Source organism: Fistularia commersonii, chromosome 7 (assembly GCF_037954325.1).
Source record: "Fistularia commersonii isolate RoL2024-O1a breed Wild chromosome 7, RoL_Fcom_v1.0, whole genome shotgun sequence".
Taxonomy (NCBI): domain Eukaryota; kingdom Metazoa; phylum Chordata; class Actinopteri; order Syngnathiformes; family Fistulariidae; genus Fistularia; species Fistularia commersonii.
Genome location: NC_141290.1, coordinates 6,083,150 through 6,223,084, shown reverse-complemented (window position 1 = coordinate 6,223,084; position 139,935 = coordinate 6,083,150). Strand labels below are relative to the sequence as shown.

Here is a 139,935-nt window from a genome sequence, read left to right as displayed (position 1 = left end):
TCCGCACGAGTCGTACAATGGACCGAACCCGTAAAGCACCATCCCTCCATTATCACCCATAATCCTGTCTGTCACCGAGGCCGGACACAATATCATTTCCGAATTTGTACTGTCCTTTTCCCTGCGAGTGTTGAGTAGCCGCAGGCTAACGTCGGGGTTCGGTAGACAATTCGTTTTTGACTCACAAACAAGCGAGCAAACAAGCAAAGTCCTCGTTTAGAGTCCCAAACTCACGGCAGGCACGTCCCGGATGCTCTTTGAGGAGTAAATCACTTTCTTGTTTTTGAATACAGGAGGCAGGCAATGACACGTTCGGGAATTTTCATTTTTGAAAAGGCGCCACCGCGACGCGCCGTCAAATCCAATATCGATTTCGCTCAATAGCGTGTCGGGACGCAGTTCGAGATGAACACCGCTAAATCAGAGTCGCCGGCTAATTTTCCTCGGCTGGATCGGCAAGGTCCAGCGCTACCAAAATTAGCATTGGTGCTAAAATGAAACAAACTCCAAAGGCACTTTCGAGCCTAATTGGGGACGGTAGGTGCAAAGTTGGATATTTCCGATCGAAACCGTCATGCGGAAAACGCCACGCTTCCCAAAACGGGAAACATCTGGAAGGAGGAGAGTCATGAGCAGATGTGTTGCAGCGTTTTTTTTTTTTGTTGTTTTTTTTTTTACAATGATTTTATCAAAGGGGTTACGACAAATACTATCAAAGGGCCTCTTCTTCCGCCTGCGGCCGGGCGGAATGCATCCCGAAAAACACCATCCATGTACTACAACTGGGGGGAGGAAGTATTCGATGTCGCCCTCCTTCATCTTCCTGATCAAAAACCACACACATCTGAAACGGTTTATCCCTCGTATTATTCACTTCACTGATCTCCTCAAAATAAATAGATAAAGTTCCCGCTGGAAGTCAAGGACATTCTGCGATTCGATGTGCTGTTTGCGAGATCCAGGCCAGGAAAGACGTCCGCGTTACCAACAAGCTCGCATCTGTTGTCCCGAAGTCAACTGCCGATGCCAAGCCAGAGTTGACCCGCTAGTAGCATTAGCGATTTTCCAAATCGTCGCGCGAAAGCGGCTGTGACGGACAAAAGCGATTCGCGCAAAAAGTATACGGTTGTCAAAGAGATGCTTTAGCCGTTGAGCCGACGCGACAAACAAGTCGTCATCTCGCCCGCCTTCTCGGGTTCCCCCTCCGCCCGCCACCCAGCGACGTCCACATCCCCATTGCGCTTGATCGAAAACGGATAGGACGTCGGGATAAAACCATTGTGAGAGATTAAAGATGGCACGTAAAACAACAAAATGGCGCTGGCCCATCAGTGTCAACACATGGAGGCGTTGAGGACCCCTGCATGATCCGAAGTCCTGCTGGGCGAGAGGCTTGTCCCCTTGTGACGCCTGAGGCATCACAGAAAAGGTCTCCACTTCCCTCATCTTGCTGTCATTTAAGGTACCAAAGAAACCATTTGGGAGCTACTGGCATCTTGCTAAAGGACATGCGGGTAGGAGTAGCACATAGTTGGATCGAATCCCCCAACTTTCCGATTGGAAGGGCGCCCGCTCCCGTTGCGTTCCCATTGTTGGGTACAATGAATCACGAAAACGCAGTCTTCCTTTACGCCATCCACTGATCAAACGAAATTGGGACAAGACCGGCGGTCGAGCGGCTGAGCGTTGCGGCGAATGAATGGGTCGCAGCTGTCCATAAATCAACTTCTGGTTCATTTCCTGAGCTGCTGTTCTTGTCAGTGAAGCAAATCAAGACCTCATTGATGAAGACTCAAGGAGTAAAGATGAACTCCGGTGAGGACACCTCTTCCTCGCACAATCTTGGCCTTCGTGGACGTTATTGGCTCCGGATTCTTTAACTCCGCATTAACTTTGGTGGATGTTTTCTTCAAAATATCGTCAATTCCCTCATGCTGAAGTGTCCCCAGGTAAGACACCGCCCCCCCGAGATACCCCCGATGGTCCGGTTAGCGGCGGTATGACTGTCCGTCTCGGCGTTCTGGCGGGTTCAATCGCACGCAGAACCAAATAAATAAAGATGAGGACGGTAGCGTCCTCCGAGTGCTTTCAGGTAACGGAGACGATGATCCGGGATGATGTCTGCGGAGCTGTGCTGAGCGCCGGCGTCCTCCAGACTGTTACCTCACAGGCCGCCCTCTTTTTGGGCTGTTCGTCTTACGAGGTGAGTGGCGGAAGATATTTTTTTGGGGGGGGGGTTGAGAGCATATCGCTGTTGGAAAGATGGGATGGAGAGACGGGGGAAGATCCTCTAAGTTTGGCAGCTTTCCATAGAAACCATTAAGTGTGTGTGTGTGTGTGTGTGTGTGTGTGTGTGTGTGTGTGTGTGTGCGCACGTCTACTCCGATCTCCTCTCTCCCAGGTAACCACTCAGTCCGCCTGGCTGAATGTGGGCTATAACACGCTTGGAAAGTGGTAGCGGAGAGCCATAAGTCTTCCTCCCTGCGGCGCCGTACTGTACGCCGCCGTCACACCGGCGGCCATGTTGGCTTCTAACCACGATGACGCAATTTTTCTTCTTTTTTTTTTTACGTAACAACCCAGAATTTTCGGGCGACTTTTACACTAAGCGAGTTTTTAGTTATCTTCAGTTTTATGGCAGGACAGGCGTTTGATGAACAGGTGCGTCACATGACCGGGCTTTCAGGAAGTGATTTGCCCGATTTCAATGCCGGGTCAGCATCCGACAAGCGACCAATCAGATGACTCGATTGTTTTTTTTTTGCCTCTGACCAACATTCATCTATACTGAAAATCTGCACACATGGGCATGCATAATCTCACTATCTCACACACACACACACACACACACATACTGTCCTTCCACTCTGCTGGATTAGATGCCGGTACTCTCTTGTTGGGCGGCCTGGAAGTGAAATGAAAAGCGCTCCTAATCCCGAAGACACTCAGCGCACTCACATTGTCCTCGCTCCCATTTCGCTGCCATGGCGACCGGTGGCCTCTGAAAAAAAAAAAAAAAAAAGTCACGAGTAGATTGGCAGTTGGGAACGAGTCGAGCGCGGAGAAGACTCCCGATCCCCCCTCGTGGCGGTTTTCTCATCCTGTCCTCCGACATGTGCCGTCAAGATGAAGACGGATAAAAGTTGCGCGCGAGAAAAAATGCCGCGGGGCGAAAAAACAAAAATCCCCACAACATCAGATCCCAAACTATGAGTGGTGCTCGAAACCAGGCCGGTTGCCAAGAAGCCATTACTAATCCCTCAGGGCTGCAAGAGCGGAGAGAGTGTGTGCACGTTATGTGTGTGCAAGCGTCATTCAGCATGCATATGTTATTGTGCGTCTGCGTGTGTGTGTGTGTGTGTGTGTGTTTTCCCCACTCACACACTGAGGAGTCACAAATGCTGGTTAAACATTACAATAGAAAAGAAGGAGTGGAACAAAACTGTGCTCTTAAGCATGAACAACAGTGCCGTGCACATACCGGCACGCGCGTGCATGTGCGAAACTGAAACTGCGTTGGAGGTCTTTTTAAAAAAAAGAAACAACAAAAAAAAAGTGATATTTCAACCCCGCAGTGGAGGATATATAAATCCAGATAAAATCTCATCTTTTACTGACAAATCAAAATTGTTTATACGCTGATTTTGCAATTTATGATTTCCTGTCCTATTCAAACAAAAGCGATGTAAATAAATACATATTTCACCTCTTTTAAAAGCCCAAAATGAAGGCCATAAAGCAGCAGTGTTGTTTATCAACGATGGCGCCGGCGACACCAACGGATATCGGGAGAAATTCAGCCTTTTTTTTTTTTTTTTTTTAAAAAAAAACGAGCTGGCGCAGGAAGGTTAGCATCGGGACCGGTTCTCGCGCGCTAACTCGCGACGCTTTCCTTTCCAGCTTTAACGAAACGCAGCTCACGCACCCGGACCATCTGTCCCCGATTAGCCGGCCGTGTTCTGATCGTATTCCAGGGAAATTAAGAGCAGGTGGTAGGTCGTCCACTCGGTGTTCTTATTTCCCAGGGAATCGGCTTCTCCGAGGAGAGGAGAACATAAATTTGTTTACAGAGAGCGTAACATTCGCTCGTTCGCTAATCATTTCGTCAAAACAAAGCGGGGCCAGCGAGGGCGACCGCAGGCACGACACAAATACATTAATTCGCCCGCCGTCGTAAAATGGCGGGCCAAGGCGGAGGCAAACACAAATAAAATAGCGTGCCATGGGGGGGGGGCGGATTTTGGGGTAGGATTTTATGGGGGTGTGCAACACAGAGAAGTCAAAAGAGCAATCGCTATCTTGCTAAGTAGCCTGCTAGCTCATTCAGCGTATCGACCAATCCACCCACACACACACACACACACAACGGACCACATTGAGAGCTGCTAAGTGCGCGCTCGACTTTCCAAGACCTCTGAAACACACCTGCTCATTAGCTCGCCACCTAAAGCAGTGATTATCCAGCGCAGGAACGAACACTTCCAGGAGGGCTTTGTCCAACTACCAGCCGGATGATCGGCGGCGTCCAATCTCAACACACACCTCCTAACAAAACCCAACTTTCCCCTGCAGAAACACCGCCGGAGATGACCTTCTGCCTCAACCCTAACAGAAGGATGGAGACACTCAGAACAGTAGCGCTAACAGTCACGTGCTAACAGCCAAAATGATACATTATTAGCTCAAGTGTTCGGAAAAGAAATAACAATGAGGATGTTTGCGGCTGATCAATCTCGTGGATGCCCGTGGATAATATTTGTCATTAGCATTTTGCTATCACAACAAGAATTGTGACTCACCTTGTGTGTGTGTGTGTTTGTGTGTGTGTTGGTGAGTGACTCTGCAGGGGTGATGACAGAGGAGTATGCTCTACTGGAAGCGGGCCTGCTTCTGAGAGTGGATGCGCCTCGGTGAACCTCTCGCCAGTGGCTGACGACACCTCTCAGGTGTGTTTTCACGCCCGGTGCACGTCCTCGGAGCCCGAGGGAGTCCCGTCCCGCTGATGCCGTGCCAGCCTTGCGTAACACAACAAGATGTTTCCCACAGGCGTAATATATAACCGACCGATGTGCGCCGAGTCCTAATTACGAGCAGCAGGCGAAAAAAAAACCAACCAAAACAATAACTTTGATTTGTTTGCGGCTGTTGGCCGCTGACGTGACGGGATAAATCTGAATCTTAGAAAGGGGAAGGGGGTCCATATTATTTCTCTGGTCCTTTCAAGTGCATACGTGTGCGGCGGTAAAGATTATAATGTAGCGCTATGCTAGATAACATGCTACATGCTAATGTAGCGAATAGCGCTACATCAGGCGGTGTTTTCTCGCTGCTGTCGCCAAGCGTGGTTTCTGTGGATCGTCTTAAAAAGCGTGATACGGAACAGTCCACGCGGAAAGGGTCTCCGGACAAACGGGTCGGGATTCTGCGCCGCACAGTTAAAATCTGATTTGACCTTTGAACGGATCCCCCGAACGAAACGGCTGCTGCGGACGACATGTCCGGGTGTTTGGCCAGGCGGCCGCTGCGCCTCCCGCGCTTCCGCCCAGCGGCTCGGATAACTGCGAGGCGTCACGGAGCACATTGGGAGCGGAGAGGATTCGGCCCCGTCCCACTCAAGGCGTCAGTCAAAGTGACTGCGGGCTCATTACGGCGAGCTCCTAATCCCCCCTCAATGGCAACGGGTGGTCCACTATTTGCATATGCCAACTGGCCCTCTGGGGGAATTACAAACTGGAACCGGCAGCCCTTTATTACCGGATTCATGTCAATACCTCCATCTTGTCAGCTTAGCTTCAGACGTGCAGACCAGTTAAGTGGAAGAGTGAGCCGGCATTAAGGAGGGATTATAGAAACTTGGAGGTTAAACATTGCCTGCTAAGTGTTGTTTCCACCGGGAGCTGGAACGGTTGTTATGGTGCTCCATCGATGTGTTGTACATACATACTTGAATACATGCATGCATACACATACATATATAAATACATACACACACATACATCCATGGATGGGTGCATGCATACATACATACATACATACATACATACATGCAAACACATAGATACACCCACACACAAATACATACGTACATATATAGAAGCGTACATGCAATTACATGCATACACACACATACATCCGTCCATACATACATACAAACATGTATACATGCATACACATAGATACACACACGCAAATACATACATGTATACATACATGCATTGATGGCTGCATGGATACATACGTACATATCTATCTATCTATATATATATATAGATAGATATATACATGCATGCATACACACACACACACATACATGCGTACATACATACATACATACATACATCGATGTGTGCATGAACACATACATACATACACACTCATGCATGCATACATACATGCATACACACTCATGCATGCATACATACCAACAAACACACATACGTGCATACACATACATACATATATAAAAAAAACACACACACTCATACATACATGCGTACATACATACACACGCACACATACAGACACAATTACATACATACATGCATACATAGAAACGTGCATACATTCATTCATTCATACAAGCATACATACATATGTGCATATACACATACACACACCTACATATATACATACATGCATACATACTCACATGCATACATACATACATACACACATGCATACGTTCATACATACATACATGCATACATACACGCATATACATACATGCATACATATGTATTTGACCATTTAATGTATATATAGAGACATCAAACCCTTCACTCAGTCAATCTCACTTTGTGAAGGTTGCCTAACCAACGTCCTTGTCCGTCATGCTAACGGCTGCACATACCGTATCCACGGAAACGGTCTTCCATTATCCCAGGGTGTCCTCCGTGTCACCGCGGTGCCGCCACGGGCCACCGATGAGCCTGTCTTTACATGCATTTGCTCACCGCGGGCGTCCAGTTTCATCACCGGGTTGGCGTAAACTCACTCCGGGACGTGAGGCCGTCCTGAGGTGTGACGCCAAGCCGGTGACTCCGGGGTCGCCCGCCGCCGCCGGCCAGAATGCAAAGTGTTGACGGTAGAAGGCCTTGAAGGCCTGGACGGCGACCAGCGTCGGCGGGCAGCTGCGTGCGGCACATGAACAGCCGATGGCAGGTGGAGCAGGTGCTCGCGCTCCGAAGAAAGCCTTCCTATCATGCCTTAATGACACGGAGGTTACAATTGGCCGGGAGAGTAAACAGAACTTAACTTTTAATTAACATTTCCCGAAAAATTTAATCCGGACTTGGATGTTTGTGCCAAAGGGAAAGGCGATGAAAGTGACAAGGAGACGAGCTGAGGACAAGCCCGGCTTTGAGCGGAGTCCGACGGCGAACTCGCTCCGCCAATTATCGCATAATACCTTCGTGATTGCAGGTGTGGGAATCCAACCGGGGACCTTCTCGCTGCGAGGCGGAGGCGCTAATCCGACGCGCCGCCTTGCTATTTCGCCTACGGTCTACATTTTTATCTCAAAGGTGAAACAGAAGGTGCGCGGCGAACGCGTCTGCGGTTGACTTTTATAGCCGGGTATAAAAATACGCGGGCCGTTGTCATCCCGGCTTCCGTCCGATCTCAGTGAGGCTCGCGCAGATCACAGAGCCACCGCAGATTATAGAGCACTTCTTCCGTAATTGCTACTGGCCGAGCCCAGGGCATAATCTTGCAATTTCCTCTGTGACGCGGAGAGTGTACTCCTTATAGGCACCCAAATCCGCATGGATCCCCCAGACCTGCAGGCATACTTGTGATTCTTCAGATAACAGATTAGCCATTACCTCAACTGTGTGTGTGTGTGTGTGTGTGTGTGTGTGTGTGTGTTACAAAAACAAACACGGTTTATGCGGGTTCGGTTCCCCCCCGCTCCACTTCACACACCTTGCTCTTTCAAAGTGACTGTTGGTCAGCATCTATAAAGGGCGCGGTGTGAAGAGGCGCGTTCCGTGACGTGGAGGATGTGGCGGAGACTTTTTTTTTTTTTTTTAAAAAGAGGGGGAGGTGACAAAAAAGGTCACCGCATTTGGAAAGGTAACCTGACTCAGATGGTCAAAAAATAACATCCCATAATTCAAAGGGATAGCATCACTTGGACAGTATTTTGGACATCCAGGTTGTCACCGGGCAGGGATATGTGTGTGTGTGTGTGTGTGTGAGACGCCACAGGATACGTGTTTTCAATCCAATCTGTTCAGATCAATCGAGCGTCGTGATTGGATGCAAACCGATCGGGAGTCACATGTGGGCATGATGCAATGTTAATTAAGTGTGTGTGTGTGTGTGTGTTAGAGAGAGATTGCACATTCAGCATGTCATCAGCGACATATGGTTCCTCAGCCCCCGAGAGGAATATAAGTTCAAGATTTGGAACTTAAATAAGATGCCTTTGTCTTTTATTTAATTTTATTTCCTTATTCATTATCTACTGCTTATCCTGCACTCTGGGTCTGGGAGATGCTGGATCTTATCCCGGGTGTCTGGGTGCGAGGCGGGGCTCACCCGGGACTGGTCCCCAGTTGATTTGCTTTTATATTATTCTTTATGAAACTTGACTAGTGAACATATCAGCGCACACACACCCCCGTGTTAAGGTGGGGTGAAAGGGGGGGGTCAGTAAGAGCAATTCAAAGGCTGTAATGAAGATATGAAAATAGACCTCGACTACCAGACACGACACTGACACCTAGTGTCGGGGGAGGCCAGTCCGGGCCGCTTCCCCCGCCGGGCTGCTTCCCCCGGAAGACGAGGCCTGCAGGTGAGATCCCCCCCCCGAGGGAAAAACATCGCCCCGCCTTTCTCGCATGTATGCCTTTCCCAAGAGGGGAGGAGTCCGACCAAACAAACTGCAGGGAGGTGGAGGGGGGGGCTCGAACCAAAATATGAATTAGTAAAAAAAAAAAAAGGTGGTGGTGGTGGTGGTGGGGGGGTTGGGGGGGTGATATTAACTCCCCCCGCCGAAACCGCACAGAGCAAATACACATTCCTTCCCGTATCCTCTCTCATAAACAGGGCGAGCCTCTCAGAGCCAGACGGCGGCGGCTCGCGTAGATTCCGGGACCCCTCCCGCCCCCGACCACCGCCCCGCTCGGATCGCTAACCCACATGGAGGCCGTCACCACCTACCCTATGGTGCACTTTCACTGCATCGCCCGTGTGAACCCAAGTGGGGGGGCGGAGTCACGGTTAGCGGTTAGCGCATGAAGTGGGAGTCGGGAAACACGCGGCTCTCATTGAAGCGAGAGTCTGTTGACGGGTTACGTATGGAGACGTGCAACCGTTCACCCTCCCGTTCACAAAACTCCGTGAACCTCCTGCAGGGGGGAACCTGGAGAACCCCGAGGAACCCCACGTGGACCCCAAACCGGGGACCTTGTCACTGAGAGCAGGCTACGCTAACCGCCGCACCGCCCTGCTACCCGAATATACGATGATCCAAAAGGGGATTTGTGTGGCCGAAGCGGAGAGCTAAAAGCTAAAAGCGTTGGTTGGGGCCGTCTGCACGCTCACATGTTGACCATCTCACGTCCAGACGGCGGGGGGAAGTTATTGTCTTAGCGTGGCACCAGCGCACATAGCAGCATGGCAGGGGGGAAAAAAAATAATGAAATCCCTCAATAAACTAGAACAAAGCTCTATCCCAGAGGAAGACAAACACCAAACAAAAACATCTGTTGCTGTAGGAATGAGCTAATGTGCTAACAATCCAAACAGCGGTCCAAATAAAGGACCGCGAGTTGACAGATGCCCGTGGATGATATTAAAAATGTGCCTGAGAGTCCCTTGTGAATTTACAGATACTCTCGGTCTTGACACTACGGATGTAGTACTTGTGTTCTTAGAGTATCTAAAAGTGTTGTGTCGGCTCAGAAGCGCAGAAGTGGTTTAACTAGCTAGTTTGCTAAAGCTAGCAACACTGTTTCCAACACTATTTCCTCCAACCCTTGGCTTACATCGCCTGGGTGGAAAAGATTTCCCGGCGCGTCGCGGCCTTTTCGAAATGACTCCTCTTGTTATTCGGGCTCCATCGGTCGGGGTCCGATCAAATTTGGAAAGTCTAGAGAGTCGCGAGACCCTAAATCCTTTCGCCCCCCTCCCCCGTTCTAATTTGCGAGGGGCTAATCCGGAAGTTAGCTAAGCTCGGTGGGCCGAACAATACAGAGGATTCAACCCTGACACTAAACCACTGAGCAGCTTTTGGGGAACATGAATGTAGACCGCCTCCTAATGAGGACTCTGGTCGGCATGGCGACGGTGTGATACCAGAGCCGCGCAAAACCTGGACGGCACCGGACAGATGAAGAACAGAACTGCTTGAGCTTCTCACTCGGAAAAGTCGATACCAGGACGGGTTATTTCAACGGCGCCGAATTCCAACCCGGGTGTCTGAGGACACCTTCTGATCCACGGAAACCCTTCGCTCCCGCAGGAGTGAACACTTGGAGACCAGGAAACCACCTCGGGTCCACAAGCTCAACGTGGGCGGCCTTCTGCCTCGACCGGTTCGGACAGGATCGGAGGCGAAGGGGGTCGTAGCATCGGGGGGGGGGTATAGGTGCAAACAAAAACACGCTAATAACAAGATCAGCACGAGCGGCTTTGGCGGCACGATAAAACATCTGCAAAGAAATAATGAAGTTACGGCGAGCTCCCGGCCACAACCCCTGGGAACCCTCACAATGACGTTAGCCTAGCGCTAACTTTGAGCTCTCTCAGTAGGAAAGGTTGCAAGCGTACCACCTTGGAGCTGTAAAGGGAAAAAAAAAAAAAAAAAAAACGGCGCGTGACAAACATCAACCCAGAGGCACATCTGCATCTTGAAGCGTGGTGTCTGGGATGGAGCAGAAGAAGAACGTAATTTTTTGAGCACACAGCTCATGTCTGGTGGGGCAGATGGCAATCACATAATGAAACTATTTTAGCATCAGAGAGGCGAGCAAAGGATCAGCTGGTTTAGTCTAGGAGGTGACTAAGAGGCAGCGAGGGGATGGAAGACCGGGCTCTGTGGTGAGCGGACCGGTCGAACCCGGCCTACGCCAGCTCGCCGGCGGCGAGGACGACGATGAGAAACGGGGGCTAAAAAGCATCGCGGTCTGATCTTTTTCACGTGGTCTAGCGACAGACGGCGCGGTCGACTTATCTGTCTGCGGACTCTTGCGGCGATGGGTCTGGGCCCTCGCCCAGGTGAGTCACACTTTCTGTTCGCCCCGTCCGGCGGTCGCCGCTCGGGGCCGGTAGCAGGGTGGCTTCCACCCGCGGGTTAGCAGGAATGCGCGAGGCCCACACCTTGCTAAAACCATGACACCTTTTCCTGTGGTGCAGGAACTGGTTCCTTTCAGAAAGCTCTCAGCTGGAAACCAGAAGAGTAAATATAGCCCTTCTGCAGCAGCGGCTCTTCCTCCTGAGCAGACTCCTGGGTCAAACAACGTTGAAAATAAATCGTATTTGTTTTCGCTCGCCGAGCCGCCGGATTCGTACGAGAAATCCGAGGTCGCCCGACGAGCTGCTCGTTTCGACGAGACGCGGCGAACCCCCGAAAGTCACGTTTTTTTTTCCCGCCGACGTATCGCAACTCGTGTATGCCGCCGCGTTAAAAACGTCACCTGAGATTGCAAAATCCTGGGTCGGACAACACGCCTCCACGGCCTCTGATGTGGAGAGGAAAAAAAAAAAAAAAAAAAAAACATCTGCGGCTTGTTGTGCCTTTAGCGTCACAGTGCGTCGTGGCACTTTCCCTTGCCGGCAGAAGTCCTGCTGTCTTTCGTCAACGCCGGCTTCGGGTTACATTTGCGCCAAAACAGACAACCGGGGAAAAAAAAAAAAAAAACTGCAGGGGATTCCAAGCGGATCCGGCTGCGCGAAGGCCAACGGTATCTTTACGATTCTAAAAGGAATCGTCGATTCTTAACGCGGCGGTTAGCGTCATCGGCTAACTTAAAGAGAACGCTCCCGGCCTGCACGCGGTTGCATAGCAACAAGGAACTAGGATTACGTGGTTTATGCTCATAGTGAGTAGGATTCAATCCAAGTGGTCCCCTGGATTATACACATATTGGTTTAAGATTACGTACAGCGTCGATAGGAGGACGGTGCAGCGGTTAGCGCATCTGCCTCGTAGCCGGCTGGATTCCCGCAGGGAATGAGAAGGTAAGAATAAGAATAACTTTATTTATCTCAAAGGAAATTGTTGTGTCAGAGTTGCATGAAAAACATAATAATAAATAGTATAAAATTGTATGAACATTAAAAAAAAGGGGGGATAAGAAATACAAATAAGTGTCTTCAGCAACAAGTGAAGACTATAAAGTGTCTTAAGCTCCTAAGTACCAAGTGAAAGATAAGGAGTGCACAAGAGTATGAAAAAATATTGTACATGAAGATGTTATGAAATTAAATATTGCACAGTTATGAATATATAGATATACGGATAAATTATTACAATTTACAGGTGGATGAGATTTTTTTTTTTTTAAGGTTTAAGATTTTGTGATTCCCTGCGGCTGAAGGGAGAGGAATTAAAAAGTCCGATAGCCTCAGGTAGGAAAGACAAGGGAAAAGAACGCATCGATCTGCATCCGCCGCTTATCCCGAGCGCGGAATAAGCGGTTAGAAATACTGAACGTATGACGGGGATCTTGTTCCAGCTCGTTCCTGCCGCGTCCTCCTTTACCCGTGACGATCGTTGCCGTCTTTCTGATCCGCGCAGGTCCGTCCCGCCGCAGAGGAACGGGGTTTTCGGTCCGGGACGTCTCATTGACAGCGGGTAATTGACAACCATAACACATTATGGTGATGGAACGTTAGCGCTGCCAAGACGCTGAGTGGGGGCTAATGGGATGTTCGTACGGCCTCTCCGTCCGTCCGCATGCACATTAGACTGTAATTGCACCAATTTTAGCGTCAATTTATCCATCCTGACATTTGGGGCCGTTTTGAGGCCGGTCAGAACCGACCGCTCGGTCAGATGATCCGGCGGCGGGTGGAATTCGAAGCGGCGGCGCAAATCTATTTTTTAGTAATAAGTATAAATAAACGGTTCCCGGTATTCCCCCTCCTTCAGGTACACGCCGCGACTGCGTAACCGCGACAGCGCTCCCGCTCCAGAGGCGTTTTCCCATCGCCATTCTTCTCAATCCCCTCCCAGGACAGTCCGTTCCCGCGGCGCGAACGCTTGTTTGTCCGTAAACCCGATGCTAGAATCACGCGGCAACAATAACTCCCTTTGCGGCGCAGGAAATTTTTGCTGTTCCTAGAAATCTTTTCGGGAACAAGGGCGTTTCTTGACGCAGAGGACTCCGAGGCAGGGTATTTGTTCGCTTCCACGGGAACTCACGAGTTGGTGATCGGTGGAGCTCACAAGCCTGGCCCATTAACAGATTCCTCTAGCGGACTGCAACATTACTAAAAACCGCTGTGACATTGTTACGCAACAAAACGGACCGGAGCGATGAGGAGGTCCGAGCTCTTCTGGCCTGCGACGCCAATGACTTGCAGAAGAAGGTCTAAATGTTGGCCAGAATAAATGCGAAGTTCGCAAATAGAATATAAAAACACGTCAACCGTCTGACAGTCCGTGGCTATCGCTCCACAAATGCGGCGGCCTTTTTGGTCGGTCGGTTGTTTTTGGTCGAGGAGCTGATTGTCCTCACTACCTGCAGGAATGAGAAGCAAGAAGATTCCCCCGGAGGAGGAACCACATCGGAGCCGGAGCGTTCTGTCTGAAAGAGGCCAACGTCAGTGCTTAGAAAGGACGTCTCACGCAAAAGTTCCCGAACTCGTCAGAAAAGTCTGGTACCGCGAGACTAAATCCGAGTTAAATTCGACGGCTCGACGTTGTATAAACACGGTAAATAAATTGAACCGTGTTAAGACCGCAGCCATGTGTTTCTGTGGTTGCCTGGCACCCGGCGAGGAATGTTGTATCTCAGCCACCCTCAGGAAGGGGGTACAACAATCAGTAGACACTGCGACGACTCCAAAAGCGCAGGGGTTTCCTCTTTTTAAAAAAGGGGAAAATGGAAATTACCCGCCACCACACCTTTGTCCGTCACATCATCGGCCAATCGGCGGCTTCCCCAGCCCCCCGCTCCTCTTGCACCCTCGGCAGAGCCTTATCCCCACCTCCACCCCCACCCTCCTTCCTACCGCGAGCGAGTTCAACATTAACCAGTAATGACAACATCCTCAACTGGTCAGGAAGCCCCATCAGCGGGACACAAACTCAGATTAGCGGCTCATCCCCCCGGCGCAAGGAGCCCCCTGGCATGGCGCCCCGGCTTCCAAATCTAAACCAGCAGTGCTCTCGTGAGAACGACGGGACTTGGAACTGCCATCGCGCTGACTTGCCATCCTCCCCCCCCCAATCAGTGTCAACGTACGCGAATGTCCAAATCTGCCGGGTATCCTGAGCAGACGGACGGGTACGGCGCTCGATCCGCTTCGAGGCGGTCGTCGGGACGTCTCGGCGAATAGCCGGCCTCGCTTTCGGCTGTTTTTTTTTTTTTTTTTGTCATTCGTGAAACTGTATCCGCCCCCCGTCTACCTCCGAGCCCCGCGGAGGAGTCACGGCCGCCCCCCCCCCCCCCCCCCCCCCCGCCCCCCGGTGGCTGTTTAATGGTCTTTGCGGACAAAAACGCGGATCCGCTAATGAGACAATGACGGAGCCAATCAAGAGAAAGGCTTTGCATACATTATACGGGTGCGGACAAAAGCCCTGGACCCCTGCCCCGGGGACCAGGCCACGCTTCAAGTAGAGCAGGACTAATCATGAATGCAAAGAAGCCCGGAGAAAGCGACGCCACCGAGAGAGAGAGATGCTCGCCGTGTCCTTTGCTTCTGGGAAAACGGCACTTGGCGGATTTCGGGGGGTCCCCACTTATCGCTCGAGGAGGGACTAAAACACACCGGCCGCCGGGACAATGACGCGTCCCCGCCGCGCCGAGAGCCGGGGTGAAAGGAAGCCGTTGAATGTGCGGACAAGAGATTAGCAGACATAGTTTGCAAAAGAAGGCGGCGTAATCGTCCCCTCCAGTTCCCTTTCGTAGCGGCGTTTTTGGCAAGCGAGCCGCTCATTAGGGGGAGCCCGTAAGTCACCGCCGTTTGACAGCCGGCGGGCTCTGACCGAGGCGTCTTTACGCGCTACGCGACAGCTTTATTGGGACCGATCCTGTTTGCGTTGCGCGGTGAAACCTCCGGAGGGGTATCGCTAACTCGGGCGCTTCCACGGGCGCCGTTGCTTCACCCGAGCCCCGGCGTCCCCGATCGCCACGGGAGACCGGCCTGTACGCAACCGGGCGCAATGAGATATACCGATAATTAAAGCTCGCCGATTGCCAAAGGCTCCGGCGGACACGACAAACACGAGTATTGCGCACCCGCGAGCGAAACTCTCACGTAAATTGACCAGAAATGATATAATGTGCGCTCGTAAACACAATAATCTCCGCACGGAGCGCAGCGTGTTATTATGCCTCATTATGTGATTTGGAAATAAGAGGAGATACACGTTTGCGTGGCCGTCGGAGCTCGAAGCTGTAAATCAATCGCCGGAGATTTAGGGGAGCGCACAATGGCTCCTGGCGCTGAGCTGAACCCTTCGGAGCGGAGGCCGTCCGGAATGCGGAAGAGTGTGCCAGTTCACACTGAAACATAAGCAAATACTCAATGAACCAGCCGGGCTTCCAGGAAAAGCCGGAGCCCGGTGGAGATAGCTGCTAATCTGAGCATGAAGCAGAAACCCAAACAGAGAGCGACCGCGGGGCGGGACGCCCGAGCCCAGCGGCCGCCAAACGCATCCGACACCTCCGGTGACGGCGGAGGCGGTCCGACGACGTCACGGAAAAAAGGGGGTTTGAACCCCGGAACCCCGATTTCGGATGGGAACGGCAGGAAGGGGGAAGAGCGTGGAGGAGAGGATTCCGAGTGTCGGACGGTCCGATTCCTTGCGGTGAACTTGGAAAACAACCTTAGAAATGAAAAAAAAAAATGAATATCCCGCATTCGTCATCTGCGCTCGGGGTCCTGAGGCGCCGGAGCCGATCGCAGCCGTCATTGGACGAGAGGCGAGAGGACCGGTCGCCATATGGAGACACAAAAACATTCGCCCGTCATTAACACGTCGGTACATTTTACGGTCTCCGACCGCATTATTGCCGACTCCGGGACGAACCCGGTTGCCGACCCCGAGTCGCGGCTCCTCCCCGTCGATGTCAACGGGCGAATTGGCGTCGCACGCAAAGGTCACCGGCGGGAACCCGACCGGCCGCCCGATACGGATCTGACGCTCCGACGAAAATCCCGTCGCGTCCCCGTGTTCTTCCGTCATCTCCTGTTCAAAAAAAAAAAAAAAAAAAAAAAGTCGGTTTGAGAAATGATGAACATTGGCGGCGGATCGTGTCTTTTATGGGATGTCCAAGCGTTCTCAGGGACTCCTTTCCACGGAGGAGCGGGTGATGAGAATTCCTCCCTCGCCCCGGTAATTCATATTGACAGGAAGGCAATAACAGTGCGGTTCCTTCACAAACAAGTGGAAAACACGAATGCGGGCTTTCCCCATATTTTTGTTTGTGGAAAAGCCTGTTTGTCCTCAATATGTCACATTCTTCGCCGTCAGTGGCACGGCGCACCGCACGGCCTTGGACCGATGCTGCGGGTATCCCCGGGACCGGCGAAGCAAAAAAAAAAAAAAAAATCATAAACACACATTTCACGAAATTTCTATAAGCGCTGGATTTTCCGCCGTGCAGTCGGTATAAATAGCGCCCGAGTGTGTGTATTAATATTAATTCGGTCGAGATCCCTCGTCGTAGCCGACGCCGCCTCGCTCGTGCACGTGCACACAAAAATGCCCCCCCCCCCCCTCCTCTCCGCCCCTTCGCCGAGCGCCACATAAGAAAATAATACAGTAAACAGGAAATATGGGGCGTCAGAGCGCCAAATGCATTCTGCAGTTTCAGCTCCGGTCTGTCTATTTCTGGGAGAGGCTGTGAAAACAACAGGCGAAGGAAGAGGAGGCATAAAAGGAGAAGAGAGGAAAGAAAGGAGGGACGCGCTTTATCGTACCGTCGGATAAACGGCAAGTGCGAGTGGAAATGCGAGGACGGTGGCGGTTTCCCCCTCCGAACGGGCGAAATATATCTCGTATATCTCCCGCCCTTCCGGGAGTTTTATTTCTTTTCTTTCTGTCTTTTAGTTCCCGTCTTTATCCGCAGGGCGATTGGCCCGTCGGACGATAAAACCCGTCCCCTCGTCCGACGGGCTTTTGGGATTTCAGGAAGTTAGCTTTACGGATTTGATTTTCGGCAAAGACGACGAGCGGAGAGAGACCAGAGGAGGAGGAGGAGGAGGAGGAGGACGGGTGGGTCGCAAATGTTGCCGTCGATTAATCCAAGACAAACTGCAGATTTGGAGCCGACTTGAAAGGGGAGGCCGGGAGGAAGCGACGTGTGAAGTTAGCCGAAGAGGAAGACGCATCGCTCGGAGTCTCAGGGAGATTAGACGTCTCCGCGATTGACAAAACACCCTCATTAGACCCCCGGGTGACCTCTGGGGATTGACCTTTGGCTCGTGACCCCGACATCGCCGTGCCCCGCTCGTCGCCACGGCTCTTTTCATGGCTGACGGTGATTTTTCCAGAAGACACAGGGGGGGTTTACACAGATCGGGCGGACGTAGGACAGATGCCCCGGGAGCGAGGGGGGGGGGGGGGGGCGGTAATCCACTCTTGTTCCGCCGGGCCGGCGGAGATGTTTTTTAACAAGAGGTCAGAGAAACTTTGGTTAAGGGCCTTTTCCCAAATCCACCGGGAGAATCTGCAGATTAGCACGCAGCTATTGTCTTCAGGAAGTCTGCTCCCACTGGATTAAGGGAACTTCTGCACCCTGTGTGTGTGTGTGTGTGTGTGTTGTCAGGAAGGCTCGGCCTCCGACCAGAAGATTCCAGAGCGCTTCTGACTCTGTGGCCACCAAAAGCAAAGGCATAGCGGACGGCGGGCCGGTTCCCCGCGGCGACCTCTCCATTGATAATATGTACTTTGGAAGCCGCGGCCCCTCATGGTTTCATCAAACCTTTTTGATATCGACACGGCCGGCTGAGCCGTTCCCGCCGCCGAGTCGATTCGGTCGAAATGTGAAATTCTTCCCTCTTGAATAAACACTTTGCTTTCTTCCCCCGCGGAGTCACTTTTCGCCGCGAGCGGAGGCGACGCCATTCGATACGCCGCCGCAGTCTAAACACTCGCGGACGGCGACGGAACCCGGCGACCGAATATCGGATTACCGCTTCTTTCCCCTTCCATCCGTCCTTTACCTGCGATTTGTGTCGCCGCGTCTCCGGGTCTGCGCTTCCTGTGCCATTGAGTCCGTGGAAATGGGCCATCGGGGCGATGACAAGGTGCAATAATCACTTGAGAGCGTTGAACCCACGCGCCCGTTCGTGCCGGGCTCGGCTCTGAGAGCAGGGGGGGGGGGGGAGAAAAGAAAAAAAAAAAAAAAAAAAAAAACGCATTAGCGAAACGGGCCGGGAGCCCAGACACAAAAGACAAATGATTTATTATGGCTTTCAGCAGAAATACCTGAGGGGGAGGCGGAGGGCGAGTCCTCAGGTGCAGTTCTGGCAGAGCGCGAAGGGGAGGCTGAGAGTCGGTGCTGAGAGACGCGCTGGAATGAGGAGCCCGGGAGTCTTTGGCAGGAGGTCCGCCGGCGCCGCGCCTCCCGCAGGTGGGATGTCGGGGAGGGATGTGGGAAGGGCGCTCCAGCTACTGAACGCAGAGAAAGCAGCCGGACGCCATTGCGAGATGTTTTCTTTATCGACGAGCGGTATCGACGGAGGACGAACCAGCGCCGTTTTTCATGTTGGGGAAAGTTTACCCGTACATGTAGTTCCTACGCGAAATACCGCGTGACCGAACGCTACCCCTGAGGCGGCGCCGGGGAACGGACGAGATGTCGCCGTTCGTTTCACGACGTCCGAGTCCGTTCCGGGGGAATCCGAAACGCCGGCTTCCCGGGTGCCGACCCGATTCCGACGCTTTGGAGTTTTGCCACGGCCGGGCCGGTCCGAACCGGACCGACGCTCCCTCAAATTGCTCGGCGCTGGAATGCGCAGAACTCGGGTATCCCGCCTCGCCCGACCTCGTAATCACGACCCTCCGTCCGATACTCGCCCGACATCTTCGGGTGAGAAGGTGGATCCGAAGATCGGGACCGGACGTGAAGCGCCGCCGCCATCTTGAACTGACACCTTTTGGACATATAGATGTTCCCTTTGAGTTGGATTTAAGAATAAGAACAACTTTATTTATCCCGAAGGAAATTGTTGTGCCGGAGTTTCTGGTAAAACATAGCAATGATAAATAATAGTAGGAAATTGTATAAACAGTTAAAAAAAAAAAAAAAAAGAAAAATTATTGCGGCGGTCTGTAAGAGCAATACAACAACAAAACCTTCGGTATAATCCTATACATTGGACACAAATAGGGGATAATAAAAGACGGTGTTAGCGAAACAATGACCTTCCATGAATCGTTTGACAAACAAATCCTTCACGGACGGCATGCGGTCGGTTGGTTAGCATAACTAGTATGAGCCCGACATAACGTTAGCGTTCGACTAACTTATTAAACTCACCCGACGGGCCTCTGCTGCACAGAAAGGGGAAAAACTAGCTTGTGGTTGAAGGTCCACAGGTGTGACTGGCGGAGTAACCGCGGTGCGTTCAGGAGCGCGGGATCTACGACAACCCACCGACAAAAGCGGACCGAACGGTATCATTTGGACACGTTAAACACACAGAAGCAAAGCGAGGTTTGCATCAGCTGTTCTTTAAACGTGAACGTCCTTCGATAGGTTTCGAACGCCTCGTTTCTTTGCCTTTTTCTTTTGACACCTTCTAAAAACCCTTACGGCTCCGGTCGTGGGCCCCGCCGGGGAAATCTTCCGGCGTGGCCTCGGTTTGCCGACGCTTGTGTTTTGGATACCGTTTGCTTTCTTTTGGAATTTTGTGTTTTGGACTCTCGAGCTGGAAGTCTTGAGTTTGGACATTTTATGAGCTGATTATTTAGTGTTGTTGGATTTCGGCGTTCCTTGTTTTGCTCCGCTGGTTTCTTGAGTTTCCCTGCCCCGTCTTTGTCTTCGGTTTCTGCTTCCTCCGGAGCCCTCGGGTCTGGCCAGACCGGCAGCCTCGCTCACCTGCCCCCCTTGTTATCGTGAGCGTTTTACTTCCCCTGCATTTGACCCTTTATCCTGAAAATTTAGGATCATTTTTAGTACTTCTGTGCTCTCACTTTTATTCTTTTTATTTTCATTGTTTCTGTTAAATCGGCATCGCTTGTACATGTCTGTACGGCGTCCTTTAATTCAAGTAAGGCACCTTAAAATAAGCTAAAATATGCTAAGCTAAGCTAAGCTAAGCTAAGGTAAGCTTTGTTGAGCTAAGCTAAGCTAAGTTAAGCTAAGATAAGCTAAGATAAGCTAAGATAAACTAAGATAAGATAAAATAAGATAAGATAAGATAAAATAAGATAAGATAAGATAAGATAAGATAAGATAAGATAAGATAAGATAAGATAAGATAAACTAAGATAAGATAAAATAAGATAAGATAAGATAAAATAAGATAAGATAAGATAAGATAAGATAAGATAAGATCACAGCAGCATAACAGTTATGTCAAAAAAAGGAAATAAATATGAATAAATATAAATGAATAATAATGAAAAATGAGTATAAATAGAAAGGCAGGAGATAGCAAGACAAAAAAAAAATATTTCCACGAATAAATAGACAGCAGATAAATAAACAGCAAACAACAAGATCAGGGATGACAATGTACAGCATCAAGGAACAGTGAGGTTGAAAAATACACAACTAGAGCTAAAGTAAAACTAAAATATGAATAGTGACAAAAATAAATGAATAGCAATGAATAAAATAAATAAACAAAAATAGGCAGGATGTGTGCAGGCTGGGACAAACAAGGATAAGAGAGACAGCGGAGTTTGGATGTGAACGGGTGAGGTAGTGAATGTATTAAATGTACAAAATAATGTCATTATTATTGTTATTGCCCTGCGTTCTGGCTGAGACCAAAAAACCCGACACGCGTCGAGCTCTCATTTTATGGATCAACAATTAGATGTTAGCGATGAAGCAAAACCTTCTATTCATGTTAATGGTTAGCCGTTAGCTACCGCCCCCTTGCCATGCGGTGCAGTGATGCATTTCCAAAAGCTGCAGGTTCTGCCCGGACGGTTCACACCACCAGAAGAAGGAAGATGTTTGTGAAGTTGCGGAAAATCTCCTGATTAAATGTTGCATATCTATTATGCTTGTTAAAACGATGTGTCTTGCGTGGTTTTGGTCGCGGCCGTGACCGGAGAGGGAAACAAAGGTTCGGACTTCGGGGTCAAATCAGCAGTTTCAGTTCAAGAGTGGGGGGGGTTGCGGTTCTTTTTTTTTTTTTTTTGTGTGAAACAGTGTTTGACTCATGGCCTCAAAACTGGAAATGAACGGCGGGCTTTCCGCTGCGGTGACCGTCAAAACAGCTCCGGCGCGGACCCAAAACACGTTTACGCCGCCAAAGCCCGGCACCCCGTCAAACCTCACGTGTACTTTCCTGAAATCGGTTGATCCGATTGGTCCGTGCCTTCCTTGAGTCATTCATACATCACCTAGAACTGTGACGGCGAGCGAGTGAACGGTTCGATGCTGTGATGGACAGGCGACCCGTCCGGAATAAGCCCCGCCTCCCACCCTAGGGTCAGCCGGGATTGGCTCCCACAATCATTCGGTCCAGGTTACACCCTCTGGGTTTCTGCACGCGCTCAGTTGGGGTTTTAGTCTCCGTCAGAAATAAGAAACGGTAAACGGCGCCGACCAAGGCGATTGAACCGCCAACCTTCCCCTCTACCGGCGGAGCCGCAGCCGCCCTCCAGTTATTTATACGAAATAATCGATAATTCTGTGCGTCCGGGGGGGCTTGAATGTTTTCTGCTCATCTGGGAAAATATGACAGCGAGCGAACGCGCTGCCCAGTGGGCGGCGACCGCAACTTCGACTCCATTTGCATCGGTTACCCTCGCCAGTCCACGTTTTTTTGCACCAAAAAAAAGACTAATATTCGTCCGCCGAGCCAACGGGTGATGTTTCGGGCTATTTCAGAACTATGTTCAGTGTCATGGATTTTACCAATAATTTCCTCAAACCTCAAATAAAGTCGGGGGGTTCGAGGGAGGGGGTGCGGAGCAGGAAACCGAGTACAGAGGGCGCATTATTACGTCCCTCGTTTAACAATCAGCGGTGGCGGATACACAAACAGCCATTCGCTACACAATCAGGCCCTGTTATTAACCCGCGGACTCGGCCGCTGCACGCACAACCAGGAACTCCGGCTTTGAGGAAAACACACGGATCGTTACCAGACATTCAGCCGGTCGGCGCGACGAAAGATACGCGACCGTTAGCTCTCTCCGTCACGCCGATACAATGATCGTCGTGCATTTTCGGTTTGAGACTCCACACGAAGGGGCTCCTCGGCCGGGAATCCAACCGGGGACCTTCTTGCTCGGGCCAAAGTGCGAACCGAAAGTGAAGTTTAAAACTTCAACCGTCGTCATGGCAGCTTCCTGTCTGAGTAAACGGCATCGAGCTAATTAGCTAATTAGCCTGCTAATTAGCCGTCATGCTACATTAAAAAAAAAAAAAAAAAAACTGTTTAAGAGTGTCACAGTTAGTCTTGTCAGAACTGGATTGTAAAATCATTCTAATTCTAATAATTACAGATTTTTATTTTATTATCTTTTTTTTTTTTTTATTATTATTTCCACACCACTTCTAAAAGTGTCAGTGGCGACGTGAGCGGAAAAGAAAATATTTAACCTGGAATTTTAAAAATAATTCACCGGCCGGTGACGGGACCACACACACACACATACACACACACACACACACACACACACACACACACACACAAACACAGCTGCTCTCCTTCGAAGCCTCATCCTGGAGCTCCTTCCTGGTGGGAGAGGGTTTACACTGCGGTGGTCCTTCAGGCTCACCCTCAGATAATTCTGCATCCGGCCCGCCGTCCACGCCAGCGCCGGGTACCAAACAAGATTTCCAGACACGTAAGTTCCGGTGTAGATAACTAAAAATACTTTGACTTTCCACTTTCTTTCCTGTGTGGAGCCTCCATGTTCTCCGGGCGTCTGCGTGGGGTTCCTCAGGGTTCTCCGGGTTCCTCAAACAGTCTAAACACATGCAGGAGGTTCGCTGGAGACCCTACATTGTCCATATGAGAGGGTGAATGTTGGACGTCTCTATAATCGGCTCCAGGAGAAATCCTGCCTCTCAACCAATCACAACTGAGATAGGCTCCGCCCCCCTCCCCGACCCCGACGGCGGGGCAAGCGGTGAAGCGGCAGTTGCGGCGTCCGGTGTGGTAAAACGTCGCATGCAGACCGCGGGGATGGGAAAAGTACGACTTTCTTTTTTTTTTTTTAAAGATAAACCCCGGTTGCCGGTTCCATGGCCTCCCCGACAGAAATCCCCGCCTCAGCAGGGTGGATGTTCTTTTACAGGGCATCCATTTAAATGCGTGGCACGTACTTTACCACCGATTCCACCCTGGTCATTACATCCAATTCAAGCTGACTCTGGTACAGTTCTGCCAATCACCCTGTCACAGGCCTGTGCCGCCGATTGGCCGGCGATGAACACCGCCCACCTATCACGCTGCGGGGGGGGGGGGGTTCCTTATAAATGATACTTTGGCTTCCCGCAGCCGGCCAAGTGTCGGCTTACACGCCATCAGCATTCCTGAAGGCCTGCCCGGTGCAAAGGTCTGTTTGCACTGCCATCATAACACAATTGTCCAAATGGGCCGCGAGAAATACGGGACGAAACGGGAGATCAGGGGGGAACGTGCTCGGCCTCGGAGGGGGGGGTCGCCCGTCTGGCCTTGTTTACCGCACGTTGACGTCTAAAGCTTCGCGGTGGTTTCCCGCCATCGGACCCTCTGTCAGACGCAATCACGTGTGAAGGCCCCCCCCCCCCCCCAGGGAGCAAAGCCGCCGCCGCCGCCGCCGCCGATCGGGCAAATGCAAAACCGACTTTTTCAGACCGGGTTCAGCGTTATTTATTTTCCAAATGAGGTCTGCGGCGGCCGCCACATCCACCTGCCGTCCCACCCCTGCGCCGTAGGAGCAACGTAGCTAACGGCGCCCGTCCGATGACGAAGACTTCCTGTTCTTATTACGTGAAAAACGTATTGGGTTTGAAAAATGGCACCGTCCACTTGTGGTCGTCTGAGCGTCACCTCTGGAGCAGAAAGACTGGATCGGTGGATGCGCCCACGCTTCACTGCGGCCATTTAGGATGTGTCATCGTGGAACAGCATGTGCAGTGGAAGGGAAGGGAAGCCTCCCTGAGGTCAGGGGTGTATAACGCGCTAGCTGGCTCTCAAGTAAAACCGGGTTTGTTTTTCTTAAACGGTGGCTGAGGTTTCGGAGGTTTTCGGTCCATCACTCCCACAGCGCGACGACCTCCACCTCCGTTCCGTCCACTCCGCCCGTCACAATGGCGGCCTTATGGAGTGTATTATAGTGTTTACTTTCCAGCTTTCTTGCGTCTCGCGCAAAGGTGGCGATTGGCAGAGACGTCGTTTCAGGACCGGAGCTTCGGTTTGGCCCAGAGAAATGCCAGCTGTGTGAAAAGTTCTGTAAAAAAAAAAACTTCCTCTGCAATTGTTGGAAAGGCTATTGGAAGGAATAGTACTGCAAAGAGTATGGGGTGTACTGCGTACCCTATCAGCGGTACTACATTGCCTCTATGAGAATGGAGGCTTCCGTGTTTTTCGGAGTTTCGTAGGGTGCGGAGTTTCCAGGTTCTCCGCAAACCGATAGGTAACAATAGCGATAACAATAGCGCTAACAGTTACATGCTAATAGCTGAAACACCGATCCCATCGGTCCGTCCATTTTTCGGGTTCTCGGGGGTTAGCGGCCGAAGCGGGGACGCCCAGATTCCCTGCTAATGCTAACGATACGCTTTCCAATCTTTCTGAACTGTTCCCAAACAAAGAGAGGCTGTCCGCCCCCCCGAAATTTAATCTTCATTTCCCAACAGCGGACGGGAGCTAGAAGCTAGCCAGCATGGCGACGAAGCTATGACCGAGATGATGACGGAGAGAAGGGATCAGGGAAACCGTCTCGACAGCGACACCCGATTCTGGCGGACGTTTTGAAATGGTACCTCCTCGCCAGATCTGAACTTAGTTCGCAATGAGCTGTGTGCTTGTCGTCTTGTGGACAGACCTTGATGACTTAGTACACATGGCTATCATAACATAGCAATTGTGGTGAACTTGCGATCCATTTATTTCAATTAACCCACAGCGAAATCGAAGCTGGAAGCGGCGGCCGTCCTGATAGGCCGGAAACGCGGCAGCTCTGGACGGCGTCGTAAACCGAAACGCGTCGCGTCTGTTTTTTTTTCCGGCGTATTTAAGACGCCCGTGGGCATAAACGTAGCATTCTAGCTATTTATAAAGATGCACAAATGGCAGTTTTCTCATCCAAGCATTTTGGTTTTTTTTTTTTTTTTTGCTAATTATCTGATCTGCTGATCGTTCTTCTGGATGATTTTAGGTTGCCCTGTTTTTTCCAACCCTGAAATAAATATATAAATATGATAAATATAACGGCGGCACGGTGGCGCGGTGGTTAGCGCTGCATCACCGCAGCAGAAGGTCGCGGGGTCACAGGGGGCCTTCCTGGGTGGAGTCGCTTTGGATAATGAATGAATGAATGAATGAATGAATGAATGAATGAATGAATGAATGAATGACCTTCTCAGTTTGTATCATCATACGTTTTTTTGCAGCTTGCAACAAGGAAGGGCGCCGTCTGCGATGTTCACCACATGCTAGCCGCGTAGCATCATCAGCCAGGCTGAATATTTCTGCTTTGGCAACGGGGCTTGTTTTAAATGGTCCGTCCCAAACAACTCGTTCTCTTTCCCAAAATCTAAAATGTGAAACAAAACGTTAAAAAATTCCCCGTCGAAGGTGAACTCCAGAGTAAACAGCTTGGCCGTGACTTTTTTTTTACATTACCCAACGACATATTGCCACAGAAGAACTATTTTGATAAGCAGCAATTGAAAATATGAGCGTTCTTGATTGTCCCGGCTGCCCACATACACACACACACACACACACACACATGCACGCACACACACACACAAACACACACACACACGCCAACAAATCTTGATATTTGTAAAAGCCGATTATCTCCACTCACTGTGAGAATTGTGAAAGCTGAGCTCACGTGTGTGTGTGTGTGTGTGTGTGTGTGTGTGTGTGTGTGTGTGTGCGTGCGCATGCCGCTGTTTCTCTGGGTTTTTAATCCAAATTCATCTATTTAGTGCTTTTTGCGCTGGAAGTTTGAGGAAAGTGTGACACCGAGCTAATGCTCATGCTAATGCCAATTGAGGTATTGACACGCACGTATTTCTGCGCCGGCGTTTGTTTCGGGGGAACAAATTCCGATGAACGACGTCCTTTTACGTCTCCGGGTGAAAAACGAGGGAAGAATGTGCTCTGCTAACCTGGAGATAGCATGTGTCCAAAATACTCCATTGGCCAATGGTCAGCGCTGGTCAGTAATGGCCGGTGGTTTGGCCAGGTCTGCTCCTCCTTACACAGCGCTTCCTGTCCACGCACACACACACACACACACACACACACACACACACACACTGTATAATAAATACTTCCTCTACAGATTGGAAACCACTCAGCTTTCTCTCGTCTTCCTCCGCCTCCTCTCGCGCTCTCCCAAGCGCTGCTTTCTTTAGGTCTTTTCCATTCTCCTTCTCTATCGCGCTGACCTTCCCAGGCTGGCCCGGGTCTTTATATTTCAGGCTTTTTGAGGCTACATCTGAAACAAAAGCAAAATTATGGGTCTGGGTTTGGCTTGGGGAGAGCGCAGTGACCCCGGCGTGCGGTTTTCTTGGGCCAGACCAGAGAGAGGTGAGGTGGGGAGAAGAATTTATGTGAATCTAGCTGTGTATTTGAAGAGAAACCCGTGACCACAGCTAATCTGAAAGTGTCATTAGCGGGGTGGGGGGGGAGCAGGAGGGGGGGTGAATACTACAGAAAACACAGCTTGTTGTGTATCTTCGGGAAAGGGGGGGTGAACGCACCTCGAAAGCACTTAGCGCCCCATAAAACGTCTCACCTCCTCGTCACTTATCGGTCGTAAAGCGTCCGCCGCCGGTTTTAATCGCCGCGCGTCCACGACGAACCCGAGTCGGGGATTAGAGCGCTAAAACAAACCCTCCAAAAAAAAAAAAAAAAAAAAGCGTCGCTTAATTGGTTTCGGACGAAAAGAAAAAAATGAGACTAATTGGAAGTGGCACGGCAATGAGACCCAGATAAACGGAGAGGGTTTGGTTTTCAGACACGAAGCAGACGGATCGGGGTTCGGGGCTCCTCCCCGTTGCCGCCCGCTGTGTGGTCTCCGACCCTATTTAGACCTCGCCGACGACCGCCGTACAATTAGGTCCGCCGTGTTTCACGGCCCGAAAGTGGAATTCCTGTCAATGAGGCCTTTCTGGTGTTTGCCGCTCGCGTGGTCCTCCCGGCCGATCGCGGCGCTCCGACAAGAACGCAATTACGTTTTAAAAACCCGAGAGGCGCTCGGCGTTTATGTAAATTCGGAACCTCTGAATGGAGGTTTTGGACCGTCGAAGAGAGGCGGCTTTCACCCATTCCTTCCTGGGACGCGGATGAAAACGTCCGTCTCGCCAAGCGTCTGATGAGACGACTGACCGCGATGTTTTATGCAGAGGATTATCCTTTCCCGGTTTCCAAGACGACATTTCGGGGGGGAAAACACGAAAAACACGGAGCAACGCCGAAAAGGTGGCGGTTGCCACGTTGTGTTTTTGTGTAAAAAACGGTGGACTCCAGGGTTCTGCTCGCGTGTCCTCGTGTGCACGGGTCGGTCGACCGAAACGACATTGGTCGACTCAATAGTGCGACTCATGCACGTGAAGCTGGGTCGACCCTAACAGCGACGGCCGACTCCGGAGTTCTGCTCGTACTCCTCGTATTTAACGGGAAGCGCTTCCTAGCATGCGAAACAACAATGGCCGACTTCGGAATTCTCCACGCTTCGTCACGAAAGTTTGGATTTACTCCACGTCCTTGTAGCTTTGGGTCGCCGGAAGCGAGAACTCGATCGGGCGCCATTTTTTCAGGAAGCGTCTCAACCCGTGGGTTCATCTCAGTTCATCGCGAGTCTCAGCGGCAACCGAGTATTTGAAAACGGGAGCGAAAACGAAAACAGAGCGTCGTTGCGAAAACGGGGCCCGATCTATACGTGAGGCTTTGACTCCGGCGGCTTTCGTGCCGGCGTCCAGACCTGGTGTTTCACTCCTGTCTACAGTTACAATATTCCACACACACACACACACACGTGCGGTAGATTCTCAAAACACGACATCGGCATCCAAAACGCGAGAGGCGCTGATTGATTTTGAAATCGAGCTTTCCTTAAAACGCGCCGGTTTTACGCCCAGGTGGTCACCCGCCGTTACATGACGGCTGGATTCCTCTTTCGGATGTGCGCGGAAATAAAGGAAAACACCTTGTGGCCCTTCCGGAAGGTGTGTGCGAGTACGTGTGTGTCCGGAGACCGAACGGCGGTCAGTGTCGGTAACACCCTCCGCCCACATTTCCACAGCGGGTGTCTCGGCGAGCGGGCCGGGCCGGGACCCGCTCTGGGAGGAGGAGGGCTGTGTGTGGTCCACGGGAGCTCCCAAAAACCAAAAGCCCGGGGCCAAATCCACGCCGAGATGCGATTGTTTGTCTTTTTCAAACAAAACACGGATACATGCTTCCATGGGGTTTCACGCGTGCGGACGTCCCCTTTGTCGGGCGGTGGAACGCCACGCCGACCATTTTCCGCCGTCTCCGTCTCTTCGCCGTGATGCGCAGGTTCCCAGCATTTAGCGAAGTTGTTCTGCGATTATTGAATTAGCGACGGTCACAAAGAGACAGAACAATGGCGGTTTGTAATGACACGGTATTGGCCTCGGGAGGAGCGCGGCCGCCTCTTCATCTTGTGAGTTCCCCGAGCAAACAGTGGGTCTGCTCCCAATTGTGGCGGGGGGAACACTGACAAGACCCTTCTCTCTTCTTCGTTTTCAACCTCCGCAGACACCAGAGGACGGTTGCGGTAGTTTTTCTCTGCGAGCTACATTTTCCACACCGAACAGCCGCAAGCTCCAAAAAAAAAAAAAAAAAAAAAAAAAAAAAAAAAAGCAAAGCGCGGTGTCATCGGCCAGGAATCCGAGAAATACCAGTAAGTCTGAGTTTTATTACGAAAAATCATCTGCGGGCACAAACAAATGTGGAGCGCAAACATGGCTGATAATTGAGAAGGCAGATGGTCGCGTCACGGGCGCGACGGCGGCGACTGGAAGACCTAGCGTCCGGGGACGCCGTTCCTAACTTCGCCGCCGCGCACGGGCCCGGACAAACTCGCGGGAGCGAGAAGTCGTATCGGGTTTCCAGGGTTGTTTATCTACCTCGGAGCCGTCGTCATGTTTCGCTTTCTCCCCCAATAGCCCCCAAAAAAACGAAGCTGTGACCCAGAACCCCCCCTCAAAAAAACAAAGAGCGGGTGGAGCGCACGGTTCCAGCCTCTGGAAGTGATCTACTGGGCAATCATCATTTTGGAGATACGTTCTCGGTAGTCGCGGCAATTTGCGGAATCTCAGCGGTCGACGGGTTCTAAGTGTTCGGGACAACATTTACGAGCGTGTTTGCTGTTGCAGAACCGTCGGAGGAACCGAAATCTTTTCCGAAAGACCCCCCCCCTCCTCCTCCTGCCCCCCCTTCCCCAGACCGGTCACAGTAACGGGATCCTCTGTTTAACAGTCGGCTGTAGCGAAGGGGGAGTGACTGAGTGCTTTCCATCCCGTCGGGCTGCAACCGATTGTCCCGGGTGACCACAACAAAGGATTAAAAAAAAAAAAAAAAAAAAAAAAAGAGAGAGGATGGCGAGGGGATCGGGAATAACCCCTGGCTCAGAAGAACCGAAGAACCCTGAGATCAATGGCTTCCAGAATCCGGCTTTTACTCCGGTTTGACCTTATCCGGAGCATCTGTTGCGTCCGCGCCGCGCAAGAAACCGACGCCGCGCTATACATCATAAAGACGGGATGCGGCGTCTAACAACTGGTGTCCGCTTTCCCCGAAACTCCTCGCCAATGCGGCGGAATGAAGACGTCTTGATCTCCTTAATTCACCGGGACGTGAGAGGAAACAGAGAGGCAGGAAAGAAAATAGAAGAAGAAGAAGAAGAGGAGAGACATCGGCGGGCGGTTTCGCCAACAACGCGGGCCATATGTTCGTTAAATAAACATGTTGTTCCGACGGAGGTGTGCTTCGCCCGGAGGTTAAGTCAACAGGCGCGTGGCGTTCAAAGACGCGTCCGCGGCGATGGAGCGGCATCACCTCCGCGAGGACCTGAAGGCGCAGAGGCTAACGGCTAACCATTAACCAAACCTACTTCGCGTGACCTAGTTTGTAGCGGCGGGATACATTTTGATGGATTTCTCCAAACGTCTGAAGTAACAAAGGCGGCGATGACCTCCATCCCAGTGTGTGCTTTTCGAGGCCGGCGGGGGGGGGGCAGAAAGAAAGGCCGATAGCCGTTTTCCCGATGCAGAGTATGAAACTAAAAAGAATGTGTTGTAATTCGAGCGACAAAGACGGTCGGTGAAAGACGAAGGTGAAATAAATGAAGTTGGAGGCACGATAAAAAAAAAAAAAGCCTCCTCATCCAGGGTGGGGTTATTCGGAGGCCGGGACACCCGAAGCTCCTCCGCAAGATGACCGAGGACAGAAGACCACTCTTCCGATAGGACGTGTCCGGAACACCTCCACGTGGAGGCGTCCAGGAGGCGTCCAGAACCAGATGGGACCTCCTCATCTTCTAGGCTTGTAGCGGTGCGGCATCGGTTCCAAGGCCTCTAGAATCAGATGGAAGGACGGATAGTGTTTTCCTTGAATTAACAGACTGACTTCCTGTTCTCCTTCCCTCCATCCATAAACCTCCTCTCTGGTCTCTGGACCTCCTGCCTGGCAGCTTCAACCCCAGCATCCTTCCACCCAGATCTTCACCGTGTGACACCGCTTTCCTCCAAGGTAGAGCCTCGAACTGAAGCGCGCTATGTGGGATGCTAATGACGGATATGTAAATATTGGAATAGAAGAACCTTTCCTTGGTCTTCTTCTCCTCGTTCCTCGTCGATTTTACCGGAAAGTGTCTGACTGTCCGCACAGAGAAAGGACATGGTGACGGTTGCTAAGGGGGGGAAATCCATTCGTCTCCACGCCGGTGCCCCGTTACGTTGCCTGTGCCTGCCATCTATTGGACTTTCGCAAAACACCACTTTGCAAGCCATGCCTGCCGAGGTGGCGACTCGGTTTGTTAATTACAAAGTAGTAAGCTGTAACTCTGTGACACGGCCTTTTTTTTTCGCATTTGGATTTTATCCACATGGCTGCCATCTTGGTGCACGCGAGGTCTCATGAATGAGCTCCGAACACCAAAAAGAAGCATTTATGTTAATGGGAACCGGCGTTTTTTTTTTTTTTTTTAAAGTCAGGGGGAAAATAGCCCCAAATATATTAAAAGAGCACTCTTATATCCTATAACATGTGTTGCGGTGAAGGCAGCGCCCGGACGCCAGGAAAAAGAGGGGAGTTGGCTGAGCACGTGCCTCCGGAGGTCTGCATGGAAGATCAGCCCCCCCCAACCCCCCCACCGTGCCCACCGTCCGCTCGGGGGGGGGGCAGACGCTGCCGTGACCGCTCGCGGCCCGACCGCCACCGGGACCGCAAACAAACGCAAACGCCCCCTCCGCCATCGCGCCGACCCCTCTTGGCCCAGTCGCCTTCCAGCTCTGGAGCTTTTGGATGGAGATCCTGGCAGGAGGGTTCGCTCATTTGTCCCCGTGCATGTGCTGCGGTTCCGCAGAACGCACGGCGAGGTTCCGCTCACCGGCGTCCGGATCCAGACGTCTGACTCCGGATGCTGGATTTTGTGTAGTCTGAATGTTGCACCGTCTGTAAAACGGCGACCGGTCGGTCCATCTGGTTACCGTAGCGAAGCTACAGAAAGACCGACGGATGGACCCGCACTTTTAGAAACGTGGTCGTCACCAAAGGGGTTTTTGGAAGCCGTAGCGAACACTCGGGGTTCTTCTGGTTTCAAACACACACGGGAGGTTCACCGGAGACCCTAAATTGTCCAGATGTATGAATGAGATGGCGAATGTCGGACATCTCTACACGTCCCCGTGCTCTAGCGGTCCCGCCTCTCACTGATGCGATGGTCTCCAGCCCCCCTCCAGAGCCCAGACTGCAGGATAAGCCGTCCAGAAGACGAATGAATGACTTTTTGAAATGCACAGTGGACTCTCTCTGCCTTTCTCCCCCCCCCCCGGTGGATGGAGTTCAAAACAAATGTCCACATCTTCTCCTTAAACAGCTAATGAATATTAGCATAAACATGTTTAATCATCTCAGCCCCTTTCAGGACTCGGAAGAGGTTGACTATTGAATCTGGCCAGATGGGTGATTTCTGGAGTTGAAACATGCACTCACACACACACACACACACTCTGCATTTCCCCCCTCTTTTCATGTGGACCGCAAAGCTGACCCTGTGGCCTGTGTTTCCTCTGCAGAGGATATCCCTGCTCAGCTGCCTCCTGGAGGTCCTGATGGACGGGCCTCCCCCTTCCATTGTCTGCGAAGGGAGTCTCTGCCCGGCCCGGCCACAGTGATGATTACAGTCTCATGGTTAAGCTGTTTCTGGCTCGCTCTCCGTCCAATGTACCCCCGCCCAACCCCCCCCCCCCCCCCAAACCGCCCCCACCGATTTGATGAAAAGAGGATTTCTTGTTCACCGGCACACGTCGTTAGAAATGCGGTTTGCCCGTACCACCTGCCGCCTTCAGAGAGGCCCTATTTACGTGACGACGTCTCGGGGCTGAAACGTGATACTTCAGCCACGTTGTCGATGAAACGTCAAACTTCGGTTGACCGTAACAACAACGGCCGACTCCGGAGTTGCGCTCTGGCCCGTCGGACGGGTCTCGAGAGCGTGGGTCGACCAGGACAACGATGGGCGATTCAGGAAGTACCTGAAGTACCAGGAAGTACCTCCTAGCATGCACGGGCGGGTCGCCCATAACAACAACGGCCGTTCGCGGAGTACTTCTGCTTCTTTTCGCTGTACCGAGTCTTCCAATGCTTCTTCAGCAGAGCGTGGGCTCAATCCTTGTAGACTCGACCGCCTCGTCTGGTTGTACAAATACTCCATTTCTCGCCATTGTTGATGGTTACGCTCGCGGTCGCGCCCGTGTCGGCCATCGCACCGAGACAGGAAGTGCCCCCTTGGCGTGCACTTGTTTTACTTCATCTCCAAACCGCAACCCCAACAACTGGCCTGGTGTGAGGACTCCAGTGCTCCCGGTGTTTCCTAGTGTGCAGTCAGTTGTCCTGCACACCAGAACAAGTCCTGCTCACGTGTTTGGGTTCATCGCGGAATCACACCGCCAGCTACTGGCCTGGCATGTGTACTGCAACCTTACTGGTGGTTCCCTGCGGTCCACTACGCTGGAGGATTGTTTTCAAAATGTCTCAACGCGGGACGGTTCGAAACCGGCAAACTGAAAACTAAACGGAACGTGGTCGAGTTAGCCGGGCCGAACACAATGTTCTTCAGAACCCTGCTCCCGGATCCCACAGGAAAGAAGTCCGGTGACGTCGTTCACACGCCTGCGCCAGAAACCTACACGTATCCCCGTTATCGTTCTCAGCGTCACCATGGAGACCATTTCCTAACACGGCTCTGAACGCGAGTAAACTCGACGAGAACATATCATTTGTGTGTATTTGTCTGCCGGCTAAAATATCACGGTGGGTGAGCTGTACTTTCCTCCACCGATTCCCATAAATCGAGAAAAGTATTTGACTCCGGTACAAAAGAAACACTGCGCGGTCAAACGTAAAAGATTTGGGGATTGGAAATATTTTGACGGTTTGAGATAGGCGGCTCCGTTTATAACCAGGATATTAAAAAATGGGGTGTAATACTCTACGGGCACGTGGACTATTTCCAGAAGGGATCCTAAAGTAACTTCACCAGCCGTGCATTCACTGTTTTTGCCTACCAATGTGGATTCCATGGCGTCACCTTTGGATTTTCTAAAAGCTTTGCACGCTAACAGATAAACTGTCATGCTAATGCTCACGCTAACAAGGAAAGGCGTAGCTTCCTTTGGTCAGTTTTAGGTACCGAAGTGAAGGTGCAGGAGGTGGCTTGCCTCGGTCAACTCTGAACCCCAGGTTGCTCCCGGTGGCTTGCTGGGCGACTTGCATTGTAGCTCTGCTGCGCGTGTGCGTGAACGGACGAATATTATCGTCACCGGGACCGGTCGCTTGGTAGACGAGGCATCCCACCGGTCGGAAGGTCGGCGGTCGGATCCCCTCGCTCCACCTGTCTGCACACCGAAGAGCAAAACAGCGAACCCATCCAGTTGCTCCCAACGGTCCGGCTCGGCGCCCTGCGTCGCCGCCGTCGTGTATGAACGAGAAACACGGATCGAGACCAAACCAAAATAACAAATGTAACTAAAATAGGGTTTATTCCATAGAAAAAAAAAAAATAAAACACCAAGAGGAAAAGTGTATGTTATAACACGGCTTATAATGTCAGGTGAGGAATACCACATCCTTCAGCGGCCTTTCTGAACACATGCACTTTCTGCTCTGGACGTCTCACTCCACGAGAGATTAAATATAGCATTATGTGTCTTCGTATTTAGCTCCGCGTTCCGCGCAGGAGTCCATTTTCAGGATGGGCTCGTCACCGAGCCACGTCGCTCTTCGACGGTAGCGAGCGGGCCCGACTGCCGAAAGAGCGACCGGACGTTACATCGAAAACGCCGACTCGCGTGTTTCATATAACAAAACCGGTGTCGACGGTGTTGAGGAGGAATATGTAGGCGGGCGGGCGGGCGGGCGGGCGGGCGGGCGGGGGGGATCGGCGTCGGCCCCTCAGAACCAAAACTCGGAGACAAAGACGTGAACATTGATGATGTTCTGTCCGGCATCACCGTGGGTCATCAGATTGCGCATGGAGAGCTTCAGTACCGTCGTCAACGGACCAATCAGAGGCTTCACCTGGCGGACGACCCCTGCGGGAGACAAAGATAGCGAATAGTTTATTCGAGGTCTCGAATCTCTCTTTCGGCCGATCGTGACTCGCGCCGTCGGAGCTGCCAAGAGGCTCCCGAATGCCTCGCGGCAAAGCGGCTCAGCAGAGCCGGAGTCGACGCTGACAAAGGGCCGAGGCCGGAGGGTGTTGACGGCCGTCTTTCACTTCACGGCCGGCGAAGCCAAGATACTGTGTCACTGATATTCCAAAGACATCATTGTCAGCAGTTTCTCCCGGGGACTATTTCTCTAGGAAAGACGGATCTTTTAGAGTCCAACGCGCCAGCTTTTTTTAGAAGGAATTTCACTGACGGAGTTTCGGCGAAACCGCGCTTTTTGACCTCCGTGGCGTTTTGACACGATGCAAAAGCTAAAAACGGACGACGGTCGGGGAGACTTCGCTGAAAACGCCTCTTCCGAAATGACCGAAAATCTAGAAAAATGGTCGGGAAAGCGTTAAAAAGGTTTTGGGCAAAGCACACTGCAGTGCGGAAATACGATATCCCGCACTGTACTTTTAAAATGAAATGAGAAGCCATAAGAGAGCTTCAACTACTTGGACGCACCCGACACATTCTGTTACATTGAAATATTCCATCGTACAGTTTATCTGAAGTTCAGCGGACGAAAACTGTTCCTCATTGCGAGACGTTACGGTTTGTGCGATTTGCATCGAGTCAACATCGGCCGCGGTTTCTGTCCGTGAACCGCTAAAAGAGCTAATGCTAATGGTTCTGACTGAGAGGTGTCCGAGCTAGCTGCGTCAGCGGGGGTTCACAATCGACCCCGGTCCGCCATGAAAACCATACCGGCTTGAGTGTTCGTCGCTTTCGGCGGAGATATTGTTTCCATGGTAACGTTACCATGGAAGATACCAGATACCGATACCAGGTACAGAGTCGTGTTGCTAGCACAACAAGGCTCTCCTTGGAGGTTCTTCTTCTGAGTCACCTGTCGCATCGAGGTCACGCCGTGGCATCTGCCCGTTTTTTTCCAACGCCTTCTTTCCCCCGACAAGAGAGGATAGGAGGATAAACATGTTGCAAACCGGAATTATCGAACGCCCCGTGGAATTCGCTGCGTGCACTTTTTAACCGGACATGCGATTATGGAACAAACGGCGGTGTTTGTACAGGCTCTAAATGCGCCTCCTCTCCGCAGAGGTGACCTTTCAGCTCCGGCCAGTTTGAACAGCGATCGTCTCACCGCGGCCGGGGCGGCACAATCGGCGCACTGTACTCCCCCCGTCACATCGCCGGTCGTCCTCGCGCTCGCGGGAGTTCGGAGCTTTAGCGAGAAACGGCGGCGCGGATCGGACCGACGACAGAAACCCCTTGGACGGTTTCCCCGCCGTGCGATTCCCCGATACACGGCGTCCGCTCTGCCTTCAGGAAACTGGTATTGTATGATGGCAGATCCCGCCACCCACTAATTCCCCTCCCTCTCTTCCCTCCCTGAGGAGGGGGGCGAGTGTTTGTGGCACCATCACTGTGGCCCGCGAGGGTAAATGAGTCCCATGTGTTTGATGGAGGAGAGCGGTCACAGTCACGCAATACGGCCGTGGAGGCATTCCTCCAGGAATCCATCTTTAACGCTGGGAGGGGCGAGCTGTGCAAGCGTGTCTGTCTCTCAACGTCTGGTTGCCTCGCTCTCTTCATCCTTCTTTTTTTTTTTCTTTTTGACTTGGGATCTGCGGGCGAGCGACAGATTCCAGGAGATTCGGTTGATAAAGACCTCGGAGAGCCTGGAAGGAGGCCTAATTCTACCAGGGTTGCCCCGATGTTTTGGTGTTTTGGGAATCCGTTGCGTAGCGACTGCGGACCGAGCGGAGCAACACTGAGATTTTATTGTTTTTAAAGCCTCGGTGCCATCAGAAAGACTCAAACTCAGCTTAAACCAGCTGCGGCATCATATTAATAATTTTGGAAGTGTAATAATACCGAGGTTTAGAGAGTTCGTGGCTCCTTTTCCGAGCGTCCTCGGATCGTCTGAAGGCGGACGTTTGTCAGTCGCCGCGGAGAATTGAAAGTCGAGGCGCACGAGGAGGTTTTTTCTCGCGTCGATGTACTCGTAACGCAGGCGGCGCCCGTGGAGCTCCGCTAGAACCCGTCCTTCGGTGGTTATTAGCCGGCGCTACGTCAGATACCGCAGCCCGGCGCGTGAGGTACGCGCTTGGAAACCATCGGTTTGCGCGCAACATTTTCCCGACGCGTAACTCTCGAAACTGTTTAACTTATGTTCCGCACAACCTTGAGGGTAAGAAAAGTGTAATTACACTCTGACAACATGATCTTCTGCGTTGGATCCTGCAGGAAGGGTACTGTTACCCAAGTCGGAGTTTGTGACCTTTCGAAAGCCTCGGTGAAATCCCGACGTGATGAGCCTTTGGAAAGCAACGAGGGTATCTCCGACGGGAAGGGCGCGTCGGCACACGGCCGGGCCTCAGCGCACTCACGGTGAACCTGAGGCGCCACCGCAACCGCGTTCTCGACTTTAACATTTCAGACGGGCCGTCGGAAAAGCCGAGGGCCGCGACGCGGGTCCCGTTTGATTGGCTACCGCGCCACCTAAGGCTCGGATGAATAAACACTCGGCCGGGAGCCCACCGTGATCCGGAGCGGGACGCGGGGAAGGTTCGCGGCGTCCGTCGAGCAAAGCGCCGCGCGATCCATTTCCTTCCCGAAAATCGCAAAGTAGACCCTTAAGGAGAAAATAGCCTCGAATAAACGCACGCTGGTGGCACGGACGCCGCCGCCGCAAAACAAAGTGAAGCAAATGCTAGGAGGCATTTGTCATCTTCCACGGCCAAGACGGGTGCAATATTGAATGGTTACATGTAAACAGTACAATTTCGGGGTTTTCTGGTCTCTACAACCCGGCAAGGAAGTGTATGACAAAATCCCAAATGAACGGGTTTAACACCAGAGACAAATGAAAAGTATGCGTTGGCTTCACCACAGCGTTGCGTAATGACACACTGGTTGCGGTGCGATGCATGCTCACTGCAGAGAAACCCGTGGAGAGCATCCAAGCGGCGTGCAATGTTCCAGACTTCCGAGATGAGCGGGGGGGGGGGGATTCTGAGAACACCACCTGTCGGCTTCGACGCAAAAGCGAACGGTCCTCCTTCGGTTTGGCCGAGGAATTCCCCGGCTGGCGAATAGCTACGCCGTTAAATCGCAAAGCGTCCGGGGTCAAGCGTCGCCCCTGGAAAATGCTAAAGGCGGTAGCGAGGTCGTCGCGTTCCTTCGGAGACCACGTCCTGCCTTGTCGCCGTCACGCGGACGTCCGAGTCCGGCTGTCCAAATATCACCGCTCGGAGTCGGGCAAAAGGGGACGGGATCTGTGCGCGTCCAACGCGCGCGGTTTGATATTTTAAGGTCAATTAGCAATGAGTCATAGCTACAGATCGCTCAAATGGCCCGTGTGTCGTTGTTGGACGCTGTCACTCACTGGGCGGTGACATCACTGAAAGGCCGCCGCCGCCGCCGGCGGGGGAATGGGTTTGGTTCTTTTTTTGGGATTTTCTGTTTTCACAGTTGTGGGCCGGAGCAGCTGAGATGATATAACACGCGCCATTATCTCCACCGCAGACTTTGTACCAAACTGCAAGTGTCCTTTCAAAGCTACGATTCCTGACTGAGGAGCGAACCCAGACTTGACAGTTAACCCTGAAACGGAAGGGACGGGCGGAAACCCTTCTCTGTTTGCATTTCCAATTAGGGTTCGACCATCTCCTCCGATGAGACGTCATAAACGGAGGAATTAGCTCGGGTTTTTTTAACGACCGTAAAACCGTATCCGGCGTTTGACTGCCGCGCACGCGGCTTTAGAAAAAGCAATAATTTTGTTAGCCGGCGGACTCGCCGAGCGGAGTCACGTCCCCTCGAGACGGCATACCCGGAAAAGGGGAAAAAGTGACGGCGACCACGAAGAACACTCCCCCTGGCGTTTGTTCCCGCCTCACCTTTAAACCGATCTCTGTACGCGAAGGGACGATTCGCGATACCGAAGAGACCCCGCGGGCCGGGATCCCTCATGAGCTCGGCGCTCTCTGGTGGGAGTGAACGCCCAAATCCCGAGGAGGACCTTTTCCCTTATCTCCGCCGGCGTCCTCAAACGTCTCATCGGCGCCGCCCCGGTTCCCACCGGCTCAGAAGCGGTCACGTCTCGCACGGAGGGCTCAAATTCCACCGGGGCTATCTGCGCCGACGCTAACCGTCCGCTCGCTCTTCCACAACGGCGGATGCATATTTCCACCTGCACTCCAAAAATGAAGGGAATTTAGCCACGGCCTCTGAAAGTGTCTAGCCTGCGCGGTCGTATCACAAGCGTTCACATTAAAATTCAGTTTTTCCTGCTCGTGAATAAAAGACAGTGATTAATGGTAGAGAAAAAAAAAAAAATCTTTCCATTACGAAGAATTACTCATGAATAGGAGTCTTTGGGACGTGTTCGGGGGGGCCACCGAAGCCCCGCTGACGGTTTGATTCCACAGCTGGCCACGTGTTGTATTGTGCATTTCATTTGCACACGTTAATACCGGTCAGCTAACCGGAGCCAATAACATCACGAGCCGACGTCGGGACCGGCGACCATGTGGCTCTGGTTAGTGGTTCCACCTTATGTAGGACACCGTTCTCCCCACGCTTCTTGGATCCCCTTTAATTATTCAAAGAGGGGAAACAAGCAGGATTTTATCAGAGGTGAGACGGTCTCTCGCCCCCCCCCCCCCTCCACCTCCTCGCCGATGCTTTTAGCGCCAGTGATTTGGGAGGAAGGGCTCCCCCGTCCGCCGTCGACATCAATCATCCCATTATCTAGTCCACTCGGACGATAGCGTTTGGAATGTACCGCTCCTCCGGCGTAAGTCCGCGCTGCGATCGGAGCTGCGCTGACTGTCTGTAAGCAGTTAATAAATGAGGTTAGAGCCTGAGCGCAAAGCCACGGGAACCGGAGGAGCCGCCGCCGCCGCCGCCGCCGCCGCCTGGTTGGACGAGAGCACCGGTGGTCGCGAAATAGAGAAAAGTTACAATATTAGGCCTTGGTTAAACATTATTTTTTCCTTTCTGCAGTCGGAGAAATCACCCGACCGGGGGAGGGGAGACCGATTTCACACAAAGCGGCCATGTTTGCCGTCAGTACCGTGCTAGCTTGCAGGCTACATGCCGGTAAACCAGTGTGCTCCCGTGTTAGCCCTAGCGCTAGCCGAGACGCATCGCCTCACAAAAATCGTATCTGAGATCTACCTGGATCTGATGAGTCCTTCTTGTTTGGCAGGTTCCAAAGGGGCGCTGCTCGATCAGCGGCCCCCCCAGGCGCCCACCGTTATTTCTTTGACGGATATCAAAGCTATCATTGTATCACGTAACCGGAAACAACTGTAACCGTTAGCGCTAGCGTTATTATCAATATGAGACGATGATCTTCCTACCCCAACCAGTCGAGGCGGAAGGCCGCCCGCGATGAGCCGGGATCTTTCCGAGGCCTCGGCCCGATAAAAGGCGGCGTTGTCTCCGAGCGCTCGCTCCTGGAGAATGTCGGGTTTCGACGCTGGCTCACTCCTCCAGGAGTTGGTAAGTGCTCGATCGGGGGTGTTTGGCGAGCGCCGGGGGCTCTTTGTGTTTGCACAGATGTGCGAGACTGTCGGGTTTTTCGTCCGCATATATTGGGAAAGCTGGTGATGGATGACCTAGAATTTGGAGAGCGGTGCAGCTCCTACTATTCGGTGTGTCATCCAGAATGTACCCATATATGTGTGTGTGTGTGTGTGTGTGTGTGTGTGTCCATGCATGCGGTGCATGCCTGCATGTGCAGCTGACTGCTTTTAAGTAAGTGAGCAGAACGGAAAAGGCCGTCGGCCAATCAAACCTTCTTAAGAATCCCTTTTTTTTTTTCGAGTCCAGGCCGGATTCCGATGATTCCCGATTGCCGCCTTTCTCCCTTTTTTTGAAAACAAAAAAAAAAGGGTCCCAAAAACAATGACCGGAGTCGGTTTGAGTTCACGCACTTGTTCACCGGCGGAGCCTGGATGTCTGCTCCTCTTCACATCCCACCGATCTGCAACATCCTGGAAACTAAGCTTCCCGGAGTGACACGTCAGCGAAGCCTCGCGCAACGGTTACGCAACAGCAGCGCCGGTAGGCCAAGGCACCGGCGGCGCGACTCGCTAACTAGAACTTCTTCGTCGGTCGCGAGTGTCCGACGGCTTCGTTCGGATTTGCGCGAGCGGTGTTAAGCACGCGAGAGCCGCGTCCAATAAGTATCCGACAGGGTTTGGGAGAAAAGCGGCTTCTCACAAACACCCCTTTCATGTGGTCATCGCTTTAAGTGCTCGGCGAGACGAGGCCTCGCGCGGGGGAACGGAACAATACGTCGAACCACATGAAGCTAAGCGGCCGGATTACATCAGCGCATATTTGCTCGCTCTCTATTTCCCCCTTTTATTGGACAAAACTTTGTTGCTCTATCTCCCGCTCGCCGCCGTTTCACTCCCGTTCTTTCCCACGCGCATCGTTAGCCGGCCGCGGCTAACAAAGATGGAGGTACGTAGTACGTAGCGCACGGTCGCTAACGGCGATAACGACCTCCTCCCTGTTTGCGGAGGCCGCCGCGCACGTGGCCTCGGACCATCTCCCCATCCATCTCAGCCGAGACGACAAGTGCTTCCCCGTCTGCATCTCGGCGCAAAAACCATGCCAGCGTGAATGATGATTCAAATGATTCATCCTCATGTTTCGAATGCCCTCGTCCTCCCGGGGCCAGGTTGTAGCTCTCCCACGGCGTGCGGCGATCGCCCGGGTCGAAGGGAAGGGTCAAAAATTTGCTCCGGGTGTTTGTTGAAGTAACGCCGCTGGAAACGGCGCCGGTGAATTAGTGCCTCCCCGGGGCGCCGGGGGGGGCGAGAGGTCGCCGCACAGGTAGTTAGCATGAAATATTTGGCGGCTGGAATCATCGGCGGCTCTCTGCACGAGAATACCTCGATAATGATCCGCCGGGAACAAGCGCGGCCGTGGATAAGTGAATTAAATGATTTTTTTTTTGACCACGGGGACGTCAAAACAGACGGCAGATATTTGGCGAGACAGAAGCGGGGCCTTTGTCCGTCTCAAATAGCCTCTTGGAATACAACCGGCCGATGACTCCGCCGAGAGAGTCGCCCCGGAGACGATGGCAGCTACACGGTGCCACCACAGCGCGGAGACCACAACGGGCCGTGTCAGATACACTTATGTCAGGGGGTTCCAGAGGTTCTGCGCTTTTTGTCCCTTCTCCATGTGGGAGTGCGGTTTAAAAAAAAAAAAAAAAAAACATATTATGGGTGCTTCCAAATATATTTTCGGGAAGAAAATACAAGCTCCGGTTACAGAGGCGGTTGGCTGCACGTTAAAGCTGTTATTGTCAAACGTTTGCACGTTTTTTTTTTTTTTTTGTTGTGTTTTTTTTCAGTTCACCCACTACCCGGACTTGGCAAAATCTCAAAGCGAGGCAAACTCACCCACATACATTCCGTTCTCCACCCGCTTGATGAGGTCAAAAGCGTTCTCCACGTTGCCCTCCAGGATGTCGAACTTGACGTCGTAGCTGCCGAGGTGATAGGGCCCGTACGCCGACACCGTGGTTCTCAGGAAGACGATCTCTGTTACGAAAAAAGAGACGATGAATACATCCGGGCCGCCTTGCGGGAGGACGGAGGGGTCCGGATTTTGCCGAGTCCCGAGAGGTTCGCGGGGAGGTCGAGGATTCGAGTCCCGCAAATCCCAAGTGGGGATTTATGACCGGTGACAGGGGGGGTTTTTATTTTCACCCCCGGCAACGCAGAGCATGAGTGTGTCTGAGATACGCCCGGCGCGCCGTCCAAGAGCTACACGTCAGCTGTCGCCGTTTGTGAGTGATTACCATGGAAACGTCTACGCCCACCCGACATACATACATATCGGCCTCCGGTGCAGGCGAGTCCCGATAGCACCGGGGGTCAGACCGTCAGAATCTGACACGCGCCTGGGAAATAAAGTTAGCAGACATGAACGATGACAAAGCAAATCATCCAGGATGACGCGGGAGATACCGTTCTATCGTCAAAGAAATCCTTCCTCGAAAAGGAACTCGTACACGCCTTAGCGGTGGCCTTATCGACGTGCCGTGTCACGGATGTACGTGACGCGGTCGTACCGGGAGTTCGCTCACCATTTAGCTTGGCCCTCTCCCGGCCTCTTTGGGTTTAAGCGGCGGTGTCCCGGGTTACGTAATCCCGACCGTTTTCGGAACAGCGACAGGTTAGCGAGGCCTAAAGTCCGCGACATCGGCGTTGAAGGTAGCGGCCCAACTTGTGCAGCGACCGGAAAATGCTACCATCCGGTGCGCTGTGCACCCTCACACAGGAATCTAGTAGCTTAGCATAGGCGCTGTTATTTCCTGCCAAGATGCAGGAGTCCCGCAGCGTAGCGGTTTAGCATGTCCCTACGCCGCACTTCCGGTAAGAGGCGTCCGCTTGCTCGTCGACGCGCTAGCACCCCTGGACTAACGCTTTTTCCGCGTGCTAGCTCCCGGCGGAGCGGTGACTCCGCCAGGGAGCTAGCGCTCGCCACGGGCACGTCACCAATAACTGAAGAATAAACTGTAAGCTTAGCGCTGCTTTCGTAACGGAGCTGTTTGGGGCGTCCTTTAGCTGCCACGCTACATTTGCACTCGTAAGCTATTTGTTTAAACCAAATGAAATGCAATATATGTTGTTCTCATCGAGGACACGCGATGTTTCAACACGGCGTCATCACTCGCTAGCAAATATCAACAGGGGTGGACCTGCGAACACGCCACATTTGTTTATCTGTAACTTTAACACTTGTTTATTTACCAGTGCGCTTTCTCACATTTTCCCATCCGGATAACGACGGAGAGAGAATTCAGTTTTTCAGAATTCAGATCACGAAGATGATCGGGTAAGGCCTCTCACCCTCCGGCCTTGGAAACTCTCTGAAGGTTGGCAGCGATATGAAGGTGTGGGACAGCGAGTGCACCGGGTCCGAAGCGCAGGCGTCGTCCCCGGGCTGACAGGCCTTAATGCAGCGGATGAGATCCGAGCGTCCGAGCCTCGCCAGTCTGGAAAGGAGAACGCACAACAAACAGAGGAGAAACCGAGAACGCCGCCTCTTACGTAAATTCGGTAATGCCGTCCGTTACCGGAACGGCATCTCCGCATGGTTTTGGAGGGATAACGAATAAACAATCGCCGAAGTCGGGCTCCGCAGCTCGCCGCCGTCGACGCAGCCGAGCGGGAAATAAGCTATTAAACTCACAAAGAATGATCCATGACCTGCTCGGCAAAATATTTGGATTTGCGGAGTATCCCCGGCTTCAAATCAGATAATCCCTCCAGGAGGATTTATGAGGCACGGGAGTGTTCTGAAGACTCCTAAATTGTTAGCCACATGACGAGACAACTCCCCGTCCTCCCCCCGGGGCAGGACTCGTCCTATTATTTAGGGCCGTGTTTACTCCGCCGCCTCGGCAGTGACAGGTCCCGTGGTAGCCTCCCGTGTTCTCTCGCATGGAGAACACGGATGTTTCATCGCCCTTTTAATGCCGACGTCCGATCACGCGAGTGCCGGCTTTGCCTTTAGGATCCCCCTGGATCGACTCCTGGGTCGCCACGTGTAGGTCGCACAGCCGGACCGCGAGTCACGACCTGTGGATATCTGGGTCCCCGGAGGTGCGGCGGTCCGGGCCCGGTTTGAGTTGCAGAGCTTCTTTCACGGGGGAGAGAGAAGCCCCCGACCGAACGGCGGAGCAACCGGCGGGTAGGGGCTTGTAATTAGCAATTAGCGGGCGCGTCCAAGTTTCGCTCCGGCCCGGGCCAAAGCCACAAAATGTTCTCCTCGTTTATTCTAGCGTGGCCTGAGCTGCAGAAACACCCCGTCCGGGCTCCGGTGGGGGGGGGGGGGACTCTTCGGGGGTAAAACGGTAAAGATAAAGCCCCGGGTGGGACCGCACCTTCACGCCGCCAGTGACACCGAGCGCGACGTGGGTGTGTTAAAGCATGCAGCGTTAGTTCGTGTGTGTGTGATTGTCTTCTTCATCCCCTCATGTGGCCCAGCCCAGGGGGAAAAAAAAAAAAAAAAAAAAAGAAACCCCAATACTTTCAAACCAGAAAGAAAAACAAGACTTTTTGGACAGAATTCCTCTGGTCAAGCATTAAAACCCCCCTTTTTTGGGGGGGAAATTATTATTTATAGTTGGCACATTGATAACGCCCCAACACAAACACAGCGGGGCATCACTCATTCATTTGTGCGCGCAGAGACGCCGCCGCCGCCGCCGCCGCACCGCAAATTGTTCGGCCCACCGGCCAGAGCCCAGAGTCCTATAAGCCAATATGGAAGGAGAGGGGAAAAGAACAAAACCCCTCCTGTGCACGGATACCTTCCTATTTTCGGGACGTTCCTGCTGGAGGACACCTGAGAGCCGGACAGGAGCGGGACGCTTCCAAGTGGCTATTTTGGCTGGTTTTTAACGTGAATCTGCACTTTTTTTTTTTACCGGAAAACACCACAGCTCACGTCCAGATTTTTTCAAATTTATTTTTTTTACTAATTTCAAGGTGGAAACAACCCCTGAGAGGCTTTCACTAAAGAATCCCGTCAGGAAAAAGTAATGATATTAATTTAGTTGTTGTATAATGTTGATCTGGAGCGTTTGGGTACTTTTATATTCCAGTGGATTTAAAATTGCAACGGTATCCTCTCTTATTAGACCTAGTTAGCGTTTGGCTAGCTTTCCCTGTTGAGGGATATCCCATGGTGCACCTCTCTTTTTCCTCTCTCTTCCCACCCATGTAGCCCCTAAAGCTGGTTTAGCGGGCGTCCCTCCGATCAGAAGGTCGTCTCGATTCGCCATCTCCGTTTTCGGCGCGTCCTCGGCAAGACGTTGACAAGACGATGTGCGGGAATGTGTGTGAACGGGCGAGTGCTATTTCATGTAAAGCCCATCGAAAGCGCTTCATAATTTGAGACTATTTATCATTTCTACCCCAACCGGTCGAGGCAGAAAGCTATATATACACACACATATATACGTACATATGTTCATATATTGTACCCTGAACTGTCCGGGTGTGCGAGAGGGCGAATATTGTAAGTCTCTAAGAGGCTCGACCAATCACAGCTCAGATCGGCTCCAGGATAAGCGTTTAAATATACCGATAAAACACAACGAGACTCTTTCGATTTGGGATTTTTCTTAACAAATTTATGTGGCAGTTTACCCATGTAGCAACAGAAGAAGACCCGGCGAGGCCCTCTAGTGTTACCCGGAGTCGTCAAACTACTGTTTTTACCCGACCGTTAAAGGCATCGATGAAAAAAAACGTATGGAATAAATGGCGGCGGTGGATGTATTACACATTATTATTACTGGCGTCTATTCTAGCTGGGGGTTGTAAGGAACTCTGGGCTCCTCCTGGGTGACGAAGACCAGCAGTTTGGCCAGGTACGTGGAGAGCGTGCCGTAGCGCCGCAGCCTCAGCTCCAAGCTCAGGTCAAAGTCCTGCGGGCTGCGGATGAGCTTGGCCACCGACAGGATGCCGCCGCCGGGAACCCTCTCTGTCCGGAACAACCCGCCCTCGTTCCCCGAGGTAATAACGATCTGGATGTCGTCGCCGTGCACGGTGTGGGACGGGCCCATGCGGAAGATGTTGGTGAAGATGGGGATGTTGGTGGGGAAGGTGAGGTGGTAGTAGGTTATTCTCAGGGGCGCGGCCAGGCACTCGACAGACTCATTGCAAAGCAAGCGTTCGCATCGACTGCAAAAAGAGACGGGGGGGAAGAAGGGGAGGAAGGGGAGGGCGGATGCAGAGAGAGACAGAGAGAGAGTGCATTTGTAAATTTAATCTGCCGTGCACGGCATGCGGTGGAAGGGTTGTGGAATCGCGGCGCGCCCGTTCGTGGGGGCCATGCAAAAAAAACAAACAAAAAAAAAAAACAATAACAAGCTGCCGAGGGCGACCGGTTACATGGCGACCGTAAAAAAAAAAAAAAAAGGAAATCAAAAGGACAAGGGCGCATGCTGCGGCCGATTCTTGCACGGCGGCCATGCAGAGCAGCGATTCACAGGAGCGGGTTTGAAAAAGCCCGTCCTGGGCATCCAATCAGGACTGGCCGGGGGCGGGGCTAACCCCCGTCACGGCTGGGTCTAACGCCAGGCCAACGCCAAAGCTGACACCTTCAAGTGCGGGTGTGTATTCTTGCATCCATCTGCCAAATGACCCATTTTAAAAGTATGCATGTGCATGTGTGTGTGTGTGTGTGTGTGTGTGTGTGTGTGTGTGTGTGTGTGTGTGTGTGTCAGAGCCAAATCCAGAAAGACTTACGTGTCTCCGACGCGGCGGTAGTTGGTCGGGCACTCAAAGGACAGGCACCTGAAGCTGCCCTGCACGTTGAAGCAGCTCTGGTTCTCCGTGCACGTGTGCGCGCCCGTCACGCACTCGTCCACATCTGCCGGCGGCGGCGAAGAGAGAAGCGTCACCTGGAATCCTTCCCCAGAGCTTAAAGCCCTCGCGGGGTTCGAAGGAGGCCCGTCTTACCCTGGCAGCTGCGCCCGTTGTTGGCCAGGGTGTAGCCCATGACGGGGCAGGAGCAGTGGAAGCTCCCGGGGCTGTTGTGGCAACGGTACGAGCAAATATGGCCGCCGGTGGGCAGAGCGCACTCATCTATGTCTGGGAGGGAGGTCACACAGAAAACAGGTGGCAGGAGGTACTACCAGGATCCAGGGCTGACTTGTGCAAGGTAGTACCCTTTGCGCAAGAAGCAGCGGTAGTGCCCGGTATGCTCATTACACGGCACGAGCAGGACAACAAGGGAGCGCGGAGAAGCTCACCTTCGCAAGTCATCCCGTCAATATCGCTGAGCTGGTAACCACGGCGACAATAGCACTGGTAGGAGCCGTGCACATTGGCGCACTCCTGACTGCAGGGGTTGCTCTCGCACTCGTTCAAATCTGTAAGGAGAGGGTGATTATAGGTGCGGGGCTTATCGGTGCGTGTTTGTGTGTGTGTGTGTGTGTGTTTGTTTGGACGGACTGACCATCGCAGTTCCTGCCGTCGCTGGTGATCTTAAAGCCCGTGGTGCAGCTGCACTTGTAGGACCCCAAGGTGTTCTCGCACTTGTGCCCGCAGAGGCGTCCAGGGTAGTGCCTGCATTCGTTGATGTCTGCAAGCGCACGTGTCCGTCAGAGCGGAGGCGGATGTCGGCGCCAATACGGACGGCGGCGAGCGCTTACCCTCACACGCCCGGTTGATGCTATTGAAGATGTATCCGTTTTCACACTTGCAGTGGAAGGAGCCCATGGTGTTGATGCAGCCGTGGCCCTCACACACCTTCTCCGGGCCTTTGCACTCGTCGATATCTAAACACACGGACATCCCGGTTACACGCCGCGCCGCTCAAACGGGAGCGCGGCGCGCCTTCGTGACCCGGGCGACTGGTACCGATGCAGCGGTTGCCCTCTTCGTTCAGGTGATAGCCACGGCCGCAGTTGATGGCGTTCCTCTGGCAGTTGTAGGATCCAGGCGTGTTGAAACACACCTGGCCTCTCGGACACGGGCCCGTCTGGCTCACACACTCATTGATGTCTGAAACACACACACACACACACACACACAGTCAGCTGCATCTTGGCATGAACCTCAATACATTTAATACATAGATCACAAATGTTGCATTCTATGCAAAGGTTTTATATGTATGTTTTGCCGTAATCCTATTTTTCAGAAAACACAATAAAACAGGACATATGCTAAAAAGGATTCAAATTGGCTAAAAAAAAGTCAAATACTGACGATGAATTGAAGAAGGCGACAATAAATATGTGTATAATCAAAGTTTATATAACTCACCAATATCATTATATCTAACGTATATACGTATATAGTGTATGTGTTTACACATACATATAGAATTTGTCAAAAGTTCTCAAATGATGACAATTATTATGATAAAATAATTTTGTACGTGTCAAGAAGGTGGCGATAAATATATTTAACTCGCCCATATCAATACGTCTAAAATATACCGTATTTTTCGGATTATAAGTTGCAGTTTTTTTAAAAGTTTGGCCGGGGGTGCGACGTATAATCCGAAAAATACGGTGTATATATATATTTCCATATAAACATATATATACATATGTTTTTATGTAAATACACAAGTCTATATACATATACACATGTAGACATATACACACACATATATATATATACCGTAACCAAAAAAATAACACATGCTGACAAAGGAGTCAATTAAGGCAAAAAAAAGACAAATAATGACAATTATTTGACTATTTTTTCGTCAAAAAATAATTTTATATACTTTAAGAACAGGACAGTTAATATGTACATATACAATCAAAGTTCATATAACTCACAATACATTGAATGTATATATGTATATTTACATATATATATATAAATATATATCAAAACTTTGCTCTGGTTATATTTTAATAGACTTAGATATTTTAACTCACCGATGCACTCGCCCAGTGCGTCCTGGATAAAACCCGTGCCGCACTTGACTTTGGGAAAACACCGGAACGACCCCTGGGTGTTTTGGCACACGAACTCCGGGCCGCAGTTGTGGATGCCGTTCTCGCATTCATCGATATCTGTGTGTGCACGGGCAGGCGTGTCGGTGGCTTCCCGTCCCACTGAAATCTCCACGGCGACGCGGCGAACGCGGCTCTGACCTTTGCAGTTGTTGTTGTCGGTGAGTTCGTACCCGGTTCCGCAGCTGACCTCCCTCTGGCAGCGGAAGGAGCCTTCCGTGTTGATGCAGCGCTCGCCGCCCCTGCAGTTGCTGGCGCCCAGCAGGCACTCGTTGATATCTGGAGAGGAAGAGCAACAATAATTAAATGTATTTAAACAGAATATTTAGCATATTCTATTTCCTAACACGCTTGGATTCTTCACTTTTAAATTCCACGTTTTCCACCCACCCTCACAGCTCTTCCCGTCGGGCCTCAGCTTGAAGCCCTTGAAGCAGGCGCACGTCTCGTTATCCACACACAGGTGAGCGCATTTCCCTGAAACACACACACACACACACACACACAGGAAGTGGTTGGTCGTGTGCAGAAGATGTGTGGGAGACTAGGGGGAAGTGGATGTTCACCATTGCACCGATCCATTGACGGCAAATCATCTCCCGTGTCTTGGTTCTTCTGCAGGCTGGACACTGCATGGGAGGGGAGGGAAAAAAACAAACTGTTAATTCACCAATCAAATCCTGTTTTTAGCGCCTCACTTCCTGTGAGCGCGTCAAATCGATCGGTTGTATTATTATGTATCTTTGAGTTTTCCATTTAAAGCTAAAAGCTGGAAGCGGTAACCAACACTGTCCACTAGAGGGCGCCGCAGGCCAGCGTTCCACGTCGGGCCTTCCGTAGCACCGGAACCCCAGCCAATGAGAACCCGGCTTATTGCACCCACCGTCAAGGGTCCCCGTGGACGCGGTCTGGTTCCTGTCCGCTCCGTCCACGCAGCAGGCCCGGTACACCAGGCCGCACTGGTAGCCCACGGACGGGCTGCGGTCGCAGGGCAGCGCCTGGTCCTGGGCCGCCCTCCCCAGGAGGCAGCAGTCACAGCACATCTGCAGACCAACCGGTCACGCGTCAAAAAACACGAGGGCACAGACGCCCGTCCATCAATCAGACCGACAGGCGGCAGACGAAGATGGATGGCGTAGGTCGGCCCCATTTGTCGAGCGACCTGCCGGGAGGCCGGAGCCGCGACAGAGGAAGCACCACGCATGCTAAAAGGACCCTCCCCCCAGCTAATGTGGCATAATACCTACTCAAGTACAGCAGTTCTATACATCAGATACAAAAACATAAACACATCCAGTAATAACATTGTAATAGCAGCTTAATAACATTGTAATAGCATAGTAATGACATAGTAATAGCAGTGTTTTTTGATAGTACGCCCACCTTGGTGGTCTTGGTCTCGCAGGTGCTGGTGAACAGGGAGTCACACGCGCCCTGGTCTTTGGCCACATTGATGCCGTTGGTGCACATGTTGTCCTCCAGCACGGTGACGCAGCACTGCTCCTGCACCACCCTGGGGGCGGCCAGGACGCATCATCAATAAAATAAAATAAAATAAAATAAAAAAACGCACCATTAAAAATATGCCGGAGGCGAGCCTGGAGGGAGCGGTCATGATGAGCACGCTGATAGGGCGTTGCGTTTTTGCAAGGTCGACCTCGGCGCCATCTTTGTTTTTGTTTGAGTCAAACCAACACTTGGATGGCCGGTGTATGTGTGTGTGTGTGTGTGTGTGTGTGCGCACACACGTATTCACCCACGCAGTGTGTTTAAAAAGCATCGCTCCGGTTCTAGTAAACACACCCCTTCCCCGCACTCCCGCGTTTTGAACCAATCATTAGCTGAGTAAGAGTTTCCAGCGTCTTCGCCGCCGCCGATGACATCACCGCATCAGAATGCGGGGTATTTTTATTTATTTCTTTATTTATTTGTCTTCTTTCCTCCAATCTCTTAAAACAGGGCGGAGGTTAGGGCGCAGGGGGGCTGGGATTTTGTAAATGGCGATGCATTCAGGGGGAGAAAAAAAAAAGAATACGCAGCATAAATATGAGATATTCCTCGTCGGCTCCCAGCAGAAAGCACTTTCCACGTGGGCTCCGACTAATCGCTGGGATTTCCTGTTATTGCCTCCTCCGACCTCTTTCTACGTTGCATTTCGCATCCGAGGCATTTACTTGGATTTCGAAACAGCCCCCCCCCCCCCCCCCCAACCACCACCCGAAACACACTTTATGATCAGACCTCTTTGGACCGTCTCGAAATGACGTAACGTGCACATTCTAGATAGAAGGCTGGAGATTCTCAACATGTCCAATCTGGCATTGTGTTGTGTTGTGACCCCTGTTTGTCACAAAACATTTATTTGACTCCTTTTTTTTTTTTTTTTTTTCGTTCACCGCTTACCTGCACGTGGTGGATTCGGAGATGAGGGGCAGCGACGCGCAGTCCTCGTTCTCCACGGCTCGCCTCTGGCCGTCCTGGCAGCACTTCTCCATGGAGATCGGCTCCTCTCCTATCAGAGGGGATGTGAGGGTTGGGGGGGGCGGGGGTTATTTTTACAAATTAAACAGTCATAAAGATGGAAAAATGGCAGAGAATCCGCTCGGCCGAAGCAAACCAAACACGTTGTGTCGTTACGGTATAACGCTGTAATTACATTGTAACTACACTGTAATACACTACGATAGCATCGTTTGCTAGCTGGCAAATGATTCCGAGTTATCGGAAAGGGTGATTGTGAAATCCTCCGGGATAAAACAGGGAAAAAAATAAAAGGCCATCTGTTGGAGACATTGTGTGTTTTGCTGTGGGTGTAATAAGTCAGATGAGGCGGGGAGGACAAGTGTCTGGAGCAGCAGACACATGGATTTGCTGTTTCTCCTCGGGGGGGAGGGAGAGCGTTCAATAATGACCGTGAATCAAAATAGTCGATGACATTTAAAAAAAAAACAAAAAAAACACAGGAAGTCTGGCCATCAGCTGCAGCCGGCTGGACTGATAAGCTCTGAGGACGAGCCGCCAAAATGCTAAATCGCTATATGTGAAAAACAAGGCGCTCACGCCTGCAGACCGTCCAGCTGTAAACACGCTACGCCATTAGCATTCGCTTGTTTGAGTGATGTAGCATTATAGCCAGCTAACCACAGCAAACCCCGCGCAGACGTACCGACACAGATGGAGATCCGACAAAGTTAGCGACAACATGTACGCTAACACTTGGCTGGGAAAAATAGAGCTGACAAAATAGCAACAACACATATGCTAATACTTAATGGGAAAAGTACAGCTGACAAAATAGCGACAACACATATGCTAATACTTAATGGGGAAAGTAGATTCGACAAAAATAGATACAACACATGGGCTAACACTTGATGGGGATAGCAGATCTGGCAAAGTTAGCGACAGCATGTACGCTAACACCCGATGGGGAAAGTAGATTCGACAAAAATAGCGACAACACATGGGCTAACGCTGGATGGGGAAAGCAGATCTGGCAAAGTTAGCGACAGCATGTACGCTAACACCCGACGGGGAAAGTAGATTCGACAAAAATAGCGACAACACATGGGCTAACGCTGGATGGGGAAAGCAGATCTCGCAAAGTTACCGACAGCACGTACGCTCATACCCGATGGGGAAAGTAGATCTGATACAGTTAGCAGCAGAGCGTAGGCCTACAATTAACGGGAAAATAGATCCAACAAAGTTAGCAACAACATACATACAGGTGCACCAGGTACACTAAGACTCGATGGGGAAAGTGGAGCCAACAAAGTTAGCGATAACGCGTTTGCTAACTCTTGGCTGGGGAAAGTAGCTCTGACAAAAGTAACAACAACACACACGGTAATATTTGATGGGGAAAATAGAGCCGGGGGAGTTAGCTACATGACGTATACTATCACTTGATTGGAAAAGTAGAGCTGACATCATTCGCAAAAAGATGTAGGCTAACAGTTAACGGGAAAGTAGATCTGTCGAAGTTGGCAGCAACACGTCTGATCGATTCTTTGTCCTTGTCTTTCGGCTGCTGCCTTGAGAGACGCCACAGCGAATCAACTTATTCCTTCTTACACTGTCTGATCAATTAGTCCCGAACTAAAGTATTGATCGCAGTGCTAAATAACACGACAATCAGCACCCCCCACCCGCCATATTCCCTCTTTTGCTAAGTATCCCTGCGCTCCTGTGCATCCTAATGTCAAGGATGTTTAAAAAAATTAAAGCAATCCGATATCAAATGATTTGTTAACATTCCCGGTGAGGCAGGATTCCACTCCTCCCTCGGGACGGTGGAGGAGTGAATCTTAAATTACAAGGATACTTCCTCTGCCCGCCTTCGAGGTTTTACTTCTCATGGCAGTGGCAGAAGTCAGGGCTGCTGCTACATTCTGTCCCGGCGCACAAGCTGAACTGAAAACACATATGTGTTGTCCCTTACTTTACCAGATCTACTTCCCCAACCAAGTGTTAGCATACATGTTGTCACTAACTTTGCAGGATCTTCTTTCACAGCCAAGTGTTAGCATACATGTTGACGCTAACTTTGCAGGATCTACTTTCCAGCCAAGTGTTAGCATAAACATTGTTTCTAACTTTGTCAGATCTACTTCCCCAACCAAGTGTTAGCATACATGTTGTCGCTAACTTTGCAGGATCTTCATTCACAGCCAAGTGTTACACATACATGCTGTTACTAACTTTGCAGGATCTTCTTTCACAGCCAAGTGTTAGCATTTGTGTTGTCGCTAACTTTGCAGGATCTTCTTTCACAGCCAAGTGTTACACATACATGCTGTTGCTAACTTTGCAGGATCTACTTTCCCAGCCAAGTGTTAGCATAAACATTGTTGTTAACTTTGTCAGATCTACTTCCCCAACCAAGTGTTAGCATACATGTTGTCACTAACTTTGCAGGATCTTCATTTACAGCCAAGTGTTACACATACATGCTGTTACTAACTTTGCAGGATCTACTTCCCCAACCAAGTGTTAGCATACATGTTGTCACTAACTTTGCAGGATCTTCATTTACAGCCAAGTGTTACACATACATGCTGTTACTAACTTTGCAGGATCTACTTCCCCAACCAAGTGTTAGCATACATGTTGTCACTAACTTTGCAGGATCTTCATTCACAGCCAAGTGTTACACATTCATGCTGTTACTAACTTTGCAGGATCTTCTTTCACAGCCAAGTGTTAGCATACATGCTGTAGCTAACTTTGTCAGATCTACTTTCCCGATCAAGTGTTAGTGTACACGTTGACGCTAATGTTGCCGGCTGTACTTTCCAATAGAGCGGACGGTGAAAGCGTCTCGATCATCCAGACCGCTGCTGGATCTGATTTCCATCTGGGGACGGCGAGGGGAGCGGCGGCAAGGGAGCCGGTTGTTTCTTGGCAGGGTGTCGGTCCATGTAAACATGGCTTAATGAGGCAGCCGGCGGAGCTCCGCCCTCACGGGGAAGCAGCTCTCAGACGTCACAACAAACAGCAGTACCCGACTGTCTGTCTGCCCGCCGGGGGTCGGGGCAGAGTTCGGCCCCCCGCCGTGAGGGCAGCTGGGGGAGAAGTGGCCCCGCCGGCTGTGTCAACAGCCCCCATGTGGGGCCATGTGACGCCACCCGGCCCGCAGGAATCACAACCGCCGGACGGGGCGGTGCGAGACCGGGGCATTCTGCAAGGGGTCAGTAACCCCAGGGCGGGGGGGGCGGAGGGGGCAAAAACCTGGCTGAAAGTCTGAAAGTCTAGGGAATCCATGCTAATAAAGTTTTCGTGGTACCTGAACTATCAGAACTGGGGCCGACATGTACAAGCATGTTGCCGGAAAGGAATAATCAGATGTGCTGTGAAGGGATGGAGCAAAGATAACGGGATAAAACGACGGAGGAGGAGACGTGACGCGCGTCATACAATAATAAGAGCGTCATAACGGTGTAATAACGGTGTCATAACAGTGTAATAACGGTGCAATAACGGTGTAATAACCAAGTTCTTGGTGTCAGCCGAGTGTACTTCGTGTAACACCGGGACTGCATCCCGGCGAACCCCACGTCACGATCCCCGACACGCGGTTTCACCCCCCCCTCCCTCTTCCTCTGTCCCGTGGACGGGAGAGAAGCGGCGGATACCGTGTGTGTGTGTGTGTGTGTGGAGCCGATCCTACCTTGACCGAGGATCACTCCGAGGAGAGAACATACGAGCACCAGCCGTGGATCCATTGAATGGAGGAAGAAAACTTTTTTTTCTTTCTTATTCTTTTAATCCCAGGAGTCCGAAGACTGCGTGTGTGCGCAGCAGCGCAGCTTTCTTTTTTTTTTTTCTTTTTTTAATATACACCTATAATCCGCGGGATTGATGAGCAACGGGTAGCCTACTTATCTTTTTTTTTTTTTAAAAAAAAAAAAAAAAAAAAAAAGGACTTTCCCCCTCGTGGATGCGGTGGAGCCGAGCGCGTCCACGCTGCTGCGCGACTGGAGGAGTCCGGCGTCCCGTGTACGGCGCCCGGGAGGCGGGACGGACCCATCAAAGCGAAAGGAAAAAAAAAAAAAAACTTAAGTGACGTAATAACACTAATTACAGCGGCGTGACGTGTAATTACGTGTTTATTTCCTGCGTGACAAAAGGTTTGCAAACAAAAAAAAACCTGTTTGCAATTCCACAACAGGAAACAAACATATACATGTGTGTGTAAATATAAACACACATTTGTAAGATATTACATGAGATTTTGAATCCCTCTTTTCACGTTTCACGTTTAAAAAATGGCTATTTCTGCTCCACGGTGAATAATTGTGTAATAACTGTCTTATTACACACATACTGGCACTTTTTAATCACATCTGCGATCAGAAGGTTGCCGGCTCCTCCTGTCTGCAAGCCCAAGTGCCCTCAGGCAAGCACCCCCACACACACATTAGCCCCTTGCATGCTAGCTCTGCAGCCATTAGTGTGTGTGTGTGTGGAAAAAGATGCAAAAGCAACGCTTCATTTCATTGTGATGTTTATTGCCAAATCGCTGACACTCACGCCTTTTTTCACAGCTTTTTTTTTTGGGGGGGGGGGCAACTCTGTGGCCTTGCAATCGCTGCTAAAACTGTTAGCAGGAATGGAAAAAAAAAAAAAGGTGTACGAGTGTAGGCCCCTGCAGAACTCCTCCAAGCCGCGCCGCCGCCGCCTCCAAAGCGCGAGAAGGTGGAATCGAATTTCCCGATTCACCGACTTCCGACGGCGGCGATCTGCAGAAGATCTATCACAGCTGGACGCTCCTCTAACCCGAGCCCACGTGTCTAAGCCGCCATGGCGGCTGCTAAGCGGCCGGCGGTGCTAAAACCGCGACGTGGGTGGAAGGAAGTTCCTTCCGGGTAGTGATTGGGCGGACGGCGGGTGTCGCTAGCGCCTCCACGTGTGTTTACTAGCTTCCCAAACCGTCGGGTGGGTTATCAAACATACTAAACACGCTCTTGTATTCAAGTCTTAAAGGTTACGCCGCGCAGATGTTACCGATCCATCAGCGCTCACGTTATGATAACAGACGCTTGCGCTTTGTTTCCAGCCGTTCGGCACGGCGGGGAAACACGTCACGTTCGTCCTTGCCGACATGGGGAGGGCGGACGCGTCCTGTCGAACAGATGGAAACAACCTGCGGCCAGTTTGAAGCCTTTTAGCTGACTTAGTGGTGGAAACAATCAAAACTAACATGAAATGTATCATAACCGTGTCATAACAGAGTTATAAACAGCAGCCCGAGGCCGGAAGATGGAGGAGACGACCGGAATGCGGCATTCATGCACACAAAAAGTGGGGATTTAACCGCACCCTCCTTCATGCAGACCCCCCCGCCCCCCTTTTAATGGCCGCAATCTTATCTTTAGCCCTTTTGTGGAGACAATTTAGAAGCGGGCCGTGTGAGGTCGACCATCAGATGTGGTCCCGTCACGGCAAAGGAAACATCTGAAGGCACCTTCGCCCTCCCGCCCCCACCTCCGACCTACGCGGGTTTTTTTTTTAACAAGAAACAGCAGGGTGAGCCGAACCCCCGCCCTCAAGGGAGGGGTCGGTTAGAAGCGGCGGAGGTCACATTCAGACAGCGTTAATCTTGTTGTCCCTTTGAAGCTCCACGGCGCTTGTCTTGCCACGTCCATGTCAATCAGTGGCCGGCGGGGGGGGCATTCAGTATGAATGGTTGTGAAAACATTTACAACAAATAAATAAACATAAATGTGTAGAAAGATAAACAGGGAGTAATAATAATAAAAATAAATAAACAGCTTGATTGATTAAAAATAAAATTAATGAATCAGTGGGTGGATAGATCATCAGTAATTATAATAATAATAATGAATTAAACAAATAAACAGCTTGATTGATTGAAAAATAAAATGAATCAATGGGTAGATAGATAAATCAGTAATAATGATTATAAAAAAATAAACAGCTTGATTGATTACAAATAAAATAAATGAATCAATGGGCGGATAGATACTCAGTAATGATAAATTAAACGAATCAAATGAATCAATATGTAGATATTAAATCAGTAATAATAATTAAAAAAACTGCTTGATTGATTAAAAATAAAATAATGAATCAATGGTTAGATAGATAATCGGTAATAATAATAATATTAATAAATTAACAAATAAACAGCTTGATCGATTCAAACATAAGATGAATGAATCAATGGGTAAATAGATAACTCAATAACAATAAACATTTTATTGATAAACAGCTTAAACAATCGAAAGTGAAATAAATTATGGCTGAATCAATCGGTAGATAGATAAGATAAATCAACACATAAATAAATAAATTGTTGGATAGATGAATTAAATCGATTAGAATTGCAAATAAATAAATGAATAGATAGATAGATAAATACTTAAATTGTAGAATAAACACTCAAATAGTCAAATGGATAGATAAATAATCAAATGAATAGTGGCATTAACCCTGTAGGCGACTGCTATAGTACCGAGTGTGTATTGAGAAGTACAAAGTATTTCCTCAGTGTAGTTCCTTTGTCCTGTGCGTGTATTTTTACTTATTCTGGAGTACTTGTGTTAGTACTCCGCAGCCGGGGGTGTTGCGGTCCGCGGGCGAGGGCAGGGGGTCGCTGGCCACCGACTCCGCCTTGACCCCGGGAGCGGCCTGTCCAGGGGAGGTGTTTCTGAGGAGGTCCCGGAGCGCCTCGCCTGCGGAGTCCGACTTTTTCAAACAAAGAAAACACGAATCGGACGATGACGGGACGTTATGCATTAAAAATAGTAAATTCCTTCCCAAGCCTTACCTCTCTACTGGCCGTGCCGCATCCCAGCCGGAGGCCGATGTCCGACAGGAACTCCACGGCGCTCTGGTAGCCCCCGGCGCATCCTGCCTCCACGGCGGCGAGGCCCGTCACGACCTTCACCGCCGTCCGGTCCTCATCGCGTGCCTGCAGTATTTAGAGCGGGAGGGATAATGGGCAGGGGGAGCCTCGCAGGGAGACGGCAAAAAACAACATCTGGGATGCAGGGTACCCTGGCTGTGTTAGATCTGGCCTTTAAAATATATATATACTGCTCAAAAAACATAAAGGGAACACTTGAACAACACAATGTAACTCCAAGTCAATCACACTTCTGTGAAATCATAGTGTCCACTCAGGAAGCAACACAGATTCATTTTGACTTGTTTTAAGGACATTACATCAAAGTTGGATCAGCCCGGAGTGTGTTTTTACACTTTAATTTTGAGTGTGATTCCTAATCCAGACCTCCATGGGTTGATACAATTGATTTCCATTGATCATTTTTGTGTGCTTTTGTTGTCAGCACATTCAACTGTGTAAAGAGCAAAGTATTTCATAAGAATATTTCATTCATTTAGATCTAGGATGTGTTTAAGTGTTCCCTTTATTTTTTTGAGCAGTGTATATATACATACATAGAGATGTGTGTGTAAGTAAATGTATGTCCGTGTGTATATACAGTATATATATCCACAGACACATATATATGCATATACACACATTTATACAAAAACACACATGTGTATATATTCTATATATATATATATATGTACTTTATATTAATGCCATTTGATTATATTGTGACAGAGCCTCTAACCCGTTACGACAGTTAGCTGGTTTACGTCCCCGGTGTTTTCTGGTTCAATGTGCCACATGTGCGACCCCGATTCCAACATGTCCGACCACGTCGCCCCAACTCCCATGGCGGAAGCCTTTGGCGTTCTTGCAGAGCCTCCTGGTTCCAGCATGTTGAAGACCTTTTACACTTGTGTGGAAGTTTAACGGATGACTCCAAGGACTTTTTGGTCGTTGCGACACTGGACCGGCGCTTACGTGACCTCCAGCAACAAGGTAGATTCGTTGCCCTCAAACGACTCCTGCGGCAGAGGTACGGTCTGCTGCAGAGACGGGGGATAGACTCCTCTCCCTGCCCGCTTTGGGCCACAGTGCAGCCATGATCTATATTTAGGTCAGGAAAACAGGTACTGGTGAACTCCATTTCGCAGAAGAGCCTGATCCCTCCATAAAGGCGGACAGCGGTGGCCCTGGAACTGAGCGCAACGACTGGTTCGTCCATTGCGACATTCAGCACAAAGTCGGCGCCTGTTTGTTTCCACGGGTGCCATTTCGAGTGGGACTTTGTAATCGCCTCTATTACTGTTTCTATTATTATTTTCTGAGTGAAAATGGCCTGAAGTCACGACCGACTGTTTAATTCCTGCTGTGTCTTTCGCTGCCTTTGCATGCGTGACAGAGGAAGCCGGGCCGCTAATACATGCTAACTTATTAGCATCTTATGATGTTTTTCAACGTTTCCTGGCAGATTATTCATCTCTCACTAAACCTGCCCCCCTCCTTGAGCTGCTACCATATTTTGGTCAAGGGGTTTGCGTTTGCGTTGTCGGGGGCTTTATCACCCAAGGCAAACAGGTCCCGGTTGCGGGACCAGACAAAGCGTAGCTTGAGAAGACCCCGATGAAGAAGACACATGGAGCTGGTTTCCCCTTGCCCAGAGGTCACCGGGGCCCCTCCCTGGAGCCAGGCACGGGGAAGAGGTTCGATGGCGAGCATCTGGTGGCCATGTCTGCATCCATGGAGCTTAGCAAGGTTCAGCTCCAAAAGGCAACGTGGGTCCACCTTACCTTGACCTGACCACCCCTTGGAATGGTTAAGGGCCATGAGGGTCGGCGCAATGTGAGCTAGTTGGTGGCCATGGTGAGGGACAATGTTCTATGCCTCTCAAGGCGGTAGACCGGAGCCGTGGCCGTAAGGTGGTCAGTGCCTGTCGAGGCAGTAATCCCCGCAACCCATCGGTGGACCTCAGCAGTAAAGGATACCGTCAAGCTGAAGGAGTCCTACCAAGCCTTTCTTTGCCTCTGTGTCAGTACCAGCACACAACTGTGGTGGCTGCCAAGGCAAGAACTCCGGCGTGGGAGGAGTTTGGTGAGGCCATGGAGAACTTTCGACTTTCTGAAGGTACCAAGGAGACTCTGATCCGCCATCCGGTGGCTCAGGAGGGGGAAGCAGTACACCGTCAACAGTGTACAGTAGGGATAGCGTGCTGCTGACCTTGACTTGGGACTTTCTGGATTGGTGGAAGGAATACTTACTTCCAAGGCCTCCTAAATATGCGTTTCAATGAAGAAGCAGAGTCAGGGGACCCTCCTGATTCTGGGGCTGAAGTTGCTGAGGTATTAAAAAAGCTCCTCGATGGCAGGGATCGATGAGATCCACCCTGAGTTCCTGAAGGCTCCGGATGTTGCTGGGCTGTCCTGGATATGAGAGCCTCTGGGGTAAGTGCTGCTGGATCGGCAGACTGGGAGGATCACACTGCTCAGCCTCTGTGGAAAAGTCTATTCGGAGGTACTGGAGAGGAGGGTTTGCTAAACCTCTGACCTAGGAGGAGCAGTCTGGTTTTCGTCCTGGTCATGGAACAGCTCGACACCCCTTGTAGGATCCTTGAGGGTGAGGGTGTGACTCCGCCAGGGTTGTCCGTCACTAATTCTGTTTACTTTTATGGACTTTTTATTTTTGCAGAGTGATCATTCTGGAGCAGTTCACAGCCGAATGTAAAGAGGCCGGGATGAGGATTGGTACCTCGAAATCCGAGACCACAATTCTCAGCTGGAAACAGGCAGAGTGCCAGCTTCAGGTCAGAGAGGAGGTCCTGCCTGAAGTGGAGAAGTGAAGTATCTCAGGTTCTTGTTTACAAGTGAGGGAAGGATGGAACAGGGGCTGGACAGGAAAGAGTCTGCAGTGACGCAGACTCTTTCCTGGTTAACAAGGAATTGAGCCAAGTGGCAAAGCTCCATCAAGTTTAAAACTCACATTCCCTGGAGTTTTGGGCGTCTGTGACGTTGGTTACTTCCAAGTTTGTCTGGCCTGGCTTCCACAAGGATGTCAAGGGGTGCGGCTTTCCAGTATGCTAAGGTTCACCAGTACACTAGGTCGCCCCTTGAACCGCTTCCCATTCCGGCAAGGCGTTTCAACCATGGGCATGTCCCCCTCGTGGCCCCTTTACCTCCTTCATTGGATTTACACACCTGCTCACAGGTGGCCAGAGGCTGTCCCGCTAACCACCATGACATCCTCTGACATGGCAAGTGCATTTCTTTCCTCCTGTCGCAAGTTTTGGCACCAGGTCGGATACCACCTTGACCAGGGACACACAGTTCGTGCCAGAGCTCTGGTCAGCACATGCAAGATCATTGGGTGTGAAGGTGCACCGTACTACTGCATACCACCCTCAGGCTAACAGCTTGCGCAAATGATCCACGGTCACTCAAGTCAGCGCTGCATGCGGCGCTGTCTGATGGCCCCTGGATGGGTTGCCTTCGGCAGAACCTTTACGCATTTCCTGACGAGCTGCTTCTCAATCAGACACAGATTTTTTTTTTCCCCGAGAGCTCTTCTCCTCCACCCTGTCCGGCTGCTCAACCTTTCTTGCCCAACAGTGCTCGGGTTTCAGGCCCCATTCACCGATGTTTTCTACGGTCTTTTGCGCCTGCAGAAGTCACGCCGGCTCGTTTTGGTTTTGCGCGACATGATTCTCACCGCTAGCCTTTCCGACCCCCATATGATGACCCAGTTCAGGTTCTAGAGACAGGCCCTAAGGGTTTTGTGCTGGATATGGATGGGCGTAGGTATTGGATCACACTGGACAGGTTTAAACCTTCGCACAGGGTGGCGGATGAAGTCGCCCTCCTTCGAGGACCCCATCGGTGCGTCCGTAAGTTCAACATTCGGTTCCTCCTGCTGCTTCGGCTTGGGAGAGAAGCGGTCGAGATGGCAGGCTGCTCTAGCCTCCGGTGAGGGACTGATTTGTTTCCAGGAGTCCCTGACGTCCTCAGAGTTTTCTGGTTCAATGTGTTTCCTTATCAGTTTGAGGAGTTGAGGAATAAAGTTTGTGTTTCCTCATTCTTGTAGGATAAAAACAATATTTCTATGGCTCCTCATATATTTTATATCCAATCCACCCACCCGGTATATTCACACACATATATAATTCTTTAAAATTGGACTCTACATCAATACTTTTCTGTTTATTTAAGGTTATGCTACGCTTTACACTGAGACAATGTACCTACTATGACAGGTTCATCTATCTTTCTACCTATTATGACGCAGGAGGAAGCTCATTCTGATGTATCACAGAGTCAGGAGGACAGTTGGCTGCCACACTCTCCGAGGGGGGTTAAGCCATTTCGCTTATGGGCTTCAGGCCCAGTGACGAAACTGACCTGGAAGACTTTTGGGAAGATGACGACATTTTTCGTAATTTTCCCAACCGCGGCGTCTGACTTTTCGCACATCTATCAATATTATCGCAATGAGTCACAAAGGGCAGTCAGACGCCTGAGTAGTTTGTCATCTGACAGGAAGCAATGAGAAACAAGATGCACTATCTTGCAGTCGAGGTCCAGGAGCCTATCCCAGCTTTGTCGGGCGAGAGGTGAGGATCACCCTGGACCAATCACAGGGCCACAAACAGAGACATCCAATGATTCACCCTCTCATTCACACATCTGGACAATGTAGGGTCTCCCGTGAACCTCCTGCATGTTTTTGGACTGTTGGAGAACCCCGAGGAACCCCACGCAGACCCGGCAGAACATGGAGACTCCACACAGAAAGGCCCACCTGTGGGAATCTAACCAGGAACCTTCGATTAGCGGGAGCGCTAATCGCAGCGCCCCCGTACCGCCTCTTTATCAATTATTACTATTCAAACAAAAGCGGACACTGACTTTCGTATCTGCGGACAGGAGTCCCCCCTCGGCGTCGTTCTCCATCTTGACTCTTTTTGCCAAAGGTTTGTCGTCGCAGTCGGACCCCCAGCAGAGAGAGCAGAGCCAGTCCGCGCTGCAGGAACACAACGCGGGCACTTTAAACTCAAACCCAGCTTGTAAATAAAGCGAGGCATCATCTGCAAATAAATGAAATGATCTAAGTGAGCTTGCCTGAGAGGGGACAGAAGAGCGGGGGAGTGGCAGCCATGGTGAAAACCTCGGAGACACCTGGAGCAGGTCAGTAGCTCCCCATTTGCCCGGCAGACAACACAGCAGCCCTTGACAAGGCCTCCTGGTGGGTCCTGATGCTGGTCTTCTCCCCCCAGCAAAGGGATGTTAAGAGCCTGGGGAACGCCTCTGAGGTCACTCCACAGTGGACTCGTCCCGCTGTTCCCCAAACCCCCGTCGCTGTTTCGGTCGCCCGTACTGTCCGGAAGGCTAGCTCTTTGGTATGCTTGCCCCTGGAATTAGCGGTTAGGGTGCTTGGATGACTTTACACGTCAAGAAAACACGTCAAAAACGGCGGGAAGGCCCCGCCCCCTTCTTACATAACTTCCGTCGACGTCCGCCTCGTTTTTGATGACTATGGCAGGCTCCGGCGACGGTTTCGGCCTTTTGTTGACAGCCGAGCCCACCGCTCCGTTGTCCTCCAGAGGCTTCCAGGAGGCGGCCCTGGGGAACGAAGCAACAGCCAATCAGCACAGAGCGCAGTTGACTTGGATGACGACTCGAGGATTGCTGTTTCAGTCCCTCGCGCCCCCCCATCCCCCGTATCCTGTGTTATGTCTTCCCTGGTGGGCTTAGGGCTCGGCTTCCAAACGCCGTACATCAAGTGGAGTTTCCCTTCACCGATCATGTGATCGTCTCCGCACAGTCTGGACTCGGCTGTTGTTTTTGTTCTCGTCTTGCGGTTTCTGGTTATCTGGGATCGTTTCCCGTCCGCCAGACACTCAGACCGCAACCATCCACCTGCCTACGTCACCGCACGCCCTGCTAGTCCTCTGTCTGCCAAACTATCCAGCGCCTCCCTGATTCATCACTTCACAATTCTCTCGAAACCAATCCTGTTATGTAAAACAGTTGAAGCTGCGTATTATCTGTCATCCTGAGTTCCAGTCGCTCCAAACTTTACGCGGACGTCAGCGTTATTTAGGTACACTGTGTAATTCAAAGGTATTACTTCCAAAAAAACATACCGACCCTACGAGTGTGCAACAATGCTGGACCTTCACTGGAAAAACAAGTTTCTCAGTTGAATCTCTAGTTTTGAAATCTTCTATTTATCTGTTCGAACAGGTTATCTGCAGCTCAGCTGCTTCCTTTATGACGTCAACAACAGACTATGAAGTGAACATAACTTCTGTGTGGTTGCAGTAATAAATAATAACAATGCATAAGACACCGCACTTTTTTCGACTCTTTACAATGTGACCAAAAAATATAAACGAAAAAGTAACAATAGCTTTAGTGTGTAGCAAAATTAAATGAAATGCATTAAAATAAAGTTGAACGGTGGGGTTTTGAGTAAGGCCGTAAACAGTTCCCGTTCTTGATGACGTGTGGTGGCCGGGCATTCCAGCGGATAGGAGTAGGAGGCGGTGGCAACGAAGGCTCGGCCCCCCCGAGGTTCAGCACTTGGTTCTGGGTCAGGAGTTGAAGTCGGCAGATCGGGGACAGCGGGGGGACGGGTTGAGTCTGTGAAGAGGTTCGGTTACTAGTCGTAGTCTGCGGAGGTCAGTTGGGGGAAGGCTATCGAAGATCCTGTTCCGTTGAGAGGTGCGAAGACGGGCCACGTTTGGAGGCGGAGGTATGAGGTCACTATGTCCATCTATGCGGGGGGAGGAGTCCTGAGTTTGAGAGTGAATTTGTGCCGCCTTACCCGGGTTTCTCATCTTGGGACGCAGCAGCGTATCCGGGTGAACACCGACGTCCATGCTCTGGAGGGAAATATGAACTAATGAGGGCTCTCACGATGCCAACACATTGACCTCACGAGAACATACCATTTCTCTGCAGAGAAGACGGCAGCAAATTCTGTCCCGCGTCGTCCGTCCTGTCCAAATACGAGCTCCCGATCTAAACGACATCAGTTTATGTCATTTGCAAAGCAGGGAATACAGGTTCTTCAAACAAAGATGGTAAATTTGGCTGAGCAGCTGCTATCAGATGGAGTCACTTGCCATCTGGCAAGGTTGAGGCGGACTCTCTGCGCCAGTCTCGAAGGGCAGGGGAGTGATGCGGGAGTACAGAGGCGAGGAAGAAAATATGTCCACGGGTTTGGATTGGAAGCCACTCCCTCTCAAAGGCTGCAGGTAGATGAAGGGGAAAGAGGATCACGAAAACAGATGGGAAAAATACTGTGCATACAAGTCCACCAATTTTGAGAAAAAAAAGGCACGAGGACTTCAAAATCACCAGCAGCGACGGGCTTATCGCGCAGCTGTAACAGCTTGCACGCATCAGCGCCACACAATGCACGTGTGCACTTCAGAAGATAGCGTCGCCCCGTTAAGCGGCCCATACATCCCCGCTGGAAGTCAAACAACCCCCGGGCCCAGACTAAACAACGCGGCCGATGAGATCTTATCCCGCAGCTGCCCTGCCCGCCGCAGATTTATCATTCGATTCATTTCGAGTCATAAGCTAGTCGTCCTCGGAATCCATGCTGACATGGATATCTGGAATAAATTCCCTGGGATGTGAAGGCTGTCGCTTCTATTTAGGACAACGGCGTCCGCTGTCGCAGCCCATTAAGGGAGTCTCTCGGTGACACGGGTACATGTGCCGTTACCGCACACTGACCTGGGTGGCAAAGCCACGACTGGGTAGGCTGGTCGTTGAGCTGATTCGGGCGGAGGGCGGTATCACGAACCCGCGGCCCGACTGAGAGGGCGAACAGTTGGAGGGGGAGCCTCCGGGAAGTGACCTTGGGACGGTCCGTTGGAGTTGGACACTCTGGTACCATGTCCAAGGAGGAGGAGGAGCCCGGTGGCGCCAGTGCGGATTTAACTTGTCCACCTGCATCTGGAGCTGGGCCAGAGTGCTACTGTGGGCTCCCATGGCAACGCCGCCCGCCGAGCCCGAGGGGCCCTGCCCGAGGTTCGAAAGCTGACGCGGGATACCCTGAAAACCTCCCGGCTGGTGTCCTGGCACGCTCTCCACCACCACAGAGCCTGAGGGGACATACGCACAGAAACAGGATCCGCATAGCAAGTGGGGAGTCGAGTTGAAACTACGGTGCAGAACGGCTCCGAACGATCCAAGAAGTCGAGACCGCGGGGCCACGTCGGGTTTGGTATTTAAGGGAAAACAGATCGATACTCCACAGTGCAGTGTCCGCTTCCCTCATCTACTTCTCTTTGGTCACCCCACACATGGTAGTCATGGTCGTCACTTCCCACAAGATTTGGGAAACCGGGCCAAACGTGACCGGTTATCTCGAAACGGGGGGAGAGGTGGGTTGACATACGAGCCCGGCCGACGCTGATAAACAGGAACCGGACCAATTATTATCTTTGTTGATGATCATTTTGTGAAATAACACGCCTTGGATTATCGTTCGCTGTCGGAGAACGCAGACGTTCCTCGCAGTCAGAAACATGGAAGTCATCACGGCGGAACATCTTGGCCTCGCCGCTCACCATGCTCTTGAATAAAACGGACAATTGAGTGATAAAGCCCTTTGTTTCCCGGCGGTTTGTGGCTTCGGGCGAAACCTTCTTCTACACTTAAGCTTACCCAGATCAACATTGGAGGCCCAGTAGGAGGATCGGGATTGGAAGCGTACCGTGCTTTGCGGTACAAACGAAGTACTGCATTTTGCCCGCAGGAGGTTTCCAATCTGAAACAGAATCTGTAACAGAAGGGATATTATAAATAATTTTTCCTTTTTTTTTTTTTTTAGAAGAAGAATATTCGACAGTTACACAAGACATATGTTCCCACTTCATCCAGCCCGGGACAGAGCGTGCTCCCCAAAAAAACAACGCTCCGAGGAGATACCGAGATGGAGGCTTACCAAACGTTTACAATACAGGAGAGCGGTTGCGCCATTCCTGGCCGTGGCCCACTTGGTGAATCGGATGACGTGATCCAAGTGCCTGGACAGATAGCCGATGTCCTCTTGTTGTTTCAGCAGGACGCTCTCATGATCCTTAGTTACAGCCTGCGGAAACATGAATAAGTGAACGGCTGCTCGAGGGGCGGGGGGCCGTGCTCCTGACCCCGGGGCTGGAGCCAAATGTATTTGCGAGGGAGTGTTGTTTTTCTTTTCTGGACAAAAATAATAGGCCACTCTTCAATGCGGGTATGTCATCTGCACTGATCTAATACGGTCGGTAACCTGATTCTGGTATTTGCGCAAACACGCCGAAGGAGTCAAAAGTGCGAGCATTTACGAGGGGGGCCATTATCTGGGATGCATAACTAATATCTGTCTACGTTCTTGTGGATTTTAACAAAGTGCACTGACAATTTGAGGCAGAGCAGAACAGGGAGGTGTTTACTGACTCACTGCAGCCCTGGCGGCGCTCAGAAGAGAATACAAACAAGGAGGCGGACACAAATCTGCAAATGATCTCTCTGTCTCCAGTCGCCGTACCTCGAGTTGGCCGACCAGCATCTTGCCCTTCTTGTTTATCTCCAGGATTAAGCTGCAAATGGACTTCTTTATGGCGTCGTGCACTGACGCGCGGTTTCGATCGACGTGGAGCAATCTGTGAGAGTGACGCAGGAGACGAGACAGAGCAGACCTTCTGAGGTCCAACGTCAACCGGTCTTACATTTCAGTTCTTGATAAATGCGCGTGTGTGCTGAAATCGATACCCGTTGTTTATGGAGCTGGAAACTTCCCCGATGACCTTCTTTTTCTCTTCCAGCTGATGGACCAGTCTCTCCATGTACTGTTTGTGGTTCTCGTACGCGTCTTCCAGGAATTGGTAACTAATCAAAACATTCCTTTACAACTGTAACGTATCAATCGTAATTCAAAAAGAAATACCATGCATGCGTTCCGCAGCTGACAGAAGCCCCTTTCTCGCTGGAAGAATTCTTTGCAGTTCCTACAATCTTTTCGGGAAAACAGCCTCCGTGGACCTCAGCGCCGAGACACATCTTAACTCCTACTCCCAGGCAGGGTCTCTTTTTTTTACAGTTCCATGGGAACATTGGTGGAGCTCATAAGCCACACCCATGAACAGATACCTGTACCTACTGTGGAGCGGCATTTTTAAAACCTCCTATGGTCACTGGTCGGATGTTTTCTTGCAACAAAATGCACAGAAGCAGCGAGAATTGGAGCGATGAAGAGGTCACAGCACTTCTGGCTTGCTACGCCTCAGAGGGGTTTCCAGGGCTTTACAGAAGAAGGTCAACAATTTGGCCAGAATAATGCGGAGTTAGCTAACGGCTAGCAGGGCTCTTCACGCGGTGAAGCAGTGCGGAGGGAAGATAAAAACTCCAACTCATCTGATGGTCTGCGGTTTTTATACCGCAATTTCCAGACTATTGAGCGCACCTCGATATAAGCCGCACCGGCTAGCCGATGGCTATCTCGGGCTTCCTCCTGCGCACTAAAAGCGTCAAAGTCGTCTTCTTCGGTGTCGAACGGACTCAGAATTTCCCTGTCATTTCATCGGTCCGATGTGACGAGGCTAAACCTTTTAGCGGCGTGAAGCTCGTTAGCGTCCCCCACCCAAAGTCCATATATTAGCCGCATCGTTGTCTACGTGAAAAAAGTCGCGGCTTATCGTCCGGAAATTACGGTACCTGCCGTGAAGAACATGAATGTCTGACTCTTCTTCTTTCCTAGGTTTGTTTTTGAGTGTTGACCTTGGCCCACATTGGTCCCTAACGTTGTCCCTTGCTACCTGTGAGAAAGCAAAGCTAAAAGGCTCCCCCTAGTTCCTGGATTGCAATTCACTTCTAGGATCAGTTCCTAGAAGTGTCCCGTCCAAAAGCAGCTATTCGGTACTTTGGAAACTGCTCACCTAAGCCTATGCATTGCAACGGTGACCCCAAGCTAACAAACTATCTGACTAATTTCTATGTGCATCTTTGGCCCTTAAAAGACGAGACAGGTGACGTGTAAAACCCGCAAAGGGAGCGAGTTTTATCGTAATAAACGGAGAACATACGTGTGGTCCTTGTGTCGGAGGAGTTGGCAGTCGCGGCAGGTGAGAAGGTCGCAGGTCTCACAGAAAAGCTTCAGGGGCTCCTGCTTATGGTCATCACAGAACATCGGCCTCCTCGACGCCACCCGTACCTCTGGGGAACAACGACTGGCCGTCACGCTTACACAGTGAGTCATCGGGGGAATAGACATCGAGGTGCAAAAACAAAGGTCCAAGAAGAACAGTGGTGAAAAAGGGAAGGTTGTCATTGCATGCTACCGACAGTGATGTGTGGCAGGAAAAACTACTAAACATCGATAGAACCTCGATGTCCCCCTGGGAGCTGGCAGGGAAAACAATCCAGAATTTATATCGAAGCTACCTCTGGCTTCCTTTGTCCACTCTCTGATGCTGTGGTCCTTGGTGAATTTCACCCTCTGGTGGGCGTCCACGCACGTCGCGCACAGGTACTCGACACAGTCCACGCAGAAGCCGGCTGCCTCCATGTTGTCGTCGCAGGTCATGCAGAGCTACATGAAATTGAGTGTTTGGACAAAATTTTTATAAGGCGTTATAAATGAGAGATTCAAAAACGCTGCAGAGGGATTATATTTTCCCAGCATCGGCTTCTCTGTACCGACTCCCAGTGCATTTTCGAAAATAAGGTAAAATCACTCTCCTTACATGCAAAGCCCTTCCTGGCCAGGAGCCATCTAATCTCACCGGACTCTTAGAGCCCCATCCTATCTCAGAGAACCCTAAGAATCCACCCAGTCAGATCCCCGTGCTCCCAGCATGCAGGGCTACTTGTGGCCCCCAGAGTCTCTAAATTACCAAGCTCCTTGCGGGACCATCTTCGATCCAATCTCCATCTTGGGGGGGGGGGGGGGGGGGGGGGGGGGCTTACATTTAAGAGTAGTCTTAAAAGCTTTCTTTTTGGGAAAGTTTAGAATTAGCATTAAGCTAGACCCTACTTATGCGGTCATAGGCTTCCTCTGGTGGCCAATGATAAGGCCATTCGGCGCTGTTCTTGGGGGACGGCTGGTCCGGATGTTGCTAGTGGAAGTCCCAGATGAGGCTCCGATCCATAATGTGTTGAGCCGGAAGTCAGGATCTGCCCTCCGGACCTCAGCTGTCCCAGTCGACGAGGTACTGGCAGCCTCTACCACGTCAGCGGGAGCGAATGATGCAACACGCCTCATAGGTATGTCCCCCGAATTCTTGCCGAAAGGGTCTGATTTTGAATACGTGGAAGGTGGGATGGACCCACGCGGAGCAAGGGAGCTTTAGTCAAACCGCCGCTGGGTTGATGACCTTTTGGATCTCGAAAGGGGCAATAAACCTGGGTGTTGGCTTCTTGAAGTCAACCCTAAGTGGGAGGTCCCTGGTAGACAGCCAGACCCTTTGGCCGGCCAGGTAATCAGGGGCCCTGCCCAGGTGCGTTGGCAATCAGGGTGTAGTGGCTAACAGAACACAGAAGAGGGGCTGTGGCCTGGGCCCAGGTGTGGTGACAAGGAAGAATGAAAGCTTGGACAGGGGGACAGGAACCTTCCTTCTTCTGGCCGGCAAACAGGGGGCTGGTACCCATACACCGGTTGGAACAATGAAAAGCCATTGGATGAGCTGGGCGAGGTGTCGTGGGCATATTGAATCCATAACAACCGTTGTGACCAGGATGATGGGTGACTGGAGGGCATGGACCAAAGTGCCACCTTTATCTCCTGATCAGTCTGGACATTGGATTGGGGAAGGAACCGAAAGACAGGCTGGCAGAAACCCTGATCAGGGCACAAAATTCCTTCCAGGACACTGATGAAAAATGGGGTTCCTGGTCAGACATCACATTAACAGACCCAATGGAGGACCAGTTCAGCCGTCTACGTCACTGATGGGAGTTTGGGGAGGGGAACGAACTGGGCCATCTTACTGAACCTATCCACCACTGATAGGCCTATAGTATGGCCCTGTGATGGTGGTAGGCCTGTACCAGAGTGTAACATGATGTGGGACCAAGGCCAATGGGGCACCAGGAGGGGTTGCAAGAGTCCAGCAGAAGTCTGTTGGGAGGTCTTGTGTTGGTTGCTGACAGGGAAAGCATCGTTGTCAAAGAACATCCTGCGTTCTGAATCCCTTCAATAATTGTCGGGACAGATTGTTGGGTTTCACATTACGGGAACCCGGTCCATAAGATGGAGTGAAATTGAATCACACTCACTTTTCTGCTTTGACACACAGAGTTCTCCAGGGAGGTGTTGGAGGACTGTCTGGGCAAGGTGGATGTGTCCCTTGGGGGATCTCCAAAAGACAAGGACGTCCAAATAAACAAGGACAGACTTATTGATCGAGTCCTTGAGAATGTCACTGATTAATGCTTGGAGGACTGCTGGGGCACTGGTGAGGGCGAAATGCATCAACAAATATTCATAATATCGCACTCTTCACCCTGTCGGATGCGGACAAGGTGGTAAGTATTGGAGATCGAGTGAAGATCACTGCCCACGGAGTGACTCAAAAACTCTAAATGGTCATGTTTAGTCCTCGATAGTTGATACAAGGGCACAGTGTCTTGTCCTTTTTCTACCTGAAGTTAAATCCTGCTCTAGCAGGGGATGAAGAAGGGAGGATAATCCCAGCACTCGTTAACATACGACTCCATGCCTTCTCGTTCTGGAGAAGTGAGGGAATATAGATGTCCCCTGGGAGGTGAAGTTCCAGGCCTCAAGTCAATGAAGAAATCATGAGGGTCACGAGGAGGTAATGCAGTTGCCTCAGCCTTATTGAACACCTCCTGGAAATCATGGTACACGACAGGAACTCTGGACAGGAAGTGGGCTGCGCTGTTCGTTGCGGAACGTAGGCTTCATTAAAGTAGACCTGTTGGCAGGAGTCGCTCCAACCGAGAACTGGGGACGAGTCAATATGGGGGCTGTGTCGGCGGAGCCACGGGTCGCAAAGGAAGGCTACAGGTAGGCAGGATGTGAAGCCGCAGGGTCTCGTGGTGCTGGCCCGAGAAGATCATGTCAATCGGAGGAGTCTGATGAGTGACAGTACCCAGTAGATAATCCATAAGGGCCTTAGCAAGGATTGGGGTGTCCAGTGGGACACTCTCTAGCCCAGATCGAATAACCAAGCTCATCTGTGCCAGAGTCCAAGGTGGGCAGGGTGTGAGCCCCACCAGGAAAGAGGCGCTGCAGTCAGAATAAGGGACATATGCTCAAGGAGGAAGATTTGGCTATCGCAACTCACCCGGAACTCCTTGTTTACTGGTGAGCCCTGCCCTTTTTTGATGAGGGCAAAAAAATGGTAGTCTTGACCACAGTACACGCAGAGGTTCTCCTTTTGGCGACGCTTTCATTCTAACGGAGTAAACTTAGCGCCACCCAACTGCATGGACTTGGGCTCCACATCGTCCCTTGCAGTTGAGGAAGAGGAGTCGGAGCCGAAAAGGGAACTTGGGCAACAAGGCAAGGCCACCCGGGATATGTGAAAAAAGTCATACTAACATGGGCAATAACAGAAACTATTTGTAAAATTGTTCCTAATCTCACTCTATACTTGTACCGCATCTATATAATTCTTATTTTTATACATTTATTTTAAAAGTTATGGCTCAAGCTTAGCTGTGGTATGAGCGGTTACGTGCTGTGTGAAGCAGACTGAGAAGGTGTCGTCTTCTTCTTACGGGTTAAACCTGAAGGGCTCTCTTTCCTCCCTTATTATCTTAAAACACAACTGCAGAATTGCGCTCAAATTTCATTGTATGCCTGTACAACGACAATAAAGCTTCCATTCAATCACTTCAGCATGAGGACGCCAGAAAAGTCTTGCACAGCAAAGAACAATAAAGCAACGGCGCAAGTGCGGAGCCGGTACTTATTGAGGAGAGTTGATTGCACTGATGAGTTGCAGCTTTGTGTCCAGGTGAGGCGAATGAGCTGACACAGTGGGTAAGACCGGCAGAACCAGGGGGCGGAGGCGGGACCAACGCAGAAACACCGAGCGAATCACGAGTCCCCGGGCTCGCTCATTGGACAGGTTACAAGAGGGCAGGGCTTGATCGACTCCGGCTATTTCATTTATGGATAATTAAGCTATTATTGTGTCACTTCAGCTATTAGCATGTGACTGTTAGCGCTACTGGTATTGGTAGTCAGAGTTCATTTGACCCTTCCAACCCTCACGCCTCCTCTGTGTCGACCACTCACTCCCCTTACCCTGGCCGGCTGAGACAGAAGGCCACCCCACACCCAGCTGGCCAAGGTCCCTGCACCCAACCCTCCTTCCTGTCTGTAAGCGCTCACTTCTGGGGGAACGTTGGGTTTCTGCAGATCACCTTTAAGAGTGTGGTCCAGAGTTGTCCAGTCATCGGACACCTGGGTTGGGATTCTGAGCCATCAAAATGAAATCTGACTCATGAACCGAATTGAACTTTCCTTCGGAATCCTATGTGCTGCAAAATCCATTTCTGAATAGTGTGATAGTTTGTTTGGTCCCTGGTGGTCTAGTGGTTAGGATTTGGCGCTCTCACCGCCACGGCCCGGGTTCGATTCCCGGTCAGGGAACCAAAGGACCAATTTGTACATCTTTATATTCATGCTCAATCATGATTGACAAATTGTTGCAATTATGTCCATTAAGCCAAATCACTAACGCCTTATTAAGTGCATTGGGATGCAGGAGTGCGTAAGCAGAGCAATGAGTCCAACAAAACAAACATTATTAGCACGGGTAGTTCAGGATGGAGAAGTATAGCTGAAGAGCGTGCACTGCATGTCGGAAACTCTCGTACTTGATCGCAACAGAGGGCCTCGAGTAAAGGAACACGGCTGCAGAGAAATGGACAACAACTCCATAGATGACAAACAAGTAGGTCCTAAAGGTTCTTTAGATAGAGAAGGTGAGTGCTGCAAATATAACGAACTGCAAAGACGTAAGAAGTCAGAAAATGACGGGCCAATCAGCGGAAGCTACATCTTCGGGAGAAGACCATAACTGTCAACAACCAATCGGAAGAAGGCACCTACAATTGTACACTTCATTCTTTGCATTGTTAAAACACCGGGTCAGGGAAACATAGCCGGTCAGACTCGGTTGCTTGCGAGAGAACAGAAGATCAGACCTGGAGCTCTCTGTACTTTATTATGACTGGTGAATTAAACACTGGTTTAAGCCTAAATATCTTCACCTGTTTCCTCATCACCTGCACACAGGGTCGAGGTAGAACGGGACAAGGTCCGACAAGGGCCACCCATCCTTGGTGCGGTAAAAGGTCAGCACTTCACCAGACGGTAAGGTCACTTTTCGGAGTCCACCTAAAACGGAGTACGACATCGAGGCTGGGCGACACTTGTACACCCGATGCGCACTGGTCTGATACGGCCCTCGAAGTTAAGGTACCGTCAGGTGATGTTCTGCCAGACGGTACGGTCACTTTTTGGAGTCCACTTAAAACGGAGTACCTAGTGCGACATCGAGGCTGGGCGACACTTGTACACCCGATGCGCACTGGTCTGATACGGCCCTCGAAGTTAAGGTACCGTCAGGTGATGTTCTGCCAGACGGTACGGTCACTTTTTGGAGTCCACTTAAAACGGAGTACCTAGTGCGACATCGAGGCTGGGCGACACTTGTACACCCGATGCGCACTGGTCTGATACAGCCCTCGAAGTTAAGGTACCGTCAGGTGATGTTCTGCCAGATGGAACGGTCACTTTTTGGAGTCCACCTTAAACGGAGTACCTAGTGCGACATTGAGGCAGGGGCGACACTTGTACACCCGATGCGTGCTGGTCTGATACGGCCCTCGAAGTTAAGGTACCGTCAGATGATGTTCTGACCTGGACGTTCCTCTCCATGGTGCTGCTGGGAACCTCCACCAGGTCCTTGGCAAAGACGTTCTCCATCACGTCCGCCTCCATGCACTCTTGCCTGCACACCGGACAGCGGATCACGTTGACTGAAACCACACGCACGCACCTGTGAGCACGCATCGCTCCTTCGTCTCTGTGCACACCGGAAGTTGTTTGTAAACAAGCGACTCACGTGGTTGGCGCGTGATCTCGTCCGCCAGGTTCCTCGAGGGCGGCGGTAAGCACTTCCGGCAGAGGGAGTGCAGGCACGGAAGTAGTTTGGGCTCGCGGCTGCGGAAGTCCAGGTGGCAAACGGGACACCGGTCCAGGTGGTCCGGGCTGGACTCCTCCCCCTGCGCCGGCGTGCTCTCCGCTTCGTTCTCCGCGCCGGCGGCGTCCGGTCGCGGATCGTCCCCGCGTGCGTTCATGACGCAGGAATCACGCGGACCGGAACGCGCAGGTAAAAGAACACGTGCGCGGAAGTCGCTTTTCCTCACTTGTTGATAGAGAGAATACCCCTCGCATCGGTGCGTGCGTGCCTGTGTGCGTGCGCGAGCGAAGGAGCGCGGGCGAACGGGTGACGCGCGATTCCCGCTTAGGGAGCGCGCGCGATCAAGACCCGCCCCGACTCGTGCCGCAGCACGCGCCCCGCGTGGATGAGCGGGTGAACGGTCGCGCGTCCATTTATGGCGCGTGGGTGAGTGAGTGAACGGATGCGCGACTCGATATGCTGCCCCGTGATTGGTCCAGGGTGGACCCGCCTCTCGTCCAATCAGAGCAGGGATAGGCTCTGCCCCCTGTGACACACTGCAGGATTGCAGTGCAGAGAATGAATGAACGAATGAATGGTTTGTCTTTTATAAAAGAGGAAGCTATAAAAGAGGCATTTATTTTTTTTATCCTCTCTAAGATGAGGGAATATAAATCATCCTCACATTGATGCGTTATAAGAAAACAAATAAGTGTTTTATCCGGTAATTAATCATGAATGCTTCACATCGTCACAATGGAATTGATGAAATATATGCACAAGAAAAGTCCAAATTTTATGCATTTGTTTTTTTTTTCTTGTCTATTTAGTGGTAATGGCTACCCTCACTCAATGGTGGGGCAGGCAGATGACGAAGCCTAAGGCAATGTACATTTTTATTTACTTATTAAATTTTATTTATTTTTCCCCCACAGAAAGTATTTATTACATTGCAAAATAAATAAATCATGCCAACAATAATTGACATTGTCGACACCAGGGGTGGGCAATTATTTTGGCTGGTGGGCCACATTTCTTTTTTCATTTTTATGCAGGGGCCAACTAGGTGGCATGAAAATTGAACAAAAAAAAAAAAAAAAAAATTGAAATTTTTTTTTTTTTTTTTTTGTATTTTATTTCAACATTAAAATCATATATATGTACCGACATTATTTCGTATGTAATCATTCATACAAAAATTAAACAAAAAAATTAGGAGTTTCTTAATTTAATATCGATTGAAGATTCTTATTCAAATATTCAAAAAAAAAAATAGTTAGGAGGGCCAAATAAAAAAGCAAAACAGGCCAGAAAATGCAGTTCCGGTCTATACTGTTCTGATTGTTAATAAATGAGTAAATGTATTTATTGTTTTATCGGTTATTCAGGTGAAAAATGCATCCGTGCCATATTATAATTTCCCTCTGAAGGGACAGGAATTGTTGATCCTTGAAAATAGACACCCCGTCCATGCGTGTGCAAAAAAAGCAGTCGGTCATCAGCGTTGGTGAAAGAAAAGAAAAGAAAATGCTCTTTGCACGAATCTACGAGCAGCCCGGGTTCAAAGGTCGCGGCCGTGCAATAAATCCTGTCCCATGCTCAGGCTGGAGGATCAATCCAGCCTGAGCTGACATGGATTTGAGCGCGGAGAACCACAGTGTTCTCCTTAGCGACGGGAACCACATCCCACTGCTGGGACTGGGAACCTATGGGGACCCACGAACCGTAAGGACGAAACTGTGTGTGTGTGTGTGTGCGCGTGTGTGTGTGTGTGTGTGTGCGCTCTAGGATTTCCAAGAGGGCTCACCTGCTACCATTCCAGTAATTCAACACGTAGTTAATTTATAACTACACCTGTGCTCAGAATGCAGCAGGATGCCCACTAAGAATGAAAAATGTTGTAATTCCCGATAGACGCCGAAGGGCACGGCGCTGGAATGCGTCAAACTGGCCATCGACGTGGGCTACAGGCATTTCGACGGGGCGCTGGTCTACTTCAACGAGCACGAAGTGGGCCAGGCCATCAGGGAGAAGATTGCCGACGGGACCGTCAGGAGAGAGGACATCTTTTACTGCGGGAAGGTAAATCACGCAGGCGGTTCTCTAAGATTTTGATTTCTATCGGTAATTTTTTCCTTCCCCAGCTCTGGAACACCTTCCATCCCCCGGAGTTGGTGAGACCGGCTTTGGAAAAAACACTGGGGGCCTTGAAACTGGACTACGTGGACCTTTACGTCATTGAGCTTCCCATGGCCTTCAAGGTGAGATAGTTCCTGTCCAATGATGATGCAGCTGCGAACGTCATTCTTAGAAAATGACACGTTCTCTGCAGCATTTTGAGAAGAAACTTGGTTCGTCCAAAAGTAAATCCTACTTTCTGGGATCCGGCGTGATCGAGTTTTTCTCACTTTTAGCCCGGGGATGAATTCTACCCCAAAGATGAGAAGGGGAAGTACATCTACCACCCTACGGACCTCTGTGCAACGTGGGAGGTGGGTCTTCATTGGAGCCACCCTCCACCGAGCCGTCTTTCTCAATGTTTGGCAAGAAATCAAGGAGACAGTATTGCAGTTTCCCATTATTTAATGCTAAATTCTAGGTAGCTAGGCGGCTACTTGTTTATACCCAAGGGGAAACTCACAGTACCAGCAGTATCTACAAACATCAGATGAACGACGACAGTGAAGTCAAGAGGCGTGCAATAAATAATACCAATAGACAACTTGGTGTACAGTGTGTAGTATAAGGTACAGGGTATACTGCGTGTAGTATAAGGTACAGGGTGTACAGTGTGTAGTGTTATATGCAGAGTATACTGTGTGTAGTATAAGGTACAGGGAATTTAGTGTGTAGTGTAGGGTATACAGTGTGTAGTACAAGACACAGAATATACAGTGTGTAGTACAAGGTACAGGATGTACAGTTTGTAGTTTAAGGTACAGGATGTACAGTTTGTAGTTTAAGGTACAGGGTGTACAGTGTGTAGTATCAGGTATAGGGTACACTGTGTGTAGCATAAGGTACAGAGTGTACGGTTTGTAGTGTTAGTTGCAGAGTATACTGTGTGTAGTATAAGGTACAGGGTATTTAGTTTGTAGTATAAGGCATAGGGTATACAGTGTATAAGACACAGAGTATACAGTGTGTAGTATAAGGCACAGGATGCACAGTGTGTACCTAAGGTAACAGGGTGTACAGTGTGTAGTATTAGGGTATACTGTGTATAGTATAGTGTACAGAGTGTACAGTTTGTAGTGTCAGAGGCAGAGTATACTGTGTGTAGAATAAGGTATAGGGTATTCAGTGTGTAGTGTAAGGTACAGGGTGTACAGTGTGTAGTATCAGTTATAGTGTGCCTAGTTTGTAATATAAGGTACAGGGTATACAGTGTGCAGTGTTAGATGCAGAGTACACAGTGTGTAGTAAAAGGTACAAGGTATACTGCGTGTAGTACAAGGCACAGGGTGTACAGTGTGTAGTATGAGGTATAGGGTGTACAGTTTGTAGAATAAGATACAGAGTGTACAGTGTGTAGTATTAGGTATAGGGTGTACCGTGTGCAGTATTATAAGGTACTTATAGGTACAAGTGAAGTATCCAGTGTAGCGGTGCTGACAGAAGAGAGCATCATGGACCGTCCTGCCCTGTGCTGAGTTGAAGCGCTGCTTGGTGCGGGGGAGGAGGGCTCTGCAGCGACAGCCAATCACTGAAGCTGCTCCCCTGCCCGGAGGCGGATGCAGCAATCCGTCCATGATTGACAGGAGCTCGCTTGACGCCCATCGCTCTGCCACGGCAGTCTAGACACGTACCTCTTCTGGATGCAGCCTCCCCTGGCGCATGGAAGGGGCCACTTCCGGCAGAACATCTACGGATGGTTTTTGCGACGGGCGCCGGCTCTCCGAGGAAGTCGCTTCGGTGGCCCCGACTGTCCGGCCCTGATATGAAAGCGGGGTCATCTGCAAACTTCTGCACGTGTCAAGGCTCCGTTCAGAGTGTGCATTTTAGCAGGCGACGCAGGACTTTCTATTTTGTTACCCTCCTCAGGCTCTAGAAGCGTGCGTGGATGCGGGGCTGGCCAAGTCCCTCGGGGTCTCCAATTTCAACCGGAGGCAGCTGGAACTCCTGCTGAACAAGCCCGGACTCAGACACAGGCCCGTGTCCAATCAGGTGACGGCAACCTCGCCCGCTTCCTGCGTTACTGAGCAAGATGGTATCCCGATTTGATAACTAGCGATGACCATTAGCACCCCTCGGCTGGTCCGGTTAGATCAAACAGACTGATATCCACGCTAATGAAGCATTTGTTACAGCGATCTCAGCGCTCCGCCCAACTGATTTATAGGTCATCTGAAGAATAGCGTTTCCTCCGTCTCTTCAGGTGGAGTGCCATCCCTACTTCACGCAGCCCAAGCTACTGGAGTTCTGCCGACAGAACAACATCGTGATGGTGGGGTACTGTCCCATCGGCTCCTCCAGAGATCCATCCTGGTAGGAACATTCTCGTATTTTCAAGGAAATTGTTCACAGATGGAGCGGTGCAGCGGTGCAGCGGTTAGCCCTTCTGCCTCACAGCTAGAGGGTCTCCTGTTGGATTCCCAAAGGAGGCCTTCCTGTTTGGGGTCTCCGTGTTCTCATTGTGTCTGCGTGGGCTTCCTCAGAGTCCGAACACATGCAGGAGGTTCACCGGAGGTCCTGAATTGCACAGCGGTATGCCTCGAAGTGTCCCTGTGATGGATCCAGGGTGTACCCCGCTTCTCGGCCAATCGTCCAGAAAATTGGAACAGAAAATTGTATGACGACGGAACGTCGACTTGAAATTCCCCCCACGGTCCAAACACCTGCAGGAGGTTCATTTGAGACCCTGCATTCTCCAGACGTGTGAATGGTTGTGCGTTTCTATATGTGTCCCTGTGATTGGTCCGGGGTGAACCTCGCAGGATAAGCTCGATGAACTAACCAATGAACGTTCGCGGACGACGATAAAGGATGAAGCCAGTCCTTGTGCCTTCTCCCCTCCTCAGGGTGAATTTGAAAAGTCCCTCCCTGCTGGAGGACGAGCTGCTGGTCTCCATCGGGAAGAAGTACGGCAAGAGCAGCGCCCAGGTGGCGCTTCGCTTCAACGTCCAGAGGGGCGTGGTGGTGATCCCCAAGAGCTTCAGCCGGCCGAGGATCAAACACAACTTCCAGGTTCTGGAAACGTCTCAGCTTCTGTTCCTTCCCATCTTTTATCCGACGCCGCATTCGGGAACCGAAACGTTGTTTCCCGACAGATATTCGACTTCTCGCTCGCCGCCGGGGAGATGGAGGCCATCGAGGCTCTGAACAGAGACACCCGTTTCGTGGAGCTTCTGATGTGAGCGCAGCCACAAACCGCTTCCTGTTGACGCCCACGTCCGTAAGCTCTCGCTCACCCACGCCTGTTTGCGTCCGCCCAGGTGGAGTGACCACCCGGAGTATCCCTTCCACGATGAATACTGAGACTCCCCTCCCGTCCAATCGGACGCCGCCGCGGATGGACGTCCTTTGCGTTTCCCTCCGCCGCCACTAGAGGTCGCCGTTGAGCAGCCGGTGATGAGTGCAACATGTTTCTTTCAGGGCTCATTTGGAGCTGCATAGTAGTTTTCTATCAATGAAACTTTATTCACGGTGAGTTTTAAAAATAAAAAGGGTATGAACAAAATTTTCAAAAAGAATTATCCGATAAACTGATCAATCGATTTTATAGGGATAGCCATGATGACATCCGGTTCCTGCCCGTCATCCCTGGATAGTAGTGAACCTTATTTCAAGGTGATTTCTCAGGATGGAAAAAAAAAGTTGTCATTGCTGTATAACTGAATATTCTCTATTAAATAAATGGCTCTATTATGGCAGGAAATATGAAATGCATTTGATAGCCGACCCCGAAATATCAATATTTAAACATTATATCGAATCATTTCACATTACAATATGATAATAATAATAATAATCATGCTAGCATGGGAAGAAGCTTTTAACCACATGCATAGTTTAAACCAATTTTTTTAAATGTGATCTTGAAAATCAAGAGTCCCCCTATCTGTTCCCCGTGCAACCCCCAAATCAATGCACACTGCGTTCAATGACTTGTTACAGTGGCCTTTGTCCAGCTCTGCAAATATTGTTTTTTTCTGAAATGGATATTAAAGGGACATTTGCCCAGAAAATGAACACGTGGCCATCTTAATAAGAAATCATAATAATGATAGAAAATAGAAATAAACAAAGGCTCAGACATTTGAAGTTGACTGAAGTGCATGGAAAAAAAAAACGCCACATTCACCCGTTCACACATTTGCGGTTCGTTTTGTTTTATTCCTGGAGAAAAAAAAAAAAAAAACAAGCACCTGAAATGTATTAAATTCAACATTTCAACAAATATTTTTTTAAAGTTTATGACCCTGCCGCCTCAGGATGGAACACCGAAGGTTCCAAAATCCAACTTCTCAGTTATGAATCATTAACGGAGCAGCTGACCGGCGCTTCTATACGCTTTCAAACGCCGCAAACCTTTAACTTCTCCGTGCTCCCGAACCCCCTCCCACCCCCCCCGGCCCTGCACACGTGATCCTGATCCGAGAGGGCGGCGACGGCGTTAATGAATGCTCACAGCGGCGTGGAACCGGAGCCAGAATCCCTTTTTTTTTTTTTTTTTTAATGGCAGTTTACTAATGACCGGCCGACCCCACTGCCTCTGCTGCTTTTGTTCTCCTGTTTTGCCTCCCAGGGACTCTGAGATGGGAAAGAACATGCAAGAAGGTCACCTCTGCTTCTCCTTCAACTGCCGTGGATTTGTCAAAGCTGCACGGTGAATTATAAATCCATCTCGGGGGACCCCCCACCCCCCCCCCATCCCTCGCTCCATAAAGGCCCTCTGGATTGGGCCCCTCTAACAAATGCATGGCCACATTGGACCCCTGCGGTGGGAGAAGGTTGTGAACGGCCTCTGGATCTGAGTGGACTCTTTTCCTCTTCTTCTTCTTCTTAGAGAAATGGTTCTCCATCCATCCAGCTATAAACAAGCGTTGGTCAAAAGGTTACACAACCGTGCCGTGGTTAGCAAAGACCTCTGATGTGTGTGTGTGTGTGAATGGATGTGTGTGAACGGAGGGGGGTCTTCAGAGATGGTAAAGTGGCAGTGGGGCGGAGGGGTGAGGGAGAGAACTGGCCTCAACTGTTCTCCGCCCCCTCACGTTTTGCAGTCAAATTCGGAAAACCGGGCGGACCCTCGTCGTCTGTGGCGCTCCGGTCCGTCCACGGGGACTTCTCTGGGAGGAAAAAAAAAAAAAAAGAGTGAGTACCTTTATTACCGTGTAATTAACCAAAGAAGTGCTATTTTTCACCGCTAATGGGTGAGCAATCTGAACTTATTATCATGATAACGGTGTGTTTCGGAGTGTAAAGTCAGCCGTACCGCGGGTTGTAGGACTATCTCGTGTGCATCACCGGAGGGGCGCGAGCCCGACGCGGGTTCATCCGGAACTTTTACAAACCGCATCGGACACGAGCGGAGAATGTCGCTTCCCCTCAGCCAATCCTGAGTGAGGGTGCGAGGACTCGTCTCCCATCCACGGGAACGTGACGTCCTCTGTGCGGCGCTACAGATCTTGTCGGACGAATACGAACAAGCTGAGGGTGCGTGTCACTGATCTGGAAGGGATCCAGTTGTGTGTTAGCATCGGGTTAGCCTTTAGCTCTAGCCACACGATGGCTAGGGGGGTTCATCGTGCAGGACTTATACATAACAGCACGTTTCAATTAGGACGATTTGCTTTCGTCCTCAAGTTGCCCTCAGATCACACACACACACACACAAATAACTAGTTTTGAGCATCGATAGCATGTTGCACGGCAGTTAGCGCTTGCACCTCGCATCAAGAAGGTCCTCAGAGATGCTTTCTGTGTTGGGTTCTCCACGTGTCTGCAAGGGGTTCCTCCCACAGTCCAAACTCATGCAGGAGGTTCCTCAGAGACTCTACATTGGACGTCTCTTAAATGTGATGGATTCGAGGTGAACGCCAACCTTTTCATCCAATCACGAGTACAGGATCGGCGGCACATGTAATGAACCGCGAGGAAACGTTAGACCCGCTTGTTGGGTCAAGAGGGCGGTGATGAGCCCTTGTGGTGCTGCCTCTTCGTCCTGATTTTTCGGGGAGCAGCTTCACGGAGCGCCTGTCAATCATTCTTCTCCCGAGTGAATCATTCAGGCGGGTCCGAGTCGGTCAAGTCCTCGGATGGAATGCGCGGTGGGGAGTTAGCTTCGGGGCGCCGAAGGAACCGCCGACACGTGAACGGAAGCTCGGCGAGGCCGCGGCGGCTCTCGGCCAGAGAGCGCCTCCCGTTCCCACCGGGCGCCTTTTGGAAACAAGGAGCTCTATTTTTACCCCGGGACGCAATTTGGCGTCGGCGCCGAAGACTTTGGCTCCGGGAGCCGATCCGAGCGCTAATCCCGTCCCCGCACAGGGTCACGTTTGTGCTCCGTTACTATAGCCGTCTTTTTAATGAGCCCCCCCCCCCCCCCCCCCTAAACCTGTTGACATCGTCCCCCCTCCTCCTGCTAAAACAGGTTTGCTAGCATCTGCTGGTGTGAATGTGTGAAGAGGAGATCGCAGGTTGAGCCCGGATCGCCGGCCAGAGAATGTGCGAGGGACGGGAGGCGGGGAGGTTGGGGGTGTCGAGGGGGGGGGGGGGGGTTGGGGTGCTGAGAGGCCCGTTAATGCAACCTGACAGGAGTGAGCACAGTCAGTGAGCCGTCTGTTTCCTCCACAGAGAGGGTTTCAGCCGGACTGGCCCCCTCGCCCCTTCCGACACGGTGACGTAACGTCCCCCCGCCGGGCCGAGACGGGAGCGGCGTGGAGGAGTTCGCGTAAATATCGTTATATTTGGCAACTCGTGCCGTGAGGGGCTTTCTCGCAGAGCTAGCCGAGGTCCTGATACGCGGCAGGTTTTCTGTTTCATTCCGTCCCGGACGAATCCCCTTTCGAGAATTTCCTGGGGAGTCGAGGTTCACTCTGGAGCCGCTTAGGAACCTATGGCTCGCGAGCCATTTATGGCTCCTCGGGTGACGACCTATCGCTCCCAGACAATATTGAAAAAAAAAAAAAAAACAGGAACTGATTTTCAAATACTTTCTTCATAATATTGTCATTTTAAGGTAAACAGAAATTAGATTTGCAGATAAATTTCACGGGTCACCCGTCGGTCGGATCGGGAACCAGTGGCTTCCGAGCATGTTAAGGGTCATTGTAAAGGTGAAGAAATCAATTTTATTAGATAGCCAACTAGTTTATCCTTGTAAAAAAAAGGATCTGCGGTATGTCTAATATGCAGTGATAAAATTACATCGATGAAACGGTCAAATATAAAGCGACACTTCGAGCAAATCCATGCGGCACCAGAGGTCACGTTAAAAGTAAGACATGTTTAATTTATTATACGTTAAAAATACTATATGGCTCTCTATGAAATATATTTAGAAATATTTGGCTTTTATGGCTCTCCCAGTCGAAAAAGTTCAAAACTCATTTTCACCGATTTTTTAATTTTTAGCATGATGGTTGCTAATGTGGTTGTTGCATAAAAGTATAAATGTAACTAAATGTAACCAAATGTAATGTAAAAATAAATGGAACTACTCCTTTGTGTTAAAGAAACCTGAATTTATTACTCATTCACATCCAAAAATTTACATATGCATTTGCATAGATGTAATGGTTGCTCTCGCTTTTCACTTTTGGGATTTTCTGCCCCCATCGTAGTTTGGCTTTTAATTCTTGAGCAATTTGTTGTTTTATCGGAAGGCATATTTTGGCAAACTGAGCTCCGTGTTTGGCGTCAAAACACCGACGTAGATTGGACTCTTAGACGACCGACTCTGCCTCATAGCGCGAAACACATACCGCTTTTTTTCTCCTTGAAGCACAAACATGTTTCCATCTGCATCAATTTTTTTTTCCTGGACATTTAGGGATCATTTTTATCTCTCAATTCCACTTGTTGAAAAAGGCATCAATGTAGATACACTGCAATCTCCTGGCAGGATGCCGTCACTTACATGATCGCGTGATTGACGTATTTATTTTAAGACGCTCAGACCTTTTAGGACGTTCTCACGAGCCACATAAAGTGAGGCGGCGGGCCACATTCGGACCGCCGGCCTTGAGTTTGACACGTGTCACAACTCGGTAATTCGGGGCCTCCACTCCTGCATGGGTTTGGACTGTGGGAGGAACCCGGAGAACCCTGAGGAACCCCCCCATGCAGACCCCAGGAGAACATGGAGACTCCACACAGGAAGGAAAACCTGTGGAAAACCAACCAGGAACCTTCTGACCGTGAAGCGGAAACGCTGTCCTGTGCAAATTCTTCCTTGGAAAAAATCCCTTTGTCTTGGGCAGGTGGGATGGAGAACCAGTCCAAGGCGGAGCCCTCCAACGGGCCCAGCAGACCCTTGGACATCGTCCTCAAGACGGAGGAGAAAATGACAGAGAGGGGTCAGTGGAGCAACAAGGTGGAGTTCATCCTGTCGGTTGCCGGGGAAATCATAGGTCTGGGGAATGTCTGGCGCTTCCCCTACCTCTGTTACAAAAATGGCGGCGGTGAGTATCAACCACATCTTTTACGGGGGTTGCAGTTGGTGGATCCCAGAAGGAAAAGCAACCTTCAGCTAAATACCTCTTATGAGCGGCACTCTGCAGGTGCTTTTTCACAGCAAGGGATGGGATGGAAAACTCGTGTGTGTGTGTGTGTGTGTGTGTGTGTGTGTGTGTGCCATTACCAGGGGCGTTCTTCATCCCTTATCTCATCTTCCTGTTTGCTTGCGGGATTCCGGTCTTCTTTTTGGAAACGGCGCTGGGGCAATTCACCAGCGAGGGAGGGATTACCTGCTGGAGGAAGATCTGCCCCTTGTTTGAAGGTAAAATGAAGATGCAGCCGGGAGCGATAGAGGAAAGGTTACGGTCAGGACGGGGAGTAAAAGAGGAAGGTGGTTTAGCGCCGCCTAAAAACACACCGAAGGGTGCGTCTCAGCCGTGGAAGTCCAAAGACAACAGCGCATTCCTTTCCTCCCTCTCTCCTGTCCACGTTTCCGACGGCGACTTTCTCCCTCCTGTCGCTGGAGGTTGGAAACGTCGCCGAACGAGCAAACCCTAAGCGTGTTGACATAAGAACGTCATTCGCGGCGCCCGACGAATGAAACGCAACGGAAACGGGCGCCGGATCGGAAAGATTTGACTGTTTGCGGACGATTTTCCCACGCGTGGGACGAGTGCTCTTCGCTCGCGCTCCTCGCTGGATTGAACAGGAAGTGCCTGCTAGCCATAACAACACCTCCTTGTAGCTTGTTAGCTCACCATTCTTGATGTTTACACTCGCTGTTGTACCCATGATCGTTACCGTGAGACAGAAAGTGTCCAAAACGCAAACTACTGGCAGCATATCCGGTGTGTCCTACCTTGAAAACTCGAAACGAAATAGAAAGTCCCGTAAATGCATCGTGTCAACTGATTCGTGGTGACAAGCTTGACAAGCTTAATAAACATATGCAACTTTATTAGCAGCTTACTTTTAACATTGCGCCAACAGCATAACATGAGTATAATGAAGGCTTCGTTGCCTCATCGCCGCTTATTATGCAGAGCGGCTTTATCTGTGGGAATCACCTGTTGCGATAAATCCACATTTCAAGGAGAACTCCTGGTATTGTCTGTTAAATCTTTCTTTTTCTTGGAAGTTGTAGGTTCTTCTTCTGTCCCTTCACTAGAAAAACAAACTTTCCGTCCGACGTCTGTTTTTATTGACTTTGCTAGCTTGCGGGTTAACATTTCTGGCGCTCAAGTGACCGAGATGTAACCGAGAGATCATTTTTCAAAATAAAGATTTGTTCGGACTCAGATAACAAAAATCCAGCGGAAATAAACAATTATTTCTTGGGTAGCCCGGTACCAAAAGATCCACCCAGACCCGTGGGTCGGCTACCGCTGCTCCAGTACACCGGGTGTCGAAGAATCCCACGGCCGATGATGTTTTCTGTCCGTTCGGCAGGAGTCGGCTACGCCACGCAGGTGATCGTGGCCTTGCTGAACGTCTACTACATCATCGTTCTGGCCTGGGCCATCTTCTTCCTGTCCAACTCCTTCACCTGGGACCTGCCGTGGGCCTCCTGCAACAACAGCTGGAACACGGGTACGACTGCAGCGCGGCAGACGGACGCAACAAGCTAACAACGTCCCGTGCACGGTCACGGGGTCGTGCACTGAGATGATTTGTGTGAGATTCCCGTTAGCATTTGTTTATTGTGTAACGGCATCTGAAGAGAGCGTGCCCCCTTCCTCCCCCTTCCTCGCCATCCCCCTCCTCCATCTTAGCGGTGGGAATCATTCTCTGCCCCCCCCCCACCAGGTGCAACTTGGAAAACTTGCCACCTCCTCAATGGAAACTCATGTCTTTATATCTTTGCTTCATTCAAGGTTCCTGTGTGGCATTTCAACGGGGCAACGGCTCCATCAGTAACCGTGACAACGCGACCTCTCCCGTCATTGAGTTCTGGGAGTAAGTGCTCTTTTGTGAAGCCGTGTCCTCGGGTGCCTTCGGGCACACAAAGCATCCACAAGTATCCACGTTGTCTTGGAGTTGTCAGGGAGAAGACTTGTGAGCCAACTCAATGCTGCGAAACAGTGAATGTGCAATGTGTGTGTGTGTGTGTGTGTGTGTCACAGACGCAGAGTGCTGAGAATATCCTCGGGTATCGACCACATAGGCTCTTTGAACTGGGACCTGGTGGTCTGTCTGGCCGTGGCCTGGGTCATCTGCTACTTCTGCATCTGGAAGGGGGTCAAGTCCACCGGCAAGGCAAATGTCCTCCAAATGCACGACGAACCCATCCGGCCGTTCGACCGCGCATGAAGCTCTGGTTTCCTTCCCCGCAGGTGGTTTACTTCACGGCCACCTTCCCGTACTGTATGCTCCTCATCCTGCTGGTCAGAGGGGTCACGCTGCCGGGGGCCTCCAGAGGGATACACTTCTACCTCTACCCCGACGTGGGTCGGCTTTCTGACCCCCAGGTGCACGCCGGCTCTTTGGATGCTCACCTTCGACTTAACATTTTAGTTTTTAATTTACCGTAGTTTCCGGACTATTAAGCGCACCTCAGTATAAGCCGCACCGGCTAGCCGATCGCTATCTCGGGCTTCCTCCTGCGCACTAAAACCGTCAAAGTCGTTTTCTTTGGTGTCGGAGTTGAACAGACTCAGAATTTCCCGGTCATTTTATCGCTCCGATGTGACGAGGATAAATGTTTTAGCGGCGTGAAAAAAGGCCCCCAAAAAAGGCCATATATTAGCCGCATCGTTGTTTACGTAAAAAAAGTCGCGGCTTATCGTCTGGAAATTACGGTAATTTAATTTAGTTTAATTAATTTTAATTTTAATTTTAATTTCGTTTTTGATTTTAATTTAATTTTAATTTTAATTTCGTTTTTGATTTTAATTTTAATTTTGATTTTAGTTAAATTATATCCTTTGTTCAGCACTCTAGGAGGAGCCAGTTATTGAACCAAGAATGTTCGGTTCCGAGGATGATCGCCCGACTGCAATTGATATAATATAAATTACAATATAATATCTACAATTACAATACCTACCGTTATTTCTTTCCCTGTGGGTTTTTCAAAGGTGTGGATGGACGCCGGGACCCAGATCTTCTTCTCCTACGCCATCTGCCTGGGCTGCCTCACTGCCCTCGGAAGTTACAACAAATACAACAACAACTGCTACAGGTGAGGAGCGCCACCATAAGGACACACACACCCACACACACACACACACACGTATGTGTGCACACTTTTATATTGTTGCTGAATGGTGTCTTTCCCAGGGATTGCCTGTCACTGTGCTTCCTGAACAGCGGCACCAGTTTCATCGCTGGCTTCGCCATTTTCTCCATCCTAGGCTTCATGTCCTACGAGCAGAACATACCCATCTCTGAAGTTGCCGAATCTGGTCGGTGGAAGGGGGGAAGGGAGGGGAGGGGGTGCAGATCGAACCTTTCCGGAAGTTTCAAAATCAGTGGTCCCCAAACTTTGTCCCGCCTCCACATTTTGCCCCTGAACAATACCAGAGATGCATTATGATTTTTTTTTTAATTCCGGCCACGTAACTTCTATTCTATTCCACCCTTCTGCATTCTGTGCCTTATCTGAAACCCCTCCATCAAAAAACAAAAAATCCTGGACACACCGCTGTCAAATAATACGGAATAATGGGGAAAAGATTAGGTAAGAGAAAAATAGATTCAGAATGCAGGGAATTGAACCTGGCAGGTGTTGGTATCAGTTGGGTTTCATAGCCTGCTTGCTTTCTGGTTTTCACAGTGAGCTGCAAACAGTTGTATCCACAAGAAAGTTAATGTTCCTTGATCTTTTTTTATCTGTGAAACAGTTGAAAAGGGTTATTTGGTTATTATTTATTTCACTATTAATGTTATTATTTATTTTCAGATTTTTTTTTTCCTGTCAAGATCCCAGAAAGGGATAATTTGACACCTCTGCAATCGTCACACTTTTTGTTACAAACTGGCTCGGCGCCCCCGTCGGAGAAGGAAAAAGCTATTTGGTCCTCGGAGGAAAAAATTTGGGGATCCCTGCTCTAAATAGTCTGCAACGTCTTCTTCGCTCCCCAGGTCCAGGACTGGCCTTCATCGCCTACCCGCGGGCCGTGTCCATGATGCCCTTCTCCCCTCTGTGGGCCTGCTGCTTTTTCATCATGATTGTCTTTCTAGGACTGGACAGCCAAGTGAGACCAACTAACTAGGCCACACACACACACACACACACACTCACACACTCACACACACAACCAGACACAGACCTCAATTGTACAGTAACACAGATGGATCAGAGGGCCAGTCTAGGTTTGAGTGTTAGCAAACATTAACTATGTGAATTATTGTTTTTAGAATGAATAATCTCTATGAGAAAACTTTTTATTTTCATTTATATTCATGTTGTAATTAAATATGAAATATTTCAACAGTGCGGACGAATACATTTTAATAAAGTTTTTGCATTGGATGGTGAGAAATGGGATGGCTCCACATTTTCACTCTATCTGCAAGATAATCCCACCCTTTCTTTTGACATAAATGTCACATGACAAAACTCGTATGTGCACAATGAAGCAGAAAAAATTAGGAAAAAACACTTATCTGCATTGTCAGTTATAAAAATACATGCTATGTTTTTTTAAATTATAATATAGAAATATAGTCTGCAAACAATAGAATATTATTGAGTATATTTTTACAAAGGCCATACTATAATCAAATGAGAGTTGTTTTTTTTTCATTTCCTGAAAAAAGTGTTTTTTTCAGATAGGAGGTTTTGCACTCCAGCCATCGATATATTAGACTACAATCCCCAGATACTGTATCCCCGTTGTGAAATTAAATTTTTACATCGAAAGATTTTCTAAATGTTTATTTACATACATGAATTGATTGTTTCCAAACGGTGCCTGTAACACGGCAGTAAAACAGCTGATGAAACAAAACAGAAAAGTCATGAATGATTTTATTCATTTTTACTGCCTTCATCCCCTTTTTCGATGATCATTCCCTGCACAAGGCATGTCTTTTACGTCTATTTCTATTTCTATTTCCATTGTATATATTGTACATAGTCTTTGCTTATGTATATCTACATCTTTTATTTGCACATTCTTTCTCTAATGACTATTTGCACCCTTTTCTACCCTGTCATGCTGCGGTGACAATTTAATTTCCCTGTTGTGGGATCAATAAAGTCCATATTATCTTATCTTGTAATTACATATTTACAGAGTGTCATCTAAGGAACGCTAGAGTGGCAGAGGCGTATGTTAGAGTGGTGCAGGACATGTATGCTCGCTGTGAGACAGCAGTGCGGTGTGCTGTAGGTATAACAGAGAAGTTCAAGGTTGAGGTGGGGCTTCATCAGGGATCAGCTCTGAGCCCCTTGTTTGCAGTGGTGATGGACAGGCTTACAAACGACGTTAGACAAGGATGGACCGTGGTGTGTGTACATGACATTGTGATCTGTAGTGAGAGCAGGGAACGGGTTGAGGAAAATCTCGAGAGGTGGAGGTATATGCTGGAAAGGAGAGGAATGAAAGTTAGTCGCAGCAAGACAGAATATATGTGTGTGAATGAGAGGAACTCGGGTGGAACGGTGAGGCTACGGGGAGTGGAGATCAAGAAGTTGGAGGATTTCAGGTACCTGGGGTCCATAGCAAGAGAGAGTGTTGAAAAAAGTTAAAGACATGTGTTTGAGCAGTTTGGAATTGGTGGAGAAAAGTGTCAGGGGTACTATGTGATAGAAGACTATCGGCCGGAATGAAAAGAAAGGTGGACAAGACAGTGGTGAGACCAGCGATGATGTATGGCCTAGAAACTATGACAATGACGAGGTAGCAGGAGGCAGAGATGAAGATGTTGAGGTTCTCTTAGGGAGAGACCAGGATGGATAGGATCAGGAAAGAGACCATCAGAGGAACAGCACATGTTAGATGTCTAGGAGAGAAGGTCAGAGAAGCCAGACTGAGATGGTTGGTTCATGTACAGAGGAGGGATGGAGAATATATTGGTAGATGGATGCTGGAATTGGAGCTGCCAGGCAGGAGGTCTGGATGAAGACCAAAGAGAAGATTTATGGACGTAGTGAGAGAAGATATGAAGGTAGTTGGTGTGAGAGAGGAGGATCCAGAGAATAGGGTTAGATGGAGAGGGTTGATTCCCCTGAAGGGAAAAGGCCAAAAGCAAAGAAGAGGAGGAGTCATCTGACACGTCACCACTAGAGATCGCTAGATCCATTATTCAGTCCTTTTTTTGCACGTGTTTGTAAGTTAAACAACTGTACGATACATTGTTTTTATCATAGACGCACTTGTGTTAATGGTTTTGTGTTTGTGTTTGTGTTTGTGTGTGTGTGTCAGTTTGTGTGTGTGGAGAGTCTGGTGACGGCCATGGTGGACATGTACCCTTCCACCTTCCGCCGCAAAAACCGCAGGGAGCTCTTCATCCTGGCCGTGGCGGTGTGCTCCTTCCTCCTGGGGTTGATCATGCTGACCGAAGTTCGTCGCTCCCTCATCTTCCTCCGCTTTATTTCCTCCAACTTTTTTTTTTCTCAACACTTTTTTCCCCCCACAGGGGGGGATGTACATCTTCCAGCTCTTCGACTATTACGCCGCCAGCGGGATGTGCTTGCTCTTCGTGGCCATTTTCGAGACCGTCTGCATCGCCTGGATTTACGGTGAGCGCGACGGGGTTTCCGATCTTATGATCGACACATATATTTCTAATCAAATCTGTTGAAACCGTGAACTGTAAATCGCATTTTTCGAAGCCGGCACTGTCTTGACGGAGGTGCTTTGCTGCGATTGCAGGCGCTGACCGTTTCTATGACAACATAGAGGACATGATTGGATACCGCCCGAGCCCCATCATCAAATACTGCTGGATGTTTTTCACCCCGGCGACCTGCTTTGTCGGTTTTCCCTGTCAAATAAGCCGAACCGTTGCCTCGCGCCCATGTGGGGGGAAGAGCGCCCCCTAGTGGCCGATATTGACATTGCACTTTGACATGCTTCTGCAAAATGTAGAGGTAATAAGAAGAGACTCTGACGAGCCGTCTGTGTATTTCAGGGTACCTTTGCCTTTGCCTTGATCAAGTACTCCCCTCTGAAATACAACAATGAGTACACGTACCCGTGGTGGGGCAACGGGATTGGCTGGATACTGGCCTTGTCCTCCATGATGTGTTTCCCTCTCTGGGCGGCCGCGAAGCTGTACGACACCCCTGGATCGTTGGGAGAGGTATGCTGCGCCTCAAGGCCGTTCTGAGACGTCGCCGACGGGTAACTGCATCTTGTCTTCTTCTCAGCGCTTCGCTCTCCTGACCACTCCTTCCCCCGAGCTACCAAAGACCAAACAAGAGCAGGAGAGACTGCTGGCCGTCTTTGCCGCCGACGGCGACGTCTATCAGAAGGCGGCCCCGACCAAGGACGGTTACTTCCCCGTTGACGATAAGGAGTCTCACTGCTAGAACTCAGAGGGGTTCAAGGGTCAGGCCTCAGTTGAGACACTCTGTAATACCTCAACGAACGTGGCGGCGAAAAAACGGGCCCCAGAAGTGACCGCTGCTGTTGCTGCTGCTGCTACTAATGCTGGAGCATCGACGCATTAGCGTAGCGTCCAGCATCTTTTCAGGGGTTTGTTGTCACAAGGGCGCCAGCGGCGGAGTGTAAATATGAATTTACCCTTAGCAATGCCTGCTTTCTGAGGAACATCTCAGCTCCAGTGTTGATTTTAAGCTGAAGGTGGAGCTCAGAGGTGTTTGGTAACTTTGCGTTACTCACATTTAGAGGTTCTCATTTAGTTCAACTTACTGCAGCTTTATCTTTTTTAGATTAATATATGATACAGTGATTGGTTTAATCAATTATTCTTTTTGTATTGATGTCTTTTTTTTTTTTATCATTCTTTGCTCGATTGGAATATTTTGCCGGATGCAATGAGTGCAGATAATCTGTTGAATGTGCTGTATTTCTCCGCGGTCTCATTGGTCCAGAAATTCTGAATTCGATATTTTGATACAAGGATTCACAAATCAGAGAGGATCTTACCGATTCTAATATTATGTGGAATGTAAAGAAAGATTAAACTATGTTGCGACATAAGAATAAGTTTTGTTTTTGTATTAAGATTGAACAGCATTGGGATAGTAGAGGTCCCTGTAGAGGTAGTAGAGGTTCATGGTTGGATTCCAACATGGAGGCCTTTCTGTGTGCAGTGTCCATGTTCTCCCCATGTCTGTGTGGGGTTCCTAAGGGTTCCTCCCACAGTGCAAACACATGCAGAAGGTTCACCGGAGACCCTGAATCATCCAGACATGTGAACGAGAGGATGGATGGTTGGATATCTCAATGCTGAGTGAACGAGTTTATGTCTCTTCATAACATGAGAATGACTGCGTGAATGGTTGGCTCTCTATGACGTGTCAGTGAGTGAGTGAATGGTTGTATGTCTCTATATGATGTATGAATGAGAGGGTGAGTGGTTGCATGACTCTATATGATGTATGAGTGAGAGGGTAAACGGTTGCATTACTCCATAAGATGCATGAATGAGAGGGTGAACGGTTGCATGACTACATGATGCATGAATAAGAGGGTGGATGGTTGCATGACTCTATATGATGCACGGATGAGAGGGTGAACGGTTGCATGTCTATATGTGGGCCCGTGATAGACTGATCCGAGGTGAACCAGGTTCCGGATGAATGACTGAATGAATTCATGAATGAACGGAATAGAGATCCGACAACACAGCACGTGCGGCACGGTGCACCCTGACATCACATATGTTTAATTATCTCTGTTTATTTATCCACTACTGTTACTCTTCTCTTATTTTTTTAGAGCGTCTGGAATTTCCTCCAGGATCAACAGTAATTTCTGATTCAGTCCCGTATTTGTCCAGCAGGGGGCGCTGTCGTCACTGTTTCCGGCCCCCTGCGTGTTTACGGAAGTGCCTGTGACGTGTCACTGCGTCGCTCGCGCGGTGCGTTGTGGGAAGGGAAGCGGAGCTGACGGGCGGCCGGCCGTTGACGGCGCACCGCTCGAACAGGCTGATATTTCCGATAAACGACGAGCCGTGACGGGGAACGGATTCAGCGGGACGGTGCCACGACCCGAGGCGGGCGTCAATGGGCGTTGGAGGCGGCGGACATACGCCGGTGTCGCCGCCCGGAGCACCGACGTCGATGGCCGGTGGCGTTCTTCCCTCCCCCCGCCAGGCAGGCGAGTGAAACTCCGCGGCGGATTCATACAGCTACCCCCGCCGTGAATGGGACCGGCGCCCCCTCCCCCTGGACCCGACCTCCGTGTGAATTGTGCCGAATACGCCGCCGAAGATGTCGACCAGCAGCCCCGAGGCGGTGAAGAAGTTGCTGGAGAACATGCAGACGGACCTGCGGTCGCTGTCCATGGAGTGCAAGAAGAAATTCCCCCCGGTGAAGGAGGTCAGCAGACGCGCTAGCTTCGCCCGGCTAGCTGCTAGCCTTGCGTTTCGGTGCCGTTAGCCGCTCCGAGGGTGGATTTTATCCGCCCTTTCGGTTCGTTTCCGGGTTGCGGTCACCCTTTCCCCTTTTTACCTATTTTTTGTCGTATTTATTTAGAAAAGTCACGGGGCCTTTCTCTACCCGGCAGCCGTACAGACGAGTTACCGGGCTGGTTCCCTCACTGGCCTGTGCCACGTTGTTCGTCTATAACCCCTTTTTTATTTCGCCCGATATTATTGATAATAAAGGTCTTAATGTGTAAATCACTTCCAAGCGAGTTGCCATTCTCGCATGTAAACGAGAACAAAAAGAAATCCCAGAATACGTGATTGGGATCACCTGTTGGACTGCGTTCTCAGTTTGCGATGCTCAGGCGCGGCTCTGATTGGCTGATGGGGCATCCATGACGTCACACACGCTTAATTTTCTCAAATATTTATTGAACAAAATAAAAATGATAAAAGATGATACAAAAGAACTGTTTTTCCCCTTTAACAGTTGAAATTAACTATGCATTTAAAATGGTCAAGTGTTATTGTAGTCACATCATATTTTGCATAGGCCATCGTGTGAGTGATGACATTAATCAGGTTTTTTTCTGGTGTTGTTTCAACACAGATCTAATTTATATTGCAGAAGTTCCTGACACTGTATGACGATACTTTCATCGTAGAGCACGTCTGGGTCATACTCTTTAAGATGTACCCTATACGGGCAAGCTATTGGTGACAGTGGCGTAGAAACACTGCAGAAATCTTGGGTAGGCCGCTGCTCAATATGGGCACCCTTCTGCCTGGACCGCTTGGGTCAAAAAGAGAGGAAAACAGAGAACAGAAAGTGTGACAGAGACAGAGGATATGAGGGGTGGGACAGGCACAAACCAACTCTTACCACTACAGTAGTGCTAATAGCCGAAATAATGCAATTACAACCTGTAGTATTCATAAAAGAAATAATGGTGGTCACCTGACAAGACCCTGCAGTGGATCAAGCCAGGCCCTCCAAGGAACCTGCCAAATGAAAGAGGACCCCAAGGACTAAAAATATTTGTGGTATCTATCATGCACAGATGGAGTATGAGTGCAGACAAGATAGGAAGCAGAGATGTGCATCATGGGATATCCCACAGCAGAGTTTGTCTGTGGCAGTGTCTGGCGGGGCTAGCCTAGCCCTCACTTCAAAAAGAAAGGTTTTAAGCCTGTTGTCAAATGTAGAAAGGGTTCCCGCTTTCCAAATGGAGATTGGAAGATGGTGGCTATAAAACAGTGTAAATGTGGCTGGGAATGATTACTTGTTTGTCATAAAATGATGCAATCCCACCTAAACTGATTCCTATCTGACTGTGGGGATGCAGAATCCTGCATCAGATTTACACCTGACCAAAGTGTTGTTTTACTAGTTTTGTACCAGGCTCTTGTTGTGCAATGTCACCTCTGTTACTTGGATATCAGTCCCAAACCTGATATCCAAACCTTTCCGAAGCTGGTATCAAAATCGAAACAAGTTAATCGGCATTCGAAATTCCAATCATTTATTATCACGGTCAGGCAGACAGTGGGAAAGGAAATACCACGAACACCTTAGAACTCACCTGTGACGCTTGAGCGAGAAAGTTGTGATTTGTCTGAAAACCTAATCTTGAAAAAGCCTCAGAGGGCATTAGGTATTAGTCTGATGCCTGCAGACGCTGTAAATTAAAAGAGCACATCAGGTGCGCGGCCCCCACCGTAGATATTTAGAAGGAAATGTTTTATTCTTTCTACGTTTGTCATTAAAGACCTGGTTGGCATGCTGCCGCTTTTCTTGGATCCCAGCCGGCGTGCTGCTCTCCCAAACAAATTGGCCAGTATCGGCTCACCCTCGGGCAAATTTCAAGTGTTTGCTTTTCCACGTTTCTTGGAATGAGCGTGCGCAGCTCCTGACTGGCCCCGTTGTGTAGCGGTCGAACGCCCAGTGACATCAGGCCCCGGTTTGGGCGCAGAACGGTACGCCACGGTGTGGATTCATTGGCCGCCACAGATGAAGTGTGTGTCACGTCCAGACGTACAAAAACAATCGAACTTTTATGAGCCTGCTCCGGCCCGAGCGGCGCAACCCTCTGTATTGCACGTCCGCCACCTCGGCCAGGTTGAAGTTCACCTGCGTCTGCTGACGACTTTGCTTCCCCTCAAGCCTTGAATTATTCCTGTTAAACTCCCGTGCTCTGTTGCCGCAAGTCCCTTTATTTCCCAGGTAGCGCACTTTGCCGTTCGCTTGCACGCGGAACGCTGGAGAGGCACCAGCTTCACCTGTGTATCAAGCTGGGTAGGCTTGGCTTGTTTTTCCCCTCAGATATGACCTTGGATGACACACAGAACCTGGTCTGAGAGCCACCTCTCAAGAAGAGAAATCACAGGAATCGACACTTGGAGGCGGATGAAAAAAAAATCGAGCCTTCTTTCGTCAAGACAAGGAGCACTTTCATGTCTGCGCTGCTCACGCAAGGCCTCCGAATGCTGCTGAGAATTTCCATAATCCATCCTGAGCTCTCCTTTTCTGGCCCGCTCAATTATTACTTCAAACTTCTGTTTAAAATCGCCATGATTTTCCAGCAATGTCTGGCGTCTCTCTTGCTAATGTAGTGGGGCCGGAAAATTCTTATTCGAAAAATTAAACGAGTAAGTAATTGTCGGGCGACTATAAATGGTCAACGCATCCACTGTGTGATTGTGCGGTCGTGCATAACTTGTAATATTGATATGTCACCCAGCCCCCACTCGTCTCCAGACCGGTTTTCTCTCCGGAGGCCGCCGTAAAGCACCACCTCCTTCAAATATTGATTTACGATCACAACCCCGGCCCCACCATCACATCTCCCCGGGGGGTTTTAGCCGTCCCTCTCGGCCCTCTTCCAACCAGAGGTGATTCGCCGGCATTTACCCAGTGACAAATCGGCCTGACAACGTCGGATTTGAGTTGATTGGTAGGCCTGTCGCTGCTCACAAATGCATCTTTCGCATCTTCTGGAACTTGGGTAACCTGGCAGACGGGTCCGTATCCGATGACTGTCAGCCTGCGGATCCGTCGGCCAACAGAAAGACACTCCTCAGTTGTGAAGAAACGTGCAGCCGCAGTACTGACCGCATTTAGCAGCTGTATGTTTACATACTTAGGTCTGCGTCCCGCCTTTGTTTACTCCAATCGGTCACTGCTTCCTGCATTCCTTCGCCGTGATTGGCTGCTGGTTCTCGCCAGTTCAGTCGGCGGCGGGCGTTCAGTCTGCAGCCGTTGTCCACGCCCGCAGGGTGTCCGGCACCAGCCACGGGTGACCGGAAACACCCTTTTCTATGTGGCGCTTGGCTTTTTTTTTGTTCCCCGAGCACGCATCTCCCCGGCCGTGTTTGCAGTTTATCCCCCCCACAAAAACAAAGCGCTGATCCCGGTGAAAAGCGGGTCCGATAGAGCTCCTCCTCCTCCCCGTTTCCCTGCGTAGCTTCACAGTGACTCTGCGCCATTGCATGTGTTTTTATACTGCTTTGCATGAAGAACTAGACTTTGTCCTAGCGCCAGGAGTGGCGTGTCTGCGCAAAACCACATGTAAACGCCTCACATCGGTGACTAGACTCATGCATTCCTGTCTGGTGGTGTCTGTCCTTTTTTTTTTTTTGTTTTGTTTTTTGAGCAAGTCGGGCCGTTTGTTACCACTCTCAAAGGAAGTAAACCATTGTTGTCGTTTTTCCGTGCTAACCCGGGACCTTGGAATATGAGACATATCTGCATAAATATTCCTAAACCTGGTGGCCATCGGCAATGAAAATCCTCCCTGAGTGGGTCGCTCCCCCGCGCTCCAGCTCCCAGAGCTTTCTGTCTAAACCCAAACAGTCCGCCATTGTTTTACTGTCAGGCCTAAATTGCACCCAGATGTCGAGGCGGAGAGTGAAGGATGTCGATGGTGCAGCTGCCTCGCCTGTCACTCTGCCCTGGGGTGCAGGGTGAATGGGTGGACGTCTCCAAATGACGTGAGAATTGTTGTATGTCTCTATATGTGGGCCTGTCGTCGACTGGGCCAGGATGAACCCCGTCTCTTGTCCAATAAATTGCCCATACCCAACGGTGTGGGTATGTCAGAGCTTGATCTGCATTTGTTGGCTGCCTTTTGTCACCGGTGCTGTTCAGGTCGTGGTTCTCTGACATTCGAGGGTCAAGTGGCTCCCAACTGGAGGAATTATATGTCTTGGGGTCTTGTTCACGACTCAGGGAAGGATGCAGCAGGAGATTGAGAGGCGGATATAGACTCAGTATGTCGTCGTGAGGAAGGATCCGGGTGTACAGGTGGGTCTACGTTCCCGCCCTCACCTCTGGTCTTCAGCTGTGAGCGGAGACCCAAAGAAAAAAAACAGGGTGAGGAGCTCACGGTAGGCTTGCTGCTCCGCCTCATGCCTTATGATTAATCCACATGAAAACAGCCTGTCGCCATGGCAGCCGCAGCTGACTGCGGTGTTTTTGGTTGGCACAGGCTGAAGCGGTTCAGTGAGTCAGCGGTGGTGAGAAGGACCACAACTTGCGATGAATCCCACTTGCGCGTAGGAACATGCGTGAACGTACGCACAACTCTCACCCTGCAGACGCACTAACCCTAGTGGTCCAACCGTGAAACTACCGGTAGAAAGCACTCGGTCACAGCGGACGGCCATCTCACACCTCACACACGCCCCTTCTTCCCTTTAATGAATAACATTTCTAAATGACTAATGTCTGATGTATTGGATGATTTGATTGTCGGGGAAGCATGTTTCCGAAGAGCGTGCTGATCTGCTCAGCGAGGGCGCGGAGTGGCTTCTCAGCAGGTTCCTCAAAGATGTATGGACTGATTCATGCTGAGATTTACAACCCACGCTCAAGCGAGAGACCAAACGCACAAAGCCGTCTCAGTGCAGCTCCGGCTCCTTTCCATCCCGGGACCTTTGGCCACCCCGACGCTTCAGCGGGAGATAGGAGGCATAAGCGACAGGAAGCGGAATTACCCCGGCAGCGTTGGACGCAATCATTTCTTTCACATCAAGTTCCCAGACAGCCATCACCGACAAGCCGGATTCATAATCCTAATTTATACTTAATCCAGCGTGGGGAACTGGTCCTCTGCATTTTACCCATCACGGATGAACCATGACTGGTTGGCTGCCGTCCATCAGCCAGGGGAGCGGTTGGGGTTCAGTCTATCGCTCGAGAACTCTGACACCCGAGGAGGAGCTGGTAATGGAATCAGGAATGCTCGGTTTCAGAGAGGATCGCTCTACCTCCTGCACCACGCTGGCCCAAACAGAACGGGAGCCATTGGTTGCACCCACAGCGCAGTAAAAGCACCATCACACTCTGGATTCAGCCACGTGAACAGGAAAGGATTGAGTTCAATCAATGCACCGATCGTCTGTGATCCGAATATATATGAAATCTTGTTGCCCGCTGGGCTTCGTCTGGTTATTATGACATCTCTATGGCAATCTGTGAGCCGTGACACGCTTTTTGACTTTTCTTTCACACCATTTCATCTGTCTTTCTGACACCGCTCCATCTTCTGATCCAGCAGAATGAACTGCGCTCTTACCTTCTCCCACGTTGAATTCTTTCTTCATTTGTCACGCCTGCATTAAATCATCCAAACAGTACTTTGTGGTTCGTTTCAACGCCCCTCAGAACTTCAACCTCCCGTGTCGGTAAAATCGCTCTTCTGCACCCTCTTTGCAATGGTTTCAAAAGGGGAAAAAGTCCATCCGCACCTTCCTAGAGGGGTTGCTACTTCCATATATGGTCGATTGGAGGCGTTTCTGGATGCAAATGAGGCTAAATATGTGTAAACATGGGTGTTTGGTTTTACAGGTGCGCGGACGACACTTGTCCACACCTTTTATAAGGACAGATTTTTTTGTAGTTAAACACAATCTGAATTTTTCGTCAAGAATTTAGATCCTTTTCTGGGCAGAGCTGAAGAACGAGGGGCCCAGATCTCATGTTTGGCTGGTTTCAGGAACTAGCCATGTCCACTGAGCTGACTCAGATTAGGTTTTTCCCCTCGGTCTGGCACTGACCTCATAACGCCAACGGGTTTGTGGAAGAAGTTCCACTTTTTCACTCTTTTTTTTTAAAAAAAAAAAAAAAAGAAAAGAAGCTTGGACTGCACTTTCAGTGTCGACATAGGTGGAGAGATTTGTTGACTTGCAAAAAAAGTCAGCTTTCACTGGCCCTTTTCGGTGGATGAAAAAGGAGATAAAGGGTTTTACATTTGTAAGATGGTGGAGGCCAAGTCAATGTGATATTTGACCTTTTTTCTATTTTTATCACAAAAACCTTACTATCCATTTTATGTGTGGAGTCCAGCTGCTCCACTGGTTCTCCTTCCTAGATTCTCCCTGTGTTCTCCTTTCCGAGTTCTGCCGATCTCCGTTTTTGGATGAAGTGCTCAGTGGCGTGAATGAGAGTAGAAGGGCGGATGTCCAATTTTAATCCCCGAGATCTTAAAATCATCTTTAAAGGAGGAAGGAAAATCCCTAGAATATTCAAATAAGCAAAGAAATATCTTAAAATCTGTCTAAGAAGAAGCAGCGGTGCCGGTAGAAAGTACAGGTTAGCGCTCTGATGTTAACCTGAATGTCCTCATCCTCTTCTTCCTCCCCCTGCAGGCCGCAGAGTCCGGCATAGTGAAAATTAAGACCATCGCGGCCAGGAATGCCGACATCCTGGCAGGTGAGTGCGGCATCACATCTTCCTTAAATGTATTTGATGGTTTAAAGCTGCAGGGAAATGCCATTTCAGTTCATTTGTAATGACTCGCCTTTAAAGAAAATACCTTCATCGTGAAGAACCGACAGAAGGCCCGGATCAAGAAACACTCTTTTGTATATTTATCACGTTGAATTTCTGATATCAAGAAGCGGGAGCGGCCTTTTTCCCGTCACTTTCAAAGGCTTGAGCGTGCTGGGCGGACGCACCTCATCTCCATCCTTTCTTCTTCCCCGCAGCGCTGAAGGAGAACAGCTCGGAGGTGGTGCAGCCGTTCCTGATGGGCTGCGGCACCAAGGAGCCAAAGATCACCCAGCTGTGCCTGGCCGCCATTCAGAGGCTCATGTCCCACGAGGTGGTGTCCGAGGTGAGGCCCCGGATGAGCCCCGCACTTCGATGACAGTAATATCTTGACTTTTGGGAGTGGAGGCTACGATGTGTCGCTAAACGTAGCATTTGTAAGAACGCGAAGAGATTGTCGGCAGAGTCCGGGGCAGGATGAGCGGGACCGGGATGGGGAGAGGCGCCTCACTTCTGCGCCAAAGCAAAGAGAGGAAGGAGACGGTTGAGGTGACAAGGACGCAGGAAGAGCGCCACAAGGCTGAGTGGCAGAGCCAACGAGTAAGCTGGACAGGCGAGAGATGTCGACCGGTCAGATTCGCGGATTCTTTATTCGGGAAACCTACAACACCCTTCCCCCCTCCCGTCCTCCATCGGTGTTTCGGCGGGGAGGAAGTCTGCTACCCCTGCCATGCCCTCAACGCAGGCCTCCAGCACATGCTAAAGTGCTAGAGTGGCGTCGACAAGACATCGAAAAGTCACCACCGGCAGAGGAAAAACATCATACAGGCGTAACTCATCGAGCTCACAACTCCACATGAGGAAGGGGTTCACAAGAAGGCCGGAAGACCACCATCTGCCCCGCTGAGGCGGGATGCCGAGGCTCTGGGGGGCTGTCAACCGAACGCATCTTGAAGGACGCAGGAGTGACCAGAGGGAAGCTGAAGAAAGCAGTCAGAGAGCTGATAGAGGTGGCAGTATCAGGCAGCTTTTGGCTCTGGTTGAGGGAAAGAACAACTAACCCCCACAACAGCCACCAGCTGCAGGGAGGGACCAGGAGACGTTTCGGGATTTCGTAGGATTGATGAATGGTGACCCTGCGGCTGGTGACCCTGCGGCCGGCCCGTGGCCAGTGGAGGAGATGTGACCAACCTATACATTTATTGACCTGGCACACTTTGCTACACTCTATGTCTAAACTGGGAAGTCGCTCCTCTTTTTAAAACCATCAAACCGTCCCTGACCGGCTCCGCCTAGTCCGTTGACGTTCCCGCCGTCCGCTGCCTCGCCACAGACGGCGCTCTCCGTCACCACATCTCACCAACAACAACTTCTCCATCTCTTCCAGTGTCCACTGCACGCACAGCTGGCTTCTGTTTTTCCACGATTCTCTCTGAGCTACTGGGTGACGGGCGGCGCGTCTTGCTGTCTTTTAAACGCCACTTCATGGAAAGCAGCGACCCAAACGGTGTCTAACACTCATCCCGTTCACTCCGATCTGGGCTCCCCTCAGAAAGCAAAATATCAACTGAGCGATTCCTCGGAAGTGGTGGCTCCGCTGTATTTTGGAAGCATTCAGGGGCCGAAACATCCATGTGGCATCTTTGTAAAGAATAAACTGGCGAGTGCAGAAGATTAGCATCGGACCCGGGAAAGGACAAGCAGTGTCGCTCACAATCAATATCAAATCACCTTGTTTTCACCGGCAGCTGTATTTTTTTTTTTTTTTTTTCTTATTGACGTTTTAACCCCCCCCCTCCCCTCGGGGTCAGAAGCCCCAGCTGCTCCCTGGCCCCCATTACCAGGCTTGCGTGCAGCCTCAGACAGATCTCACCTGATTATTTATTTATTTATGTTTGTTTTTGTCTCAAGTGAGCAGCTGTCTCCGTGCCGCCGCCGCCCCCAACGTGCAAGGTTTTGACAGAAACGTTTGACAGCAAATCTTGTGTGTGTGTGTTTGGCAGGCGGCGGCGGGGAACATCATCAACATGCTGTGGCAGCTGATGGAGAATGGCCTGGAGGAGCTGAAGCTCCTGCAGACCGTGTTGGTCCTGCTGACCACCAACACGGTCGTGCACGACGAGGTGCTCTCCAAGGTATGCTGCCCTCCGGCTGTAGTACGACAGCTACAAACACACCCGAGGGTTGAATTTATTAATGACGTGCGCTTCTGGCGCAGGCCATCGTGCTGTGCTTCCGTCTGCACTTCACCAAGGACAACATCACCAACAACACCGCCGCCGCCACCGTCAGGCAGGTGGTCACCGTGGTCTTTGAGCGGATGGTGGCCGAGGACGAGCGTTTCAAAGGTCAGGCCTCTCCCGAAACTGAAACCGGGGCATCACGGCTTCTCCGACGGGAGCGGTGGCACGACCAGACGTGCGAAGGTGTCCGAAATGTCAACAAGGCGGAGGTTGTCTGTCAGCTGTGTTTCCCCACCGTGTTGTGAAACAGGACTGTCTTTTACCCCCGACGTTTTGTCCTCAGCTGTTGGATTGCTCCATCTGTGGCAGATTTGCCCCGCGGGGCCGAGCGGCGAACGCCCGTTGTGCCTCAAATGTGTGTTTTTGTGCATGGTGTCGTGCGGCAGGCATCGTGGAGCAGCCTCCTCCGGTCCAGGGTAACACCAACCGGCGATCCGTCAGCACTCTGAGGCCCAGCGCTAAGGATGCGTACATGCTCTTCCAGGTATGTCCACCAGAGGGCAGCAGCCCCCGCCCGCTGCCACCGATACCACGGCGTTTCCTCTGCAGACGGGTCACACCCGCAGGTATCCCCACCCGCGGGGCCTCATTCGGCCTCCCAGTGAAGTCAGTTCTTCAGATTCATGACCCCTTTGTCCCGAGGTCATCGTCTCGTCTCGTCCCCCCCCCCCCCCCCCCCTCCCCTGTAGAGGCGTGTTTTTCCCCAGCGGCTGGCACCGCGTGGAACACTACACGCCGCCGTGAATGCTGACGCTGTCTGTCGCCTCCCCCCCCCCTCCCCCTCTTGCAGGATCTGTGTCAGCTGGTGAACGCAGACGCCCCCTACTGGCTGGTGGGTATGACGGAGATGACGCGGACGTTCGGCCTGGAGCTGCTGGAGTCCGTCCTCAACGACTTCCCCGGTGTATTCCTGCAGGTGTGCCACGGCACGACAACCCGGTTGTTTTTAGCGTTTCTTGTGCCCCCTAACCCTAAGTCCATAAAGCATTGATTTATTTTGACCACCCGAAATAAAGGTTTTCAATTTAATCATTAAAAGACCAAGTAGATGTGAAACGCGACCAAGAAAGCAGATCAGTATTTAGCTTTTTGCTTATCGGCTTATCAGTAATTAGAATATTTTTTTTGATTTGAATGTTATAAACCTCAATGCCCGATTCATGAAGCCGAACCGGTCCTGCAGAATGTCTTCACAGCAAAGGTGGCCATCTCAGAAATGTTTGTTTATGATCCCGAACGCCTCGTTTTAATTCCTCCCTTCTTCCCGTCTCCCTTCGGCAGCACCAAGAGTTCAGCTTCCTGCTGAAGGAGCGGGTTTGTCCGCTCGTCATCAAGCTCTTCTCCCCCAACATCAAGTTCCGGCAGGGCAGCAGCAGCGCCGCCTCGCCGGCGCCCATGGAGAAGCCTTACTTCCCCATCTGCATGAGGCTGCTGCGCGTGGTCTCCGTCCTCATCAAGCACTTCTACAGTTTGCTGGTGAGGGGGCGGCGGCGTTTGTGGAGAAGGGGATTTCTCGTAGCGCCGCTGAGCTGATGCTCTTAATGGATATGGTCTGATAGCGTTGGATTAGCTTGTACTTTTGTCTTTGTTCTGCTGCGGGGGCTTTAATGAGCTTAGCTCCATCTGAGTAACCTTGCACCGCAGCTGTTTATTTAGCGATATTCCGTCACTCTCCGCCATGCAAATGCTGTCTTTTTGCCCCGCCAATCAGAAGACAGCAGCAGTGAGCTGCATGAAAGTTTGAAAGGCTTCATCGATTTGACCCCAGGCTATGACTTTGAGTTCCAGAACAGCCAATCTAATCTGTGTGTGTGTGTGTTTGTGCGTGTTTGGCAGGTGACTGAGTGTGAGATCTTCCTGTCGCTGCTGGTGAAGTTCCTGGACGGCGAGAAGCCCCAGTGGCTGAGAGCCGTGGCGGTGGAGTCGGTCCACAGGCTTTGCGTGCAGCCTCACCTGTTACGGTGAGGAGACGGCGACATCCTGCCTGCTAGCATCCTGCCTGCTAGCGTAGCATAGCATTTTTTTTATTGATGAGACGATGTACACTCTGTCGTCCACCTGCTCACCGGGAGGGGGGGGATCCTTCCTCTGTGTGGCCCCTCCTCGTCCCCCTTTCATTTTCTTACTACATTTGTTTTCCTAAGAAACAGGTGTTAGAGAACCTGCGATAGTAAGAATCCAACTAATTAAGATCACTCAGAATTGCTAAACACAAGCTTTAAATAAACACATCCTTCTGTTTTCAGCAGATTAGAAACTAAGTAACACTAGAAGGAGCCACAGCATCACGCATCCGACTCAAGTCATTTTGTGAAATTTTCTTCTCGTTTTCTTCGACCGTTTGCCCATTTGTGTTGATTTCAAGCACTTCCCGGGTGAGGTGTCGATTCGTGGGCAACCTCCCACTGAAGGCCATCAGGCGCCAATTTGTTTTATTCATTTCTACCACGAGAGGTGGAACATTGAGCCATCGATTGCTGAAAGCGAATTCTGGATGCAGACCGACACGATTCGTCACGTTTTGATTGTAAAGTCCCTGGAAGATATTCAGTGTATATATAGTGATACACCGCAATGCTGTGTGCTGTCTCTGCTGGCCGCCAGCTCCTTCTGCCAGTCGTACGACATGAAGCAACACTCCACTAAGGTCTTCCGAGACATCGTCAACGCCCTGGGCTCCTTCATTCAGTCCCTCTTCATCGTCCCCAGCGTGGGCAGCGCCTCGGCCGTGGGCGCTCCCGCCGGTCAGTCAACTTCGTTTTTTTACGTTTTTTTCCCACACTGTGTCATTTCTCTCTCACTCACCCCGTCGTCTCCGGCAGGAGGCTCTGGCTCCGGAGCGCCGGTCGCTGCGCCGGGCGCACCGGGACCGGGCGGCGTCGGCGGGAACCTCACCACCCAGGCTGCGTTCGAGTACCGCGGCACCTGGATCCCTCTCATGACCGTCAGCGTGCAGGGCAGCGCCAAGGCCACCTAGTAAGTGCACGCACCCGGTTGGTCGGGATGGATTGTTCCCTCTTACAACCCCATCAGCCAGGAGCTAATGTTAGCTGTCCCAACGTCACTTAAAATGACAGCAATTTGGATTTCTGTTGGCTTGTTGGGAGCAGACCTGGGGGCAGAAGATCAAAACGACAGCCACTTAACTAATCCCAGGAAACTAGATTTCAATAAATCCTCATCCAAGATGTAGCTGCTTGAGCACGGTGAACGCAGCTCAGCCTCTGTGTTTTCCCCTCCTCCGTGCAATTTTAGCCTTGAGATGCTGGACAAGGTAGACCCCCCATCCATCCCGGAGGGCTACGCCATGTCCGTGGCCTTCAGCGCCCTGCTGGACCTGGTCCGAGGCATCACCGCCATGATTGAGAGGGAGCTGGCCACGGAGGAGCAGGCCGCCGCCGAGTTCAGGGAGGCCCACCCAGACCAGGAGTGGCAGCCTCAAAGCGGTGAGAAGGACGCCAGCTATTAGCATATAGAAGCGAGCAGAGTTTACCCTTTGACCGGGAAGATATATCTGCTCATTTTGGATTGTTTAAGGAGCTCACCTGGTGTGGGAGGAGATGGTTAACGCCTGCTGGTGCGGTCTGCTGGCTGCCCTGTCTCTGCTGCTGGACGCCAGGTAAGGACACCCATCACCTCAGCGTGCCTGCACCATCAGACCACTGAACGAATTGAGATTCGTATATTAACTCTCGAATATTAGTATCAAGAGCCCCAGCGCTTGCATGGCTCCAGCGCCGCATGGCTTTTACATACTGAGGGCTTTTCATTGTTCACAGTGATTCAAAGAACCTGATGTCGCGTTGGAGGACTCATGAATTGATGTTGCTCTGTTTCACGAAAACAAATAGAATTAGCAGTGCAACTGTGTCGTTTATCACCGGAGTCAAACTTTGGGCTGCCGCACAGTGTTGTTATTTAGAAACTTGGATTCTGTTGGAGGCAGGCTGTTAAGTTACTGAAAAGAAATGGCATGAAAATAAAAAAAAGAAGACAGTCCTGATATGAATGTGTGCACCTGTGGCGCACGGCGGACTGGCTTTCACACACGATGGCTGCTGTGTGCGCGCAGCACAGACGAGACGGCCACGGAGAACATCCTGAAGGCCGAGCTGACCATGGCCTCGCTGTGCGGCCGCCTGGGCCTGGTGACGCCGCGAGACGCCTTCATCACCGCCATCTGCAAGGCCTCCCTGCCGCTGCACTACGCCCTCACCGTCCTCAGCAGCAACGCCGCCAGCCTCTCCAGCAAAGGTAGTCAAGGAACATGAAGGAAACCGCACCCCCCTTCCCCACTTTGGAAGATCCAAAGGCTTAGCGCGTTGGGAGGATTTGTATTGTGAGGTCTCCGAAATGTTTGTTTGTGTTCCAAATGCAAATTAATGAGGTTGTTTTTCTCTTCGGCACGCTTTAACGTACACGCCGTTCAGACAGGCTTAACATGTAAAACCGGCGCCGTCCCCATGGTCCCACCTCTTAACCCAGTAATCCAGCGACTTATAATTAGGAATACGAGGGGAATACGCGTCGGGGGAACACGGAGCGTGCAAACACGGCCGCCCCCATCCACCAGCTCGCATTTGCATATTAGCTTGTAGAGATAAAGCCGACAAATTGGGCCCGAGTTCACGATAGATGTTTACCTTGGACTTAATTAAGGACGCGCTTTCTTGCTTATATTCTGACACCCGAATTGTGTGTGTGTGTGTGTGTGTGTGTCCTCAAGCTTACTCCATCCAGGGACAGAGCGTGCAGATTATCAGCCCTTCCAGTGAATCCCATCAGCAGGTGGTGGCTGTGGGGCAGCCGCTGGCCGCGCAGCCCCAAGGCACGGTGGTGGTAAGAACACACACATTTTAGAAGTAGCCATGGCGACATATAACATTTAATGCAAAAAAAAATGCATATCGCAAAGCAGATGCCAATTATAGTTAAGACATGAGAAAGAGCAGAATACGGCCGATTAGCAAGAAATAAGCTGTAACATCAAAAACAATTATTATAAGTATAATAAGTTGTTTTTAGTAATATTATTGATAGTATTAGTAGAAGGAGCGTTGGATTGTGTTTGAAATGCCCCATTGTGTGTGTGTGTGTGTGTGTGTGTGTGTGTGTGTGTGTGTGTGTGTGGACGCCCCCCTGTCCAGCTGACCGCCAAGAACATCCAGTGCATGAGGACCCTGCTGAGCCTGGCCCACTGCCACGGCGCCGTGCTGGGCACCTCCTGGCAGCTGGTGCTCGCCACCCTGCAGGTACGGATGCCGGCGAGCGCAAACACGGACGTTTGTTTTGCAAATGTCATTTCCTTTCGCGCAGAACGTGCGAGCGATGGCTAGCTAGCGGTACTTTGGATGTCCCATGCTGTATCATTTTCTTTTTGTTCATCCTTCGCCGACATGTTTGAAGGCTAATTGCTAGCTAGCTAAAGAGCAACGGTGCACAGGTGGATAAAGGAATCAACGCAATATGAAGAAAAGTAATCCGTTGTATGGCGTACATCAGGGGTGGCTGCACTTTTTGTCCTTGTGAGCTACTTTTCAAATGACCATGTGACAATAATCTACCTCCACTACAATTGCTGAATATATATTTATTGATGTATCTACTGAGTATACTTAACACAATAAATGTTTGTGGATCTTGCATAACTGCATGAACCCTTATGGCACACTACAACAGAGTACTTTTTCGGTAAATACCTTATTCTGATGACTTGAATGGAGTCAGCAGCATAGCGATGGCCGGAATGCAAAACCTCCGATCTGAAAAAAACACTTTTCCAGGAAATGAAAAAAATGTTTCATGTGATTATAGTATGGTCTTTGTTAAAGATATTCAAAATATTATTATTGTTCTCAGACTATATTTCTGTTATAATTTAAAAATACACAGCATGTATTTTTAGCACTGACAATGCAGATTAAGTGTTTTTTTTCCTCATTTTTTCTGCTTCAATGTGCACATACGAGTTTTGTCATGTTTTATCTCAAAAGAAAGGGCGGGATTGACTTGCAGATGGACTGAGAATGTGGAGCCATCCCATTTCTCACCATTCAATGCAAAAACCCCAAATCAAAAAATTTGCTGATAGGTTTTGCATTCAAGCCATCGATAGTTGAAGTGTGCTTTGAGAAAAAAAACACTGCTGTCCTGACAGCAGGGATTTTAGTTCCTCCACCTTTCTCCTTCTCAGCTCACTTTGCAGAGGGAATTCAATGTCGTAGTTTTGATATTGATAAAAATGATATTGTAAAAAAAAAAAAAGTCCACTTCCTATATCGTACGGAAGTGATACATTTCAGTCTTTTCGGTCTGGCTCCCCCACTCATTTTTATACCCATAAGTTTAGAAGACATCAGTTGTAGGCTAACTCGCTAGCTTGCTAGAACGCACTGTTATGTGAACATGCGCAGTAACGTCTGTGTCAGAAAATGTCAGATCGGACAGACCGACTGTCAGTCAAGTGACACATTTCATAGTGAGGGGGATCGGCTGACATCTACGTTTTACTACCTTTGCGATCGACTGGTAGATAGCGATCAACGTATTGGGCACGCCTAGCGTACATAATGTACATTTACCTCCAATGTTTTGGTTTACTTTGTAATCGGATGTTATCCTCAGGCAGGCCATTCAGCGGCAGACAAAGAGCGGGGTTTGGTCCCAAGATGGGAAATAGCCGGATTCATCTTAGCACCTATCATCATCGCACCATCTACCTTTGTTAGATAGCGGTCAAACTGAGGCGGTAATAAAAAGTGTAACTTGCGGTAACGATTAGCTTTGCGCGTCTCCGTTGCAGCACTTAGTGTGGATCCTGGGGCTGAAGCCGGGGGCGGGAGGTGCCCTGAAGCCAGGCAGAGCCGTGGAAGGACCCAGCACGGTGGGCTTGCCCGCTAAATGTGTAGCACAGTAGATCTTTTTTTCCCCGTCTTCTGGAGACGACTGACCGACTGGCTTTATCTCCCAACCAAAAAGGTGCTGACCACAGCCGTGATGACCGACCTGCCCGTCATCTCTAACATTTTGTCCAGGCTGTTCGAGAGCTCCCAGTAAGCACCCGGGTTTCTCGCGTAACGGTGGAGGGTTCCCTTTAAAAGCCGAAGCTACTTTGAGCTACGGTGCTTCACGGCAAACTTGCATAAAACACCCCAAAACTCTTGTTTACGTGACGCACCCGACAACCCACTCTCGTGCGATTTAGATACCTGGACGACGTTTCTCTGCATCACCTGATCAACGCCCTCTGCTCGCTCTCGCTGGAAGCCATGGAAATGGCTTACGGAAACAACAAGGTAGACTTTCTGCTTCCTTGTGGTGCCGGAAAACAAAAGTTGGACTTTTGGTGGAAAAAGGCCATTGTGACACTAGTGTGTGTGTGTGTGTGTGTTTTGCACCACGCTTTAGGAGCCATCTCTGTTTGCGGTGGCCAAGCTGCTGGAGACCGGCCTGGTCAACATGGACCGCATAGAGATCCTGTGGAGACCCCTGACCGGCCACCTACTGGAGGTAAGGCAGTGAGAAGGTAGATATTCCACAAAGCAGTGCTTGAATCATGCAGGGAAAGAATAATCATGCAGTAAAAAGGAAAAAAAAACGGTTATTTGACTACAGCCAACATTCAAGTGTACAGTGGAACCTTGACTTCCGGGTGCAGCAACTTGGGAGTCTTCATCGATCCGAGCCGTCGCTCAGTTTTTGCGTTGCGTTTCGAGCCCAGATCTGAGTTGAGAGTGAGCGGGGGGAGCAGCGCTTGATGCCGACGTGGCCGTGAGATAAAGGCAGAGAGCATCGTCGGTGAGGAGTCAGGATACATTCAGAGGGCTTTGGTGCAGCGGACGGCGGGACCGTCAACCGACGAGGCTTCAGACCAGGCATTCAAAGCCAGTTGGGGACGGTTTGATGGTTTTTAAAAAAAAAAAAAAAAAAGTGGCATTCACTCGTCCATCCATGAATTTTAGACATTAAGTGCAGCATTTATTGAGTGCATCTTTCTTATTGAAGAACAAGTAACAAAACCAGGGGGCTGGAACGGATTAATAGGATGTCTATTCATTTGAATGGGGAAATTGAATTTGAGATTTGAGCAAATGAAGTTACGAGTTCGGCCGCAGAACCAATTGCACTCGCAAGTCAAGGTATTCCTGTACTGCATTTTTGTCGCGCGAGTCATAATTTCAAGACTCATCCCAGGAGATGAAATACTGCATGTGCTTTTACACACAGGGTAATGATATCCCTGCTGTGTGCTCCTGTAGCTCATATTCTGCCAGAGGATTCTTAGTGTGTCTGTCTGGAGATCTCCCTCACATTTTCTCTCTCTATCTCCCCTCCTTTTTGCGCCCCCTGTCTCTTACGCAGAAGGTAAGCTCACATTCTCTCCCTCCGTCTCTGTATTTCCTATCCTTCTCTCTCTGTTACACGAGGTGGAAATCAAGATCTCCTACAACGCCTCTCATTTATAGCTATTTATCTGCCCATAGATGCTTTACTCAATACTTACCTACCAATTTCAAGACGGACCAATTTTGTTGCATCCTTCTTTTCCCCAGTGATTCGCAGGAGGCTGTTTTTTTTTTTTTTTTTTTTGTTTTCATCCTCTATGAGCCTCGAGGACTTATTCCTGATGTTAAAGAAGCCTGTTTCGAGCGGTGGTTTTTAGCAGATTGTCGCTAACAGTGCTAAAATCCAGTTGGAGGGCATTAAATATGGCTGCCAGGTGCAGGGCGGGGTGCAGCCTGTGTCTGCACACACCTCCTGAAGGCCAGCCTGATTTATCACCTCACACCCTCCGTTCCTCCACTGCTGGTTGCAAAGAGTGTAAATAATCTCCCCCCTCTTGTTAGAATGGCTGTCGTACAGCCGTTTCCCAAATGTTGATTTTTATTTATTCAGGCAGTCACACCGCACAACATCAACATTGATCCCCGCGTATTGATTTTTTTTCTTTTTTTTTTTTTTTTTTTTTTTTTTTTTTCCCCCCTCCCTCCCCTGGCGAATGAACACAGGTAAAATGTTATTTCATCGCCAGGCTGCAGTGTATCGATCCCCCCCGGATTCAGAGAGACGCTATCGATCCCGAGAAAGGCAGCTCCGCGCTAGGTCGCCGCGCCATTGTTCCGTTTCCACTCGTCCTCCTGCGCACAGAATACCCACGAGCGTGGGAGATCGCTTCTGCTCCCCCCAGCGCCTCCCATCGACCGGCGCTTGCACAAATGAGTGTGTGTTTGTGTGTGTGTGTGTGTGTGTGTGTGTCGATGCATCCTGTTACCTCGGGGCTCCTGGTGTCTCGCACTGATTCCTCTCACCCGTCTGTCTCTCACGCCCTGGGACTCGCTGCTGTGACTCGCTCGTGCACGCACCTGCATCTGTGTGTCCGTGTGACGTGTCCCGCAGGTCTGCCAGCACCCCAACTCCAGGATGAGAGAGTGGGGGGCCGAGGCGCTGACCGCGCTCATCAAGGCCGGCCTGGCCTACAATCACCAACCCTCCCTCTCTCAGAATCAGGTGGGTTCCCCCGCAACGGCCGCTCCGCTTCTTCTCTCGCCCGTCCCGTAGAACACTGCTGAGGCTCAGACACGAATCCTTTCACACCACGATTACACCTTCCTTCAATGCTGATCAATGAAAAATTACGTTACGGTCATTTTGCAGACGCTTTTAACCAAAGGGACTCACAAAAAATGCAATTCAGTCATCGAAGATCCGAGGTACCAGTAGTCGCAAGTCAGAAGGGACCACTCGACCAACTTGCCATCTCAGAACCATAAACATACAGGACCGTCTAAGAAAATTTGAATATTATGATAAAGTTCTTTATCTTCTGTAAAGCAATTAAAAAAACAAAAATTACTTTTTCATGATATTCTAATATTTTGAGATAGGTTTTTTTTAGTTTTCTTAAGATGTAAGCCATAATCAGCAATATTAAAATAATTAAAGGCTTGCAATATTCCCGTTGATTTGTCATAAATCCAGAATGTATGACATTTTTGTTTTTGTATTGCATTACAGGAGATAAAGAACTTTATCACAATATTCTAATATTCTGAGACAGTCCTGTACATACATACGTTCATATCATCTTATGTTCCATCGTAAATGGCTGCTGCCGCTTCAGGTCTGGTTCACAACAGCTCTTTGCACACTGCAGGAACTTTTGCAATTCCTAGAACCTCTCCAGGAACCAGTCTGTTTCTTGGTGGACCATGGACCTCAGCTCCCTCGAACCATTTGAGGTCCTACTCCCAAGGCAGGGTCTTTCTGCGGTCCCATTGGTGATTGGTGTAACTCTTAAGCCACGGCCATTACCAGATTTTTCTTGCGGATGTGGGAGCTCCATTTTTAAAACCTACCGCGATCGGAGGGCCAGAAGTTTTCTTGGGACAAATTGGACAGAGACAGTGAGAAATACTGACAATAGCACTGACAATGTTTCAATGACCTTTAAAACCATCCTGATGCTGGAGCGACGAAGGCAGGGTCTTTTTACGCTTCCACAGGAACTCATAAGTAGGCGCTCGGTGGAGCTCACAAGCCTCGCTGTCGGGGTTCCAACGCCGACATCAACGCTATAAGGAAGACGGACGAGTCAAGTCCGTTCAGCTCGCGAGGAGAGTCAGTCGGAGCACCGTAGTCTCCGGACAGCTCTGACCTCCCTTCCATAGCATGAGCTTTTATTTGGAATGGGCGTTGTTACATTTGCGTAAGCAAGATAATAGTTAACGGGTAGACACATGCCTGGTTGGGTGTCGCCATTGGCAGATTGTTCTGGTGGACTGCGGAGCGCCGTTAGTAGAAAAAAAATGTGACATTGTTACGCAACAAAGCGGACAACAAGAACTGGAGCGACAAAGAGGTCCAGGCTCTTCTGGCCTGCGACACCAAAGGGGGTTTGCAGAGGAGCTTCTACATTTTGTCCAAAATAAGTGCAGTTAGCCAACGGGCTAACTCTGCAAAGCAGTGCAGGGAGAAGATAAAAACCCCTCGACCTACCAGATAGTCTATGATTATTATTTCATGAACGCCGTGGCAGCGTCAACCTTCATGTTGTCTGTATCGTCTTCCTCTTCATCTTCTTCAGTACTTTGTTTTTGAGTGTGGAGGTCACACCGGTCCCTACCGTGGCTCCTCACTGCCGAGACAAGAAGTCCTCCGTTAAAATAGATTCAGTTTCCACAAGCAGCCCGTCATTTGCTTGCAAAGGATGTATAATGTATACAGCGATCCCTCGCTATAACGCGGCTTACTTTTCACGGTTTCGCTACTTCACGGATTTGCATCGTGCATTGTGTTCTGCATTCTGATTGGCTAAAAAATCACTCCGCTTCTTCCCTACCTGTGCGTCAATAACATTGCAGTTTAATATGTACACGTACGTAAAACAGCTTGCCAAATTTACGTACGTGCAAATTCTCTTGCAATTTCGAGTTTCTCTAAAACCCATAATGTTGACAAAACGCTCTGGACCGACAAAAGGGCCCAAAAGGCAGCGGAAGATGCTATCTATCGCAGATAAAGTTAAACTTCTGGACATGCTAAGGGAAGGTAAAAGCTATGCGGCTGTAGGTCGGCATTACGGAATGAATGAATCTTCCGTTCGTTCCATTAAGAAGGAAGAAAAAAACATAAGGACGACAGCAGCAATAAGTTTTAATAAGGATGTATAATAATTGTAAAAAAAAAATAAAGGTTTCCACTTCACGGATTTTGCTTATCACGGGTTCTTTTTGGAATGTAACCCCCGCGAAAAACAAGGGTATACTTTAAAGGGATTTTTTCTTTTAAACATAAAAAAAAAGCAGTATTCCGTCAACAGTCGGGCCGCTAACCTTCAACACCGTTGATCCCCAGCGTCTGCAGCTCCTACTGCTGAACCCGCTGAAGGAGCTGTCCAACGTCCTGCACGCCGACATCCGGCAGAAGCAACTGGAGTGCGTTTTACAGATCCTGCAGAGCCAGGGGGACGGCCTGGGGCCCGGCTGGCCCCTGGTTCTGGGCGTCATAGGAGCCATCCGCAATGACCAAGGGTAAAGGCGGGGGGGGGCTGGAGGACTGCGTGTTTTGTCAACCGCCTGTTGCGATGCCGCGGGTAATTGAAGAATCCACAATGAGCAAACCTGTGTCCGCATCGTTTCCCCCTCAGCGAGTCATTGATCCGAACAGCCTTCCAGTGCCTGCAGCTGGTGGTGACAGACTTCCTGCCCACGATGCCGTGCACGTGCCTCCAGATCGTAGTGGACGTGGCCGGCAGCTTCGGCCTGCAAAACCAGGAGCTCAACATCAGCCTCACCTCCATCGGACTGCTGGTGAGATGCCGAAACGGGATTTTCCGAGACTCGCGCATGGATGAAGACGAGCCGTTTTCCGAAGAGCGGAGCCGTAGTCTTAAACATATTACAGCAGCGCTTTGCACCCGTCCAGTCAAATAGCACTTAACTGCTCTGTTGACATCTGCTAGATGCTCGGCGCTGCATTCAGGACACGGAAAACCTGATATTGATTTGTTGTCTGCAGGATTATGTCTCTTGGAGTGTGACAGTTCCTCGGAGATTACTTTATGGTAATAGGATAGCAAAACCGCCAGAAGCGTTTGCTAACCCTGCTCTCTCCACTTTGCGCCTCCCCGCTCTTCCCTCCCTTCCCTTTCCCGCTCGCAGTGGAACATCTCAGACTACTTCTTCCAGAAGGGCGAGGCCATCACGCAGGAGCTGGAGAGGGAGGAGGAGGCCTTGCAGAAGCAGGCCCAGGAGCGGGGCGAGACCCTGAACAGGCCCTTCCACCCGGCCCCGCCCTTCGACTGCCTCTGGCTGTGCCTGTACGCCAAGCTGGGCGAGCTGTGTGTCGACCCGCGGCCGGCCGTGCGCAAAAGTGCCGGGCAGACGCTGTTTTCCACCATCGCGGCGCACGGGACCTTGCTGCAGCAGCCCACGTGGCACATCGTGGTCTGGAAGGTACCCCGTTACGCCCGGTCAATCATCCAGGAGTGCGGCGCGTCCGGTGTTGCTGAAGTCGCCCGATTCCTCCGCCAGGTGCTCTTCCACCTGCTGGACTGCGTGCAAACGTCCTCCACCACGGCCGACAAGGAGAAGATCGAGTCCGGCGGCGGGAACATCCTCATCCACCACTCCCGCGACACCGCCGAGAAGCAGTGGGCCGAGACGTGGGTTCTCACCCTGGCCGGGGTGGCGCGCATCTTCAACACCAGGCGGTATCTCCTCCAACAGCTAGGTGAGCTCAATGCTCCGCAGACGTCACTACCGCTAATTCTGCTCCTCCTGTGTGCATTAAAAGTCCTGTGAAACGCTCCTTTGCAGGCGATTTCTTCGAGGCCTGGGAGATCCTGCTGAAGCACATTCAGTCGGCCGCCCTCAGCAAGAACAACGAGGTCTCTCTGGCCGCCCTGAAGAGCTTCCAGGAGATCCTGCAGATCGTCACGCCCGTCAGAGACTCGGACAAAGCGGGCGACGCCCTCGCCGCCATGGGGGTGCCCCCCGTCCTCATCGACCCCATCTCGGCCTCCGGTCCCGGCAGACCCCTGGTGCGTTCGGATTCCCTGGTGGAGCGGCTGACGCGCTACAACGGCGCCGAGCTGCAGGCCCCTCCCCCCGGCGAGGAGTCGGCGTTGGAGGACTCCGCGCTGTGGTGGTCGGCGTGGAACACGTGGTACCGGACAGGAACCGACAGCACGAGGCCGCCCGGCGGCCCGGCGGAGAAGCTCTCCTTCATCCCCAGCCAGCCCTTCCTCACGGCCCTGATCCAGATCTTCCCAGCGCTCTACCAGCACATCAAGACCAACTTTAGCATGGAAGACCTGAGGAAGCTGGGGGTCATCCTCCACGGCGCCGTGTCCGTGCCCATCAGCAGCGACGCCTCGCCCTTCATCCTCCCCTCCTACACCGAAGCCGTGCTCACCAGCCTGCAGGAGGCGGTGCTCACGGCTCTGGATGTTTTACAGAAGGTAAGAGACTTAGGAGGGAGACAGTGATTCGCCTGAGTGTTTATTTTCTTCTTCCTTGCTCTTTTTACAAAAGTCAAACTGCGAGGGGCTACCCAAAGAAGAAAAATGTTAGTGTCCTGTTGTAATACTATGTGGGACTCTGGACTGTTATATGTGGGTCAATGGACGAGGATAGTGTGTAGAACTATAGACTATTGTAGTACTATTTAGCACTATTTATTGTTATTCAGTGGGACAATGGGCTATTACAATACACAGGACTCACAAAAATAATAAAAACTTGTCAGTTTACAGTTTTAATCTGTGAACCGTTTTTAAACGATTACACTTTATAATAGGCGGTTACAATAATTTTGCACCTTAATAAAAAATTCTAGATACATCATAAGTAAATAGAAATAAAGGTTTTCAGGGTTTCATAGCTTCACTAGCTAGCCGTTCATCGCAAAGAACGCATAGCGGGCGCGGAGCGTGCGGATCACCTGCTGCGATTAACCCGTAACTTAGGTAGGAATCTTAATATTTTCTTTTGAATGCAGCTTTTTTTTTTTTTTTTTTGCTGGCAGTCTTCTGCACTCCTGCAGTCTCATCGTTTGCTCACTTCCTCCCCAAAACGCTCTCCAGCGACTTTTCTTGTTGCTGGCTAATTTTTTCCCAAGGGCTAGCTTGTGGTAGCTGATGTGTGAAGTGGCGCTACGGAGTCAAGTGCGGCAAGTAAAGCAAAGGCGAAAATGAAACATTTTTAAAAATAAGATCCTGAAGTTCAAATGAAAAAAAACTTATCATTTGCACCAAGTAAGGTTTTATTTGCCGACCGGTACCAGTCCGAGCACCGGGTGTTGGGGACCTCTGGTCTAGAGCGGTAAACAAACTTCCGGGCGATTTTGATGCCGAAAGCGCTCAGGATGTACCGGTGCTCGGGGTGACGTAAGAGCACCCTCACACCCTCCCCCCCCCCCTTCCTCCTGTCCACTCTGCTGAAATTTTGGAACCTGTCGCGCTGGAAACAAATTCTAAATTCCAAGAGAAGGAATTCACGTGGAGTTGGCATCTCATGTGAGTTATGTTTACTTCTGCGCACCGACGCTCTGCGCCAAGTACATGGGTGGGGGCTAGGCACGTCACACACACACACACACACACCTGCAGCCAATTGGCTGGGACAGTGTTGTTTGTTACCATCATTAACCAATCTAGATTTTACTAGAATTTTAAACTCTGTGTTTTTTTTGTTTTTTTTTTCCAACCTCCAATAGTAATAGTTAAAAGTGATTAATTTCCCCCCTCCTCCCCCTCGGTTCCGAGTTACGCAATGTCCGTTCCCCTGGCGGCTGACAGCAGTGTTTGTTCCTGTCTGTCCTCCCCGCTGCAGGCCATCTGTGTGGGCCCCGAGAACCTGCAGGTCATGTACCCGGCCATCTTCGAGCAGCTGCTCCTCTTCGTCGAGTTCTCCTGCAAGCCTCCCCAGTACGGCCGGATGGAAACCAAACACGTGGCCAACGCCAAGTACAACCAGGTGAATGTTTTTGGGCCGATCGTAATGAAAAACCACATCCTCGAGCATACCCTCCGTGCCTTGTTAGTACACCCCCCCTTCCCTTCATCCATGATGCCTTATGTAGCTTTTATCATGACCCTTCCCGAAACAAGCAGCCCCACCTCCCCCTTCTTTCTGTTATTCCTCCCCCGTGCACCCTGCTGTTGTGTGTGTGTGTGTGTGGGGGGGGGTCAGACCCGACTCCGATGTTGATCCGAATCCATTTAAACTGTTTAAGCCGGAGAGTCAAACAAAATCAAGTCAAACAGACGCCGCCGTGGGTGGTCCGACGACCCCCCCCCCCCGGAGCGAGTGTGAGTGTTTCCCCTCCAGCCCCCCTCCTGATTGATTGGTTCTCGGTTATTGAGCCGTGGCTTTGACCCGGCGAGCCGGAGCGGGTTCCAAGCCCAAGCAGCGCTTTAATTGCGATCTTCTCTCATTCTGTTTCTTGGGGCGACTCACCGGATAACTGCTTTAGATCCAGCTGTTTGCACCGGTGAGTTTTGTCATCGCCCCCCCCTCCGCCCCCCCCATACCCTCATAGTTACCCCAAGCTGTGCTGAATGGTGAACCTTGCACTCTGTGGTAGCTGAGACACCAGGCTCTGCATGATGGCCTCTGCGTGTCTGTCACTCACTCTACGCTCTCCCCCCCGCCGCCGCCGCCGCCCCGCCTCCTCGCCTGACACTAAATGGGGGAGGGGGGGTCACGGCTCCGGCGCACACACACACACACACCACACACACACACATTTCATCCTCACCCCAGTCATGTGTTTTGGCTATGTCTGTGTGTGTTCTGCTGAAAACTTAAAGGCACCCCTTGTAGCGTCGCGACCGCGCAGGCTAACAGGCGGCGTCACCGTTGGATCTGTGGAAACGAAACTTTCAACAAAATAAGTCTTTCTGTTTCCACATTGAAACCCCAGCTTTGGCTCTTTACTCAGCAGCAGCTCTGCCTTGAACGTCATCCAGGCGTTTTCTAGAGGGGCACATTTCCTTGTTCATTTTCAGCGCCTCCTTTACCGGAACTCCCTTCCAGGTAAACCTGGGATTGGCTGTTCACATGATCCCAACCCCTGCACAACCTGAGGGGGCGGATAACTCCTTTAAATAGTGTTTGTGGAACACCTGAGACCAATGGCGGACATTTTCAATAAAATCCTTTGCTTTTAAAGATATGAGAATCAGCAGTACTTCTGTCAGGTTAGGGTGCACGATGAGGAGATGGGTGTTGCAGCCGTCCAGTGAGCTCTGAGGAGTCTCCTCCCGGGCTTTGCCGTGGAGCCTGCGAGGCTGCAGATAAAAACCCTCTCGCGGACCTCGGTAGCTCCACGGCTCGATCACCCCCTGAGGTAGGCGTATTTACTACCTCCCTGGCAGACGGGCCGGTTAGTGCTCCTACCCGGGCGTCTCTCCGGGACGCCAAACCGAGAGCTCGGCTCGGCGCTGCTTTTCTGCCCTTACAAAGTGTGCCTTTAAAAGCCGCTGTCTCCGTGGATCTCGCTTGTCTCAGCCTCGCCCGTTACTCTACCCTTTGTTTTGTTTAACCGCCCCGCCCCCCCCCCCTCCCCGCAGGCCGAATGGGTTGCCTTAAATTACGTGCCCTTTGCTGAGCGCTCCTTGGAGGTGGTGGTGGACCTGTACCACAAAACGGCGTGCCACAAAGCCGTCATCAACGAGAAGGTCCTGCAGAGCATCATCAAGGTATTCAGTCTGTTCTAGGAGTTGTCAACCGCACGTCCTTTCTGTGCCAAAAACCACCACGGCGGGAACGTGTCCCTTCTTCCCGCAGACCCTCCGAGTGCCCCTGGGTCTGAAGTACGCCTGTCCCTCGGAGAGCACCTGGAAGCTGGCCGTGTCCTCCCTGCTCAAGGTCCTGTCCATCGGGCTGCCCGTGGCCCGGCAGCACGCCGCCTCCGGGCGGTTCGACACCATGTGGCCCGAACTGGCCAATGCCTTCGAAGTTTTCCTCTTTACCAAAAGGTACCAACCGGTATAAGAGGGGCGGCGGCTTCGTCCACTTCCTGGCGGAGATTTGCCGCGTGTGGCATAGCCTGCTAAGCTAAGACTGTTATCTCACCATCAGATGAATTGTTTACGTAGCACAGAGGCTAAGTTAGCTTAATATGAATTATTAGATAACATTCAATTAAAAGCCTCCTGTCTGTGCACCGAAGTGTTTGTGTGTGTGTGTGTGTATATGTGAGCGTGTTTTCTCATTGTGCTCCTTTTCTCCTGTTTTTTATTTTGCTAGCACACCCCCGGATAACCTGTCCATCCAGGAATTTCAGAAGAACGAAGCGATCGATGTCGAGGTGAGAGTTCCCGCCCTCCCCGCGCTGTCAGCTCAGCCTCTTTCCTTTGAACAACCTTTTGTCTTCTTCCCGTCCAGGTGGTTCAGCTAATCAGCACCGAAATTCTACCCTTTGCCAACTTCATCCCCAAGGACTTTGTGGGCCAGATCATGGCCATGCTCAACAAGGGCTCCATCCACTCTCAGTCGCCGTCGTTCACAGGTGAGGGAAAGCAGATCCTGTCGCCTCAAAACGAAGTTTGGACGCCGGCGTCCGCTAAATGAGCAACGTCCGGAATGAGATGTCTTCGCCTCCGCAGAGGCCGAGATCGACGTCCGGATGAGGGAGGAGTTCTCCAAGGTCTGCTTTGAGACGCTGCTGCAGTTCTCCTTCAGCAACAAGGTGTCCACGCCGCAGGAGGGCTACATCTCGCGCATGGCGCTCTCCGTTCTCCTCAAGAGGTCCCAGGACGTCCTGCGGCGCTACGTGGAGGACGAAAGGCTGAGCGGTCGCTGCCCTCTGCCCAGGTACGAATTCCTAGGCATCGCGCGCCATCTTTGCCATGCAAAATGAATCGCGGCCCTTTCTTTTTCCTCCCCCTTCTTGTCTCAGTTACAAGAAACCGGTTTTACCCGCCGGCGACGCATTTTAAGGCCGAGCATCTGGCCGCATGTTCCTGTCAAAGACGTGACAAAAAACAAGCTGCGCCCCCAGAGGCCCTTAGCCGTTCGCTCAGAGAACAGCGCCGTTTTCACAGGAGTCAGGCGTTGGCAGTGTTTGTCAAACAGAATGTGAAGTGAAGGCATCTTAGCTAACTGGTGTGAATTTAGACGATCCCTATTTTTTGTTTGTTTTTACCCCGAAATGCTAATATTCATCTGCAGAGGCATCTAAATTACCAGGACAGTATTTGCATCACACGATTTAGTTATGTAGTTCGTATATTTAATTTCAGAATCACATATCTGCATTGTTAAGTTTACACTCATAATCAATAGCAGCAAACCTAATGTTTCATAGATTTAAAAAAAAATATATAATTATATGCAGCGGTGTGCAAACGAGAAGATATCCGCTGCCATGTACTGAAGCAACATCTTATTTGTTTTACATCTGCAGTGTGCATTGATGACACACAGGTCTGGAGAACTTATTTCTGTATGCTGATGCAAACGATAGCATTACAAAAACCTGCAAACAACCACCTGTCTTTTTTTTTTTTTTTTTTTTTTTGTCCTCATTATTTTCTCCAGACAACAAGTGACGGAGATCATATTCGTCCTGAAAGCTATCAGCACTTTGATGGACTCTCTGAAGAAGACCCAGCCGGAAAACGGTGAGCGCCGACCTTCGCCGATCAATGGGATTTGTGCGTCCTCAGGCCAGTGTTTGTGCACCGGTGTTTAAGCTAATCTCTAGCACACGCGGCCGAAGGTCTGCAGGAGGTGGCGGCAAGGAAACTTGGGTCAGATCCCAGCTCAATGCGGGGCAGCACAGGGGATATGAGGGATCTATCACTACTCATACCAGCAGCGCTAACAGCTACAGGCTAATAGCTGAGCAATAACTTAATATTAATAAAAGAAATAGGAATAACTTTATTTATTCCGAGGGAAATTGTTGTGCCAGAGTTACAAGAAAAATATAACAATAATAAATAGGAGAAAATTGTATAGACAGAAAAAAAAACAGTTAAAAAAAGGGAAAAAAAGGGAGAATAAGAAATACAAATAAACTATAAAGTGTCTTAAGTAACAAGTGAATATAAGGAGTGCACAAGAGTATGAAAAAATATTGTACATGTAGCTGTTACGAAATATTGCACAGTCATATAAATAACAATGATGGATAGCGCTAACTGCCAACTAAAAAGAATACACCCTTTTTCAAACAAGCTTCATCTCTGGTCTCATCACGTCCGGTTATTTATTTTTTTACTTTATTTACTTTGGCGGCTGACGCCTTTCGATTGCCGTCCGTCGCAATTCACCGTCTCTCCCGCCCTCTCTCCTCTCGCTCCGCCCGAGCAGTGGACGCCAACACGTGGGCCCAGGTGATCGCCTTGTACCCGACGCTAGTGGAGTGCATCACCTGCTCCTCGGCCGAGGTGAGCTCAGCCCTGAAGGAGGCCCTGGGGCCCTTCAAAGACTTCATGCAGCCACCCATCTCCAGAGTCCAGAACGGGGAGTCCTGACCTGCCCTCCCCTCCCCTCCCCGGCTCCAGGATTGGTCTTTTGGTCTTATTTTTTGTTTGTTTTTTTATATATAACGAAGAATCTTGAATGTGTCCTCGGACATGAACTCCAAGTGAGACAGTGACATTGAAGCGGGGGAACAGAGCCCCCCCCCCCCCCCCCGGAAGATTCCATGCTTCCCATTCAAGCCAATGACGCCTCTCTCCCCCCCCCAACCCCATCTTGACCATGGAGAGTTCAGAGTGCGCAGTGTGTTGCCTCTGGATTTAGTTTCACCCCCGACGAGGCAGTGGTTCAATTGTACAGCGCGTGGAGATAGATGATGGAATTAGGGGAAAAACAATAAAAAATTGAGAAAAAAAAAAAAAAAAGAAGGAAATACCCGGCTTTACGATCTTAAATGAAACTGTAGACTTTTGCAACATTTTCAACAGAAGATTTTATGCAAGGAAAGAAACCTAAATCTTCCTGTAACATTCCCTGTCATCTGTGCCCGCCGTCTCAGAAGTGTGTGGAATAAACGGGGTAGTCCTGCAGCCGGAGTGCTGCCCGCAAAACAAAACCCCTTTCACGTCCTGCTTTCCTAAATCTGCGAAAATTCCCCAGCCTCGGTTTTGTTCCAATATGTTCTCCTCACAATATTATTTGACGACAGTATCCGAACTACCTTAGCATAGCTAGCGTCCATGACCTCGGCGGATTGACTTTTCCCGACGGCAAGCTACCGACAAAAACGTCTGTGTTGGTGAATAACAACCAATGTGGTATTTTATTATCTCACCAGTCGTGAAAATGATCCGTCTCTATCGTATGCCGTAAGATTATCAGGTATCTGAAGCTCTGACGGGTTTTACCGCACGTCTTTGTTCAATCGGGTTGAAAAAACGCGCTTTAAATCCCTGGGATGCAGGTTTCTAGGTCGAGATGATGTACGCGTTCTCCTGTCCACCCGGCTTTGTCCATCGTGGGCGTTTAATAAAGCTCGGCGTCCCCAGAGAGGCCACTTTAATAACACCGGAGGATCTTCCTCTGTTTGCTTACTCTCAAAAAATGGACGTCTGAACAAACAAGGTCTTTGCACTCGGGTCGTTCACAGGAAGGTTCTAGGATGAGGGTTTCACGTGCCAATTCAAGTCAGACTTTATTCATTCAGCACAAAAATAACATACCCGGAGACAGACGGGAGTGTGAGGGTTGGGAGGGACAGGCACCAATGATCTCTTACTGCTATTACGGTCGTGCTAATCGCTACATGCTAATAGCAGAGTAATAGCTTTAATATTCATGGTGGGTGCATGGTGAGATGTTGCAGAGGATTAAGCCATGTGGCGTGATTAAAAAAATAATAATAAAAAAAAACATTCATTTGATACACATGAATAACAAACCCCGAAAAAACCCTGACAACGCCAATCCTTGTATAAAATAAATAAAAACGTCTCCCAAATTATGATCATCCTGTTTGTCCTGGTTCCACGCGGTTGTCTTAATGCCAAGAGATGATCCTTCCAAACACCCATTAGTGGTTCTGTCGTTACCACACAAACACGCCAAAGAAAAAAGGAAAAAGGGATTTGTCTGAAAAGAAACAGTTGATTTAAAGACTAGGAGGGTGGAGCCAGAGAGCTATAAATCTTGCCCCGCAGCGTTAGCCACCGGGAGGTTTCCAAAGTTCCCCAGAGCGTTCTTTTCATGGGAGTTTACCCTCACACTCGGGCCTTTTAGGCGTGGGACGTTTTGGTTTTTCCACTTTGAAAACAAGAACTTTGCGGTCCAGAGGTGCAGCAGGTGACCTCGCAGGTGATGCAGAGCCCTGCGCTGTGAGCCGTCAGGAGGGAAACCATCGCTGGACGGCCACATTTGGAGCGTCTCGGTAGGGGAACATCTTTAATATACTGCGGTATTTATCAGTACTGCTTATGCGCCTTTACTTCCTTGGTGTTTTTATCAGCGCTCTTAGTCCCATGTATACACATTTGATTGGAGCATTTACTAGCGGTGTGTAATACACCCTAAACGTGTTGGAGTATTTACCAGTAGTACAAATACACCTTGTGTATGTACAAGTAGTGACTAGTAAGGCTTGTACAACATTGTGGTGCAGCATGTACTACCCTTAATGTTCTGTGTTGGGAGTATTATCTAGTACCAAGTGCTCCTCCTGAATGGGCTGCAGTATATTAGTACTTCATGTACACTGCAAATGTTCAAATATTTATGAGTCCTGCATGTACGCCTTCAATAGCTTTAGTAATATATTAGTACTACATACACACCAAAGGTATTCATTAGTGCTACATGTGCAGCATAATATGCAGGAGTATTTACAAGTACTGCATGCACATCTTGTGATGTAGTATCCATTAGTTCTGCATGTACTCCTCCGGTGTGTTGGAGCATTTAGTAGTACTGCATGTGTGTACATACACCCTTGATATGTTGGATTATTTATAGGTACCGCATATACACCTTTAGTGTATCGGAGTATTCCCCAGTACTGCATGTATATACACCCTTAATATGTTGGATTATTTATAGGTATTGCATATGCATCTTTAGTGTGTTGGAGTATTCCCCAATACTGCATGCTTGTACACCCTTAATATTTGGTAGTCCAGCTTCCCAGGCAGGAGGTATAAATACGTTCCGGATCGGACCAAACCATTTGTGCATTCAGAGGGGGGTGCGCCTCTACCCCCTCAAAGTCCCCCGATGTTCCTCGAAGCCCAGATATTCGTCCAACCGTTCGGGTCGCATCTCCGGAGGACAGTCGGTCTGTGCTCCTGAAAGGAAGCAGAAGATGGAGGAGGAGGAGAGCGGGTCTACCAGGGCGGGGTTCCCTCGACCCCCCCCCCCTCACATTTCAAGTGTGTTCAGAGGCGAGGCGGGAGCGGAGAGCGGCGGGAGGAGGACGACGCTCCGGAGCTTCTCCACCCTGCATGGGAATGTTCCTCCGGTGGAGACAACGCGGCGACACATTTTCCACCGTAACGACGTGTATTCGTTTTTTAAATCCTTTTTCGTCGTCTTCCCCGTGTAGCCCTTTGGCCCGGTACTGGCTGAGGTAGTAGTTTGTGCTGTTGGTTGGGTTGTGATACTGCCCGCTATGGAGATGACTGCGCAAGCTACTGCCTTGCTAGTGCTGGTGCCTTCACGTCAGCCGAGGAAAACGGCGCTTTTTGCACGGTTTTTCAAGGTAAATCGACGCCGTTGGCGCTTCTTTCATCGAACCACCGCGTTGGAATCGAATGTCCACATTTCCTAACCCGTATTGAAGCCTTTATCTTTAATTTTCCATCATTTTCGTTTTCCAGCCGTTTCAGAACTGTATCCTGTTTTATCCAATAAAATAGTTCAATGGCCGCGGGAGAAAAGAGCACTTCCTTGTGTGCCGTTTTAATTTGACACGGTTCTGTTTAAAACCTTTGGTTTTTGTTTTTTTTTTTGCAGGATGGAAGATTTTTTTTTTTTTTTTTTTTTTCTCAAAAAAGGAGCCCGTATGGGAGGGTCCGAGTTTGAATAATGTGACATAGGAAGAGTGGATAGCGTGGTTTCCCAGGCGGAGTGAATGGGCCGTGAAGGAAGCATGTAGGTCACCGGTGCTGTTGCTATGAGGAGATGAGTGACGTGGCTCCTGCAGCCCACAAAGGTATCCGGCTGCACACTCCATCTGCTCTGGGTCCGTCCTTTTGTTGACTGTGCTGCATACCATCACACCCCGGGGCAGATAGCCTGGGCTGCACTTAAACCCCACCTCCCCCTTTCCAAAGCGGGGCAGACTTCAACCATCAACCCATGCAGCTGTCGGCACCGCCGAAGTGGATGTTATGCTAGATCTGGAGAATGCTCGCCTGGGTTTTCAGACAAGCACGCCACATGATCTCCTAGTGCACACACACACACACACACACACGCTCACTCCCCCGGGCGCCAGAGCGGTGGTGTCCTCAGCGAGGTCAGGGATTGCTGATGTAGGTCATTCGTTGTGAGTTAACCTTTGAAATCCCTCCGCCGCTGCCGCCTCGCAGCATCTGGCCGCTCCATATCAAATGAGCACAGGCAGTCAGGGGTTCTGGTGGTGGGGGTGGAGACCGGGATGGGTAACCGGTCTCGGGATGAGACCCCCGCCGCCCAGATGAGACTCCCGACTTTGACCTTCCAAGGAGATTAGCATGAAATATTTACGAGTTTGCACTTGATGGCGCGTTAGGCAGAGTTACGATCATCCCGGGTCTCGGCGTGGCCGTCTGCATCTGCGCCGGCATTACACAACGCATTCCACCGCGGCCACGGCTGTATGTTTAAAAGAACGAGTTATTTTTGCGAAAGATTAGCAAACAAACCCCGCAGGAGCCTTGCAGTTACATCTACGGAGCGGCCGTTGCTCCGTTTCCAATTCGATAAACAGATTAGTGTCTGTCTCGTGTAAGAAATACAAGTGGTTCGGCTCTCGGGGTGAATCCAAACATCATCTATTATCGTGCCGCGACAGCGCCAGAGGAGGCCCGGCGAGCGGCGCCGAGCCCTATTTCACACTCGTCCATCTTTTGGTCCGGTGTTCTCGTCAGAGAAGCCGCCCGTCAAACGAGACCCGCCGATTCCCCGTCGCCAGATAAAGCTGAACTTTTCACTTGCGTGAGCGATTTTGCAAAGCGACAAGCGCTGCACATCTGTCGCTCCAAGTGGCCCTATCAGGACCATGTTTGCAAATTGAACTTCTCGAGAGCCACGTTGGCCTTTGAGGGAGAATAATTAACATTTTCCACCCTTTTCTGACATTTTATAGACCAGAGGACTCCGGTGTTTTTAACAAAAAAAAAAAAACAATTTGGTAATAATGGGCGAAATAGGAAGTGAATGGGCCTCGGCGCCGCGTGGCTGTGCACGCCGCTCCTCACACAGCAGATGAGTATCTCGCTGCGAGCCCACTCAGTATCTCCCTCCCAAATATCCACGGGTGAGCCGGGACCGCTGTGACCTTGGAAAAACAAGCCACCCACAGGAATGACTGTGTCATCATTGCCGTCATCTAATCTGGACCACACACAGGCGCACACACACACACACGCATGTGCGACGGGTAGGAGGAGAGTGCCAGATCAGTGCTGTTTTTTTTTTTTCTGGAGGAGGATGCAAGGCTGGCCTGAGGAGAGCAGATGGCCCTCCAGCTCCTGCAGAGGACCCAGGAACTTTGGACGCCACAGATATCCAATGGTCTGGGTGTTTACACACACACACACACACACACACACTTTCACCGGCCTGTTTATTCAGCACATCGAAACAATGGGGTGGCAGTGAGATGTTCAAGGAGCAAATGGACCTGGTACGTCCCAAACATCAGCCTTCAAAAGGATGCCAATCAGGAGGCCCTTCAGTGGTCCTCCATATTTGTAGTTCTCTTGGCTTATAAATATGTGTGTATAAATGTATTTCCATACCTGCATATTTGTATACAAATATACATACATATTTAATGCACATGTATACCTGCATGTGCATCTATTTTTTGTGAATAATTACAAATATTTCATAATTTAATGAGTCAAGGAGGAGTCCATTAGTCAAATTAAATGGATTAAATCCAATTTTAAAGTGTGCACACATGCACACACATATATTTAATTTGTAGTTATTTTTGCTGTATGCATGTGTATGTATATATGTACTTATATATTTCCATACATTAAAACAGATACAGGAATATTTGTGTGTGTATACATATATATACATATATACAATATCTGTACACATACATACATATTTTGTACATAAGTATGTGTAAATATATATATATGTGTGTGGGTGAAAATTATGTAAAAATGTAAAAGGAAGTGTACACAAACACACACATGTACTTTGGCTGTATGCATATGTATGTGTGTGTGTGTGTGTATGTATGTATGTACAAACACACACTTCCAGGCTGCACTCCTCCTATTGTTAGAACTGGAAGCATTTCAGCAGCTCATTCATCAGATTCCAGCTTTCTATGCAGGATGTGTGGCGGTTTCTTAGAAAAGAAAATCAATCAATCAATAGTCCTGTTTCTGCCCGGTGATATTTGTCCGTTGTGTCGATCCCTCCCTTGGACATCCATCCGGTGTTTACGAGTGACTCATCCGCGACCATCCCATAAACGGCCCGAGAGAAAGGAGTGGGCGAGAGAGGACGGGAACGTATGGAGAGAGAGAACCGGGACGCGGGAGGCCTCGCGGAGAAGCGTTGCTCCGCATCGTGCGTTGCTCTGCAGCCCCGCCCGGATTGCCACTTCTTAATGCCAAACCTAATTATCCAACCAAAAGTCGCACAAGCTTGAGAACGGTGGCGTTGGAAAGCCCACCCAAGACAATTTGGGTTTAGGTCCGGTTTCCATCGGTCTATGTCATCCAGTTCTACAGATAAAGGATGTTAAGTATCACCACTTTGGCCATCATGGTTAAAAACCAGTATCAATGATCTATTTAATGGAGCACAAACTTGGTACCGGTACCAAAGGAAAGCTCACATTTACCAGAGTCCTAATCCAATGGTCCACTTCCTGGCACTCCCCTTTAAAACCTGCCTTAGCTACCTCCTGCGAGACCCTCCAGCATGTTTGGAAGGAATCCCATGGAGACCTCGTACACAGAAAGGTCCCCAGTGGGAATCCGACCTTCTTGCTACGATGTGGAGATGCTAACCGCTGTGCCACCGCAAGAAGGAATGGGATTAGACGTAACTGCATATAAATATATTGAATTTTTGAAAATGAAAAAAACAAAAACAAAATTCAAATTCAATCATTTATGACGGGGAACCGTCCTTCAAGTTTTCACAACAGCGACATGTGAGCGAAGCTGCCTTCCATCAAAAGGTCAAAGGTGATCCTTGTTTTTAATTTGAGCAGGAAAGAAAAACAAAACTCCAAAAGTAGTTACAAAACAGAGAACATGTCATGCTTGACTCACAGTAACAGGATCCTCCGCTAGGAAACATTATTTACATTTTTGCATTTTATTTGTATTTGTTAATGAGATCCTCTTCCGTGGAACCATCTTCAGCTCTCCATCCAAGGAAAGGCTTAAAACCTCCCTTTTTTTGAAAAAACTTATAGTTAGCGTTAGCTTAGCCTCGAGCTATGGTGCCATGAGTTTACTCTGCCATCCATGTGATGCTTTTGTGCACTCACGTCCCTTCATCAATGCACGGTAGCAACCCCATATCTTCTCCCGGGTCCTTGGGCAGGTTTCCAGGGGACGTGGGTTCATCTTCATGATCCACTCCTGATCCATCAGTTATATCTTCAAGGAATATTAAAGCTGTTATGGTACTATTTCAGGTATTAGCATGTAGCTTGCATTAGCAGTGAATCTGTGGCTCACAGCCCGGCTGGTCGAGGCAGAAGGCCGCCCACATGCAGCTGGGATCCGTCCCGAGGTCCCGTCCCCTCAAAGAAGCACTGTTTCCTCGCCGCCAAGTATTCAATCAAGTAAAGAGATGTAAAGTGAGCAGAAATGGCGATGGCAAACTTGTCGCGGTTTTTGGTTTCAGTGAATTGCCTCTAAAAACAACAACCAAAATGAATCCTCTAGGAAGCATAAGAAGGAACAAATAGTAGACATAGTTAATGCTGTAATAAAGGTGGAGACGAACACAACACCCAAATCAGGGGTTAGTGTTTCTTTTTTTTTTTTTTTGTCTTTCTTATAACAAAATGGCTAAAACTGCAGATTCTGCAGGGGCAGGGGTGTGACTCGCACGTCTCGAGAAACGCCCGTTCACTATTATTCGCTGTGCAGGTGTTTGGGACGACACGCTCGTCAGAAAGTATTTACATCTTACAAATATTATGCAGTCTGTAAGTCCGGGTCGGGTTTTAGGACCTGACTAGTCCTGCCTGTTGCCGTGCGCGAGGGGGATGACGTAGACGGAGATGTCGTCCCCGGAGCCTAGCCTGTCGCCGGGTATCCTCCAGCCTTGGTCCCTCAGAACGCCGCGGGCCCTCGTCACCAGGTCCCGGGCCGCCATCGTGTACCTGGCGGACAGCGGGGGACAAGGTCAAAGGTGACAAACCATGTGACCCCCTTGTTTTCATAACCTCCGTGCAGACGAGTGGCGGAAATGTCACCTATGGTGATGAAAAGCTAACTGCTAATTGCTATGCTAACGTGCTAGGCTAACGTCTTTCAGCCAACGCCACGCGCCAACTCGCCTGTGCTGGTCGTCGGGGTCGCAGTTAGCCAGGAAGCAGGTGATCGTCTCTGCCACTTCCTGATTGGAGAGCACGTCCCACAGGCCATCGGTTCCCAGAACCAGGACGTCGTCGGGACCATGTTGGTGCTGCTTCAGGGGGTAAACCCTGACCTGGAGGCAGGGGCGGGCCGTGAACGGGATCCCAAGGACTCCCAAGTCCAAGTGCACGTAAGAGTGCACGATCCGGACGGTGTCGGAGGGAGTGTGATATTTTTTTAAAACACCCCTGACCAGAGAAGACTTACCAGAGTTTATTTATTTATTTATTTTTTAATTTCTTATATGTTCCTTTGTTATGTTTCTAAACCAAAATTTTTTAAATTATTTTTTTTTATTATCTATAAAGATATAGTATAATGACATGCAAGCATGGCTAACACATGACCTTTAAGTATTCAATTTGAAAATTTCAAAATAAATCAATAATTCAGCCATTAATTACATTAACCAAATATTAGATTACGTAGGAGTCTAATTTTATGGACATTTGACTAATTGTCAGCCATATTTAATGCATGATGTTTGATTTTATGTGTGTGTGTGTGTGTGTGTGTGTGTGTGTGTGTGTGTGTGTGTGTCACGTATTCAATGTGAAATGTGAGAACCGTGCAGACAAAGGGGAGAACAGAAAGGCCCCCTGAGGGTATCCAACCAGAAACCTTCTTGCTGGGAGGCAGGAGCGCTAACTGCTGGGCCGCCGTGCTGCCCTTTAAGACTATTGAAGAAATAACAATAAAAATAATTAGTATTGTAATTATGGCTCCCGGGCTGTGATCCGCAACGCCAATCTATCTGCGGCTCATTGGACCAGATCCAGAGCGCCATGGAAACGACTCCTCGGCGAACGCAGCGCTTCCTCGGAGTTGTTTCTCCGCCACCCAAGTCGGGCGGACGTTAGCTGCGCGACGTACCTTACCGACGTTGTCACCCCGCTTGCAAGGAGGCTGAAACAATGAAACCTGTGGCCAAAGACGAATTATCGTAACTTTTGAAGAACTTCGGACAACCATTCGGCGTATAAACGCATATCGGTCTGCTCATAAGCAGGGCTGAGGTTCGGTCCACATCATTCCCAAACATTAGGATAAACAGAATGTCACGAAAGAATGAGAGAGTATCTGCAATTTTTTTGCTTCAAAATTTGAAGACAAAATGATTTTTTGATGAAAAAACATCTGGCGATATTGTTAAACCGATCTTTTCTTTTGACATTTCAATAAAAACCACAAAAATGATACCAAAAACAAGGGGCAAAATTAAAAAGATTGATTTAATTACCAGAATAGCCACCATTAGCCATGTAAACATTATACATGCTACCAATCCATTTTCTAATCAATTCTGGTGGCAAATTTTCCCACAATGAAGATTTTCTCTTTTAACTGAATATTTTTGGGGTGTCATTTCCTCAATTCATTTTTTAATAATCATTTTTAATATTAATTTGTCATGTATGTTTTTGAAGGAACAGTTCATTCCATATAAAGATTTTTATCATTTACCTGTTTACCTCCTTTACACTAACACAAAGGAAAAATTTGGACTTAGAGTTACTTCTGGGTAATGATTTTACTGGTAACGTAGGAGTGACGGAGGAGGTTGGAGTCCATCAGGGATCGATTCTGAGGCCCCTTTTTGTTTGTAGTATTGACGGACAGGCTGACAGATGAGGTTAGACGGGAATCTCCATGTTTGCAGATGATGTGATTTGCATTGAGAGCAGGGAATCATGAATGAGACGGAGTGGAAGGGTCAGGCTACAGGGAGTGGAGATGAAGAAGGCGGAGTTTAAGCAGCGAGAAGAAGCGCAGAAACGCTTTGGAGGAAAAGTGTGAGGGGTATTGTGGAGGAGATTTATGGACTCCTTTTTTTCTTCTCTGCTCCTTTTGCTGGTGAGCGTACTGACTTTGGCTACATGTCTCGCGCACGTAGAGGATTGTGCAGGAAATGGACGGACGGAGGTGACCTTACCAAACCCAGTTCCCAACGGTGGATACCGGCCGAAGGCCCGACTTACCGCGGATACTAAAGTTCAGATAATTCATGAACGTCATCATGCGTTTTCCATCGCTGGCGAAGTATTTAGCACGTTTTAGCAGGATTTTGTTATTTTTGAAACCTGAAGTGGGCGTGGCTAGTGCAGAAAAAGCAGAATTTTGTTGGAATGGTGGTTAGTTTTCAGGATGTAAGTATGAAGGCAACATGTCTACCAAGGCGTATAAAGACACTGGAGATTCTTGGAAAGAGGAAGTTCTTGCAAAAGATTATAAGAAGTTTGGCTTTTGCCGATTAGCGAAGGCCATCATTGTCGTTTCTGTTGGATTCCCAAAATGCTGAGCGCACCAGACATTTGGGCGGCGCCTACGAGGACTTCCCTGGAGGCGTGTAAAGGCCTTAACACCGTTTCTCTCTGTTTCAAACGTCTGATTCACCCAAAAATCAACTGATATATATGATGAGAATTCATGTCGGGAGGGTATGCTTCCAAATCCCAGCGCCGATAAATATAAAATCAAGGCCGCACGAATACGAAAAGCCATTTTCTGGTCATTAGCTGTGGGCGCTCTCACCAGGAGGCTGGGGTTATGAAGGGAAATAAGAGCACAGTCCCCTGCTAGGGAGTTGCATTTTGGGATTATGAATTATTAAGGGACGCTGATGTGTTTTTCTGCAGCCGCAGGTCATTCTTCCCCCGGCGCGGCGCGGGTGAAATATGAAAACGCTATCACGGACGTCCTTGATATTAATAAAACAATTATTATGCGCATTAGAAGGAGGACACGGCGGTTCTGGAGCCTTAAACGGGACCGGGGGGTCGGAAAGAGCTCGATTCGATTCCTCGTTTTCCCGAAAGCGTGACCGCGGGGTGAACGGACGGATTCGAGGCGACGGATCGGGACGAGCCTACCTCCGGGCAGCAGGAGAGGAAGGGCTTGATGAAGATGTTGGAGTCGTGCACTTTGAGGTCGTGGTCTCCGAGGCCCCTGGTGACGCCGATGGTTGCCAGCACTCGAGCCTGGCGAAGACATAAAGCCAAAACGAAAACACGAATCCAGGGGTTGTCCGAGTTCGTCCTTCGAATTCAAATTCACATGATAAATAATCCAGATGAGTGAATCTAAAAACTCCTAGATTTGTCCTAATTATAAATCGGAGGTTTCATGGTTGGATAGGCTCCGCCCCCTTTCCCTGACTGCAGGCGGAAACATCCGCACGCTCTGTCGCTCTGGAATTAATCTGAATTAAAACATCAAGCCGTCACCGGGGTAACGGGATTTACCTGTGTGTCTCATGTATAGGACTGGGACATTTGGAGGAAGGTTAAAGGCAACACACACACACACACACACACATACACGCTTAAAAATGGCCGTCGGCATTGGAGTGCAGGAAAGTGTGCTAACTGAAGCCGTTGAGCGGCGTGGGAGGAAGAGGAGGAGCCAAGCAGGGCGGCGGGGGGGCGGCGGGGGGGTGGAGGGGGGGATTCGGGGTGAGATGGCAGACAAACGGCCGGATCAGTATTCAGTGCAGATCCTACGGCGCCCTGGGATCGGCGGCTGAGCGTCGGGCTGCACGCCGCCCTTTGAAGTACTCCAAACCCCCCCCACGCCCCCGCCCTGCTCTATCAGGTCACCACATCCCCTGTCAATCAAGGGGGGGGTTCATGATTCTGTATGTGTGTGTGTGTGTGTGTGTGTGAGAATATATACATGTATCTATAGGACTGTCTCAGAAAATTAGAATATTGTGATAAAGTTCTTTATCTTCTGTAATGCAATTAAAAAAACAAAAATTACTTTTTCATGATATTCTAATAGTTTGAGATAGGATTTTTGAGTTTTCTTAAGATGTAAGACATAATCGGCAATATAAAAATAATAAAAGGGCTTGCGATATTTTTAATTGATTTGTAATGAATCCAGAATGTATGACATTTTTGTTTGTGTAATTGCATTACAGATAATAAAGAACTTTATCACAATATTCTAATTTTCTGAGACAGTCCTGTATTATATACATATATATATGTATATATATCTGTGTGTGTGTGTGTGTGTGTTTATATATATGTGTGTATACACACACACACACACACACACACACACACACACACATTTTCCTTATTCGTATTATTTACTTATATCCATTTATTGACTTTGGCAGGGGGAGGGAGAGGGAGAAACAGAAACAGATAGATAGATAGATAGATAGATAGATAGATAGATAGATAGATAGATAGATAGATAGATAGATAGATAGATAGATAGATAGATAGATAGATCGATAGATAGATAGATAGATGATAGATAGATAGATAGATAGATAGATAGATAGATAGATAGATAGATAGATAGATAGATAGATAGATAGATAGATAGATAGATAGATAGATAGATAGATAGATGGGGCAGGAGAGAGAATGAGATACTGTATGTACATATGTATATATGTGTGTGTGTGTGTGTGTGTGTGTGTGTGTGTGTGGGTACTGATCCCAGCCACGGTGCACGAGGCCGCTGCTCACCTTCTTTCCCTCGCCGTAGATGAGCGGGAACTTGAGGTCGGCGTCCTCCACCGTCTTGTACGCCCTGCGGGCGGACAGAGGACACCTTTCATTGTTTTCCATCTCCAGCAGTTCCCTGAGGAGCTGCTGCACGGTAACTGACAGCAGGACGGGAGGAGGAACCTCGCCGTTTCCTGAAGATTTAATGCACCTATCGGAACAACCCCCTACACACACACACACACAGTAATTAATCATTTACAAGCCTCAGGCTGGGACGGGATGGAGCCGTGTGTTTCCGTGGATACGCTCATCTACATCCTGAGATAAACATCTTCGACAGCACCACATAAAGACTTCTATCCATCCATCCAACACCTCAGCGGAGGAGGTGCTCAGAAAGCACCCTGAGATGGTTGGACGGAAGACGGATGGTGAAGATCCGGGTAGAAGGATGCCAACCAGCATGATCTCAGCCCCTTCCCCACTGGAGGAGCCGCAAACTTCACTTTCTAGAACCATCTTCTCTCGTTCTGGTTCCACCGGCTCGCAGAGGAACATAGCTTGTTAGCTAGAGGATGAAAACACTCCGACTAAGGTTGTTATTCCACGAATGCCGTGGGGAGGTTTCTGCCAACGTCCGGCTTCCTCTATAGCCAGAACCTCACATCTCATGGCGCTCGTACCTCATTGGGCAGGTTCCCAGGGGGCGGAGCTTGATCTATCGCGGCCGTCCCGCCAGATGTTAACCCTCATACTATGTTAAGGGTCAATTTGACCCATTTCACCCATTGACCCAATGGGTCAAATCGACCCTTAACATGATATGAGGGTTAAGATGAAGCCATTATTAGCATTGTTATCATTAGCATGATATGGTTCCTGCACCGGTAAAAGGCAGTGTTTCCTCACCGCCGTTTCCCCCGGACCCGCTCTACGTCTTCCTGCCGAAAAGTCTCTTATCACGCTTTTTTAAAATTTTTTATCCAAAACGAATCAAGTGGAACAATGACGGCGGGTCAAACGCGACGGGAGGGCGACGCGTACTCCGTTTGAAACCCGGAGAGCACGCTCCGGTTTCTGCTCCGGGGGATTCGGTTCAAAAGTCCTCCTTCATGGTCGGCACCGCGGGAGTCTGCAATGATCCCGATTTGACAGTTTTACAGCCGCTAAATTGGTCAGAGAGGTCTTTCTATTCAGGGCCCAAAACATGCAGCTCATAGTATTTCAAATGAGTGCAAATAAAATCGGAGTATAGCGGCTCTCGCTGCCAGGCCATTACCGTAGGGCGCATCTGATTTCTGTTTTCTTTCCCCCCACGCCGTCGGAAAAGTGTCTCGCCAGAAGAAGTTAGCTCGTAAGGAAGGAGAAAGAGGGGCGCGGCGGCGTCGCGCTTTTATTTCAGCGTCTTTTAAAACCTGACACCGGCAGGACGATTTTCCTGATGGAGGCGACGACCGCCGCAGGAACGGACACGGGTTTTGCGAGGTGAGGGCGCCGAGCTGGAGACTTACTTAACAAAATGGAGAAAAATATAGATTACTGTCAGCTGTTCACTTAGCATTTTGAGTTTTTAAACCCATCAAATATCCGGAACCATGCCAGCAGACAATTGTGACACTGGTGT

The 139,935-nt window shown here is 50.0% G+C and overlaps 7 protein-coding genes, 1 long non-coding RNA gene and 1 other non-coding gene across 16 annotated transcripts in view; 4 read left to right on the top strand and 5 right to left on the bottom strand.

Moving 5' to 3' along the window:
* Positions 1-25,525: 25,525 nt before the first annotated feature.
* On the bottom strand, positions 25,526-27,021 carry LOC147232502 (uncharacterized). The gene is made up of 3 exons (XR_015106365.1): positions 26,646-27,021; positions 25,905-26,059; positions 25,526-25,819 (listed from the first exon to the last, which is right to left on the bottom strand). It is a non-coding gene; the product is annotated as an uncharacterized LOC147232502 (long non-coding RNA).
* Positions 27,022-34,750: 7,729 nt separating this feature from the next.
* fbln1 (fibulin 1) lies at positions 34,751-56,399 on the bottom strand. Of its 5 annotated transcripts, none has more exons than XM_086149368.1 (17): positions 56,108-56,399; positions 52,339-52,447; positions 51,319-51,448; positions 50,819-50,978; positions 50,502-50,564; positions 50,326-50,412; positions 50,077-50,214; positions 49,858-49,995; positions 48,821-48,964; positions 48,613-48,738; positions 48,417-48,542; positions 48,211-48,330; positions 47,918-48,049; positions 47,705-47,828; positions 44,294-44,439; positions 42,839-42,979; positions 34,751-35,321 (listed from the first exon to the last, which is right to left on the bottom strand). In XM_086149368.1, exons 1-17 carry the CDS (start codon positions 56,160-56,162, stop codon positions 35,182-35,184), a joined length of 2,079 nt encoding a protein of 692 aa, XP_086005494.1. In that variant the 5' UTR covers positions 56,163-56,399; the 3' UTR covers positions 34,751-35,181. The 5 variants fall into 5 exon arrangements, with proteins under 5 accessions (XP_086005494.1, XP_086005492.1, XP_086005496.1 ...); XM_086149366.1 differs by lacking the exon at positions 56,108-56,399 and adding an exon at positions 55,235-55,477 and having other exon boundaries at positions 52,339-52,448; XM_086149370.1 differs by lacking the exon at positions 56,108-56,399 and adding an exon at positions 53,102-54,021.
* Positions 56,400-58,644: 2,245 nt separating this feature from the next.
* Positions 58,645-70,875, bottom strand: LOC147232500 (transcription intermediary factor 1-alpha-like). The gene is made up of 15 exons (XM_086149361.1): positions 70,732-70,875; positions 70,374-70,503; positions 69,064-69,180; positions 68,840-68,954; positions 68,258-68,404; positions 67,978-68,092; positions 67,042-67,412; positions 66,420-66,545; positions 66,243-66,315; positions 66,119-66,176; positions 64,788-64,911; positions 64,411-64,700; positions 64,198-64,312; positions 59,231-59,374; positions 58,645-59,148 (listed from the first exon to the last, which is right to left on the bottom strand). The coding sequence occupies exons 1-15, from the start codon at positions 70,871-70,873 to the stop codon at positions 58,981-58,983; spliced, it is 2,235 nt and encodes a 744-aa protein (XP_086005487.1). The 5' UTR covers positions 70,874-70,875; the 3' UTR covers positions 58,645-58,980.
* Positions 70,876-74,839: 3,964 nt separating this feature from the next.
* trnae-cuc (transfer RNA glutamic acid (anticodon CUC)) lies at positions 74,840-74,911 on the top strand. The gene has a single exon. It is a non-coding gene; the product is annotated as a tRNA-Glu (tRNA).
* Positions 74,912-75,476: 565 nt separating this feature from the next.
* Positions 75,477-76,652, bottom strand: LOC147232498 (transcription intermediary factor 1-alpha-like). The gene is made up of 2 exons (XM_086149365.1): positions 76,392-76,652; positions 75,477-76,305 (listed from the first exon to the last, which is right to left on the bottom strand). The coding sequence occupies exons 1-2, from the start codon at positions 76,624-76,626 to the stop codon at positions 76,076-76,078; spliced, it is 465 nt and encodes a 154-aa protein (XP_086005491.1). The 5' UTR covers positions 76,627-76,652; the 3' UTR covers positions 75,477-76,075.
* A 1,413-nt stretch (positions 76,653-78,065) lies between these two features.
* On the top strand, positions 78,066-82,636 carry LOC147232497 (aldo-keto reductase family 1 member D1-like). Of its 2 annotated transcripts, XR_015106364.1 has the most exons (10): positions 78,066-78,173; positions 78,363-78,530; positions 78,593-78,709; positions 78,863-78,940; positions 80,493-80,615; positions 80,827-80,936; positions 81,470-81,635; positions 81,719-81,801; positions 81,884-82,094; positions 82,174-82,636. XR_015106364.1 is itself a non-coding variant. In XM_086149363.1 (9 exons), the coding sequence occupies exons 1-9, from the start codon at positions 78,081-78,083 to the stop codon at positions 81,924-81,926; spliced, it is 981 nt and encodes a 326-aa protein (XP_086005489.1). In that variant the 5' UTR covers positions 78,066-78,080; the 3' UTR covers positions 81,927-82,636. The 2 variants fall into 2 exon arrangements, 1 of the variants encoding a protein (XP_086005489.1); XM_086149363.1 differs by having other exon boundaries at positions 81,884-82,636.
* A 932-nt stretch (positions 82,637-83,568) lies between these two features.
* slc6a13 (solute carrier family 6 member 13) lies at positions 83,569-95,179 on the top strand. The gene is made up of 15 exons (XM_086149362.1): positions 83,569-83,762; positions 86,870-87,070; positions 87,253-87,387; positions 88,515-88,655; positions 88,940-89,021; positions 89,189-89,321; positions 89,399-89,533; positions 90,143-90,246; positions 90,345-90,469; positions 91,149-91,261; positions 93,437-93,574; positions 93,651-93,753; positions 93,887-93,987; positions 94,146-94,316; positions 94,384-95,179. Exons 1-15 carry the CDS (start codon positions 83,594-83,596, stop codon positions 94,543-94,545), a joined length of 2,013 nt encoding a protein of 670 aa, XP_086005488.1. The 5' UTR covers positions 83,569-83,593; the 3' UTR covers positions 94,546-95,179.
* An 879-nt stretch (positions 95,180-96,058) lies between these two features.
* On the top strand, positions 96,059-127,019 carry mon2 (MON2 homolog, regulator of endosome-to-Golgi trafficking). Of its 2 annotated transcripts, XM_086149357.1 has the most exons (35): positions 96,059-96,522; positions 103,218-103,281; positions 103,557-103,684; positions 105,342-105,473; positions 105,557-105,686; positions 105,968-106,065; positions 106,372-106,497; positions 106,863-107,057; positions 107,418-107,542; positions 108,186-108,325; positions 108,404-108,557; positions 108,837-109,027; positions 109,119-109,200; positions 109,654-109,835; positions 110,308-110,420; positions 110,729-110,833; positions 112,384-112,464; positions 112,560-112,633; positions 112,786-112,876; positions 112,989-113,090; positions 114,978-115,088; positions 117,435-117,610; positions 117,727-117,889; positions 118,241-118,534; positions 118,613-118,811; positions 118,898-119,541; positions 120,914-121,057; positions 121,557-121,574; positions 122,656-122,784; positions 122,873-123,063; positions 123,335-123,395; positions 123,473-123,596; positions 123,694-123,901; positions 124,628-124,710; positions 125,405-127,019. In XM_086149357.1, the coding sequence occupies exons 1-35, from the start codon at positions 96,415-96,417 to the stop codon at positions 125,566-125,568; spliced, it is 5,130 nt and encodes a 1,709-aa protein (XP_086005483.1). In that variant the 5' UTR covers positions 96,059-96,414; the 3' UTR covers positions 125,569-127,019. The 2 variants fall into 2 exon arrangements, with proteins under 2 accessions (XP_086005483.1, XP_086005484.1); XM_086149358.1 differs by lacking the exon at positions 121,557-121,574.
* A 6,210-nt stretch (positions 127,020-133,229) lies between these two features.
* The window catches only part of ppm1h (protein phosphatase, Mg2+/Mn2+ dependent, 1H), a 20,105-nt gene continuing 13,399 nt past the window's right edge, over positions 133,230-139,935 (bottom strand). For both annotated transcript variants that reach the window (XM_086149355.1, XM_086149354.1), the window contains exons 7-10: positions 138,330-138,393; positions 136,713-136,820; positions 133,764-133,915; positions 133,230-133,586 (exon numbers count right to left, since the gene is read on the bottom strand). In XM_086149355.1, coding sequence (XP_086005481.1) covers positions 133,439-133,586; positions 133,764-133,915; positions 136,713-136,820; positions 138,330-138,393 — 472 coding nt within the window. In that variant the 3' untranslated portion in view covers positions 133,230-133,438. The remainder of the gene's footprint in view (positions 133,587-133,763; positions 133,916-136,712; positions 136,821-138,329; positions 138,394-139,935) is intronic.

Excerpts from the sequence above, each read along its gene's own strand:
- fbln1 (XM_086149366.1), bottom strand. The coding sequence starts at position 55,366 with ATGTTTACATGGACCGACACCCTGCCAAGAAACAACCGGCTCCCTTGC. Across the intron at positions 52,449-55,234 it reads CTTTCACCGTCCGCTCTATT|GGAGAGGAGCCGATCTCCAT; the intron begins GGAAAGTACAGC and ends TCCCCTCTGATA. Across the intron at positions 42,980-44,293 it reads AGAGTTTCCAAGGCCGGAGG|AGATCGTCTTCCTGAGAACC; the intron begins GTGAGAGGCCTT and ends TTTTCGTAACAG.
- LOC147232500 (XM_086149361.1), bottom strand. The coding sequence starts at position 70,873 with ATGACCTGCGACGACAACATGGAGGCAGCCGGCTTCTGCGTGGACTGT. Across the intron at positions 68,405-68,839 it reads TGCTGGTCGGCCAACTCGAG|GCTGTAACTAAGGATCATGA; the intron begins GTACGGCGACTG and ends ATGTTTCCGCAG. Across the intron at positions 68,093-68,257 it reads TCCTGTATTGTAAACGTTTG|ATTCTGTTTCAGATTGGAAA; the intron begins GTAAGCCTCCAT and ends CTTCTGTTACAG.
- LOC147232498 (XM_086149365.1), bottom strand. The coding sequence starts at position 76,626 with ATGAACGCACGCGGGGACGATCCGCGACCGGACGCCGCCGGCGCGGAG. Across the intron at positions 76,306-76,391 it reads CGAGATCACGCGCCAACCAC|TCAACGTGATCCGCTGTCCG; the intron begins GTGAGTCGCTTG and ends GTGTGGTTTCAG.
- LOC147232497 (XM_086149363.1), top strand. The coding sequence starts at position 78,081 with ATGGATTTGAGCGCGGAGAACCACAGTGTTCTCCTTAGCGACGGGAAC. Across the intron at positions 78,941-80,492 it reads ACCTCTGTGCAACGTGGGAG|GCTCTAGAAGCGTGCGTGGA; the intron begins GTGGGTCTTCAT and ends TACCCTCCTCAG. Across the intron at positions 80,616-80,826 it reads ACAGGCCCGTGTCCAATCAG|GTGGAGTGCCATCCCTACTT; the intron begins GTGACGGCAACC and ends CCGTCTCTTCAG.
- slc6a13 (XM_086149362.1), top strand. The coding sequence starts at position 83,594 with ATGGTAAAGTGGCAGTGGGGCGGAGGGGTGAGGGAGAGAACTGGCCTC. Across the intron at positions 93,575-93,650 it reads GGTTGATCATGCTGACCGAA|GGGGGGATGTACATCTTCCA; the intron begins GTTCGTCGCTCC and ends TTCCCCCCACAG. Across the intron at positions 93,988-94,145 it reads TCACCCCGGCGACCTGCTTT|GGTACCTTTGCCTTTGCCTT; the intron begins GTCGGTTTTCCC and ends TGTGTATTTCAG.
- mon2 (XM_086149357.1), top strand. The coding sequence starts at position 96,415 with ATGTCGACCAGCAGCCCCGAGGCGGTGAAGAAGTTGCTGGAGAACATG. Across the intron at positions 103,282-103,556 it reads GAATGCCGACATCCTGGCAG|CGCTGAAGGAGAACAGCTCG; the intron begins GTGAGTGCGGCA and ends TCTTCCCCGCAG. Across the intron at positions 112,634-112,785 it reads AGGCTGTTCGAGAGCTCCCA|ATACCTGGACGACGTTTCTC; the intron begins GTAAGCACCCGG and ends CGTGCGATTTAG.